General features: G+C 44.6%; 3 protein-coding genes across 3 annotated transcripts; all 3 read left to right on the plus strand.

The window, feature by feature from the left end:
• Nucleotides 1-7,726: 7,726 nt before the first annotated feature.
• Nucleotides 7,727-67,007, plus strand: DMRT1 (doublesex and mab-3 related transcription factor 1; the record flags this gene model as incomplete). The annotated part of the gene is made up of 5 exons (XM_080362125.1): nucleotides 7,727-8,014; nucleotides 10,839-11,022; nucleotides 31,475-31,758; nucleotides 39,634-39,796; nucleotides 66,868-67,007. The coding sequence occupies 5 exons, from the start codon at nucleotides 7,727-7,729 to the stop codon at nucleotides 67,005-67,007; spliced, it is 1,059 nt and encodes a 352-aa protein (XP_080218251.1).
• A 5,561-nt stretch (nucleotides 67,008-72,568) lies between these two features.
• Nucleotides 72,569-80,624, plus strand: DMRT3 (doublesex and mab-3 related transcription factor 3; the record flags this gene model as incomplete). The annotated part of the gene is made up of 2 exons (XM_080362439.1): nucleotides 72,569-73,007; nucleotides 79,660-80,624. 2 exons carry the CDS (start codon nucleotides 72,569-72,571, stop codon nucleotides 80,622-80,624), a joined length of 1,404 nt encoding a protein of 467 aa, XP_080218565.1.
• Nucleotides 80,625-108,317: 27,693 nt separating this feature from the next.
• On the plus strand, nucleotides 108,318-111,499 carry DMRT2 (doublesex and mab-3 related transcription factor 2; the record flags this gene model as incomplete). The annotated part of the gene is made up of 3 exons (XM_080362837.1): nucleotides 108,318-108,665; nucleotides 108,771-108,873; nucleotides 110,445-111,499. 3 exons carry the CDS (start codon nucleotides 108,318-108,320, stop codon nucleotides 111,497-111,499), a joined length of 1,506 nt encoding a protein of 501 aa, XP_080218963.1.
• Nucleotides 111,500-144,179: the final 32,680 nt, after the last annotated feature.

Consider the following 144,179-nt stretch of genomic DNA (forward strand, 5'->3'; position numbering starts at 1 on the left):
CTACTGAAAGTTGCTTAAGGGATGTGTTCTTCACCCAGTGGACCAGAGCATCACCAGGCTGATGGGCCATCGGGTAAGTGAGCATCCAGGTGGGTATCATTCAGCTAGTAGAACACAGTGCATCCTGCAGAGAGGAGTTATGGTCTATTGTGCTAACAGATCCTTGGGCAATTCTAGAGATGCACCCTGCTTACCTTCAGGTGCCTAATGAACAGTCTTCTACGACATAATTATTGTGAATTCACAGAAGTTGCCTTCCAGTAGTGAAAAGGCAATCTCTGTGCCTTAGTTTCTTAAAAATAGGTAAGAGAAAATAATAGCTTAAACAACCATGCAGCAAAGCTACTCTTTGTCCTCAACCTTACTGTGTGTTATCTGTTACCATTTCAAACTCTGAGGGTACTTATAAATGTTTTACTCAAGCAACGTGAATATTTGCATGCACCAAGCTGGGGTGGCCGACTGGGGCTCAGAACACCTTTGTTCTGGCATCTGCAAGAGATACTGTTTGCATAGGGATGAAAGAAAATTAAGATGTCTGACTAATTAGTTTCCACACAATGTTCCCACCACCTGACAAGGTATCTCCATGTCTAGACAAAGCCAGCCTAATTACAATTAATAGCTTGACAGCTGAACTCATTTGTAACAATGTGTCATCTTCTTTAGCACATTCTAGCCAATAGAATTGGAGAATCTCAGTTACTCCTAATTAGCCAATGCCTTTCCAAGATGCACAGAGATCATTAACCCCAACACAACTGACTGGCATGCAAGTGACAGAAGAAAACTACCTAAGGAAGCCAGCTAAGTGCTCTGAATATCTCCGTGGTGCTAAGCAAAGCCTATCCTGAGAGCTGTATGTCTCCTGGGGCCCAAATCTCCCAGGTTGTTCCTCTGAAGTGGATTCCCATGGTGGAGGAGGGATGAGCCCATGAGCCCTTGAAGATGGGAAGACCCAGCACGCTGTCTGCAGCATTTGGGGACCACCTCTGAACTGCCTGATTGCTCTGGGGGCGCCGGGGGTAGATGGGGGAGGCTGCAGGCAAAGAGACCCAGGCTGACAGGGAAGAAGAAACCCTCCCTCTCCCTGCCTAGATGTGAAAGGTCAGCGGCACACATCAAGTCATTTCACAGCATGGCTGATTAAGTAACAGTCATTTGACTTTGATTAAAACACTTGGAAGAGCTCAGCTGTGGCTGGAGGCAATTCTGACTCCCCCGCCCCTATTGCCCTGCACCTCCTCAGTGGATTTGAAAGCCTTCATGTGGGAAGGGGGGAAAAAATGAGGGAAAAGTGGTACAAAACTTTGCTCTTAAATACGTGTGCTATACTGACTGATTTTAATAGGAAGTCCCATAGAATGAAATGTGATCCCCTGGGAGCAGAATATTGTGTGTAAAAGATACTTCGTATTTATTTAGGCTTAAAGGAAAAAGAAGACAATACATACAGAAGGAGCTGTTGGGAGAGTATTTTTTCTTCTGTCAAGCACTGGAATTAGGAGCAACAAAAAATAATGCACAAATAATTAGGTAAACTGGCCAGACAACAAATCAACACAGCAAGCACTGGCCCTTCAGATACCTCAGTTGAAAATTCCCCTCACTATCATGGAATTCCAGCAGTTTTGGGTTACTGAAGATCAAGAACATAAAATAATAAACACTTGCACAATTCAAAAGAAATTGTAGGTAATAAAGCAAGTGCTTTATAATTTGAAATGATCTATTTGTTCTTTTAAATGCCAATGGGCTTGCTCAATGAAGTGGGAATTTAACTGTATCCATTAAAAGATAAAAGACCATAAATAAAAAAGTAGCAATTAATTGTGTTGCCTATTTTTAAGAGGCTGGAGCTTAGTTTGTCACACTCTGGCAGTCTATCAAACTCAGCTCCATTACAGACGTCTTAAGCTGAATTGATGATGATATTCAAAACTAAGGGCATTCTCTGCAGTAGTTCTACCCTGATGAAAGAGCTTGAATGTATAGATGGCTTATGTGATTCTATCATTCTTACAGTGTGAATTACAAATGTTCAAAATGTCAGCTTAATGAGTCATGCAGGAGTCTTCAATGTTCTAAGTCACTGGATCCAATTAATTTTTAAGTGTGCCTAAAATGAACAATGAAGACTGAGAAGAAGCAATCCAGTGGTTTCCCCCGACTCACTTTTTTACTTCTATAAGTCGGACTTAATAATGCTTCCAAATAGCTATCCAAGTCAATTATTAGCATTGATTGAAATTTCCAAGGAGCTGACAGTGTGTTCTCTTCAGCCTTTAAATCTGCAGTGAAATTATTCTGACTTGCACAAAAAGTGAGGAAATGGAAAATGTAGATGTTTGTAAAAAACATTTTTTTTCTTTTTTTTACCCCTGTCACTAGTAAAAACTAGTCACATCAGGGACAAGACAAACATATGCATTTTTTAAATATCTACATTCTATTAGCTTCATTATGCTTGAATACTGCTTTAGTTTTGTACTGTACTTGGGACAATAGAGTGAATTTTGTTTCCAGTGACTCACATTTTTATTGAGCACTGTGGGCCAATGTCATCAACTGGACTCACAACTATGAAGAAGAAGAGCCATCCGTTGCTACAGGCAGGTTTTTCTTTATTTTTACATAAATAATTTTTACCATAACCCTGACATTTGGACCATTAAACTCTAGATCCTGAGTAGTGCGTATCTTGCTAACGTTTGCTCAGGTAAGAATCTCTGCTGACTTTTCTCAGCTGTAGCTCATCTGAAGTTTCCGATGTGGTGGCTGCCTTTCCACATGTCAGGAGAACACCAGCAAGCAGAGTGTAAATGAAACTCAAACTTCAAGAGTCATTAAGGTGGGTGACCTGCTGTGGCAGGCCTGTTCTCTAATTTGGGGTACAGCTGATGCTGTTCCCTGTTCCTTGCCAACACACATTCTTGCACCCTTCGGAGAAGGGTCTCCTGGATGGGTTTCACACCTTATCTTCCCTATGGGTCTGGATTTGCACCAAGAGAAGGTGAAACCCCTCCTCAGGGACTCCCCTAGGTCTCACAGAGGAAATGCAGCAAATAGCCAAGTGGTGGCCATGCTATAAACTGCTTCAGTTGTTCACTCAGGGAACATGAACTCCTGAGACCAAGACAGCAAATGAAAAAAGGAGTTTAAGGACAAAAGGACCGAGTACCACATTGGAGCACCCTACACCTAAAGGCCACATGTCCTAGAAATATTTTTTTGAGCAAGGAAGAATTAAATACTTTAAGTCTTATGACTGAAAGATTCAGCTTGATTGACTTATAGCAAAAGTCACCAGTGACCTATCCAATTTCATTTATCTTGAGTGATGCTGCTGGTGCCAACACTCTTTTATAGTACCACAGAGAAGTGTCTGAGAGGCACCTCTAGGGATGATTTTAAACTCTTGTAAATACTGGGCAATTCAAGGGAAGGTTTGTGTTTGGATCTGCCTGTCTTAAGAAGAAACCTTGACCTTTTGTTGTGTTGCAGGTGGTTCTACAGGCATAACCTGAAAACAGAAAATGTCAAAACGTGAATACAGAAGACAACCTCCCCCCAAAAAGCTATATGCTGCCAGAAGGTGTCAATAAAAGTATCTGCCTGGAACAAAAAACTTTGCCTGTGGGGTTGCATTTTAAGAGACAAAGGACAAAACTTCAGCTTTTCCGTAAGTTAAAGGAGGTTTAAATAAGGAATGAATGAAAGAAAGAGAACAGCACCAGTACACAAGTGAAACTGAAAAAAAATGCATGGCTTATTTATGCCACCTACTGGATTTTTCCCGAAATATCATTTCAATTGGTTTAGTTGTCATGACCATCTGTCACTCTGGCAAATACTTAAGTTTGCATGGGAGGCTATTCACACAAGTAGACCAGCTGATATCAAGCCAATGACTCATGAGGAAATGAAATGTGTGGGCTAACACAGCTCCAGGACTGGAGATGGGGGTAGCTGTACACCTGTTCATTCTACTAACACAATGGCTGTAGGGCAGCCAAGATGCTCAACACTGCAGGCAAGCACTCAAGTCCAGCACTGAGGAGTTTCCCAGATCCCATCAGTAACTCAAGGGAACGTGCTTGCACCGTTTCTCTCCTTTGGTTGACCCCTTCTGGCTGTCTTTGATATTTCATTCCAAATGTCCAGAGTGTTTATGGACACAATGCTTTCAAACAATGAGGACTGTCAGGGGAAAAACCCTTCTGGCTGGATGCAATGACAGCAAAAAGACCCATATTAAACAGAATCAGACCTACCCACTGACAGAAAAACAACAAAAAAACCCCACTAACCACCCCCTCCAACCAACCAAAAAAAAAACCCACAAAAAAACCCCCAAACAAACACCAAAAACACCCACAAAACCAAAACCAAACACACAAACAAACAAAACCGTCAAACCAAACAAACACAAAGAAACCTACCATATTAAATAGAATCAGATTTAGCAGATATCTAAGATGGACTTACTAAACGCTCTCAACTCTGCTGACCTCTGTGAAACTAAAGGTCTTCACTTTCTATGCCACGGTGCCAGAATCATGTCCTCTTTTAATGTGTGACCTCTCTACAGAGATGCTCAATCATGCCAAGTGTGGTGGGGACATGGCTTGTTCACATCTGTACTTCAAAATTATGATCTTATGAGCAAATAAAACATTTTTGCAATGTTCAAAGGATCAGCCAAAGGTGTGCATTGGCAAAGGACAGATTGTCACTAGCAGATGACATTTTGTACTTTAAAGACTTATGCAAAAAAACCTAAAATGAAAGGATATCTATCAGCTACTTAGGAAAAAAAAAAAAAAAGACAAAAGGTAATTTGATTATTTTTTCTTTTTGACCAGAAACATTCATTAGCATTATTTCCAAAGGTGCCAGCAAACTGCAGTAATGTTTAGTCACTGACATCACTGGATTTAAATCAGAGATGCCCAGACTTACACTAAATGAATGACCATGATTTCCAGAAGACTTGCAGTGAGATTGCTCTGATTTGTGTTAGAATCACTGGCAGTTTATAACCATCTCCTATTCCTTCATGACTCCAACAGATGTCAAATCCAGTATTGTGTTGTCATTCTCACCAAATACCTGTTAAAAAATTTGAGACAAACATTACACACTGAAACCATACTCAAGGTGCGGCTTGAGCTAGCAAATCCAAAGCAATTAATCATTAAAGGATCAACCATCAGGCAGCTAGGTATTTTGGTGATATTCATTCGGAATATAAAATACTAGACAGGTACTAACAACATTAATATTTCGTTCCTCAAAAATAGGTTCAGTAACATTATGGATAATACAGACCTGTGCAGTTAGCCTGAAAAGCAGCAGAAAACACTAATTATGTGAAAGACAGCTGAATTAATGTTCTTCTTGGAACTGTTGCATTTTCTGCATCTTGTGATTCATCTCTGAGCTTGGCTGTCCCACTTCGTTCCCAGTGAAATGTCATATATAAGCAGCTGGTGACTGCTATTATTTCTCCTTTGTCTGTCTTTGTCTGCTTTATGCATTGTGCTTCTCTTTTTTCACTCCTTCCAGTTTTTCTCTTGCTCCTTCTGTCATTGTTGATGTACTTTTTTTTCTCCTACCTTTTCATACCTCAGTTTGTTGTTGTTTTGCCTTTCTTGTTCTTTTGATTTAGCCTCCTCTCATCTCCTTTTTTAATTTGCATTGTCAATTGACTTCAAGACAATTCGCATTCGAGCACCTGAAAACATACCTGCAGTCTGTTCAACCGTGCACAGAACTTCACAAAGTGGATTTTCACTTTCAAGGTCACGTCTAGACAGCAGCTTTGGAGCTTGATCAATGCCCCTACGAGCTGAGAAGTTCTCAACTGATTCTGTTCAGGGTGGAATTTCACATTTCAATATATGAGGCTAGGCACGCCTGTATGTGTTGTTCATCTCCTTAAACATTAGTGATATACACTATTAGGTGTATAGGCAAATCATATTTTTGTTCCACTGAACATTTTATTAATTTGCTCCTCTTTTGCAGGAAAATGGGCAGTTACTGACATCGGAAACGTCAATCCCAGCAAAGTGATGCAAGGGAAAAGTTTTAAGTTTCCATAAGTTGAATGCTTGTCACACCTTCACTTCAAGCCCACCCAGCTTCTGCTGATGCCTCGCTTGAGGACCACCTGACTGCAGGAGACTGGGCCTTAACAGGAGTGTTTTAATGTGGTCTTTCCAGAGGATGGAAAGTGCCATAAATACCTCCTACATTGTACCATGAAGGAAAATGTTAGTTAAGTGTAATTTAGTGAAAGCTAATCGAAAGCATCAAGCAGCAAGGATCTGCAGCTTTCTTCAGGCTGGGATCAGCACTGATTGTTTCAAGCAGAGAGGCTCAGTCTGAGCAGAATTAGCTGGGAGATAGCTGATCTCGAAGAGAGAAGCTTTCCTTGGCTTCTTCTACTTCTAGCAGAAATAAATTTCTACCTACTGTAACTTATTACCATCTGATATGCTGAGTCATGAAGCTGGGGTTATAGAAATCTTTATGCAATCTTTATAAATCAGCCTCACATAATCTCAGGCGCTTTCTGCTTCATCTCTGTTGAGTCCCTCATTTGACAGTTGTCATTCATCTTAGATTGAGATGTAATTTAATAGTTTCATTTCAGCATGAAGATAGCGTCATCTAAAGTCGAGCCTGGAAAGATTTAAAGGTGTAACAGAGGAAATATTAATACTGTAAATAATATCTGTAGGGCTGCATGGGCCTATAAATCACCTAGTGCCAAGTTGGAAGGGGAGCCTATGTAAAAAAGAAAATCAAAAGCATCTTCTCCTGTGATCATCTGCAGAGTATGCCGGCTCCAGCCACCCACACCCGCTCCAGAGGTGCCGGTTACCGAGCTGTGGCCGCAGCTGCACTGCCGGTATGTGTTGGGTTCACTTCCCACACATACGTTGATCTATGTCCGTATCTATTTAGGGTTATGAGTGTAAGGTAACCTGCAAACAGGGCACATAATGCAGCAAGCAGCCAGAAGCCTCACAAAGGAGAGCACCTGAGCTGCTGCAAACTCGAGTGTTTTATTTGGGGGTCACACCTCTACGTGGGCCAGGCCATGTTGGTCGCCTAACCAAACCTGGCTTACCCAACCCAGAGCAACCCAGGGCTTAATGGTGGCCTCCGCACCTCCCGCCTTGCTCCCGCAGAGCGCGGCCGGCGGCCCCGCCATCAGCGCGGCCTGCGCACGGCCCTGCCCCGGCGGGAAGGGCAGAGCAGCCGCAGGGCTGCGGGGCGGCCGCCGAGCCGCCTCCGACCGCGGCGCGTTGCCGTGCGGGGCCTGCGGGCAGCGCGGCCGAGCCGAGCCGAGCCACGCCGGCCCCTCCAGCACGAAGCCGGCGTTTGGCGCTGCCCCAGCCCAGCACCCACCGCCCCGCCGGGCACCCGACGGCCGTCCGCCTGGCCGGGCGGGAGCCGCCGCTCCCCAGCGTGCTACTGCCGCGGGCCGGGCTGGGCGGGAGGGAGGAGGGGGGCGGCAGGGGTGGCCGCTCCCCACCCCTGGTGCCTGCCCCGCGGGGGAGAGCGGGCTGCATGGCCGCTCGGGCCGGCCGGGGGGGCCGCGGCGGGAGGGGCGACGCCCGCGTGCCGCCGCCCGCCAAAACGCGCAGGGTGGCGGGACGGGGCAGGGCAGAGCCGCGCCGACCCCTCGCCCGGCTGCCCCCAGCCCGCCGCGATGCCCAGTGACTCCCCGGCCTTCAGCAAGCCCTCGGACGCCGCGGGGCCGGGGGACAAGGCGGGAGGCTTCGGGAAGGCGGCGGCCCACATGGCGGCCGCCCCGGCGGACGGGGTCGCCGCCGGCGCGGCGGGGAAGAAGCCGCCGCGTCTGCCCAAGTGTGCCCGCTGCCGCAACCACGGCTACTCCTCGCCGCTGAAGGGGCACAAGCGGTTCTGCATGTGGCGGGACTGCCAGTGCAAGAAGTGCAGCCTGATCGCCGAGCGGCAGCGGGTGATGGCAGCGCAGGTGAGCCCCGCGGGGCGGCCCCCGCCAGCCGCCGCCGCCTCGGCGGGCTCTGCCCGGGGAGGGTGGGCTGTCGTGCCGGCGTGCTGCCGGCGGTGGGGTCGTGCCTCCGCGTCCCGAGGGCTCCGGTGCGCGCAGGAGCCAGGCGGCCGGTGCCGCGGGGTGCGGTGCGCTGGGACAGTGCGGTGCGCTGGGACAGTGCGGTGCGCTGGGACAGCGCGGCCGCGGGGGAGCCGCGTCCCGGGATGCACTTAGGCCACCGCCTGCCTGAATTGGCGAAGCTTTTCTCTAGGTCTACCGTATGTTTGTTTGTTTGTTTTTTTCTAATAAAAGTAGGAGATGACCTGACAGCGTGTAGGGTTTAAGACCCGGTGAGGTAGCAGCGGTAGCCGTGAGCGCTTGGTTGCTCCCGTCCGAACACGCGTCCCCGTCAGAAAACCGACAAAGTCCAAGGGCGCGGATCTGTTTTAAAACCTTCAGAGAGGAAGGCTTGTAGTTAACGTCAAACTGCCGATTTTCAGCTTGCTTTAAAATAGATAAAGAATAATTTAGCCAATCAATTGGTTAGCGAGAATATTTCCCACTGGCGGTGTCATATTCGGTACATCTGCTTTTCCTGATGCTAGGTGGCTTTAGCTGAGCGCCTTTCTAAAAAGACTTTTCTTCTAACGGCGTTCCTGATTTTACATAGAGCAGCTCTATAGACAGCTCTGTAGTTGGGTCATCGTAAATCTGAACGAAGATTCGATAGAATTCTTTAAGAAACCGAACTACGTCCAGTTCTGTGTAACTTTTTCCGGTAGGTAGTACCGCTGAAGTCACAGCTCTTTGGCAATGCAAATGGCAGCTTTTGATCTTTATCTTGAACACTTCATTAAGAGGAATCCTTTTAACAGGAGGACATTAACAGGAGGACTGTTAGGGCTGCAAGCGTGACTGACCTCTGTGAATCGAGTTCCACGTTCTCGTTCGTGCAAACAGTCCATTGCAGAAAAATTAATTGTAAGGCGTTAGGGCTACCGGTGCAGGAAAAGGCAGGGGTATCAGAGTCACCGACCGGGTTTGCAGCTATAGTGCTTTCAGGGCTTTGTGATCGTGCATGAAGTGAATGTCCGCTTGACAGATTTTTAGAAACCTTAGCAGCCCTGGATTAAATCCTTCCCTACTTTTTAATTTAATTATTCAGTGCAGGTATATGAAACGTCCTTTGAACCTACTGGGAGCTTTTGTTCATTTAAATAATTCCTCCTTGCCGGTGGTGTGGTAGTCCAGAAATTGGTATTATACCCAAGTAACATGCACTTTCTCTGCATGGTGTGAATCACTGAATAATAAATGTAGATCCCTTTGCTGCCTGCCTCGGAGGAGGGAGCACGAAATAGGGTGTTGCCCGAGCAAGTGTCCCCTTCTGCACAGACTGTTGTCGTGCTGCCCAGCAGCTTCTGTTAGGATGTGAATGCCTCCTGCTAGCAGGTACTGGCAGTGACCCTCCTGGGGATTTTCTCTTCCCTGCCTGGTGTTTGAAAGTGGCTTTGAAAGCCTCCCTAACTGAACCTTATCTGTGTAGGAGTAACACATTGAAAATCTGACTTTCCCCCTCTTGATATATTTCTGCAATAAGCCCCTTGGCACTGGTGGAATTTTGCAGGTCAAGGTTGTTGGCTTGTGAAGTCAAAGTTACCCATGGTGTTTGCAAATTTACACCCCCTGTTTGGGCTGCCTCTGTTGCAAGCGCTATTGGTATTTAACAGTATTATGCGTCTGTATTAGAAAAATGTTGCTGTTAAACATGAATATAGAGGGAAATTCAGTCCAGGTTACCCAGGAGAACTTCCAGCAAGAAAAGCCCATGATCCCAGTCTGTAATCTCGGACAGATTTCTAAGGTTCAAATGCAGATACCAGTCACCTGGTAAGTTGCAGGGTAGGTTTCTGTAAAGCCCCCAGTGTTGTGTTTACTGCCTGGACCACATGTCCTACTTGGCACAGGAGGATCACTGTGCAAAACTGATCTGCCAGTTCGGAGGCAGCAGAAGGGATCCTCTGTATCTTCAGTAAGCAGGCAATGTGGTTTGTTTGTATCCGTGTCCAGACTCCACGGTACCTGTGGGCTTTGCTAGTGCCAGCTAGGCTATGGAGCAAGCTACTGATGTGTGTTGGGAAAGACACAGGGAGTTCCTGCTCCTCCAGGCCTGGCCAGCTATCTGCAATGTGTGTGATACTGGCTGAGATACTTGCAGGATGATTCCCTGCATTTGCTGTGCTTCTGCCATGATAGCTCTCTGTGCACTGAAATTGCCTTGAACGGATAGATTGCCAGCAAAGAGCCAGCAAGCAGGCTTGCCCAGCAGGCTTGGACAGAGCAGCAGGTTGCAGGTATAAGCCCTCATAAACAGCTGCTTTATGTTGATGAAGATACACAGCAGAGCCTTGCAAGCAGATAAATTTCTTATTTCCAGCCGCTGTGTATCAGCAGAGAGGAGGGTAGTGATTCTATGCTTTTTACAGTATACTTTGCTGAGGGGCACCTCTGTTGGGTAAGTACAGTCAGCTTTAATGTCTTCATCTGGCTTTATTGGAGAGAAATGTATATAGCACCGGCGTTTTGTAGGTTTGTTTGTATGTGTTTGGACAGAAAAGGGGGCTGATTCTAAATATCTTTATAACCTCCTTTATGTCTTCCTCTATCCACTGGCTGGGTCATGACATCAACACCATAGAGAGTACCAAGAGGAAAAAGCAGCCTTGAGTTCGAGTCTTTCCGTGGTGCCACTATACTTTGTGCAGAAGCCAGAGAGCATGCCCTACGTGTGTCTTCTTGTTCCCAGGTTGCGCTGAGAAGGCAGCAAGCTCAGGAAGAGGAGCTGGGAATCAGCCACCCAGTGCCCCTGCCCAGCGCCCCGGAGACGTTTGTTAAGAAGAACAGTGGTGGCAGCTCTTGTCTCTTGTTGGAAAACAGCAGCCCTGCCCACTCGACGAGCACAGCCATGACGGCAGCGAGCACAGCGTCAGGTAAAGCGCTGGGATGGCGGCTGCTGGGGCAGGGGCTGGCGTTGCTACACCTGCCTGCTGTTTGCTGCAGCGGCGGGGTCGTGGAGAATCCCCTCTCCAGGAATGGTGTGGCACTGTTGGTATGAGCTTGGTCTTTTCATATATTAATTGATTATTTTTACTTGAAAATCAAAATCAATTTGGCGTTAGCTCGCACTGTAATTGAATTTAGTAGGGTGCATACCTGCAGGTAGAGATTTATAAGGAGGTTTTTTCCTTTCTCCCAAGATTTGTGCTTGTGTCACAGTCCTGGCCACAGCTTGTTGGCTGACTATGTAACTTCTTCAGAGCTGGAGAGTTTTCAGCGTTGTATAGGAGCCGAGTATGTAGGTAATGTCATTGGCCCCAGCAGCAGAGAGCTGCCACCTTATGTGACCTGATCTGTTCTGTGTGGCCAGGTGTGATGAACTACGAAGGACTGACACAGCCCTTCCACTCTGCTACATGTTACTGTATTGCATTTAACCCGTGTAGAACAAACAAACAAACCCAGAACCAAAAACTATTGTCTGTAGATTCAGTAGAACTATGGCTCAGCACAATGAGAACTTAAAAGAGCTGAAGTGAAGACTCTAGGCAAAACGCTTTTTCCAGTGAAGAGCTTATGCATGGCAGATACATTAATTGAATATGTATAAAAACAAAACTGATGTAATTGACTTCTGCTGTTTAGATAGAAAAGAGAAAAGGCAAACAGAGGAAAGGAAAATGAAATTGTATGTGTTTTTATTGATCTATTCTGATGTCGGTAATACAGGTGAATATAATTCCTAGTTAAAAAGATGCTTCTGAAGTGGACAGTGCCTTGCATTAACTAATAAAAGGACAACACATATGTGAGTCTGTCAAACAACATCACTCTGTTTTGCAGGCCATTTAAAGCATTGTCAGGTGGATTTGTTGCATCCATTGCAGATAGGCAGTTTCAGACCATTGTGGAAGAATTTCTTTGGAAAGCTTGTAGAAGAACTGGTTGATAAAACAATAAATAGCTTTTTATTAGCTTTTTTGTTTTCATTATTGCAGTCATGTTAGTGCCACATTTGAATTGAGGCAATTACTCCTTTCATATTTTGATTACTGCATGCTTTGTCTATAAATGTGGAAAAAGCTGGCTGGAGATTAAAGTAGTATATTCACTAATGTATAGAGATTGCATGTAACTTAGGAGAACAAGAAAACCCTTGCATATACAGAAAGGCCAAAAAATGAAATTGTCTTACTGTCAGCAAAATTTGCTTAAGCTTTGGTAATGTTTATAAAATGTCAGTGGAAGTATTTAATTTATTAATCCCATTTTAATAATTTCTTATTAATTGAATGAAATTATGGTATTTTAGTGAAAAACATTAATTAAACAAGCTTAAGGCAATTCACATGCTTGAATAAAATCTTGAAAAGATGAAAATGCCTAATTCTGAAGCAATTTGAATGGTTTGAAAATTTTTGGTCAAAGCAATTGTAGAAGGTTTGCAGTCATCTTTCTTAGAGTGATTTCTCTTTGCGAGCAATTCAAATACATTGTTTCTGAAGCATCTTACTAAATAACTGTGTGTGGGTGACAACATTTAAAATACACAGCTTCATATCAAGATAGAAGATGTGATTACACCCAAGAATCAAGGCAGGGTCAGTTTTGTTCACCAGAAATGGAAGAACCTGGGAATGAACAGGAAATTGTGTTCATAATTTTGTTTTTGGGCACCTAAGTAGCAGCAGAAATTCACGCTTAGCTCGAAGGCAACTGCACTGCGTTAAGTTCTGTCCCGAATAGCTCCGGTAGGTTCATCTGTTGAAAGCAGTGTAGGTACTCGTGGGTGTGGATTTAATGCCACTGGTGACTCTGTGCTGTCTCTGAAGCTGCATCAGGCGCTCTGTGTTTGTCCAGACATGTGGGGTGGCTTCATCAGACGTTAGACTACAGGCTTCACCCTGGAAAGACTGATTTATTTTCAGCGAGCTATTCTTGCTTCTTTTTTTTTTATTTAGCACATAAAGATATTTTGTTAGGTAAGTGACATGAAGTTTTTGTTTTAGGTGTCAGGTTGTTTTAGGACCAGTTACTTGAAGGATTCTTGCACTACTGCTATATCATTTTACTGGTACCCTCAACTGGAAGCAAAATGAGAGACCCCATGAGAGTGTCTCCGTTTGGTAGGCTGAGATGCTGATTTTGCAGGATTTTACAGTAATTGCTAAGGCAGGCAGAGCAAAACCCTTCGTGGCGGGGGAAATCAGCAGCTCCATGCAAGTCCTGGGGGGCTTGGGAATGCAACGTGCCCTGTACCACACATGCTAGACTGGGCAAGAGATGGTTGTGTCAGTGGTAATTCTGTTCCTCCTGTAAGTTTTTAGCTTCACGAGCGCAGTTTTTCTTCTGGAGTTCCGTCACGCAGAGTGTTGTTTGCCAGCGGAGAAGTGATGTATGAAGGAGTCACACAAATCAGACATAGTGCCAGAGAGAGAGTCTTTCCTTGCTGTATCCGTTTTATTGGCAGATCAGAAATATTATGACACCTGGAGAGACCAGAGACAATTTTTCAGATCCTTTTGTGACATGCTGTTTTTGAAAAGGGGAAAAATGAGTTATCATGGTCATACTGTAGAGGTTTGTGCATTCACCGTCACAAGCTTGGAAACTGTGTTTACTTTAGATGGAGCATATCTTCCCCACTCAAACACAAACTAGAAATTTGCGGGGTAGTTGGAAGGGAGCAGACCGTGGTCACAGGACATGAGCAGAACCTTTTGCAAATAGATTTTGTAGTTTCTGTGCATTTTCCTTTTAAAAGTTGCAGATTGCTGAGAGCAAAGGCTGTTTAATTGTACAGAGTAACAAGAAGTCGTGATACCAGGGCATCTAAAGTAATTGCCTGTCTTTCTGTAGGGTAAGTATATCTTGTTAGGTTAACTAGTGTGGAAAACTCAGGAAAATATTATGGTGGGGCGTTTAAAATGTGCCTTTCAGACATACTAATTTTTTAAAACCTGAGTTCTTCCCTGTTCCCTGTCAGTTTGGTATCTCTGCCATTTTAGTATTTAGAAATCACCAGGGTGGCAGTGGGGGAAGCGTGATCCTGAAACAGCTTCAAGTGAGAGCTGCTCGCACCAACGGAAGGAGACAGTGTGTTTCACCTTTCCTCCGTGCTGTTTGGTCCTGGTCACAGACTGAGGGTCACATTTGGTGGGTGGGGTGGCTGCAACACACATCACCTGGTGACTGGAAGGTGCTGGAAAGCACCCCTGCTTTCTGCTGGTCGTGTTGGCCCAGTTTAGAAGCATCCACTGCGGACGGGGTTGCTGCCTGGTGCTGAGTGCCGGCCCCTGTGCTCCATGGCAGCTGGTGTCCTGTTGGCTTTGCAATGACCATTAATAACGTCATTGTTCAGGTGCCTTCACAGTATCGCTGACTGATAAGTTAGACATATCACTGTCAGCAACTGTGAGGAATAAGCTTGCGCTTGTTATTTCCACTTACTATGTTTATTATGCATGACAGAAACAAATTAGTGTTCTTTACACATTTTGCCAAGTAGGTGCTGCCTTCACTTTGAAACTCTTTGAGGAGCATATGTATTTGTTTATCTGCTCATAAATATGGACTGTAGTGGGGTCTGCAATAATAACTATGACTAATGAATGGTGGTACTGTGATCCCTTTGAAATTGCAGTGCTCTAGATGCCTCTGAAATCCATACCTTGCCCTCTTTACTCTTCCTTTGCTTTTTAGGTGTTTTCTTTTGCATTGACCTTTTCCACAACACTGTATTGTGATTTCAAAAAATGATGCCATGACCTTGCAGATGTTGTGCTGCATAGTTAATGAGGTTAAAATGTTATAATTGGAAGGTATCATGTCCTGGTTTAAAAAAAAAGAAAATAAATTTTCTTTTTGAGAGGAAGTAATTTTAAGTCTTTACAGTATAGTATCACATGCTGTCTGAATTTCAGTGTTGTTAAAAAGTCTCATTATAGTCAATTGCTGGGTAACATGAGGAAGCTGCCATGGATATTTGACCGTGAGAGTGCTTAAGCACTGGAACACAGGAGGTTTCATTTAAGTTTGAGAAGAAACTTCTTCACAGTGAGGGTGCCAGAGCCTGGAACAGGCTGCCCAGGGGGGTTGCGAAGTCTCCTTCTCTGGAGACATTCAAAACCCACCTGGACACCTTCCTGTGTAACCTCATCTGGGTGTTCCTGCTCTGGCAAGGGGATTGGACTGGATGAGCTTTCGAGGTTAAGAGGTTACCTAGAGAGGTTATGGAGCCTCCATCCTTTTGGAGACTCAAAACTCTGCTGGATGATGCCCAAGCAGCACGACCCAGCTGTGATGCTGGCGCTGCTTTTTGAACAGAGTTTTGGCCAGCTGGCTTCCAGAGGCCCTTGAAATGCCCACTGTGAAAAAGAGGTCTGTGAAATGCCCACTTTTTTGTATTGACATAACGTGTTGAGATTTGAAATTCAGCCAGCCTCGGTACTGATCGGAATTTGCAATCCTGGGAAAGAAATGCTGACTCTTTTGACCTAAAAACACTTAATGACTAAATCTATGGTAGATTTCAACAGAAAATCAGCATCATGGGGCTTGACAAGTGGTGGAGAGGATTACTGGTTCGGGTGGCAGCAGCCTCAGCAGGAAGGAGAAGGAGGCATTATGTGTTCTGCCTGGCACAAGCCAGGGCTAACATTATGGCAGCATGTCCTCAGAGGTCCTGGTGGGCGCGCAGTGGTTACAGATCCATCATCCTGCTCTTTCCTTTTGTCTTTGTCTCCTCATTACTTTCTAATGATGATTTTCCTCTGCTGCACCCACTACTGCTGCTGCATCAGTTTTGATTGCTGACTGTCTTCTGGTCCTGCTGGCCTTCCTTCAATACTGAGAGCTGAGCAGCCCCAGCCATTGATTCTTGGTGCTTTTCCTTAGCTTCTCCCACAGGCAACAACCCTGTTCAAAAGAAAATACCACAGTTGGACATAATGTGTCTTTTCTGGATTGTAACAGCTGGCAAAGAAATAGGTTTTGCATCCTTCACCTGTGAATAACTGATACCTTTCCATCCATAAGGAAGATGTGCCAGGGTAGGTTCGGGTTGGGCATTAGGAAAAGGTTCTTCCCCCAGAGGGTGCTGGAGCACTGGAACAGGCTCCCCAGGGAGGTGTCACAGCCCCAAGCCTGACAGTGTTCAAGAAGAGACTGGACAACACCCTCAGACACATGGTGTGAACTGTGGGGTTGTCCTGTGCAGGGACAGGAGTTGGACTCGATGATCCTTGTGAGTCCCTTCCAACTCAGGACATTCTATGATTCTATTCTATGGTTCTATGAACTGTCTTAACCTCTCTTGCACTGGCATTATTTCTACAACACAGGCTATTGTTTCGTGGATCAGTTGCTGGAGATGGTCTTCTGCCTGTATGGGGCTTTCGTCAGTTGCTAAATCTCTTTCATGTTGGACTAAGTAAATATGTGGGGAGTGTTTCACTTTGAACAATCTTTCCTTGGTTTAGGATAAAGCTTCCGCTAACAGACTTCTAAAATTCCTGACTGATACAACTATGTGATGAACAAAGCTCCTCACAGTGTGGTTGCCATGCCTTTGCAATTTTATGTTCCTACTGAAAACACGTGCTTTTTGCTCGGAGTTGTTTAGAAGGGCATTGCTTGTGAAGCCAGGGGGGCGTTTCTGCATCTCTCCACTGCTTTGGTTTCCCTGTACTTGGGAATGCTGCAAAGGAGTTTTAAGCATCTCATTATAAAAGGACATAGATAAATCTGAAAGTATAGAGAGAAGGGTGACAAAAATGATGTATGGCTTGTAGAAAAGGAGACTAAGGGTGGATATAACAGTCTATAAATATTTGAGAGGTAATAATATGGAGGAGGGGGAGGGATTATTTACAGTGCTTGAGACAGCATAACAAGGAGCAACGGCTTGAAACTAAAAAAGACAAAATTAAATTAGACAGTAGACACTTTTTCTCCTAACTAGAAGTGCAATTAGCAATGGAGTGACCTGCATAAGGACAAGGGGGTAAGTGAAGCATAATCAGGAGAGGTGTTTAAGAGTGTGTTAGATTACGATCTCAAGTGATTAATATGGGGGTAAACTCTGATCAATGTGCAGGTTAAACTAGATGACAGAAATCTCCTGCAGCTTTTTCATCTCCTATATGATTCATTGCCTCTGGCCATTGTTTGACTCTGTTAAATAAATCATAATGTTACAGGGTTCTGCATCCCTGATTAGATGTTTCCAGTTAATTCTCCAGTTCTGGAGCCTGCAGCTTGCAAAGCTTGCACTTTCCCTGCGCCTCCTTTCAAGCAACATTCATTCCTCGTCTTTGCAGCCTTGTGTGTGTGTGTGTGTGTGTAGGTGCCTGTGTTTTATCTGAGCTAATGTCTTAAGTGCCATGCATGTTTATTCAGTGATGCACAGACCCTGACAAAACTGCAGTATTTCTGTCGTGTCGGTGAAACAGGCAGAACTAGTGGCAATTTTCGGAATTAAGTTTCTAAATTAAGAAGTTTTACTTTTCCTTTCAGGCGTTTGATCCTGTCTGAAGCTTCGGTGGATGTGTAAAAACAGATAGTAGCATAAAAAGGTTTGGAAAAGCTGGCAGAAGGTTTTCAGTGCAGGGCCGGTGCGGGGCTGGGGCTGGGGAAAGCAGCATGTCAGAGGATCAGGGGAGCTGCTGGGCTGGCCGCGACCTACCCAGACCTGCTTCTGTGAACACCTTTTGGCCGGAGGGGTGGAGGTGGAAACCCACAGGCAGCTCAGCAGGTATTTCCATCCTTCTTTCACGTTTCAGAAGAGCTTTTTTTTCCCCCTAAAGAATTTTGAGTAGATTTTTTTTTTCCCCAGAAATCTTTCACCCTAGTGCTGTCTGTGTTTACAGCATCTTTCTCTCTGACTTCTCTCACATCAGGTGACGTTTCCAGACCTAGAGCAAGGTCCCCACCGAGCAGCTCTGAACAGGCTTTGCTGTGTACACTATCCTCATTACCTGTAGCTGGGGGTTTCTCTTTCTACCAAAGGCCAGTGGGGCTGGTGGGCAGCCCCTGTTGTTCTTTGTGCCCTGGAAGCAGTTCCTCCATCACGCTGGCATTTGCATATGTGCATTCACATTTAGAGAGTTATCTGTGCCAGCTTGTGCTTTCCATTTGTCATGAACACCGAGATAAGGAATGTAGCAGGAGCAGAAGATGTACTAAGAATTTTCTGTCCGAGGGCACATTATTACTCTATCTGCATCTAACCTCGTTCCTTTCTGTGTCCTTGAAACAGTTATTATGACTTATCTGAATGTGTGGGGCTTTCTTTTTGTTTTTAGAAAAGATATAAGTGGGGAGTGAAAGGAGTACTGCACGCTTCCTTAACTGAGCAGTGGTGTGATTTCTAGCCTTTTTTTTCACATGCTTTCTTATACCTTGAAGACTGCTTTCATTTGCTTTGTTTATCAAATAATTTCTTAATTCAGCCTGTTGGCCCATTTTCAATAGATTTGTCACTTATATGGGGACTAAAATGCAATTTCAAAGGTATCTTTTGTAGGAGCACTTTTGTATGTTTATTCTAATTTTTTTTTTTCCTGAGCTTTGGTGAACTTTCTCCGGAGTTTAACTACCTGCTAGTCTTAATCAGAGTTGTGAATAGCTCAGTTACTGAAGTACAAACATAATTTGTGCACTTCTGTGTTATGTTTTCTTGAAGAGCTTGTGGATAGTCAGTTACCACTGAGCTTCTCTTTCTTTGCAATGAGCTTGGATGCCTAATTATTTTATGATTTTTTTTTTTTCCGCAGTTCCTGTCTCTGCTCTTTATTAACATTATTTCCATTGCTCACAGCACAGTCCACCATTTTCTGACTTGGAGACCTATAATCGTGGGCACAACAGAAGCTCAGCTGATGTAACCCATTGTAGTTCCAGTTGCTGTGCATTTCTGTCTATCAGTTGTGCTATCAGTAAAATTCCTTAGTGATCCATTTGCATTTGCATGGAAACAGATTTTATGAAGGCAAATGTTATTGCTTCCATGCAACACTGGCAATCCTGTACAAAAGTGATGCACGTGCATGTGATTTTTGCTCACTTGCCCAGGCCCAGTGGGTGTCCATAATGGTTCTTTACCACTCCTGATATTAGTTTTTCCATCATCTATTAGGCAGAGTGAAAAAACCCTCCTGTTATTTCTAGTTGGTCTTTTTTAGAAACCTTTTGGGTTTCTGTCATCATATAGCTTATAACCAAGCATGGACTCCAGCTAATTCCAACCATTGCCCTACTCCCTTTATTATTTTTAGTGTGAGCCATAATGATTTTATCCCAGTCATATTTCCTCCAAGGTCTCCTATCTCAAACACTTGTAAAGCCTTCCCTCCCTTCTAATGTTCTCTTTGATCTCTTGTTAATGACTTAAATCCCTTTACATTTTATCCACACCGAGTTCTTTCTCCTCCTCGCAATTTGCTTCTTTGTGCCTGCAGGTGTCTGGGCTGTTTTCCATCACTGTCTAGAAATCTGGTTTTCTTTCCTAATTTCCTTCTCTTTTTATTTCTTCCTCTTTTTTTTAATTTTCTTCCTTTTTTTTTAAAGTCATGTTGATTTTAAGTTTTGCTCCTGTTGCACTCGTTAGTAGCTTGTTGGATGTCTGAATGCAAGGAGTTAAAATGGCTGTAAATGTATTTAACAAGTATCTTAAGATGATTAATAACATTTAAACATACATATGCACACATAGTAGTCATACTCCCAGCTGTTCTACTGAAGATTGAAAATGGCACTTGTTACTCATGCTCCTAGTTTTCTGAAGCACTGATTTTATTGGTCCTGATCCTGTTAGCTGTCATGTTTGCTAATAATTTTAGATATGTAAATAATCCTGCTGTCTCAGTTCAGCAGGAACAAACATATCCTGGAGGATTAAAATAGTGCATAGCATCCTCACAGACTCAAAGCCGTGTTCAACGTTTTCGAATGCTTTTTCTTGACTAAGGCTGTTCTTTTTTGCCAATAAAGTTTTGAATATGATCACTATAGCCGTATTATAAAGATCAACAATGCAAGTAAGGAAAGAGCAAGTAGTGCCCCCCACCTCACAGAAACAGATCAACTACTGTGCTCTAGTCAGTGACAGAAGACATTGAAAGTGGGATTTGCTACTGTAGACAGTGTTATTGAGGGCCTGAAACTTGCATTAAGTGTGGAAATAAAAATTATTTTTCTGTAGGTTTTATTTCTTCAGCCATATTAGGAGGATTTTTAAGTTGCATGCTAAATGTTTGCAGCAGATCATTTTTATTAAGTCTATACTAAATGTGAACAAATGTGCCTTTTCCAGTTTTACTGAAATCAGTGGTGGTATTTCAGCTCCTCTTAGCTGGAGCTGGATTGAGGCTGTGTGTATGGCTGGAAAACTTATTATGCCAAGCAGCAGTCTTCTGAATGGCATTTCTGCCTCCTGGTTGTTTTTTCTCCCAAATCATATTTTCCTTTAAAAAATACTGTTTTGTGTGAAGTTTAAGATTAACAAAAAAAATCTTAAAATTGGAAGGTTTTTGAATTGTGTTAAGAACACATACACACACAGAGAATTAACAAGAATTTGACCCATTATGGGATAATAATTCTACATCTGGAAGAGAGGAAGGAAGAAATGCTCAATATTCTTTTATGATCTTTGCTTTGAAAAAAGGCAGGTGCTATTGCTGATATGGAGAAGATGATATTTTGCTTTCATGTAATAACTTGAATACGGCATTTATAAAACAACAAACAAACATAACAGAAAACTTGGCTGAGGACCTCTTTAGTCCATTAATGCTGATTTGTCTTTTAACACTGGGGAAATCCCTAGGGCCTGGAAGAAAGCTGATGTGCCAGTGTTTTTAAAAAGTGAGCATGGTATGGTGGGTGGCTACAAATCCATCGGCCTGACATCGTTTTTGTGAAAACAGTGGAACAGCCTGCAGCAAACTGAAATGTGCAGGTGAAGGAGAAATGCAGCTGTTACGGGATGCTCACATAACATGAATTAACAGAAGTTTATGGGTAAAAGATTCTGCCAAGTTAGTAATCTTCTGGCATTACAAAATTGCTTGACAAAGTGACCTATTGATGCCATCAAATTCTGCGAAGCATTTGATATTTATACCCGCTGACACATTGATTAGTAAACTGAATTGACAGAAAATCGATATTGTATGTGTTACATAGTTTTAAGAAGGATGATCCTGGTCATCTGACAACATAGGTCTGAGTGGGGAATCTAACAGGACGGTGTTTCTGGAGACATCTGTTGGCTCTAAGCTGTGTGGTCTTCCATTGGTATCTTGAAAGCAAGCCTGGAATCACCACAGGTCATCATGGTAGGTGACAAGAAGGGCCTGGCAAGCAGTGCAGAAGACATACATGCACTGTGGGAAGGCTTGGTTAGATGATGGGTCACGTGCAACCTATAGCCACTTTAACCCATACCAGAAGTGAAAAACAGAAGAGTGTGTCCCCAAGAAACATTGTCACTGCACATGAGCTGGTGGCCAGAGGGTACTGTGCTGAATGCTGGTGGTTCCCGGTGGAAAAGGATGACCAAGGACTGGCACAGCCCTTCCAGGCAGACCTGTGGTGATGGGAGGGAGGTTTGGTGTCTTCTGTGCCTGAAACTGGTGGGGTACCTGTGGAACTAGTGGGACTCCTTCCCTGGGGACCCTGGACGTAGTGGAAAGTGGGCTCAAAGTGGATATTGTAAAGGAGATTGTTGGTGATTTTTGAGTAGGCACCCCTCACCAGGCCCAGGAGCTTCACTGGGCCAAAGCGATGGGAGGCTGGGAGAGCAGGTGAGGGACATACAACATCTGTTTGCCCCATTTGTACTGTTCCCTGGGCTTCTCTTCATAGCTAGTGCTGAGGATACAGCTGTGGTCTGGACCCTCACATATGGGCTTGAATTTGGAAGGGCTCAGGTGGGAGACATAAATTATTAGAAGACCAGAAAACATGTCCTGGTGCAAGAGACAGCAATTTATGTTGCCCTTTAGTGACTCCCTTATCTAAGATTTAGTTAATCGCCGGTGTGATTGTTATGGTTTGCTTATGCCTTTGCTGGACCAGACCAACTTGAGTTGAAGTTTTCTGTGTCATTTCGTGGGATGGGTTTTGACGTTATGAACAGAAGCAGCATGCAGATGCAGAATCCTGTGAAAAGTTTTGGGTGCATCCACCGTGAGGCTCAGGCACGGTGATAACAACCTTAATTCTGGGATTTCCCAGATTTTCTTGAAATGTGCTGTCCCTGCTGTGTAGATTTTATCCTAGAGTGCCTCTTTCTGGCAAATGCTGTTCTTGGTGAGATATGCTGTCTTGCTTAGGACTGGTTTAGCCCTTCGTAGGCAGAACTGGAAAAGCTCAAGAGTTATTCCTAGAGGAGAGGAAAAGTAATACTCATTCCTTCAAGGTGAAAATGAGTATTTTTCTAGCTGTCGAGTGAATCTTGAGAAGTGGGAGAGTGCAGCCATTAATGTCTGAGCAAATAAAGCCATCTCCTGCCCCAGGACACATGCCTGCTCCAGCAGACACTCCTGCCTTTATGCCCACTCCTCATGAGTAGCACCAGCTGAACTGGTGGTCCAGTTGCTTCATCCAGCAAGTGGTGCTGTGGGACAGCCCAGCTCTGCCCTAGCTGCTGCAGGAAAGGTGCAGTGACTGGTTGTTCTGTCTTGGGGTTGTGGGAGGAGGTGAAAAGCATGGTAGGAGTTGGCAGGTGGTAAATGCCTGGGCAAGGCGTAGGTGTGATAAGGAGGTGGGGTGGATCAGTCCCTGGCCACTTCAGCTCCAGGAGCTGCAAGAGGCTCACAGTTGTTGGACCACACATTTTTAATTTTTTTTTTCCTTCATTTTTAAAAAATGTTTATTTCTGCTCTGAGAAGAAAGTCACGTATCCAATGAGCAGCTGTGTTTCCTGGGTACAGTCGGAGAGGTAGCTATAGAGTGCAGTAGCAATAAGCTGGTTTGATATTATTTATTCTCTCTAGTCTGGAGACACAGCTGCTTTTAGCCCACGCATCTGATATCGCTGATAAGAGATTTTTGCACCTCTCCCACAGCTGAGCATCCAAGGCTGTTTAGGCAGGTGATCCCAAACAAGGAGGAAAAAGAGCCATTGGATTTCACATTTGAGCTTGAAATGCGGTCGTAGCGTTGGCAGTTGGGAGAGGGAAGAAAAAACATGATTTTCTCAAAAACCTCTCTGGTCAAAACAATTGGGAGGATTGCGAAGGTGGTTTTGCATAGGAGAATGAGAGTATGACAGCCCCATACATCTCAGAAACTGGGCTCTGGGACAGTGTACAAGCATAAGCTCCTCTCTGCTCTTCGCCTGTGTTTGCTGGCTCATCTGGAACGCAGAGTGACCCTCCCTTCCCTGTACGGCTGCTGAGGTCACCCCCTCCCCGCTGACTGAGAGCCAGCACAGAGTGGTGGGACTGAGGTCTGCAAACTGATGAGGAGCACAGAGAAGGGTTTTGTCTTCCCAGCAGTGGTCAGGTAGTCATCTCCTAAGGTATGAAATCAGGGATGCTTTCAGGAGTCACTCTGCTTTTAGGGAGAAGGCTTTCACTGGCAGATCTGAAAGGCTACAGTCAATCATACTATGAACTTTTAGGCCAGATCCTTGATGTTTATTTGTCATGATGGCGGAAAGGTATCTTGGATTTTCTTGTGTTTGGGAAGTTTATTTAATCACACAGCTCAGAAGCATCAAAATTATTTTTTACTAGAATTTGCTAAGCAATGATTTCTTAAATATCTCTTTTCAGATGGGAATGAGTTTGTACATATAAGCATCCAAAAGAGAGGTTTTTAAAATAAAGCACCTTTTGGAGTATATTGGTAAAAAGAGGACTAAGGACAAAACCAAAATCAGGATGCAGAAAGCTGTCTTATTTGCTTGAGAGCCCTACTTCTCTGTAAGGTCCAGTTCCAGTGTCCTTATGAAGAAGAAGGGCATTGTGTGGGCTCATAATGCAATTAGCTGTTAGCCAGAGCGAATGGTACCAGGATACAGGTCCGTGTCTGGTCCTTCACTGGGAGCTTTGACAGCAATGGAGACAAAAGCCTGTTCCTTTGCAGACTCACATCAGTATACATAAAGGACCATCACTGTGAATCTTGTATTGGCCCAGCTTTGTCTCTTAGGAACCTGTATTGCATTTACAGAAGCTGTAAATTTGGGATGGGAGTGGTTTGTGCTGATGTTGTTTAAAGCCCCCTTTCTGCTTAGTGAAGGAGCAATAAATGGGCTTCTGTGTGGAAGAGCAGGGCTCAGCAGAGTTACACGGGTGTGAAAAGAACCTGGAATGGTGAAATCAGACTCTGGGGAGGGAGGAGAGAAAGAGAAAAGGTAGCATTGGAGAGGAGAACAGCTAGGACCTTCAGCAGAGCCTGACGTTCAGCCTTAGCCTTGTGTTGCTGTCATGTTCTTCACGTTCACACTGAGAGACTCCAGCCTATTCTCATTCCTTCCTTCTTTTACTGAAGCGGTTTCCTCTCCTCATGTTAGCTATAGCAGGAAGTGGGAATAGGGAAGGTGTTAGTGTGTAGGATTTTGTATGGTATCGCCATGCAGGGTACGAATAATAAATGACCCACTGCATGCTTAGGCAATTTACTGCCAGCTTTTGTATGTGTTGTCACAAGTGCTCAAAAGGTCAAAAAAGCTTCCTTAACAAATTTGATAAGATAATGCAGTGAGCTGTAACAGCATAAAGTCCTGGGGGCCATAGACCAGAGTAGAAGAAATAATTATGCATGGTAATGGGTAATTACAGATAATGGCCTTTTTTAGGGGTGGCAGAAAATACACAGCCCCACAGCCTTGCCTGGAATGAACATTGTCTAGCACATTAACTTTATAGCAAGCTAAAAGTTCAGCGCTGGAACTGAAGATAATCCGCAACTTCTAACGGGAAGAGAACTGAAATACTCCTCCCAAAGGCAGAGTGAGCATGCAGATTTTATTCCTTGGGAGATGGCATGTCTCAGCAGAAAGTAAGTAATGGTGCCAGCTTTCTTTGACATCTGAAATACCTCTGTCATGATTGTCTGGTGGGAGAAACATATTGTTCCAGCATTTCTGATTATGATGGTAGGGAGTGATTTCACACTGGCTTCATTCAAGGCTACTGTTTGACCTCAAAGCTAGATATGAATTGAAGTAACGCATTACGAGACTTAATATTGCCAAACCAATTAATAGGACTGTACTCATGCTTTATATTCTGAGAAAGGGGAAGTTGTCAGGTGTGGATCCAAGACTCTTTTGAGGTCTTGAAGGCAAGTGTTTCCTGACTGAATAATTAATTTCTGGCATCTTAATGGCATAGCTGTCTCCTGCCACAGAATCTGGCTTGTAGGAAGTTGTTAACACTTCAGTGATGAAAACAGTCACTCTGAGTTGAAAACTAAAGGAAATATAAACTGCCAGAAGCTGAACTCTGTTCACTGGGCAATGGCTATGCCTTCCTGCTCCTTTACTAAATGTGTTACTTGAGTAGACAGAATTCTTCATTTTCTTACCTGTGTATGTGTAGTCTATAGGCACAGAAGAAATAAAAACTGCTAACCATAAGAACTCACGTCAATAAATGCAGACAATGAAATTATCTTAATTGCCACACTGCATACACAGAATCCCTTTTCTGAAATACACAATCATATGGAGACTTATCAGGTGTTATAGCCATGTGAGTAAATTGAACCATGTCACTGCATGCTCTGGGACTTTGAAACATGACTGTATGTGCTATCCTGATTTTTAAAACAGTTCCTGCTGTGTGTCCGTCCCAAGCTGACTAATATTCAGCCCAGATTACCACATGTGGTCCAGTAGGCAATTTGGTGCTTCTGCCCTGTTGTAGATGCTGAGGAAATCTAGTAGTATGGACTCGGTGTCATTTGACCTGAGCATCAGTGAATTGCCCAGGCATGTTTAAATGACTGTTATCAGTGTATAATGAGATGTATAACTGGCCCTTAATAGTACTGGTAGGAATAGAAAATACTCCGTGTTTATATAGAGAATGAGTGGATGTTACAGGCAGAACTTGAGTGTTTGCATTTCTCGGTGTGTATGCCTAAAAACACGTTTGGATCTGTGGAATAGAGGTGCCAATAGAAATACTTGTAAGTTCCGTGACATTTCTCCTTTCTTCTCCCAAAAAGTAAGAAGGGAAAGAATGATCTATATACTCGCTTCTTGTTGATTTTTCCATGCATATCTGCAATTCGTTTAAATCACCATAGCTTTATTGAAGTAAATGGTCTGAGACTGGTTTACATTAACCGAGGACTGGACCACTGTTTTTCACCATGCTCTGCTAAGTGAAGACAGGAACCCCTCATAGGTTACTGAATGTATAAGGCCTATATGTGTAACTGACCCCAAGAACTCACCTTCCTTAAAAGAAAATCCCAGCTGTCCTGAAATGAATTACTGGTTAACTACTATTAATATGCCATAGAGCTAGAGAGTCGTCTACAACACTGCAAGATCAATAACAGTATTTATTGTGCATCATATTGATCTTCTATGAAAGAGTGGGCCATATTTCACACTGTGTACATAGTGCAAAAAAAGTAGCATCGGTTCTCTACAAGAATTAGTAAAGACAGAGAAAAGGGCTTAGAGATCCAAGGGCACAGCTGCATGAAGAGACACTGCTTGTCTCACTGCAGGAGTGTTGCTCACATGTGGAGAGCCTCTGATGGCCCTGCATTATAGATTTGGTGTTCCTGAAACTAAGCAAGAATTTTAACCGCTCTTTTTTTTTGGTTTGCTTTTCTAGTTTCTGTTCCTTCATGCACAGGTTCACTCACATATTTTTAATCATGTCCTGTTTGCAACTTGCAAAATGTTGAAGTTTGTGGCAAGTGGCAGGAGAAAGACTGAGGAGCCTGGTTTCCATGTGGAGGGTGAAGACAGCCGAGGGCTGAGCCCAGCTGATGCAACAGCCCTCTTGTTTTAAAGCGCAGGTGGAGGGGCAGAGTGGGAATCTGACAGCACAGCAGCAGTTGCCTCATTGAGAGCTTAATTTCTCTCTAAAATTGCTCCCCTTAGAGCAGTGAACCCCAGGGCTGCCTCTCATGTGCAGGTGTTGTAATGGGGCAAGCTCTGGGGAATGAGAAGGCCCTCTCCTTGCCAGTAAAGCCATTCAGCTGTGCTGAATTACATTTAGGGGAAAAGAAATCCCGAAACCAAACAACAACCACCTCCCCAAAAAACAAAACAAAACAAACAAAAAAACACAAACCACAAACAAACAACTGAAAGCTACTTTCTTAACCTTGGTATTCTCTCCTTGCTGGTGGAAAACAAAGCCATGGGCTGACAGCCTCCCTTGAGGAGAACACCTTGCTCATTGAGCATCCAGAGGTGAGTCTGCAGGAGGGTTCACGCAGAGGTAGAAGTCAAAATTATGGATACAGGCCAAAGACCAAGCAGAGGAACCCCAGTGAGTTAAAGTTTAATGGCAGCCATTGCTTCCAGTAGATCTACCCTATTCTGCAGACGGTGGCCATGCCTGAGGGTGCTGCAGCCCAGAAGCAGTGTGGTTGCCTGCCAGCTGGCTGTTAGACTTCAGCTGGAGAGAACCAGCATGGATAGTGCAAAAACTCCCCTGGGCATGCCATCAACATGAAATCTCTGTGCAGATCTCCAAGTGGCTTGTTGTATCCCTAGGACAGTTTAACAGGGTTCTTTGGCCTTTAATTCTGCTCCCTTTGTCACTTTGCACTGCTGTGCAGGTACCCCATGTAGGTGCTGACTGGTCTGAACTGCTTTTCTTCCTAAGCTTTCATTGCTGACTTTGTCAGCTTCCTCCATTAATAGCAAAACTCCCTCGATGTATTTACCATTTGCATGTTCTGCATGTGTTGTACGTGTACGATGTATGCATTAGTAGGAGGAGATTACGTGATTCAGCCAGGCTGGATGGGTTAAGGGAGTAGAGCTGCACTGCAGACCTGCCCGTGACCCATTGACTGCTGAAGACCTGCAAGAGCTCAGCTCTCCAGAAACTTATTTCCCTCAGGCTGGCAGTTTCAGGACTGAGAGGAGCTTAGAGTGACCCATGGGGTTCTTTGACCTGGTCTGACCTGACATCTGCCCATAGTCCGGATGTCGCAAAGCTATGTCTTGTGTGAGATGTCTTCCTTCTCCCAGGTGAAGCATCCAGTCCGCTCCAGACGCTTCAGAAAAAAGGCAGAGACACGTCCTAAAGTGTGACATCAAAGAAAATCTCATGTCCTAAATTTGGAGAATAGTGTGAGTAGAAGCATGTGGCAGCTTTCTCCTGCTCTTTGTCAGATGTTGCCAGTCCTTCCATCTTCAGAAGCATGATGTGGCTTGGGATTTAGAGAAAATGAACTCTTCTGTCTGTCTTTGCAATGCTGTTGCCAGAGTCCTGGTTCTGTATGGAGGTGGGTATGTCTCTCCCTTCACCTGCACTTTTGCCCTCTCTCCTGGCTCCTGTTTTTATTGCTGGTCTGCCAGAGCACACCCTTGTGGTGTGGCTGCAGCTCGCAAGGGTTCGGCGCCAGGGATGATGCAAGGACCATGGATTCCATAATTCTGCATTCATAACAGAAAAATGCCCCAGGTTGCTGACACCTGGAGATTTATGTGTATGGGTGCATGCGTGGCTGAATGAGCAGATGACCAACTATACAAGTGCAGCATTGAGTCTTGAGAGGGCAGCTGGTAGCCCTATAGAGGCTACTGGAGAGCCGGGGGACAGCTGAAGTGAAGCAGAGGATTGTTCTGGTGAGCACTGAGCCGCAATGGGTGGCAGCAAGTCAATTATTTTGCACCTTTGGTGGTAAATGGTGGTAGCCCCAACCACCGATACGTAGAGACAGAAAAGAAGGAGTGAAAGGCGTATTTTTTTCTCCTACTTAATATAGCAGAAGACTGCAACCACTACTCTTTCATTACGAGGGAGCTGTAGTGCTACCAGCCACTGGAACATCAGAGAGTCATAAAGGGTGCTTGTTTGATTTTTGTGGATAGTTATGGGCAGGTCTCTGTTCTAGTCTAGCCCATCTCATCCCATGTTAGGAAGTATAATGCGTGAGACCTTTCCAGAATTTGCAGGAAAACATCCTACTTTCTCCCTCCTCTTCCTCCTAGCTGTGGACACCTCAGCGTAGCTCACCTTTAATTTGTTGGTGTAAAGAAGCTCCATCTTGCTGGTGCTAGTATTCTTAGTGGAAAGTATTATCCCTTCTTACAATGCACTGCAAGTGGAAAGACACTGCAGATTTCAGGAGCATAGCCCTGCCAGAAGTCCTGCGGCCGGCTGGCTGCCCCACGTAGCTCTGTCTCATGTGAAATCTGTGTCTTGGCAGGGAACATGTTCAAGGATTCTACTTTTGGCTTCTATTTTACAGCATGAAAAACAGAACAGTTGGACCACAGCTTTATTCGGGAACTAAGTTTGGGGAGGGAAGTCAGGTTTATGCTGTGATTTATCCGAACTGTTGGCTTTTCAGTGCTATTGGTCTAAGTTATGATTGTATCAAAGAAATGGACAAAAGGACCTGAAGACAAGCCTGCCCAGATGCTGAATAATAGCAATAATAAAATTTAATTAATATATCAAAGTGCCAAAACTGTGTAGGATCTTTTGTGGCATTTTAGACTCCTCTGTTCTGTGTGCAATTTTGAGAGTTACTCGCAATAATGAAACGAAAAAGGCCAGCTGGCTTGGTCTTCATTTGCATAGGGGTGAGGGACAGAAAAATCAGATGCAGGAAGCATAAAATACTCAGGTAATAAATTAGTATAGTTCATTTCAGTCAACAAAATGCCAGCAAGAGCTGAATGAGGGCACTATATAATTTAGTGACCTGGAAGGAGACTATCCATGATTGCAGAGAACTTTCATTACAGTTGAAGAAGTGAAACAGAATTGCATTTTAAATGTCAATAATTGGTAAAATTGGTCATTGCATCTGGTGTGCAGCCAATACGTAGTACAGTGGAAGTTGTTGCCATGACTCTGAGAGGCTGTTAAATGCCACCATATTCATTTTGCAAGGTGACCAAGGTACAGATGTACCAAAAGAAAGACACAAAGCAAATCAGGCAACGCCTGCCTGATGTCTCTTAGGGCTGTTATTTTCCATGTGCCTATTGTCCATGCTGCTTCATCTCCATACCGGTAGACCTCGAGAGCTCTTCAGTATTCTTTAAGCTACATGCTGTTCTCCTCCACCGTGTAGTTAGACAACATCATGGGAAGAGCACGAGCTCCTTGCAGAAGGGGTTATTATGCTGTGAACACTGTAAGGGTTGGTACAGGGCAGGTTACAAGGGTGTGAGCTAGAACCAGAGCTGCAGGGATGGTGGGATTTACAGTTGCTCCTGTGTTCAGGATCTAAATGTATATTTACTGTATGCTTAGACTTTCTAAGGTTGTGGCAGTTTTTTGTTGTGTCTGGCTTGGCCAGGTAGCTGATGCACCGTGTCAGGTAGCGCTCGACTGTGAAACAGTACTGACAAGCACCTTTCTTTTTCAGCCTTGCAAATATCACAAGGCACTGGTTGACACTGGAGTGTGGAAAATGGGCCTTAAAGCATCCCCTGAGAAACACTCCCATTGTAGGGAGCTATGGGGGGACAGACCTGTGTGGGGACAGCCTGCAGGGAGAGCAGCCAGCTGGCCTTGGGTCTGGAGGCACTGCAGAGAGCAGGCAGCAGGTCACTAGCAATCCGCCTCCTCTTTTGCCAGTGGTACGGAAGGTTGTTTGCTCTGTGGTGTTGTAGGTAAACAGAAGCTAAATTTGATTATAGAAGCTGGGTAAGGATTGAGGGCCTCACTACTCAGAGGTAGCATGTGGGTTTCTGAGAGACCTTGGCTGATGATGTGGTGCTTTTCCTTCTGTAGCATCTCTTGGACTTGTGGTTGTTTGTCCTTTTTAGAGGCATGTTTAGAAAGTGTCCTCTCACCTACAGGACACTGGCTGGAGAGGGGTCATCCTGTAGCTAGAGCTTTTCTGCTTCCAGGGAGTTAAAAGAGACTTAGCACACTGTTAAAATTTAAAAATAATAGAGGGCTGATGTGAAATCGTCATCAAATCACTTGATGCTGCTTGAGGACTCAGAGCATTGTCTTAACCTGCAGTTGTTTTCGTCCTGTTTTGCCATGTGTGTAGGTTGTAGTCTTGGCCTTTGAGTAGACATCAGTCCACTTGAGTTTCCACCGAACATCCAGCCATGTTTCCCTTTCAACTCCCGCCTCTTCTTATTTACTACTTTCTTTCCAGCCTTCAGGACAAATGGTAGCTCATTAGAAGGTGAAAAGTAATGGTCTTCATGGAGCATCCTGTCTCATAATGGCTTGTTTTTTTCTTTTCCAGAGGGACGGATGCTCATTCAGGACATCCCTTCCATCCCCAGCAGAGGGCACTTGGAGAGCACGTCTGATTTGGTTGTGGACTCCACCTACTACAGCAGCTTTTACCAGCCATCCCTGTATCCTTACTATAACAACCTGTACAACTACTCCCAGTACCAAATGGCAGTGGCCAGTGAGCCTTCCTCAAGTGAGACGGGGGGTACGATTGTAGGGTCGGCCATGAAAAACAGCCTTCGAAGCCTCCCAGCAACATACATGCAAACCCAGTCGGGAAAACAGTGGCAGGTATGATGTTACAGAGGTGTTACACAGACAAGTGAGGTGCACACTGAGCTGTTTCTTGGGCCTGATTCTGACCTCCTGTTTGCTGGTTTCATGGCAGTGCAAAACCAGAACCAGATTCCAGTGTGGGATTAGAACCCACGTTAGGAAAATTAGCCAAAAAAGGTGATGCAATGAAAGCGATGATACAGGTGTAGGCAGGTTGCTGCAAGCACAGATAAACAGCACCCACTTGATTTTATATTTTGAGTTACGTCCTAGTAGGTTATGGGCTGTTTTCCAGAGAAGTCTAACTGAATTACCCAGTATAGCATCCTGGAAGCTTCAGATGTCATTTCTGAGAGGCTTTGCTCTTCAGGAACCTGTTCTCTTCCATTTGGCACATCCAAGGCACTGCAGTGACCCAGGAGACCATGCTGTTGTGCAATGGGTTGGTGGCAGTCAGTTGAATGTGACATGGTGTGTTGGTCATGGTGTGTTTTGGCAGTGTCAGCTCCAAGGCTTGCAATTTCAACGTGAGTAGCTGAAGTTACAGGCTGTGCTGCAGAGATTCACGCCAGAGTTCCGTGTATGTCATTAGTTAGGGCACAAAGTCAACCGAGCCCTCTCACTCCAGGACTTGATAATTGTAGCCTCCAACTCAGTACCCATCGGAGGTTGTAAAACACTGTGTGGCACTGAGGATGGTTTGTTGTAAGAGCTCCCAGCTGCTGCATGTGGTTAAACATTGATTCTGCACATGGAGGTTATCAGCAAGGGAAGATCACAGAAATACAGTGTTAAATGGAGAAGCATGAATGAGTTTCTCTATCAAGCATGTTAAGGAGATACATAATGAGTTTCAAAGCGTGATCCACAGAGAGGAATCAGACCTTGCTTACACCTTCCTGACAGACGTATGGGGCTGCTTCTCTGCAGAGGAAAGACAGAGCTGTACCTACACAGGGAAACACAGAGCTGTACCTACACAGGGATTTTTGCTGGACTGCCTGTACTGACTGGGTTTATTTTTTACATGCACAGGCTTTCTTAACGAGTCTTCCGGTAGGGATGAGTCTGCTTATGTGACCAGCAGTGCTATAACTCTTTTGATCAAGGTTTTTGATTCTTCTTTACCAAAATGAAAGCTGTGCAATGCCTGCTGTAAGCAAACCAGGTCAGTTTGCTGAGCTGTGAGCTCACAGGAGGGTTTCTTTGTTGGTGTAAGCCACACATGTGCTCACTGGAAGGTATCCTAGTTTAAGGCCTGTAGACAAGCCTTTTCCAGGCTCTATGCGTGCAGGCTCGCTTGTCCTGGAATAACTGTAATCACACAAGGAGAATTACATACTTAAATTAAGATAACTTCTGGGTGCAGACAAGGCCTTGAACAGCCCAGCTGTGTGCTGTTTCAGAATTTAGGGAGCAGGGGAGAAAAGCCAGGGAGGAAACGTGTGCTTGTGTGTGGGATGGGATGAGGATTAATGCATCATTGAGCCTTGGCAAATAAGCTGAATCACTGAATCTTTAATGTAGATTAATGTCAGTTATCATTAGTCTTTGTTCTTTGCAGAGGCTCGCATACTTGAGTGGGTTCATAGAGTTGCAAATTTTTTAGATATTTCTGTGTAGGTTTTGTTCATTTGTATATAGTTATCCCAGAAGACTAATGAAGATGATAGTTTTGGTCAAGAGGCCTTCAGTCATTCATGTTCTGCTGCCTTTGCCAGCTCTGAGGCAGGTAATGAGATGATCAGATGTCTGTTGTTGCACCTGAAGGAAGGACAAGCTTAGATCAGAGAGGAAATGTAGCAGATGTGATGGTTACTGTGCATCTCCTTTTCACTCCAGTTCTGTGTGAGCATATGGACCCTCCCTTGAAGCTTTCATAATTGTTCATTACAACAGGAATTTATGTGCATTCAATCCAATTAACAGTTAAATGAGTTCACCAGCATTAGTACTACAGGTCAGAGCACGCTGGTGTACAGTGGAAGCCGGTGCTTCTGAAACCCATCTCGCTGCCGCCCACTTAGGGACAGTAACTGGAAAATTATGGGGGGACTGCAGTATTTTCTGCCACAACAGAAGTAAAACCTGGATGGACACATCCAAATCTAATCAGGTTTAATTCTGCAAGCTGGCAGTAAAACTGCTGGCGCTTGACCCACAGCATAGGGATAACTGTGACTCCTTATGAGTCGACGTCCTCCCCAAAAACTGTTAAAACTCTTCTGGCTCCTACAGACAGACTATAAGAAATCTGCAAGATGTAGAATGTGCCCCCATGTGTGGGGACTAGTGGCTGCGTTTTCTTTGTTACTTGAGTAACTCCAGGGCTCTGGCTTTGGAGAAAGGTTAAGGCTGACCAGGAGGTATTGGACAAATTTCAGAATTTCATGTAATTTCTATTTTGTGCTCTGAGGTTTGTTTGTTTTGGTTTTGTGTGTGTTTGTGAGGTTTTTGTCTGTTTTGTTTTTAATGCAGCTTGGCAAAACAGTATTCTCGCTTCCAAAACCTCAACTTCTTTGTTCTTTTCTTAAATCAGTTTAAAGTAAAAAACTTGAAATTAAATATTGATGGGAGTCAGACTAAGAAATTTTAACTAATTTTCTAACATGGGAATTACATTTACCATTTGGAAGTGTAATATTTTGCACTTTTAAAGGATTTATTAAAAGGTAGCAAACCTATTAAACTGTATTTTACCCAATACAGAAAAGTGTGGCCATGACAGGGCAGCTAACAGTTTGATCTCTTAAGAATAGCTGCTTGCTAGTAAAAAAGATTGCTCTTTTCGACTTCTGCAACCTGTTTCTAGTTTCCGTCACAGCTTTTCCTCTAGTGAGCCTGGTCTTCTTATGTAATTGTGCAGCCTAACTTTGCAGAAATAGGTGCAAAATGTATAAAATATGTGTGTGTGTAAATATATACACATGGTGCAAGTCACCCGACACAATCCCAATTTTATGTGTAAGCAGTGTATTATATACTGTATTCATAACATACCCTTCACACTACAGATTTATGCTAAAAGTATCCTAATGTTTCTGACAGCTCATGTGTGACATGAATGCAATCCATATTTCTTGGAGGAGCTAATCTAAGCGGTTTATTTTCCGATACTGCTGATAGGGCTATATCTCTAGGTGTCACCGCAGTTGAGATTCTGATGGTAACATATTGTTTATGGGTCACTGCCTTTGTCTAAAAGAATAGGTTGGAACAGAATAGCAAAGGTTAATTAAGTTTGTCTATCAAGGAGGGACAGATATAGATGTCTCTTGTATTTTCTGTGCTAGAATCAAAGTAAGTCAAGGCAGGGTATCATAGGCTCGTTTTTCCCTTGTGCTGGAAAATATGCTTAGCTGGTTTTAGGAATGAAACAAAGCCACCTTGGGCAGCATGAGTGCAGCAGTAGTTGCCAGGGGTCAGCTCATGGGCAGTAGCACGGTGAGGTGGAAGCCCTGGTTTACGGCTGGGGAAACTGAGGCAAGGAAGTGTTAGATAACTTGCCCACAGTCACGTAACCCGCAGGTGACAGAGCTGGGATCTCTGATGTCTAGATTTCCACCCAGGTTCCCAGCTGATGCCTTCTAGCCTCATGCCGAAAAACAACCCATGAGTTCTGTTGTTTACAAGCAATGACACATAAATGTAACATGCAGTTTTATGCCTCCTAAGGCTGGCTTTATTTTTGAGATCAAGGCCAAAGGAGGAGGCTATGTTAAAACTTTTATGAGAGTTTCTCTGGTGTTTCCATAATTACTGTTTTTATTTTAAGGTAGCTGGTGATGAGTCATGGGTGAGATAGAGGGATGGAAAGCCTGGGTAAAGTGATTGGCCAAGATCCCGTGGCACACTAGTGGCAGAGCCAAAGGATACTACTTTGATCTCTTCTGTTGCTCTGAATTTTTTGTAGCCCTTGTCACCCAAGATTAGTATCCACAACGTCCTCCTTGTCCTGCTTGGGAATAAGCCCAATAGTCATGATCAACTGCAAAATGTGAAGGTGCTGCTAAAAGTAGCACTGATTTGCTTGCAAGGAGATTTCAGCTGGCCGCTTCTGCAAATGAAAGAATTACCCGGGTGATGTTCTGCCTGAATAAATCATCTGGGAAGGGCAGGGTCATTTTCTAGTTTCTGAAGCTGGAAGAAAAAGTGAGCCACCATTGGTGCCTGCATTGCTTCTTTGCTTTCTCTGGTCTAGCTACCTGCTCTCCTCGGGTCTTCCTCCATGAAGATGTGTAGAGGTCATGCAGATGCTGCCAGGAACTTGGAAAGAGGAGCTGGGCTTTACGTTACTCTTCTGCCAGCTGATAAGAAAGCTTTTTTGCAGGAGTGGTCTAAACGGATGCAAGACCATTCCCTGGCTTTTGCTGAGTATTTTGTCACTATAGGGCTGCACTGACTCTTGTGCTCAGTGACAGACAAATCGTGCTTCCAGCTTGCCTGTTTGTGGATGAGCTGCATCCACCTCTTGATTGCCCATTCTGGCTTTTCAGGGGAACAGGGAAAGAATTTCCACTGCGTGCATGGTGTTTTTATCAGGGCGTATTTATTTGTTCATGAATCACAAGCATCCCACTGTTGCTTGCAGTGTGTCCTTTAAAAAGCTACTGAGTGTGCCCTGTTTTGTACAATTTAGGGGAACCTGTAAATGCTCAACAGGCCAAATGTGCTTCCCCCATGATCTGTGTCTCCCACTGCAGTCAGTGAGGTACTTGGTGGATCAGTCCTGCAGCAGCGCACCAGCACCGTGTGGCTGGGAGGGGATGCGCTGTAAATGAGCAGCTCGGGAGTTCACCTTGCTCTCTGCAGGGAGCAGTTCCTCATCTTAAATGTGCCTTGCTCTTATGCCACGTAGCCTGTGGTGGTACAAACCAGAGTGACTTGTGGGACCATCCCAGCCCTTGACTGTCTGAGCCTTGCTGTAGGGCTAGAAGGGGCCAGACATCTCCTCCTGTGAGCCCTGTGTGTCCCCAGCATTCCCCCAGGACAGGACCCCAGAGATGATCCCAAACCTCGCGCCTGGTTGCAGTGTTTGGAAGGCAGAGCTGTCCTGGGTTAGAAATAATCTGAATATTGCAAGGCCTCCCCAGGGCTGTTGTTATCTCCCTTTCTGGCACCCAAAATGTGCAAGGACTTTGTAGAGCTGCAGGAGTTAATACGGAGTGAATGCCCTTCCTCATGGGGTAGCAATCTCCTAAGCCCCTTTTTAATGCAGCGCTAAGGTCAAGAATTTTTATGACTGTGGGTTTTGGCTTTTTTTTTTTTACTGTTACTGTAAAATAGGATTGCTAAGCACTATAAAAAGGAAACCTTATGGTTCAGATTTACTGCGGTGTGTATTCTAAACAGTTTAATAAAACAAAACCAAAAGCTTTTAGATTTTCTCCAGCGGTTAATACACAGCATATTCTTTGCAGAGCCGAGCCTCTGGCTGTTGGTTGAACTGTGGTTCGTAGACTTGGTGTGGGTAATAAGATTATAAAACATGTCTCTTGCTAGCCAGCTACCACACACTAATAATATTAGTAGTAATAATTCATTGCATCCAGAGATTTTAGGTGAGCTGTTTTTTTTAAGAAGTGGAGAAAACCCACTGCATCTACTCTACAGGGAAAGGAAACATGCAGGTGATCGTGATCGTTCCAGTGCCAGGGAGTGATCCCTCCATTTTGTGACATCTGGAATAATGCTGTTTCCTGCGGGTGACCTTTTCTGACACGTGCACTTGCACAAGGGAGAGGTGGAGATGTGAGGAGCGCGGGTGCTGTCCACAGCCCTGCCCCAGCGAGGGATGGAAGATGCTCTGTGCAGGAGGACAGGCTGAGGGGAGTTTGCTAACCCTTTTTTTTCCCAGTACCTCTAGAGCTGTTGAGATGTGCAGATATGCAGATGCAAAATGGCCTTCGGGCTGAGCTTTTGGGCAGTTTGTATTGCTAATCCACAATTTCAGGGCAGAAGCAGCCTGGGGTTTGTTGAGGGAGTCTGTGCAAAGCACAGATGCCTGTTTCCAAGAGGAAACTGCCCTTTTTCAGTATAAAGGAGAGGACGTCAGTGACTCTTTTGAGTTCAAGCTTCCTTGGGATGACACCTTAAATTTTTTTAACAGCAATTGACTATTTATCATGGATGAGACTTCGGTGCATGTTGAACTTTTCTGTATGTGTGGTGTGCAGATGGTAGAAAAATCACCGTTTAAGTATTGCTTTAATTTATAACAGAAAAACCCTTTCAGAGGCTAAAAGTGTGTCCTGCCAGTCCCTCGGTGCACGTGCAAATACCGTGTGGCTGTGCTGCTGTCAGAAGGCAGGCAGAGTTGCGTTTGCCTCCTGTAAACAGCCGCCGGTCTCTTGTCGCTCAGTCTCTCTGCAAACCTGGCTCCACGTGGAAAACAGGATGATCTTTGCCTCAGAGAGACCAGCCTGATTTCATGTGACGTGGGACACCTAATTTCCATCTAAGTATACTAAAATGAATATTCAATTATTAAAGGAATCCCTTGAAAACAAGGGGTGACTGCATTCTAGCCACTTCACTGGGAGGTGGGGGTGAATTCTTGTGCCTGGACCAGGTGCTGGGGGTCTGCTGGGGTGATGTGGCTGCCTGGGACAGCAGGTTGGCCCCCCACCTCCGCTGCTCCCCAGCTCTGAGCTGTGCAGCTTGGGAAGGGCTGAGGGGCAGAGCTGGGTGTGTGGCTGGCTGGGACCCGAGGGAGCCGCAGTGGAGGGGGCAGAACTGCACTAACCAAGGTGAGATACGGCTGAAAAGGCTGTCAAGCACTTCAGCTTGGAAAGGCACATCTAATGGCACGGCTGGGTGTGTGTTGCTGCTGGCACAGCAACCTTCAGAGCTGGTGCAAAACTGTGGTATTTTTTCTCTGCCCGGAAACTTTCCATCCTAAGTTCATTCACTGCCTGGTAGACTTAAGGAAACAAGGTAGTGTTACCTTTCCTGTTGAAAATCTTGATCTTGTAAAGCGTTTGGCTGTGTTTTTTGCAGCACTGTAAGCACATTACATGGTAGGACTTTGGAACAAATAATAGTAGATGGTAGTTCTTTCATAAAGCAAACATTTAAAAAAACATTACCACGTCTCTGAGGAGATCAGTTTGGATTATTTCTGGGCACTGGAGTGGGATAAATTCTGGTTTCTGAGTGCTGCCAACTTTGCTGCAGGAGAGGTTGTCCGGTGGACACCGTGCTGACACAGTGGACTTGCTGGCTAGTGTCCAACTGTGGCTCTGCTGCAGCCTTCCCATGGAGTCTGTCCATAACTAGTTTTCTTTTGGCAAATCGGGAAAATATTTTTCCATCTCACTGGGTTGTAAGAAAAGTGGTGTATTCGTGTGCATGTGTCACTGCTCAGATGTTGTGGAGTGTGTCCTGAGTGAGTCAGTCGGTAGGACTGTCGTCCTTAGCCACTCACCTGGCAGGCCAGTTGTCACCAGTCTGAGATGGGTTAGTCTCTGAGGAGCTGTAGGGGCTGGACAACACTTCACCTCTGCTGCTGGCCGGGTGCATGCAGCTGAAGAGGTCTGGAAAGCTTTCCGTGATGGAGTCTGTGCCGTAAGGAGGGGACTTGCCAGAAGGCTCCTTGCAGTGGAGGACACGTGCTTGTGTGCCAGCTTCACCTGCTGTAAGATAAACCAGCCACAGGTGTGCTGGTGCTGCTAGATAACATCACATACCATGCCAGCTCACCTGTAGCTGAGCAGTGTGGGCACACCATGAGCCAACCAAAGCAAAAACCAAAGGCCAGCATGTCAGGACTTGACTTCCCATCCTCCTGCTGTGACCTCCTTCAAAGCCACGTGCATGTGGGGCAGCGGATGCCCATGTGGTGCTGGAGCTCAGCTTTCTCAGGCTGCTGTTGTGCTTCTGTCTCCACAGGTGAAGGGCATGGAGAGCCGCCACACCGTCAGCTCCCAGTACCGCATGTGCTCCTACTACCCACCCGCTTCCTACCTGGGACAGGGGGTTGGCGCTCCCACATGCCTCCCCCAAATCCTGACCTCTGAGGATGTCCCTTCCTACTCGGAGTCGAAAGCAAGAGGTAAGTGGACCCACCAGGACACCTGGGACCACTTTGGCTTGGGGCAAGCACCCAGAAGATGTGGCTTGCTGATGGAAGGAAGTTAGATGTCAGAAAGTAGGTGTTTACAAAGACAGTGGCTAATTTCTGGAAGGCTTGTAGTGTGGTGGCAATGTAGGGCTGTTACTGTACAGTAGTACGAGCATATATTTCAGAATTGTAGAATGTCCTAAGCTGGAAGGGACCCACAAGGATCATCAAGTCCAACTCTTGTCCCTGCATATGACAACCCCAAAATCTACACTATGTGTCTGAGGACGTTGTGCAAATGCTTCTTAAACACTATCAGGTTTGGGGCCGTGACATCTCCCTGGGGAGCCTGTTCCAGTGCTCCAGCACCCTCTGGGTGAAGAACCTTTTCCTAATGTCCAACCTGAACCTCCCCTGACACATCTTCCTGCCATTCCCTTGGGTTCTGTTGTTGGTGACCAGAGAGAAGCGCTCAGCCCTGCTGCTCCTCCTCCTCCCCTTGTGAGGAAGCTGTAGCCACCATGAGGTCTCCCCCCGGTCTCCTCCAGACTGAACAAACCAAGTGACTTTAGCTGTTCCTTATACAGCTTCCTCTCCAAACCCTTCACCAGATGACTGCAGTTAAACTTCACCAACAGAAGCCTGATGGTTCAGGAGTGCAGTGAGTCTGTACGTTTCTGCTCCTATGTCTATCTCTAAGTTGTATGAAGAGTCACTTAAGGTACCATCTTTGGTGCCCACCACCCAGCCAGCTCTTTCAGAAGAACAAAGAAATATCTTTGCCCCAACCGAAGAATTATCTTTCTTTCTTCTCTTTTCTTCTCAGAAAGGCTGTCCATCATTTTGTCCACAGGCCTCCCACTGACCTTTTGCTCTCCTTTCTGAACCATGTGTGGGAACTATTCCTGTGTCTCAGCCACGGTGAGAAGCCCTTGGCAGAGTTGCTTCCTCATTTGCTTTCACACATCACGCTATATTACTTAATTTAAAACATTTGCATATAAATTTGTCTTTTCACACCCAGTGTTTCTTGGTTGTCCTAACGATTACTATAATCTGCAGTAATTTCCAGGACAGCATTGGTGAATTTACACTGGTTTTCAGTGTTTCTCTCTCTTGTTCCTTGCTGTGGCAGCAGGTGGAGTGCACACACAGGTGTTAACATGGCCATGATGGAGCAAACTCTGCCTTGTCACTTCCCTGTCCCTGGCATGGGACAGCAACAGGTGCTAGAGAAACAAGAAGAGAAACAAAGAGTAGGGTGGCCCTGCTTCATATATCCAAGATCTTCACGCTCCTACAGCATTCAAAGGCATCCTGAGCTGTGGATTGCCTCTGAAACATTGTTTTTGGTTACCAGGAGCAGACCTGCACTTCATGAATTGGGCTGACCATTTGGTGAACTTCTCAGGCTTTCCATCTTTCTGCAGCAATGGATTTGGCTCTTCAGTTTTGTGTAGCCTGTGTGAAGTGTTTCCTTTCGTTTAGTTTACACCTGCCAAATTTTTGTGCAGTTTGTTTGTTGTGGTTTTGTTGTTTTGTTTGTTTGTTTTTCACAGAGTGACACTGCTGGCATCAGCATCCATCCTCATTTGCTTCTCTGATGCGCTTATACATTGAAATTAGTCTTCTCCTCTTTATATCAGATGGAAGGATACGTAGGTTCTGTAGTTGTTTTCAGTCATGGCCTTTCTGTGACTGAAGTCCTGGTGTCTGTTGCATTTTTTTATTGTGATGAAAAATATGGTCGTTGTGTCATGACAGGACCTTAAGACACAAATGAAGTTTTGGAATGTGAGGTGCTTATAAAGTCATACTTGTGGCTGGTGTAAATCAGCATTTAGACCTTGAATTCAGTAACTCCAGAATGATTTATGCTGAGGAGGTGGCTGCTCTTTTGTAGTGGCTGTTTTCTGAACATCTTCCAACTAACAACATGTCAGATAGATGACGAAACAACACATGGTGTGATGAAACTTCAGACTTTTCCTCCCTCTCCAGTAGTTTTAAATGGCTTAGAGAAATCAGTGATCCTTGGTTCATTTTCCTTCTCTTTTCTTCAGTTTTATTTTCTTCCCTCTTTTCTGACCACCATTGAACAGTGACGTCTTCCGTTCTGCCCATTGGTTGGAGAAGCAGTTGGCTTTATGCTCAACTGCAGTTGACACTTTTTCTTGCATCCATCACTACTAACTCACTAAGAAGTCTTACCAGTCGAGTGTTCTTACAAATAGACAAAAGACCTTATACCCTTTGTTCCCAAATGCACTTCAGTAATTTTTCATCACTGTAGAACAAAGTTGTGTGTAATGTGCCACTGATTTTTAAACTGCATAAATACTGTATTTTCAATAATCCCTGACTGCTTCTCCAGACAGTATTCCACACACAGATATTTTTCCCTAAGTTACACCATCAATCAGAAACCGACAAGCAGTGAGATGTAATTTACTGAAATCAAACAGCGTTTTCCAGACTCTGAAGAAGTGTTTTTCCATAGCAGGGAGCTAGTGGGTGAAAGAGGCACCAATATTTTTATGAGAAACTTGGACATATGAGCAGGACTGTACCCATTTCATGGGCTTCTTAGAAGCGTCTCCTTTCTTGTTACTCCTGTTTTTGGAGGAGATGGCTGCTTTTACTTTTTCCATCTACAAACAAAATAATATTCACTGGCTGTTAGTCAATGATTTAGAGTCCTATGATGTTTTTCTTCTAGTGCTTTTCACAGTCCTCAGAGGGTCTGAGGGGTTTTGCCTCTTTTTTGTCATCCGTGTGAGTGCTGAGTCAGCCACCAGGCTGTGGGCAGTATTGAAGACGGTGGCCCACTTGCCCAAGGGACTGACTGCTGGTGCTGCCAAGTGTTGTCTTGTACAAAAAAACACATTCTTACGCTTTTCTGCACTGATTGCTGGGCTAAACTTTCTGTACTGGTGGCATGTTTCTGCACGGTTAGTGATTGCTACTTGTTAAAGGGAACGCTAGTCCATGTTTTAAGTAAGCAAGTAATATTTTGCTCATTCTTCATTTGTTGCTGTTGAAATGATAACTGTGCTCAGAGCCTTGTTTTCTTTCTAAGAAGGCATGATTATGGATTTTAGGTCAGAAGGGAACATGAGGATCATCTAATCTTCCTTGCTGTATAATGCAGACTGTAAAACTTCACCTAATAACTCCTGCAGCAAGCCCATAATTATTTTTTAAGATCTATGTGAAGACTTCTGTATTGTTAATCCAGAAATTTTACAGGAAGGTGACAGTGCATATAGAAGACCAACAGGTCAAAAGAAAGATTTTACAGCTGAATTTTCAAAACACTGGAAACCTGTATCTCTAACAAAAATGATTATTAAATTCCCAGCCACGAGTCAGAGGTGGTCTTAGAACACATGCATTCTATTACCCACATTTCAGTTGTAGCTTCAGCTTTATAGAGGTTTTACCACTTCATATATTATCTCAGTTAGTATTTCAGTCAGACCATTTCATTAATTTTGTTCTGCTAAGTTAACTGCCTGCTTAGACCAGTTATGTCGAAAGGGAGGAGAGATGAGCTAGCAGACCACTGATTTACACTTTCTTTGTTTTTATGAATGATGCGAAATTCTCAGGAAGCTTCTGACATTTGTACATGAGGTCAATACCCTGTTACAGTGTGTTGCATATAGTAATGGGCTGACATTTTCTGAATGGCAAAACACCATCAGTCAACCTCCTTGCAGTTTGAAGTGATTCTAAGTAAAATGGTTTTGCTTCCAACTAAGCACAGCTGCTGCTCTTCCAGCTGAAACTGGACAAAATGGGGAGAAAAAGAAGATGAACTAGTGACAAATGACAAAAGGATGTTTTCAGAGGGCTTGCTTACATCACCAGGTTGTAAGTTTTATAGAATAATTTCTAGATAGGAGAGGGATTTTGTACTCTGTGTTTCAAAAGATTTTTCCTTTCCTTTTTTCTACTTTGTTGCTAGTTTTTTAAAACAACAGCAATTACAGGAAGATGCATATCAGAGGGCGTTATCAATCCCTGTTCTTGCAAAGCATACTTTAAAACATGTCTTTCTTTTGTAAGAAGCCAAACCGAGAGATCCTTCTGCAAGAAGTAGAGGAATGAGAGTGCATCACAACAGGGTGTTTCATCTCCAAGAGCCAACTGCCTTATAAGTGCCTTATTCCCACTGATTTCATGCTTGGATCAGAACTGGGTGCCTTGCTCTGGGTTCTGTTTCCACTGAGTGAGTTGAGCATTTGCTTATCTGTACGGGGGCAGTTTCCAGGTTTGGGACAGTGGCAGAAAGAAATAGCGTTTGAATAGGATGCAAAGGAAAAATATCCCTCTGTTTGCAGACACCTTTGATTTTAAACTAGTTACATTGTCCTTAAAGTTAGGATGAATAAAAACTTCTCTTCCGCATTAGTATGTGAAACATTGTGCCTCTGGTGAAGGAGATGGCTTGCATTTAAAACGTTGCACTAGCTGATGAATGGATTTGAATTTTCATTTTCCTATCTGAGTGTCAGGATAGTTAGTAACACAAGTGAGGAAGCACTGGAGAAGTGCTGTATTTGCAGCCTGAACATAAAGCAAGAGGCTGAAACTCTTCCCAAACACAAATGAGAACTTGTATAAAGTGTTCGTTTTGATACGGAGAATGTCAACAGTTTTGTTTAAATGAGCAAACAGCATTTTCCCAAGGAGACCATTTCCAATAACAGGGAGTTTTGTCAGCAAAACAGCTTCTAACACTTTCAAAACACTTCCCAAAGAGTCAGGCCTGTCTAGAAGCTAAATAACTCGTATCTCCAGTTTTACAGCTGTGGAAATCAGTGCAGCACAAATATTTCCAGGGGCTGCATTCAGAGACTCGTACTGCCGTACCTCTGCTTGGATGCTGTATGGAAAACAGTGCTGATCCATTGAAGAAACCTGCCCAGACTATGGAGCAGCTCTGTAAAGAGTCTCTTCCAGTGGTTTTGCAATCAAGGGCATGTTAGGAACAGTTTCCCTGCTTAAGACAAAAAGTTACTTTTCAGCAAAAACATTGGTGGAATGCAAGGAATGCCGTCCGGGAGAAACACCACAAGAGGTTGGAGGTTTCTTGCTTTCAGACTGGATTACCACACGCCAGTTATGCTCCTTTTTTGAGGTTTCCTCTGTTTTGCGTGAACCTGTGTCCTTGAAATGCCATGCAAGAGTAACACTCCAGAGCCACAGGTGGCACCTGGTTGTAGGATCAGAAAGATGAGGGAGTCCTGGTATGCAAAAGGTCTTTGAGACCAGGTCCTTGAACTTGAACTGCTTTCTGCAAGCATTCAGGTTACACAGATGGCACTGCAACAAGGCAGGCTGGTTTTGTATGGCTAAAGAAATCAACCCGAAGGGCAGGAAAAAAACCCTTACATCTATCTGCTCTTTATTTGCAGTCAGTTGAGAAGTTGTACTGGCAGAGCTGTGCCAACAAAGCTCTTAGGAAGTGGGGCACAATAGTATAAAATAGCCCAAGGTGTTTGTCACCAGTGGGATAGAAACAGTCCGCATAAGCTAAAGAGTAGCTCCTTCAGTCCCAGGGGGTCCAGGTGTTATCAGGTATCAGAGGTACCACTTCTGTTCTACACACCCCTTTAGCAGAGCATCAGCAGAAATACATCTTGAATTTGGAGGGGCTTCAGCAGCAGAGTTATGTGGGCAGGAAAACATTTTACTTCTAGAACCGATACAGTTCAGCAATATTTAGCTTGTATGTTCTCTGTGTGTGGGTATCTGTGTATCTCTTGCTCTAAAAGTAACCTCTATTCAAGAGTATGCTATCCTTAGTGATGAAGGAGCAAGCAGTATTTTCTGAAAACTCAAGATTATATTTTCTACTAACTGTCCATCTTACATCAGACTTTTAGAAGGGAGTTTTGAAATAAGGCAAAAGAAGAAAGGAAGGGGTAATCTTTTAAATCTGCAGATTTTTGAACAGTCATTTCAAGTGGGTCACTCGATCTTTGTGCAACTGTTTATCTTTCTTTCTGCATTCTCATTGCTGCCACTTACAGTCCCTGGTGCACCATGTGCGCCTTCCCTTCGGTGCTCATTAAAAGGATGGCAAGCAGATTTTATAACGTGCTTCTGCAAGCCTTCGTTTACATTGCTGGTCATGCATGTGCATTGCAACACTTCACAGACCTCTTTAGGCAGGTGCCCTTCTAACATGTCATTTCCATTTTCAATAAAAAGTTGAATTTTGGGCTTAGCTGACTAGATAGTTCTTGGGCTTGGAGTTTTTTAATGTTTTAAACAAAGCAAGTCACTAACTCTGTGAAATTCATATTTCATCATTTCGTTAGCAAGTATCAAAATGCATTGGAGAATGTGAGACATATTCATATAACCTCTGGTAATTTATTTTTCCGTGTTTTGAAGCCTTTTTCTAAATGATTGGCCCGTGGTATAATAAATTAGATTGGTTTGATAAAGATTTGACCAACATTAAAATAACTTCTTTAGGTCTGAAGGGAATTCCTGAAAAGAAACTAATGTAAGCATTTGCTTACATCCCATTCTGCTTCAGTTTATTCCTGATTAAAAGGCTCATTTAGGTAGTTTCTTCTCTAAATGCAGCCTTTATGTTACAGTCACTCAAAAGCACACAAGAATAATACGTGCACCAAAGCAGCTTGTCATCGGGCGATTGCAGAATTACGGGTTTGATTCGTGCGTTTTGCTGATTCATGCTGGGGTGGTTGCTGAGCCCTTGCTGTTTGCGCTGGGGGAAGCTGCTGGTCCTGCCGCAGGAGCAGCTAACAAACGATATTTTTGGTGACTTCCCCCCCAGATCTGGTTTTGTAGAAGTGCAGTTGTTACTGGACCAAGGACTGAGCATCCTCTAGGAGGAATGCTAAGCTCTCAGGAGAACTATGTGTGAATGCTTTCATTTGTCAGCGAGCTAGCGAGGGAGTGGGGTTGTTTGAACCCTCAGGAGGTGGCAGTGGGACCCCATCCACCCACACCAGAAGAACCAAGTCCACCCAGAAGGGAGTCAGGCCAGGCAGCTGCTAAGCAGTTGAAGAAAGGGTTGTATTTATCTATGCTGTTACAGTTGTATGGCTCAAAGGATGCAAGGGTTTTAACATTCAAGCCTGTGTTTTGGTTAAGTGTTGTAGGCATTGGGTTGGCAAAACAGAGGTTTACAGAAAGTCCTTCCATTCTGAGGAAAATCAAACTGGCGATGCAGTGGGCTACGACAGGTTCAGGTCCACAGCAATCAGTTTAAACCTACTGCCAAAATCTCTGCTTTTCAGAGTTTTATTCCGTGAAAAGAAGTTCCTGGTGTCCCATCAATCCCAGCTGGTTTTGATGCCTGCCCTTCAGTCCTACTGGCCCTGGCTGAGGGTGCAGCCACGAGTGGGGCACGGGGGCGAGCGATGCCGCGGGGAGGGCACGCTGCGGAGACACCGGGCAGCGCTGGATCCGTGCCCAGCGTCAGCATCTCTCTATGAGGCTGTGCCAGAGTGCTGTCCTGGGATAAGTAATGGCTCTATTCCCTTTCCCTGTACGCTTTCTGTCTTTTCCTCTACGTACTCTAATGGAGGGAAGTTTCTTCTCATTCACTTTTGCAGTTAGGGGCATCTTAGAGACAAGTGGTTTATACCCCAGCACTCTTGGACTTTCTGCATATTTGATCTGCTCTTTGCATGGGACAGAGGATGTAACTGCAGCTGGAGAAGCTGTGTGGGTTTTTCATAACACTTTGAAGGATGTTGGATACTTCAGTGAAAAAAAACCACAACATAGGTTAAGCAACTGGTGTGGTGTTGACATTCTGATTTTATTACCTCTGGATACAGAGGTACATTCTAGGTACATTCTGATTTTATTACCTCTGGGTACAGCACTTTTCCTACTGCAAGCAGAAATTGATAGAAATCATTAATAGCAAAACAAACTTTACCATAAAGTGAGAAAACAAATGGAGACATCTTGTCAGGACAGTGGTGATAACGGTGTGCTTACCCAGGCATGGTTTGTACTTGTAACAAACAGAGGTGCTGCTCGCCTCTTCGCTTTGCTTTAATGGGCAGGGGCATCCTTGTAGTTTGGTTAAGAGAGGACTCACTCCATATTCAGCTATAATCTTGTCTGTGTATGAGGGCCTGCACTGAGCATCTCACAGTTCACACCAGCTTTGCAGCTCGGGGAGTCTCTGAGCTGATTCTTTTGCAGCCTCTTCTGCTTATGAAGCAACTCCCTGCAGATCGTGAGAAGCTCTAGCAAAAGAAGCATTTCCTGCTGATCTCTAAAGAATAGAAAAGGGAAGATAAAAAGTCCGAATTACTAAGGCTCTGCAGTGTGGAGCAGCATGTACTGGCTTTGCCTCTAGCAGGGAAGCGATGAGCTGAATTGGGACTCTTTGCAAGAAGTTGTTGCAAACCATGGTGCTGCCCCCACACCAGAATGACCTCAGGGAAAACAAAGAAGGGTAGCGTCTCTCCCCATTGCCATGCTTGCATTCCACGGGTAGTCTCTCTGTGCATTATACCGTGTTGCAAGGGTAAACTTCTGACAGAAGAGAACAGGAGTTGCTTTCTTACAAGCAGTGGGCAAAGGAGCTGGGGGACAGTCAGGCGCTGTGTGTAGCTGCACAAGATACAGGGGGATCGTGATGTGTGAGTAGACAGCCCATCGTTCATTCTGCTGTTTTATAAATATGCATATTGATATTGCATGTGTAAATAATACCAGGGTACGTTGCCTGCACATGATGTATGTAACCGTGCGGGGCAGGGTGGGGGACAGACACCAAGGCTACTTAATGGGCTTTCTTAATTTAGCAGCCATTAGCGTGCTTCCCCGTCAAATGTTTTTAATTCTATGCTTCAGTGTAACCAATGGGTTTATTTCCAGTGCTCCTCACAGGCATAGCTTAGGCCAAGTACAAGTTGAATAACCTTCAGGAAAGCTGTGCTGTCCTTCTGTCAGCTGCTGTCTTTGAAAATTGCCTGCAGAGTTAGTGAGCAGGAACAGTTAAGATTTACAAACAATGATGAAGCTTGTCATGCATCTTTCACCATTCATCATCTGGGTGCCGTGGCTGGGCGGTGAAGTGTTCTTCATAAAAACCAGCTCAGTGTGAAATACACCTCGCAGCAATGTTTACTGCTCTGAAACTCGTCAGCAGCCCTTTATAGTAAATCCAGATTGCGATGTGACATTACAGTATATCATTGCAGAGCGCGCTGGGGTTTACACTAGGAATGAGTGCAGTTCACACCAGATGAGATGTCGAAATTGAGTTATGTAGGAATTTGGCTGTTATATGGGGATAGCTTTTGTTTTCTGAGGACTGAAAGTTAGCTTTATATATATAATATATATAATCTACACATACCTGTACTTGTGTGTGGGTGCCTATATCGATATAGAGGTATATATACATGGATATATGAATACACACATGCTATGCGTACGTTCTATATACAAACACTACCTGTGTTCAAATACAGATTTCTCTCACGGGACTCTGTCTTATTTTTATGCTATTTCTTAAAAATATTTCAGTATTTCACTGAAGTGTTGCATTTTAGTGATAGTTGTTCAGCAGCCTTTTGTTTTCAAAAAATACTGTTGAAAACACAGTTCCTTGAACCTGGTAGTTTTATGATTCCTGGCTCGACATACAGAGTGGAAGTCTTGCTGATGGATTTTTAGTTTAGGTTAATTGTGGGTTTTGTAGGGTGGCTATAGCAGGTGCTAAGATTGAATTCCTCGGTAGCAGAGCCAAGGGACCTGCGAGGTGAGTGTGTTACGTACAGCTGCTCGGCTGCCTTTGGGAGGACCGGGCTCCAGCAAAGCAGAGGTTGCTTCTGAGGTCTACACAGGATGCAGACGGCTGGTAACTACTGAAACAGTGATAAGGCCCATTGCTGGGCTTTGTTTTGGGTGGGTTTTGGGTTTTTTTGTGTGTGTGAATGTCTCTCAGAGCTTGGGAGATGCAACTTTGAGCAGAAGATTTTAGGGAAATTTACCCAGAAACCTTAAAATACATAAACTACAAAAGTTACTGGTACATCTGGGTGTTTGCTGGGTTGGCAGATGTTCTCCCTGCTTCTTGTCCCTTCAGCAGCAGTGTAGACATAAGGTCATTGAGAATACTGGGTGCCTTTGTCCGTTACATAAGTAGGAAGCCAGTGCAAAATATAACCAAGACATTTTGTGTATGTGTAAATTGAGGCTGAGCCTTTGGAAATAAATCTGCTGTCTTGCGGATCTGGTAGCCTGGGAAATATCCCTGGAGTTAAGCAGAGCTGGCTGTACAAAAACATGCTGTGTGTTTTGGCCCGTGGACAAGGACAGTAACCTGCGTTAGGTGCTCTGGTGGCAGCTAACTGGGTAAAAAGAAATGAAAGAAAAGACTGGAGATAAACCAGCAAAGTTTTTAAGTGGTTCCTATTTTGTTGTTATTTCAGTGCTATGCTGCAAAACCTGGAAATTAAGTTGTATTTCACTGCCTTTAGTGCTGTGACTGCTTTGACCTCTGTGTTTGAAACAGAACTGGCATGTTCTGGACTCCTCATTGAAGCCTTTTGCTTTTATTATTGCCTGGCTTTTCAACCAGAGGGAGAGATGGGATGTGTGAAATACTATTATATTTAATTTTAGATTTCTGAGACACATGCTTGGGTATTAAATACAGTTCAGATGTGGAAAAAGGAGTGGGACTGCAGTTGGTACTACCAGAGAGGAGGGCTAACTATACTTCATTTGTCCTCCTCAGCTGTTTTCAAGTCCTGTAGTTGCTTTCTGCTTTGAGTGCTAATCCTGCAGTGAAGTCATGCTTTTCTAGCTCAGAACAGTTTCCATAAATGTGCTTATTGTTACTGATTTTATTTAGTTGATTTATTATATTTTATAAAAAAAAAAACCCAACACTGTTAAGGTTACCTTTGACTCTGCTGCAGGCAGTTTGAAGGTAAAGTTTCAGATCCAGTAACTGTGTAAATACAGAGGCTTCCAGGCATACCAGCAGCATTCTAGACTTGTTTATATTCATATTTAGCTTAATAATACAGTATTAATCTTACGTGCTTCTGTACCAGAGGCTTTAGAGGATCCAGTGAGGTTTCTTAGAGGTGAGTGGGGTGAGAGGGTGGAAGTGTTAAGCACTATTTACAATTTTTATTTTTTTACTTTCTCCTTCTATTTTGAGAGGGGAAAGTTTAGACATCTTTTATGTTACTCTCGTGGCTTGAATTAGAGGGGTGGATAATAAAGCTGTCACTTAGAAAGTAGTGGTTTCACATGCCAGAATGTTGCATATAAAATCAAAGGGACATATTTCTTCACAGCCTTGACTGCTTTATGTACCCATTCAGTTTCTAGTAAGTTTACTAAGCTGCAGTCTTCAGATATGTATAGTGAGTGGTGCCTTGACACAGGGATGCTGTAATAGCCTTAGGAAGCCTGAAGTCTTTATGAATATTAGGTTAGTGCAAAAGTAATTGTGTTTTTTTCATTGTTGAAGTTTGCCATTTGATATTGGGATACATTCTTAAATAAATGTTGTTATGTTATACCTAATTTTAATGCACTTTTCTCACTTTATGGGGTTTTTTTTGCTGCTGACTTATTCCTTGGTGTTTATATTTAGTTTAGACTATGGAAATTATGTTAGACAAAAAGCAAATTAGAGTTATTTTCTTACTTGAGTTCAAAATTGGTCCTGAAGCAGCGGAGGCAACTTGTAACATCAGCAATGCCTTTGGCCCAGGATCTGTTGATGAACATACAGCACAGTGGTGGGTGAAGAAGTTCCACAAAGGAGACAAGAGCCCTGAAGATGAGGAGTGTAGTGACGGGTATCACAGAATCACAGAATGAAGCTGACAACAACCAATAGAGACTAATCATCGAACCTGATCCTCTTACACTACATGAGAAGTTGCCGAAGAACTCAACATCAGCTGTTCCACAGTCGTTCGGCATTTGAAGTGAATTGGAAAGGTGAAAAAGCTCAATAAGTGAGTGCCTTGTGAGCTGACTGAAAATAAAAATAATCGTCATTTTGGAGTGTTGTCTTTTATTCTACACAGTAACAAACTCAATAACGTTGTGATGTGCAACAAAAAGTAGAATTTACACGACAAGCATCGGCAACCAGCTCAGTGGCTGGACCGAGAAGAACCTCCAAAGCACTTCCCAAAGCCAAACAGGCAGCAAGAAAAGGTCATGGTCACTGTTTGGTGGTCATCCACTGCAGCTTTCTGAATCCCGGCAAAACCATTCCTTCTGAGCATCTGCTCAGCAAACCGATGAGATGGACCGAAAGCTGCAATGCCAGCAGCCAGCACTGGTCAACAGAAAGGGACAGATTCTTCTCCATGATGATGCCCAAGCACATGTCACACAACCAATGCTTCAAAAGTTGAATGAATTGGACTACAAAGTTTTCCCTCATCCACCATATTCACCTGATCTCTCGCCAACCAACTGCCACTTCTTCAAGCATCTCGACAACTTTTTGCAGGGAAAACGCTTCCACAACCAGCAGAATGTAGAAAGTGCTTCCCAAGAGTTTTCAAATCCCAAATCATAGATTTTTACGCTACCGGAGTAAACAAACTTATTTCTTGTTGGCAAAAATATTTTGCCTGTAATGGTTCCTATTTTGATTAATAGAGATGTGTTTGAACCTAGTTAGAATGATTTAAAATTCACGATCCAAAATTGCAACTACTTTTGCACCCACCTAATACATACTCAAAGCACTATTGCAAAGCTTCTCATTTAATTTCCCATTCTTACAGTGTCTCGCAGTGTCTGCTGTTTGTAGGTTGAAGGAGACTTCAGGAGCTAGGGCAATAATTGGTAAAAATACTCCAGAAGGGTGCCACATTAACAGTATTTAGTGCAGTGCTGGCATCCAGTTCTTGCTGTCCAGACATCTCTGAATTTGGATTAAATGGGTAAGTGCTGGCTGAGACTAAGGAAAAAAATAAGTGTCTGGTGTGTGAAGTGACTTAATTTTATGTTGTTTTCTCACACTCATACAAAGGTCTCGTGGTAGGGTGGCATTTTGTTACAGTGACCCTGCAAGGAATCAAGGCAAACCTATCTATAGAGCACTGTAAAAATAGTCCAGGAGGAAATTGCTCATAATGGGGGAAAAAAAAAGAAACAGCACGCCACAAATAAGCTAACAGCATGTTGGCTGATTATAATGACTGTCTTGCAGCATCCAGGAATTGTCAATCATACCTTAATGTTTCTAGAAGTGAAAAGTCAATGTGTAGTTGTTTAATTTGACATGACTCTCAGGTTGAGAAAGTGTAATCGCTGGAGGGGACAGTTAAGTAGCTGTGCTCTGTGTCAGCCTGTCTCGCTCCGACTACTGCACTAAACGCTTTCCTGATGAGCGATAGATTTGGTTAAATACCAGGATAATTGCTAGCTACAGCATCCAGCACTCTTTTAATGCCTTGTACTACATCTGTATTAGCTCTTGCCTGAGGCTGTTTGAGGTTTCTGCAGGGAAGAAGGCATGTAGGTTCAATTATGTTGTTCTCCTTCGGGTTTTGAAGGGCAATTGTTGCAGAGCTAAACAAGCTATAATAAATTACATTCCGGGTCTTCCAAACCTGTTGAAGAAGATCAGACGTGCAAGTGCTGTAGCTGCCTTCTGATTTAAGTGACATTTTGTTAGTCTGCCGCACCGAAAGCACACGAATAATTATTTAGACAAAGCGGTTTTTAACTCGAAAAATGGAAAAATATCGAAGTCATCTTGCTACACTGGTACGAAGCCAGCGAGCTTGTTTTGCATCCTATGAAAGTATTTACTTCCCCTCATTGCTTCCACGCATGTAAATAAGATCCTATGCAAATCCATATTCATGTTCATTGTGCGTAAGCCAAATAAGAGGGGGACTTAGCTCTCCCCTCTGTAATTAGGAGGGTGTCAGCATTTTCATTGCCCTGTTGGTGTTTTGAGGGGAGGACGTGGATCAGCTAGGTGCTCCCTTCAGCTGGGACAAGACGTGACAGAAGCTGGAAACATCTGAGCACAGAAAGGAAATTGCAGCTCACTTTAAAAATATTTGAAAGAGGTCATGGAGGGGCGGGGGGGGGGCATTTATCTTTGAAATAAGCTTAAAAGTCTGAGAAGATCTGGAGACTGGTTTTGAAGTATCTTCAAAACTGAACATTTAATTTGGTGAAATTAATTTTAGTATGTGATCCAGAAAGAGTGGGAGCCAAGTTAACCACGTAGGACTCTGTGTGGCTCATTTCAAAATAAACCAGGCAGTTGTGATTTTGTTTCTTCTTTAACACTGGCATTTACATGTTTGAATTTATTTCCTGATTTTTCATAATTTTACAATGCCGCTTTTACAGCTCTATGCCTGATGTTTATTTCACAGTATCTGTTAAATCAGTGAAGTTGAACAAGCAGAAGGTTTGTGTAAGGTCTGCATCACACCCTGTATGCTGTGGGTAGCATGTTTATTTGCCCCAAGCATGGCACTAATCATGTCTTAGACTGTTGAAAGTAACATAATGTTTTAGTCTAGTTTGTCACTGGTTTTGTTTCTTTTCTGGACATGAAAGAAAAAGAAAAATCAATGAGCTCTCTTTCCTGTTCACTTATAAATCATTTTCCCTTTCTAGTTCTGTCTCGGGGCAGTTGCAGACATTGCAAGGAGTGTTTTATTTTCCCACTCTGAAACGACTGTTTGCACTAGATTTTTTTTTAGTGATTTTTTTGTATTGGCTTTTGGCTATATAAAACACATTTTGATAAATTTCAGTCAGACCTAGATTTGAGCTAGCTGTGTACCCTTAAATACAGTTTAAAATCTCCTAAATACTCTAAGTCAATACTTTGCTTTCTCCATGTCTTGGATAAATATGAGCTTCCAGTTCCTAAAGCTGTCTCTACCACCTGTGTCAAACTCATCTTGCCCCAACTCTTCCCTGACTCACAAGGGTTTTCAGGGACTTAAATTTTGCATATTGAGTTTCTGATTTTTCTAAGGGATAAAACTGCATGTGAGTTGTGTTCAGAGTCTCCAGTGGAGTGAAACAACATTGCCTTGTTGAGAGGCATCTGGTGTGTTGCTGTTACACAGATACTTTTGCAGGGACTAACCCAGATGGAGCTGTAACTGCCTGAACTGTAGTTGAAAATGAGCAAGGAGACTGATCGATCGATTTTAGAGCTTTTCTGCCACTTAAGGTCCACCTTTCTGACTTCAGACTGTGGCAAGCACGGGCAAGGAAAGCCCAGGTTGAAAATTGGTCAGATACACTCAGACTCACTCAAGTAACCTAAGTGAGGAAAGATGGCATGAGAGCACTGATATGACCTAGTACCCTTGTAGGAAACTAAAACAACCAAGGTTTTTAGACCTTCTTGACCTTCAGCTTGTAGACCATAAACTGTGATGTCAGGGGAGTCTGACCCTTCCTAGCAAGGCAGCTGCTATCAGGATCCTGAAGAAAGTGCTGGACACTGGTGGGTTGTCAGTGACAGAATCACAGAATGTCAGGGATTGGAAGGGACCTCAAAAGCTCATCCAGTCCAATCCCCCTGCTGGAGCAGGAACACCCAGATGAGGTTACACAGGAACATGTCCAGGTGGGTTTTGAATGCCTCCAGAGTAGAAGACTCCACAACCCCCCTGGGCAGCCTGTTCCAGTGTCTGTCACCCTCACTGAGAAAAGTTTCTTCTCAAATGTAAGTGGAACCTCTTGTGTTCCAGTTTGTACCCATTACCCCTTGTCCTATCACTGGTTGTCACTGAGAAGAGCCTGACTCCATCCTCCTGACCCTTTACATATTTATAAACATTAATGAGGTCACCCCTCAGTCTCCTCCAAGCTATAGAGCCCCAGCTCCCTCAGCCCCTCCTCATAAGGGAGATGCTCCACTCCCTTGATCATCTTTGTTGCCCTCCAGCAGTTCCCCGTCCTTCTTGAACTGAGGGCCCAGTCCCACCACGTCTGCATGGCCATGGCTGTATGAAATCTGCAGGACCTCCTGGGCCTGGGGAGGCATCATCAGGCACAACCTGTGTCCTGTGGCTGGTGGCACACGGTCACCTCGGAGCAGGACCAGCCTCCATGCCGCACCACTGTTTCACGGTCTGCATTTAATGCTGCGATTGTGTTCATGGAAGTAAACATAAATATAATGCAGCAGGTCTGTCTTAAGCCTAATGTTGTGTGAAACTTCATTTAACTTATTTGACTACCTCAAAAATGTTTTGCGTTCGGTTTTTGTCCCTATTTTCTCAAGTATTGTGACTTATTGCAGCAAGATGCCTAAAATTCAGGGGGCATAAATCTCACTTTAAAATAAGTAGCAACATATTTACTCTGTTCATGCATATACCCATCTTGAGCTGTGTATTTCATCAATACTTGCTGAACCGTTTTACTGCAAATCTGCTTGACTTGCTTCCAAATTAAAGTTAATATTATAAATGGTAATACCATGGTAATCTTGAGTCACTTTAAAGCCTTCTGGCTTTTTAAACTGCGAATTCGCTTAAATTGCAAGCTGTAAATGATAAGACTTCTTCTTTCTTCCCTCTTGTTCAATTTTGAGCAGAGTTGTTGATGAGTACGGTCTTACTCATGCTGCAGTGACAAACCTCCTGCTGTTTTCACTGGTATGGTACAAGTTGCAGGTCCTTGTTTTCTCCCTTCCCAACAGGCAAGCTTGCATTATAAGAGCATTGAAGAAAACAAATCTGTTCTTTGCAAGTGAAAAATCTGTTGTGTCTGCCATAACAGATCACTTTCATTAGACTTAGCATTTTCTCTGATTGTTTAGTTACCTCCGAATTTCCAAAGGCTTGCAAATCATGTCCAAAAAAATCTTTCAAGCTGTATAGTATGGTGTTTTCACAGTGAGCCAGTATTTTCTAAAATTAAGACTTGTCATTAAACCTGAAAGAGTTGCTGCTGTCATTATTAGCTGTTTGGTTACTCTTTGAGCATTGTGACTGATGACAGAGGGCATGGATTTCATCCTTGTTTTATAGATTGAAAGTGACATTAACAACAATAAAAATGTAAAGAGGGGTGACCAGATTTAACATTTAAATTTATATGGCTAGTCCTGGTGTTGTGCAAACTATGATATTCTCCCTTTTTTCCTGATGTGCTGGTGAAGATTAACAGCCCTTCTGACCTTGGAGCAGAGAGACATTCACCCAAAATAGTGTTATGTTCGGATTTCTGTGCAGAACACCAGAAGTTTATACATGATTGTTAAAGCTCTTAGGATCCTATTTCTGGTCTTTAGTACAGCTACACAAGGGAGGAATCTTGTGCTGTTGTTTTGTCTCTCGGCCTATTCTGCTGCTTGATAACATGATCCTGAACCTTGAGTGCACTCTTTCTTTTAAAATTACCATTGCTTTTTGAAAAGCAGTTCATTGCCACACCTATGGCAAATGGCAGTACGTGCTCTAGGAAGGACAACTGATGCTTCTAGAGGCAGTTGTTCCCAAGGAACTTCTTGTTTTGACAGATTTTAAATACATATACCAAGCAAAATAAAGGCAACTATGTTTTTGTCATAGCAATGCCCAGAAGCAGATGATGAGTTGGAGTCAGTTGCTGTCTCCTGTGTCACACTACAGATAGATGTAGCATGTGAGGCCTTTCCTCAAAACGGGGAGCAGACCCCACTTCTGTCCCTCTGCACCCTGCAGTGTCTGCGGTCATCCCACAGAGAAGCAGCGGGGAGTCTTCTGCCCCTTCGTTCTCACGTGCTGCCAGGTGACAACTGTAGTAAGCGTGTGACTACATTGCCATGGGCTAATGGCCACCGGGGATGTCCGTTTCGGAAACCTCTGTGTGGCATTATCAGTTGGTTAGGTGGCGCTGGGGACATGTGGCAGAGCCTGTATCATCAGCACAGGACAAGATGCAGACGCCAAGGGAGATGGATGGTAAGAAGTCTCCAGAAAATTAGCGTGAGGTCACCAAACAATACCTGAGGGGGCTGTAGGGTAGAGAGAGACCACACTGTGTTCTCCTCCTTAGACCTAGCTGGAAATGGTTCTGATAAAATCTTGAGCTCTGAAAAAAAATCCAGCCTACTGGTCGTTTTTGTTAAAATCATACATTCCTGCAGAGTCACGGTGGGACAAGCAGAGGGTTCAACTGGATACCCACTTTCTTTCCTCAGCAGGCTCACATGGATGGTGGGTCCTGTCCTGGCTCTGCTGGGTTTGCCTTGCCACGAGAGGTTGCCACCTGTTCACATGGTTGTGTGGCCTCTTCTGACCTGGATCTCTGGAATGGTTTGTTTTCTTTTTCATGGGAAAACAAAACAAAACAAAAAGGCCAACAAAACAAAACAAAAAATCCTTCCTTTTCAAAAAAACTCAGCTCATGGGAAAGCCCAGCGAGTCCCAAGCCTCCTTGGCCCCATACCACAGCAATTTTCTGCAAAACCAGTCGTGGTTTTGGATAAAATACCCAGAATAGGTGTTTGGGCATGCACACTAGTAGCTGGCAAGATAATGAGACGTTTCTCATGAGAAGTGATTTATATGTGTTTTTTTAAATCTTGTTTTTAATCACTATAGGAATAAGAAAAACAGTCCAAAAAGTGGATTTGAAGTCCATTTTTTTCTCAGAGCTGCTTCTGTCTTTTGCCAGTGTTTTGAGTACAGCACACCAGGGACATCTCTTTTTTTGATGGAGAATCAGTCTCCAGTGTTGTGTGTGGAATAGAAAAGCAGTATGTGACCTCCAGGAATAAAGAGATGAAAGGTCCCAGCTTTGTCACAGCCTTGTTATGTGATGAAGCAAATCGCTTCATTCCTCTGAGATTCCTTTGCTGCTTCTCAGCTGGTAGCAGATCTGCAAATACCCACATCCCTCACACACTGTCTTATACCCCTTTTCTGGAAGTCAGTGCATTGCATATGGTCGCATGACTGCTCTCTGATCATCCAGTCCAATCCCCCTGCTGGAGCAGGAACACCCAGATGAGGTTACACAGGAATGTGTCCAGGCGGGTTTTGAATGTCTCCAGAGAAGGAGACTCCACAACTCCCCTGGGCAGCCTGTTCCAGTGTCTGTCACCCTCACTGAGAAGAAGTTTCTTCTCATATTTAAGTGGAACCTCTTGTGTTCCAGTTTTCACCCATTACCTCTTGTCCTATCATTGGTTGTCACCGAGAAGAGCCTGGCTCCATCCTCGTGACACTCACCCTTTACATATTTATAAACATTAATGAGGTCACCCCTCAGTCTTCTCTTCTCCAAACTAAAGAGCCCCAGCTCCCTCAGCCTTTCCTCATAAGGGAGATGCTCCACTCCCTTCATCATCTTTGTTGCCCTGCACTGGACTCTCTCCAGCAGTTCCCTGTCCTTCTGGAACTGAGAGGCCCAGAACTGGACACAATATTCCAGATGTGGTCTCACCAGGGCAGAGTAGCAGGATTTAAATAAGTGACTAGAAAATGGTAGGAAAGGAAAAGGGAGATGCCTTTGGTATTTTAGTGCGATGCCTTTTCTTTCAGGTTGAAAATACCTCAAGTCCATGACCACATCTGAGCTCTTTTGTGATGCTGAGGTCGTTGTGCTTCTTGTGTAATCATACAGAATGGTTACCCAAAAAATCCTTCACAGAAGTGCGCATTTTACCCTGTTACCTGGCAGTGGGAAATGTCTCCTTTACACTGAGGTGCCCCGTTCCTGCAGAGTGTTTCATTTCATGTCTTCCAAAATGGTAAATATGTGTGTGAAACCATTACAATCATGTCTCTTTATATGGAGGGAACTAAGCATCGGGGTTCCTGGCAGTGAAATTTAAACTGGGGAGCTTTCTGCAGAGTTGAACTTCTTTGTACCTTGCTGAGACCCGGCTCAGGCAGAGTGAGCATTTCTAAAGAATACCTTGCGCAAGAAGTGAGTAACCATCCACTTCTGCCACCCCAAAACCAAGCTTGAATATCACTCATTGCCTTTCAGTCATACAAAGCAAAGGTGCACGTCTCAACACATCTGATCCTCCTGAGGTTTTTCGGAGGTGCTTCACCCTCTGCCTGTCCTGGTCCTGCAGCAGTGGCTTAGCGACATCAAGTTAGCCCCAGAATGTAACACTGGTGACAGCAGGAATTGTTGGTTTGTCAGTACTGCTCTGGTCTGGATTGTGTCTGCAAGCATGTAGGGTGGTTGCTCCGTAATGGATTGGTATAGTTTCAAGGTAGGTTTTGGAGTCTCAGAAAAAAAGCCCGTGCTTCCCTAATGTCGTCCGTGCATCCTCCCTGTCTTAACTGGTGCTGAATCAGAAGTGGAAAGCCTTTTTTGATTGTTTCACATTGTTGTAAGAAAATTTAAAGCCAGAGGTGAGTGGGTTCAACAAGAGGATATTTTCTTCAGCTTCTGGTTTCTAATTACATCAGTTATAGCCCTGCCTTCTTAGTTGCTAAAAGTACAAGCATGAACTGGAAAAGAATGAGATAATCCATGGTAAAGCACGCTGAATAAAGATCTCCATTCAGATCTTTACCTTTTATCCCGAGTTCCTAATGCCAAGAATTAATACTATTTGAAAATACACAATGAATGTACCCTATTGTGGGCATCCAAGATAATCTTAATTGCTTTAAATGTTAGTGAGAAGGGTAAGTGTTTGAGAAAGCATTTGAGGGGGAAAGGGCTCTACTGTGAAATAGTATATCTGCGTTAAGAGGCACAGAGGGTACATGTTTTCGGTTCCAGATCCTTAGGCTTGTTTTCATTTTTGCATTGAAAAGCAGCTCTACGTGTCACTCTTGAGATTTCTTATCGGGGGGAAGTAACCATGGACATAAGTTTCTAGAACAAGCCTGGTTGCCTTTGTGTTATGTGCAAATCAGAAAAGGAGCACCACTCCCATTTTCTCATAAGTCGGTCTGCATTACAGTCAGAACAGTCTGCAACATATTAATCAAAGCGAAAATCGCAGAGACATTTCAGGTCATGTACGTAATAATGTGGAGTTCAGTTTTAAGGCAGATCAGAGCCAAGTTTCCATTAGCCCCTTGTTACTATTTGGTTTCTGTCTCCCTGTCAGACTGATGTCTCCTGTTCCTGTCTGCTGTGTATAACCCTGCTTCTAAGGAGCCTGCACCCATGTCGTGGTGTGGTGACCAGCTGCAGTGAGCAGAAACCCTTGGCTTCAAGTGGACTTCCAGAATTTGTGGGAACCCTCACCAGGTCCAGGTCTGTGATGAGACCCAAGGGATAGGAGGAGAAGAACAGTCAATAAGGAATATGTTTACACACTTGCAGCCACTGGCATGAATTCTCAGTAGGAACCTTTTCATTCCAGCTTTCATCCCGAGCAAGAGTAATATAAAGAAGGAGACAGCAATGGGTTTTTTAGATAGTTCGCACAGAGTAGAAGCAAAAGAACTAAAAGATATTGAGGATTCATTGAGCGTGAAAGTCCTTCAGGAACAAGTAATTCCAGCTTAACAAAGTATGAATATTTGTGTTCAAAGGAAATCTTGAAAAATGAGCTGATGAAAGTTTGTCTTGTAATTTTCTTAAGGTTTTACAGCTTCTGGAACCTCTGGTGCTATAGGCTCCTGACTGCTCCTGTCTTAGATCTACACAGAGCAGAACACCAGAGTATGAGACTGATCCCCTTGCCAGGCTGTTTCATGGAGAACAGTCTGTCACTAACACTGGTTTCTTCACCCTAGTGTGAGTCAGTTGTCCTCCATCTTTTCCAATAGTGCATTCACACAGGAAAGAATTCCACAGGAGATTCAGTGGAGATAGATTTTTTTTTCGACGTTTCGTTAATTAATGCTCTGCTTAAAGTGTTGAACATTTGGTAACATAGAGTTAAGCACTCCGAAGATGAGGCAGCTGAATGGAGGTTGCTTAGGAGAAATGGCCTCAAGCTGTGCCAGGGAGGTTTAAATTGGATATTATGAAAAACTTATTAACATAAATGGTTGTCAGGCATTGGAACAGGCCATCCAGGGAAGCGGTGGAGTCACCATCCCTGGAGGTGTTTAGATGAGGTTCTTAGGGACATGGTTTAGTGCTAGAGTTAGGTTAGGTTATGGTTGGACTTGATGATCCTGAGGGTCTTTTCCAACTGAAACTAATCTGTGATTCTGTTCTAACTTAACTTGGCCTTTCTGCATGCGTTTGTGTTGAGATTTAATCTTATAATGATACACAGCAAAGTCAGGGCAGACCCTAGCACTGTTGTTTGCCACTCTAATGCTTTCTCCACAGTAGGAAAATTCTGGGTTTCTGTACTGCACTTTTTTTGGTGTGTCTTCTTCTCAGTTGCTGGATCAGATGATTCTGATGGCTTTCTGAGTGCCTGATTTTGCAGCATTAACTGTGTTTTTTGTTTGGTTAGTTTGGTTTGGGTTTTTGACCTAATGCTTTGTCAGGCAGTTGCCATGCGTGTTAGGGTGGCTGTGGTAGCGTGGCAGGCTGTTTGCTGGCTGTGGGTGGTGGAGTCAGCCTTCCAGGGTCCAACTGAGCAGTGGAGTGGCAGGGTACCATCGACTTGGGCAGAAACTGGCCATTGTTTTCAAACTGAATGTGACCCCCGGTGTTTCCAGGCCACCTTTGGCTACAGAGATAATATGAAGAGCATATGAAGATCTGTTCTTGTCTACTCTCATGCCTAAAAACCAGGCATGCTTTAGTGGAGCTCTGGTGCCCTGGAGCTGCCAGCAGCAGTCTGGTTCTCCGCCCCTTCATCCTGCATGCCTGCTTGTGCTTGCACACGTGTGTGTATGGACTGCGAAGAAATGCATGGACCTTAGCGGTGTGTGGGACTGGCATTCTTACTTAATTTCCTTTTCACTGAAGCAGAAGGTGAAAGAGTTTTGAAAAATGAATTGTACCTCTCAACTTTAAGTCTTTAAAAATGGCTCCTTATTGAGAGTTTAATAGCTTTTTAAATGTAAACTCAGGAAAATATTTACTTTCCAAGCATGGATATCCTTCTGCTTTCTCACATCACTGAAAAGTGTATTACTCTTTTCAGTCCATTGAATTCCAGGGATCACTCATGTTAAAAGTCAGTGCAGTTGCCATTGTCAGAAGATGTAAGGTTTTGTGTTTATGGTTGGAATACCTTCTTGCTTCTTTTCCTGCGTGATACTAGCCAAAATTTTTTCAGATTCATATAACTCATAAGTATTCAGGTGCTTTCCGAAGGGTAAAAGGTAATTAGATCAAGGAATGGTCTTTAAAAACTGTCACAGACCCAATTCTGGTAGTGTTATTTACACAGATAAGGGCTGTGTAACAACGGTGGGAGGATCAGCCGCAAGCCTCAAACAGATGAAACTCATAGACTTAAATCAAAAAGAACATGGGTTTTGTTTCTTTGAACTTGGAACTTCTCGATTTTATTGCTATGTGATTAAAACACTGGAAGAGAATTGCTCATTTCCTTTTTCCTGCCTTTTTACAGCTACAAGTCCCAGTCCAAGTATCTTGCTCTTATTACAAGCATTACACCTATCTGCTTCTCCTTGCTTGAAGTGGAAGTCTTTCCAAGTAAGCAGTGCAGGGTTTGCATAGAGGAGCAGCACTGTCATCTGCTAGAGATAATATCTTGGTAGTGCCAGGTTGTTTTTTAAAATCTGTGTAGCTGTAGTTACATACCCCTGTGCACATTCACAGACCAGCATATATAGTCCAAATTGCCTAAGCGTCAAAACTGTGATAAATTTGGAAGTCAGTGGAAGAACAAACCGTGTTATTGAGATCAGTGCTTCAATCCCTGAGATGATTTGTGAGACCAACCAGTTGGTGACTGGAACTGTTCCCATGTAATGACACTTCAAATTTGAAGTTTGATCGGGGTGTCTAATGCCCTATGAGAAATGTTGGGAAATGGCAGAACTGCACTGGTCCAGAAGGCTTAGGAGACACTGCTTGTGGTGCTAAGAAACAGGTGTGGGTGTCTGTCTACCAAAAGAGTTGCCCTCTGTGTCATTCCACAGGTTTAAAATAAATTAACATAGAGTTGCTGAAAAATGGATCATGAAAATAAAGTGGCGGTTTTACAGTGGTAGGGTTTTAACATCCATGCTGTAGCATGTTGGGTGGGTTTTCTGTGGATTCTTTCCATTTAGAAAAAAACTTTCTCTAAGTTTGTCACAGAGATTTATAGATCTCAGTATTTAAAAATGGGCCTTTCCATCACTCCAGGCACATGTACGCTAAAAATATTAACAAATCATTTAAAACAAATAACCCTTTTGCCCATTTGGGCTACTCAGGAGTAAAGAAAAATTTGTCCCCTTTCAACCCCAATCGCTTCCTTTGTACTCCTGCCCTAGAGCCTGGGAATACAGACATTCCTTACAGCATATCCTAAATCTTAACACGTTGGGCCTTGCTAGATCAGGGCAGAAGGAGGTTTCTGAATCAAGAGAGCTGAGTCCTTGACCCAGTCAGCCATGTTGAAGCCACTCTACTGTTTGTTTACTACATAATGCAAGGTACTTTGTGGAGAAAGAGATGATTCCTGGTGCCAGACATGACCAGATCCAATAAAAGCTTGTGGTGTTGGCAGGCAAAAGCTAAGCCCTTGAACAACCTTTGAGGAGCTAGTCTCTAGCACATCTCAGGAGAGCTGCATCTTCTGTAGGTGATTTCCCCTTTGTCGCTGAACTGAAGACCTACAGATCATCTCTGTTCTGTCCTTTTGTAGTAGTCAAAGCATGAACCACTCCAACAAGTTACTTACCTGAAATATTGCATGGTGTGTGCTTCAGATCATAGGACTGTGGTGCAGACTGGGCCGACCAATGAGTATGTTTGTGCTGTGAGCCTGTTTCACTAGATGAGCCAGCTTCCTTTCCAGAGGAGCAGAAATGTTCCTCTGTTCCTCCACTCATTTTCCATAACCTGCATGTTTGCATCTGGTTCAAGTCCTAGGAACTCTTAGGCAGAGATGAAATCTCAAGCACTGGCTTAGCAGAGGAAGTGAAGTGGAAAGGCATGTCACATCCTTGTCTAGACACTGAGGCTGTGCCTTCTCCTTGGACTCCACCATCACCATGTCTTAGACGCTGAAAAGGGAGGCAGGAAACAGGCTCAGGCATTGCCTGGTGTGTTCTTGTGGCAGAAGAAAGCTTGACTTTGCACCCTCCAAAGTGTATTTCTGATTCTCCACTGCTTCTGGGTTTCAGGATTCATAGACTAGAAAAGTAAAACTCTACAAAGTTGTTCCCAACTACAGGTTACCCAAGTGCTGTTCTGGCCTCCTCTAGGTGCAAATCAGTGCCATCTCCAGCAGTCCAAGGGTTATTCAGGCCTGGAGATGCTGGAGAGACCTGTTTAGCTGTTTGTGCATTTGACCACATCTCAGAGGAAAACGTGATGCTCCAGACCCAGATTCCTCTTTCTGTGTCATTAAACCATTGACAGCCTTCACAGGATATCTAAATACTGTTGGAAGTTGCCTTGACTAATTTGTCGCTACCTCTTCTCTAACCACTGCACTCTTTTTTTTGTCTTTTAGCTAGGAGAAAATGTAATATGGGGTTAATATCCCATTCATGAAGCTAAAAAAAAAGTTCTGTCAGATATAAAAGACAGTAGTAGAGTCTGCTTTGGCAGGGTGATGTGGGAGCTGTACTTGTCCCTTACACACATCAAAGGAGACACTTGCGTGAAATCAAGGAGCCAGGTACTGCAAGGTCAAAAATGGGCAAAACTGCCTGAAAGTAACAAAAACTACCATTTTATCTAGTCACAGGAAAAGCAGATGAAAATTACATGTGAGACCTCAACTCTGTAATGTCTTTTCCATCTCTCAGTAACCAGCATTGTGTTTAAAATAAGGACAAACTAGGAAGCTGAGCCACAGGTGGAAGTTACTGCAGAAACATACATTACTACAAAAATGGGATACTGATGTTTTGTAAGAACGTGTTTCTCCTTTCCACAGCGATGAGGTAGACCCAGATGGCTACTGTTTACTTTCCTCGAATCCCCTTAAATTTTCCTGGCTGTGAAAGCGAAACCCGACCTTTTCTTTTTCATTAAACTTCATTGCTAGAAGTGCCCAGGACCTGCGAGTACACAGGGCTCAAGTGCGGAGGAGCTGCTCGCTGAAGCACAGCGGTGCAGTTTGGGGACAGTTTCAACCTCGACTCTGTATTCCCTGTTCTTGTGCAGTTGTCCTAGATTCATCATGGCTTCTAAAAAACAAGCCATGGTTGTAAACAATATTCTCTTCTAAAAGATCACAGCCTGGTAATGTTCTGCACTAAACAGCAAAATCCAGAACATAGTAAGTATTGATGATTAAGGTTGTCAGGGGCCCGTAGAGCTCCTGCTGTGATTTAGTTCCCTCCAACTGCTTCAGCTACGATGCATTTTGCTAATTACATCATAGATTTTCCTATTGATGAACAGAATCTGAATTAACACGGGAAGCACTAATGTTACCCTTTCACTATTATTGTTGTACAAGAAGCCGCGGCAGATGCTGGCAGTTAGTTACACAAACATTAGTATTAACGATTGGCCATTTGGAATTGGTGACAAACTGCCGCCCGCCGGAATCCTGAGCCTGAAACCAATCAGGAAGTTAATGAGGAGAGAAATTGCCACTGCAGCTTCCCCTTAATTATATTCACGGTAGGCAGGAAGGGAGTGTTGGGGGTGGATCTCAACTCATCTAAGGTTAGGAAGGTCAGAGACCCTTTTACTTGGTTTTTGTATCTGATGCAAATTGCAATGTTGCAGCCGTTCCTAGCACTTTATTTGTTTTAAATTCTTTAATGTTTGGCCGTAGCCTCGAGCAGCCCGAGGTCTGTAGACAGGTTGGTTTCCAGGGGGTGGAGGGCTTGCAGCCCCTAGACCTGAGGTTGTTTTCCCCCCCACTGTTACTCCTGCTGCGTTCATCTCGGCTGGAGGAGGGAGGCCAGCACCCCGCCATGCAGGGGGTCACCCCCTCGCCCCTCTTCCCGGGGAGGGGGGTCTGCTTGGCCCCCCTGGGCTGGGTAGGGGTGTCTGAGGCGCTGTGTTTTTTATCTCTTCCCGCCTCCCCCCTCCCCCCCCGGCAGTGTTTTCGCCGCCCAGCAGCCAGGACTCCGGCCTGGGGTGCCTGTCCAGCAGCGAGAGCACCAAGGAGGACCTGGAGTGCGAGCCCCCGCCAGAGCCCGGCGCCTTCGCGGTGAGCCCCGTCCTGGAGGGCGGCGAGTAGGCCCGGCGCGGCCGGGCGGTCCCGCCCGGGGCAGGGCGGTGCAGCAGCGTTCGAAGTTTGCTTGTTCTGCTTGGGGGTTGCGGGGGGGGGAGCGTTTGGTTTCTTCTTTCCAGGTGCGGGGCGGGATGCCGGTTTCCCTGCGGCGTGAGGGGCTCTCCGGGCCGGGAGCCGCGTCCCCGCCGCGGGGAAGCAGGTGCCGTGTCGCTGCCGCCGGCCTGCGGCATGGAAAGCCGCCGTCGGGGGGAAGGCAGAGGCGGCGAGAGCGTCGCCGAAATGCGGGAAGGGGCTCGGGGGAGCGGGAGCCGAGATGACCGAGGGTCCTGTGCCCGCCCCTCTCTGCGCAGGAGCGGTCCCTGGGAAACATCATCCCATTATGTATTTCTAATGGTTCCTTATAGGCTAATGCTGCTGCTCGGCTCCGAGCATCATCTTCTCGTGTCGCCAGATTAACGTATTTTGCATATTACAGTTGAGTGCCTTGCCTTAGATTGCAATCTAAACTGCAAGTAAATACGTCTCTAAAAAGTTACCGCGAATTTCCATGTTTGTTATTTTGTTAAAAATGGCTTACGGTGTTCTTTTCTTGCGTTACAGAAGCCGACCTGAAATGAAACTAGTCTAGAAAAATTCATTGTTCTCTGTAGTTGTGGCTGTACCTGAAATAAAAATGTTATTGATGACTGAATTTTCTTCTGTGTATATTTGGTGAGCTGTATTAAAACAGAAAAAAAAAAAGAAATTACTTGTATTTTCTTCGCTCTGTGCTTTGAAAACATCTATTTGATTTCACCCCCATCTGTTGTAATCAATAACCTGACCATCTTGTTTTTTATTAAATGCACTTACTCTTAATTTCATCCACCAGTGGTTTTAGAGAGAATAATGTGGAGTTACCTATATAGGTTTGACATTATAAATCACTTCTTGAGGCTGAATCGTATAGCGGTATCGATTGATCCTGATATATCACAGAAATTTACTGTCACTTCTGTTTTCAATTAAAGATACAATCAGTCAGATAATGACTTAATTGGATTTTACAGAAGATTGAGTTTTATTGCCCAGTGCTTTACGAGTTTAGTTAAGGAAGATCATTTTATCACACTTGTCAGCCCACTCCCGCGGCTCTGTGCCCTTCTGCCGCCGCTGCCGTCGTGCCCGCGGCTGGGCGCTTGGGGGGCACGGAAAAACGGCCCTGGGGGGCAGGCAGGGTGCGCTCTTTTACCCCTTCCTTGTCAATCGTCGAGGGCTATTAAAATCTAATACCTGAATTTACGGGGGGAACATTTCAGGGCTCCCTGCCTGTCCCCCGGGCCCCACTGCGGGTACCGAGGGCTGTGCCGCCGCGGCGGGGACCCGCTCGCCCGGTCTGGGGGCATCGGCCCCCGCGACGGGCTGTCTCCCCGGGGGTGCTGCCGGCTCGAGTTCGCTACAAGGCAACGAGACACGGGTCTGCTCCCGTGCTCGGTGCGCACTGCGGGGGCTGGGGCTGCCGTGTGCCCCAGGGGAGCCCGCCGCGGCAGGCGACATGGGGCTACCGGAGGGGTGGGCGACACGGGGCGGGGGTCCTCGAGCCTCGGGAAGAGCTCACGCCGGCTGAGGCATACAAGCCGTCACCGCTGGCAGCCTAAACCCGGTTCTGCCTGTCGGGCCACGGGAGGAGCAGCCCCTGAGACCAGCGAGGCAGTTTTTGGCCCGCTGTGGCTCCCTGGGGGGTAAGGGGAGCGGGACAAAAAAGGTGACGCACGTCCTTCTGGGGCTTTACCTCGACCACTGTGGGGCCCGATTAGTAGCCGAGGCGGTGGGAATAAGTTGTGAGGCGGAGAGGCAGTATCCTTCAGAAAGCAGGGTGGTAAATCCCCACCTATCTGGAGCGCCCTGCTGCCTAGAGGGAACTTGGTGGGGGAGGGAGTGGTGTTAGCCGCAGGGTACCTGGCATCTAGCAAAAGCGTTTGGCCTGAAATAAGAGAAGAAATTAGGGAGGGCACTTTGGGTACTCCCTTTATCTTCCGACAGCCCGCATGTCCCTCCCCGCCGGGAGCGGGGATTTGTGGGGTGCTCCCCCGAAAACCTGGGGCTCTCTCCTTCGGGACGGCAGCAGCTCTGGCCGGAAGCGCCGGCCCGGGATGGGTTGGGGACCCGGGTCTGTTGCCTCGTGGGGGAACGCGGCCCCGCGGGCCGTGGGTGCGCGGCCGTCGCACGTTGCCGTGGTGAGGCTGTGGGGCTTTCTACCTGTCCACCACGGGAGATTCAGCCTTTTTTTTTTTCTCCGAGTAGGACTGGCAATGTATGCAGGGAGCCCGGAACAGTTTTCACGGGCTTCTTGTTTATTTCTTTTATTTCTTCTTTTTAAATTATTTTTCTTTTTCTTTTTTTCGGGGAGGGGGGTGGGGTATTTTTCACCGCACTGCAAATCGTCCTTATCTCCAGTATCTCCAGCCGGCTGATAAACAGTGACCTTTATTAATGCTATTTCTCTCGAAGAGCGCGTTCCTCGCCGCTCGCCGGGCAGCTCTGATTGATGCTTTGCGTGACCCTGTGCGGAATTCACATCTCTCCCCGAAGCCTGCCGTGAAGTTTCGCACCCTTGTAGAGCGACGCCCTGCCACGCAGCCCATCACGGCTGGCAGGTGCTCCTCTCCCACTCGGTATGTGACAACATGGACCTACAGAGCCACTCGGAGTGATTCCCCGAGTGGCAAATCGTGGATATTCGGCTTCTCTGTCTTTTCCCTGTAACGCGGGCGTTTCAGCGTTGGTGAGGTGTAACTGAAAATAATCCCCCCGCACTCACACCCGCAACCGTAACTCAGCCTGCCTTGAACACCCCCTCCCCAAATGCTTATTTGAGAGCAGTGCAAACACTTGGAAACACTCTCCTCAGTCCCCTCCCAACGCCCCCCGGCTGTACTTGGGGAACCCCGCGGGATGTCCCGTCGCGGCGGCCGCTGCTCTCCGCCCTGTAGGGACGCGGCTCCGCATCGAAAAGTAGCAAAGTACCAGCAGATTCCGGCCGATTTTCACTTTCCATTACTCCCCTCCACCCCCCTTTCTTCCCTGCCTGGTCCGTCGGCGTTTCTTTATCAGAAAGATTCGGTCTCTAGCGGAGCCAGGCCCTTTCCGCTAAATGTTATTTGGAGCATATGTTTCGCACATTTATTCTCTTTCAGCCTCTTCTTCTGGGTGCTAACTGCTAAAGCGGTATGGTCACCTTGAAATTTCCTCTGCTGTTTTCCAATTAAAAGCTTAATAGCCCTGGAAACGGAGTTCATGTGGTGCAGTTTACCATAGCCCCTTCTTCTGAAAGGCTTTCTGCTGGGATCCCATTATTTGCTTGAATAAACCTTTTCTGAGGGCAGAAATGGGAACCGGGCTTGTCAGGTATTGGGTTACAATAGACTTTCAGGCAGGGGACGTTTTGCTAACATGAATACGAGCCTGGCCCTATGGGGAGATGTTGTCAAATACTAGGACATGGAAAACATTCCCATCAAATATGAGAAAAGGATTACGGCACTATATCAAACGAGTATTTCAGCCTAAACGCCCGGTGTGCAGCCAAGCGAGAAAGGGCCCCCCGGCCCTAAGCCGGCCCGCCGGGGCAGCCCGGCCCGGGAACAGGCACCCGCCGGTCCGGCGAGCGGCGGAGATGCCCTGCGGGTCCCTCTCCTGCTGGCAGAACCAGGTAGTTTTCCACTCCCACCTTCCCACATCGCATCGGCGCTTGCACCCCTCTTCTTCGTTTTGGAAGAACGGATACCCGAGGGCAGCTGCGCAGCGCCTTTTACGCGCCCCTCGCAATGTTGAGATCGCTGAATGTTTATTTGGTCCGCGGAGGAAGCACCACTGGTTTGTTTTACTTCCCCCGACGGGGACCCAGGAGTGTGTAATATGCCCCGCAAGAGCGGCCAGTTCGCGGTCCGGCGGGCTGAAGGGCTGTCCGGGTGCGGTGCATGCATCCCGGCAGCAAAGAAACCGAGATCACATCAGTCTCACCGACACTGCTAGAAAACGGATTGTTCCCCTCACCTATGATCTGATTTACCTCCCCGCCTCGGTGCGGTTAACCAGCAGCAGAGAGTATTTCCGATGGGGCACTCATCGTTCCTCAGACGCCACATCGCCGTGGGAGGAAAAATCTCCCCGTGTCCCTCTTCCCCTAGAAAAGTAATTAGGAAAGAGCCAACTAATGAAATATCACGCAAATACCTCCATAGCACACGCCGCGCTTTTTATTCTTTCCAGGGAAATACTTCCCGAGTTTTAAATCTGATTTTCTAATTACGTACCGTCGTTAAATGTTTTATTTACCATGGCGGTTACAGTGGAAGAGCAAGGGAAATCTTAGGGCAGCGTAACGAGTTTCAGTTTAACCGGCAGTGGCTGCCTACCCGCGGACTCTGTGCCGCCAAGTACCGGTGCGCAGGCAGATAAACGCTTACAGCGAATTTGTTTTCCCCTAGCCGATATTCCCATACTTTCTTTCACTAATACACTACATTTGGATTCAAACCTGTAGCTACTGTATCGGAAATATCTGTGTTTCAGTGAGAAGCTTCCCCGCGGCCAGAGATACAGATAATTACCACCGGGCCGCATCAAACACATAAACTATGTGGCAAGAAGTCTGGCTTGCCCTGAATTGCACGTGCCTTTCTATAACCACCGTTTGCGTTTCAGCAGTTGCCTTGGCGAGGGACGCGGAGTGGGCAGCGGATCGCGCAGAGGCGGGAGAACGGGCAGATATCGTCCACATCGTCCCGACGCCGCGCAGCTGCCTCCGGCCAGCTCCTGCTGTAGGGCAGCTGCTGCTGCAGGGCAGCTTCTGGCGGCTTCAAAACTTTGATAAAACTTTGGGCTCAAGACCTGCCGCAGCGCTGTGATATGAACGGTTGTACGGCAGCAGCCACAACCGTGTTGCTGCTCGCAGGGTCCCGCGGACTTCCGAGGGGGTCCCGCACGAGGTCCAAACGCCCCTCCTGAACTTTGAGATCCCGGTCCTGCGGAGCCGGTCTGGAGCCCGGGGAAACCTCACAGACCCACTTGCCCCCAGCCCCGGGCACTTTCGCGGGGAAGGCCGTGGGGAGGGGTGGTGGGTGGGTGGCATCACCTTCGGTCCCGGCCTGCTTAGGAAAGGACGGCTTCAGCACGGTGCGGGCAGCCCCACCACCGCTGACGGCGTGGCAGAGCCCTCCCCCCGCCAAACCTCGCTTCTTCTTCTCCCTCCCTCCTCTTCCTCCATCCCCCCGGCGGCAGCCGGGAAGGCGGGTGGCGGAGAGGGGCGGGCGGGAGGCGGGGGGGGGGCGGGGGCGGGCGGAGGGGAGCTGGGCTCTGCGGGGCGGCGCGGGCAGTGGCAGTGTCGCTCCGGCCGGCGGCAGCGCTCTGCCCGCCGGTGCCACTGCGGCGGGCGGTGGGTACCCCCGCCGGCCTGGGGCCGCGCCCCTCGCGGAGCCCGCGGGCAGAGCCGCCCACCTCCTCTCCTCTCCTCCGTTGCCCCGGCTTCCGCCCGCCCCTGCTGCTCCCTCCTCCGCCCCGGAGCCGGCCCGGCTCCTCCCGCGGGCATGAACGGCTACGGGTCCCCATACCTCTACATGGGCGGCCCGGTGTCGCAGCCGCCGCGGGCTCCGCTGCAGCGGACGCCCAAGTGCGCCCGGTGCCGGAACCACGGCGTGCTGTCCTGGCTGAAGGGCCACAAGCGCTACTGCCGCTTCAAGGACTGCACCTGCGAGAAGTGCATCCTCATCATCGAGCGGCAGCGGGTGATGGCCGCGCAGGTGGCGCTGCGCCGGCAGCAGGCCAACGAGAGCCTGGAGAGCCTCCTCCCGGACTCCCTGCGCGCCCTCCCGGGGCCGCCGGGCAGCACCGAGCCCACAGCCCCGCCGCCGGGGCCGCCGCCCTGCGCCGCGCCGCCGCGGGCCCCCGCCGAGCTGGCCGCCGCCGCCGCCCTGCGCTGGGCCGCCGAGCCGCCCCCCGCGCTCCCAGGGCCGCTCCCCAAGGCAGGTGAGGCCGGGCCGGGCACCGCGCGGCTGGGAGGGATGCGCGGGGCCCGGGGAGGAGGGGACGGGAAGGCAGTGGCCGGGCCGGGCCGCCGGTGGGCGGGTCTCGGGGGATGGGTGCCCGGCAAGGGGAGGCGAGGGCTTTCTCTTCCTCCCGACGGGCGCCGTGGGAAGGAAAGGGAAAGCCTGCGGGTGCGCTTTGTCGGCCTTAAAAAGCAAGGAGCCGCATAGTGCCGGGCCTGCTTCTCACCTGGGCTCGCAGCCGCCGAGATCAGCAGAAGGGTCCGGCAAAAGCCGCTACTGCCAATGGACTCCCCAATGTGCCGCTTTGGGGCCTGTTACCCCAGGACGGCCGGGGAGTGGCCGCGTCTCGCGTGGATGGCACCCGCGCGTCCCTCTGCCGCTCCCGCTGAGCCGTCCGGAGCCGCTCGCCCGGTTCGCGCACCCAGGGCACCGGATTGCGGGACAAAATCTCCACGGGGAACTTCGGGGCACCAGCGGCGCCGGAACCGGGTGGGTTTCTGCGGAGCAAGACGGTCCCTGACAGACGGCAGGGGATCATAGGGGCGACCCGGTTGTTTCCGCTTCCCTTCTGCTCTGGCGTGTCCCGTTAGGCCGCGTCCGGGACGGCTCTCGGCAGCCCGCTCCACTGACAAGCGGCGACTGCGACGAAATCTTACCCGGTGCCCCACATAGTGAACGGCAAACCCTGGGCTTCTGCCCGGCTCGACGAGCTGCCGGAGCCCGGCGGGGTAGTGTAGGGGAGCAGGGTCAGCCAGACTTTTTCCGAGGGCATGGGTATGGAGCCGGCCCGGCCACGGAGGCAGCCGCCGGTGCCCCGGAACACTACTCTTCTCCTCCTGCTCTGGGGAAGACACAACCCTGGGGCCCGAGGTGGTTAGACAGCCGGGTCTGTCCGTGTGGCAAGTCTGGTGGTGTCCTGGGAGCCGCTTTCCCTGGGCCGGCCCTCGGCGCTGCCTGCTCGCCCTTCGTCCCTCCATCCCACGCATTTCCGTCAGGTTCTGATGACTTTTCCCCAGGGCCGGGGCTTTGAGGTCCCTCTGCTCCTCCAAATTTTCGCCTGGTCGCAGCCTCCGGCGGCACTTGGCTGAGGCAGAGATTGCGCGGAGGGAGGGAGGAAAGTCCGTGAAAAAAAAGAAAAAGGAAAAGAAAAGGAAAAGAAAAAAAAAAAAAGAAAAGGAAAAGAAAAGAGAAGGAAAAAAAGAAAGAAAAAGAAAGAAAAAAAAAAGAGAGAGAAATTAAAAAAAAAAAAAAAAGGAAAGAAAGAAAAGACTTCTTGGCTCCTTTCAGAAAGCGAAACAAATAAACTTCGCTAGCAGGATATAAATCTGGCGGATAGGAATAGTATTGACTCGCACGCCCAACTTTTCTTCCCCCTGATATATGAACTTCTCAGTTTAAAAGATTACAGTAATCACAGGAGGACAATGTAAATCGAATCTGATAGCAATAACTTTTGGGGAAGGTCAAGCTCAAGTGAAATGTTACCAAGCAACAGGCATTTTGTTTGCAAAATACAATCAAAGTGTATTGATGAGAAATTCTTCCTTGCCAGCCAGTCAGCACTTTCTGCTAGCAGCTTTACGGGGAGGGGAATAACAGAAGAGATTTTCATAAATCAAGGCCACCCGCACCAACCCATGCCCGCTGTGAGGCCAGGCTGGGGTGGGGGGCACCCCCGCCCGGGACCAGCGGTGCTGGGGAGCAGCCCAGATCTCACCCGCACCGTCCCGCGTTTCCCGTTACAGATTTTTCTTTCTTTTCACCACTCCCCTCTCTCTTTCATGAACATGGGAATGCGTGAGAGCAAAGCTGAAAATGATCTCCACGGGGACTCCTGCTGTCACCTGCCACCAGACACGGTTTAACCAGATAACCTCTTTACTTCCAGCCATCTTGCCTGCTCTGAACGGCACGGCTTTCTCTTTCTTTTTCCTTTCGACCTGTATTAAAACTGTCATCAGAACAGAGGGTGTAATAATTTCCTACCCCAGCCTTCCTTGTTTCTAACTTGCCCAGAACATTAATGCCCGGAAATATATATTTTTTTTTTTCAATACGGAGGAGGTATTTCCCGATGTAATGCAGAATCAGATCCATTTATTTTTGTTCCTTCCAGAATTGGTCATTTCGGTGGGATATTTGCACAGTTCTGCTCTGCACAAATAAATCTCCTAGAAACTACCTCTATTGCATCTGCCTGTGCTAACCGGGAATAATTCCTCCCCCTGATACCGTGCTCATGAACCTTTATCTCCCACATAAGCGCGTCTTATATTTCTCTTTTAGTAATAGGTAAGAAGACTTGTAAAAAATTAATACATCGCTGTATTGAGCTTTCTGTTAGGTTCAGAGCTAGTCACACAGTCTCTGTGTCGGTTTGGGAACAGTGATTACAAAGATAGGGAATAAATAGGGAATAAAGTCTGGAGTAAAACTCATTAAAAAACCAACACAACCAATCCCCTCTCACAAACAAACAAACAAACAAACAAACAAAACCTAAAACAACAACAAACACCCACCACCATCACCAAAACCCCAAAAAACCCCCCAAAACTAATCAACCAAGGATCAAACCAACGAACAAACCACACACATACAGACCACTTGATGTGGCTTTCTGCTAGTTCTGGTTATCAGTCCGTTCCAATAATAGAAATATGGAACATAGCAGATGTTTTGGGGAATCCAAGAAAACCTGTGTTGCAGAAAAAGCTGTCCTAGCAATCAAGAGTGCAAGCTGTTGTAACGGAAAGTCAGCAGTGGGAATATCAGGGAAGTAAATATGATTCCAAAGTATTAGACCAAGTTTTCCGGACAAGTTATTAATTTGGGGAGAACAGCTTCTCTCACTCACCCATTTTACTTTCATTTGGCCCCTTTACAATGTTTGACTCATGATCCTTGACGTATAAATAGGCAAAGAAAAATGGGGGTATAGGGGCCTCCAAATTCGTAGCAACTTTATTTATTAATGTAGATTTTAGCGTGTATGCGTGCACAGTTCTCCCACTGTAGTGTGTTTTATATGTATCTGTATTTGCACTGCAGCTCTGTAGATCTAGGTATGTATCTGTCTCTGCATGCGTGTTATTTGATGAATTCTCCCAATGGTTTATATGAATAAGAAAACAATTTCCCTAGTTTGCTCACGACTGGCAAAATGACTACTTTAATGCAAGTAATTTGAAACAGAAGGCGTGGAAAAACAAAACCAAACAAAACACTCAAAACCTGCAAACGTAAAAAATGTCTGAAGACGGGATTTTTTTCTTAAAGACTAGAACATCCTCATGTGACACTTGCTAGCGGTGCAAAAAATACCTTTGGCTAAGAGCAGCGAGCTGTATATTCTGAATAAAAATATATTAGTTTTGTACCTGAAAATAAAAATATTTGGCATTAGTGCGTTCATGCAATAATCCTACTTTTCAGCGCCCGTGTAAGGCCATTTTAATATATATTTCCAAATATTTGTTTATTTAACGATTGCCGCTTTGCGCCTGTTTCAAACAAACGAAAAACCCGATCTCGGCGATTGCCGTGGAGCGGTGGGGACAGTCCCCGGAGCACGTTTTCCACCCGGCCCTCCCGGCACCGTGAGCGCCGCGGGGAAGTGGTGTCTGAGAGGAAGAAAAATCGCCAAAACACGACCCGCCAGGGAGGAGAGAACGGGGAACCCGCCGGGCAGGGCGGCAGCGGCCGCCCCGTCCCACCCGGCACCGCGCACCCCCGGCAAAAACCGCCAGCGAGACATGGTCTCAAAAAGTCGGGAAAAAAAAAACCAACAAAAACACCCCCCATTATCAATAAAATTATCATAGGATCCAAACTCAGTGTTAGCCAAGAGGGGATAACCCTCCTTGTGTTAATAGCAGCATTTGATGTGAATTACCGGAATCTCGTTTCGCGGGTCTGGCTCTGTGAGTGTAAGAGTCTGGTGAGATGCTTCTCTATGATCTGTGCTGTACACGGAAAACGTACCTGTGCAAGGCAGAGTCGGGATCTGTGCAGCCTCCTGATGATAAAGATGCAAACTACACTGCGATGAGATTTCAGAATCTGAGGAAAATTTTTAGCCAAGCCTCATAAGGGTACCTCGAAGGACACGGAAAACTAAACAAACGTGAAATATATTGAAAATAACGATTATTCAGGATCAGTGTATGAGGAAATTATAACCTTAGTGGTTTTGTTTGTTTGGTTTGGTTGTTTTTTAAAGCATATATTTGCTCCCCAGTGATGCTTGTTGTCAACCTATAAAGGTACTCCGGAAAAGTGCAGTAGTTCTGAAATACGATAACCCCCATATGTGGTCCATTTGGAAATATTTGGTATCACAGTGCAATATATTTACGTGGGAATTAGGACCACCGTTTCCCTTGAATGCCTCTCTATCTCTGGCAAGACAGGGACACAGGTAATTAGCTGTCCTTAGGCTGCCCGGTAAGCCTTCGATGTATAAATTGCCCATTCACTTAGGTATGAATTATTCTTAACACCCTGTCCTTTGTAATAAATGCATCATTATGAACATGTGAAGGGATTAGGAGGGAAAGGTAGTAAGAGCATCACGTTTTTTTTCAAATAATGGATGAGTTATGTCGAGTTCTTACCACCTCCTCAAAAGGATATATGTTGCTAGCTTGCTACCAGCAAAGATCTGTGCACCCCCCTTTGGCTCCTAAGGCCAGACTGAGCGAAAAGGACAGTGTCTTCTCTGTAATACACCTACACGGACAGTTACTGCTTCTCTGTTTGCACCAGACAGAGAGCACAACCAATAAAAAAATGGGTACCCAAGACAGGTTATCCAGCTAAAAGACAAGGGTGATATCTTCAGAAGGACATCCATATTCCTCAGCTCCACTCCCATGCTCAGCTTCTGCAGCCCAAACTAGCAGCATGCCGTAGCTCTGTAGGAGGGACCATCACTTCTGCTTGGCACAGCCATCCTTATGAGGAGAGTCTCCCTTTGCCACGCTGTCTGGCTGTGCTCTGCAAGGATCTCATATTTATTTATAGCTCCCATTCTGACAAGCATAGTGGCTTCTTGTTCAGCACAGGCTTGCTTAGACCCTGACTCCTTTCTCAAGGTGGGTAAATTGCACCCATAGAGTTGGTCTTGAGCTGATCTGTCCGATACTAAACTTGGCCCACTGTATGGGAAAATGTCCCGCCCATTCCTGAGGTGAGAAGGAGCATGACTGTGGTGAGCAGCAAGGCTCAGTGCTTGCATGCCTTTAACTTGTTACATCTTAGTCGGGCAGGGATGATTACCAGCACATTTTGGGAGCTTGCTTCTTATAACTTTTTTACCTATGTGTGATGATCACCAGGGGCTTGGGAAACCAAGCTGTATCTTTTTCTGCAGATAGTCTTTCACATAGATGTGTTCAAAAGCACCGCCCCGTGCAGTTAAAGCAGGCTCTGTCAGCTGCAGCTTGGGCAACAGCCCTTCCCCAGACATTGTTGCTTCCCAGGGAGGTCATCATTGTGCTGTATGAAGGAAGCCAACAGAATTGCATCCTTGGGAAATGGTTCTTAACCAAGCAAATAACATTGCCATCCTCATATATGAACAGTGAAAGCTGTCAAGATCTCTTCTCTTATTATTTTTTTTTTTTTCTGATAAGCTGTCTTCAAAGGTTTCCATACTGTGGTCAGGCATTACCAAAGTGACCAGAAACTTGGAGTATCCTCATTTTTGACAGCTCACCTGGAGACAGCATGGTCAAGGGGCTTGTTTTTAGCCCTGTACTCAGTTCTTGCCCTTCTTAGTTTAGCACACAAAAAGCAAGGTACCTGGAACAAGTGCTGAGAGAAGTTGTGGAATCTCCATTCTTAGAATTACTTAAAACTCAGCTGAGCAGGGACATGAGCAACCCACTCTGTGTTTTAGACTACTGTTGCTTTGAACAGGAGTTTGGACCAGATGTCTTCCAGAGGTCCTCTGCAAAACAGATTTTTCTGTGTTCTGATGGACCAAGGCATCAGCTGTGTTCCAGGGTTTGGAGGAAAAGCCTCTGATCGTGCTGGGGAAGGAGCTAGCTTCTGCAGAGCCAGAACTGGAATGCACTGATTTATCTGAAGATGTCTTTAACCTTCAGCCAGCAGTCATGATGGAGTGGTTCCACCAATGCTGTTGGGCTTGCAGAGGGAATTTTTGTCTTCCCAGGAGCACCCTGAATATTTTCAGCACACAGTCAGTGAGATGGTGCTAGTGAGGAATTATGATGTGAAAGTGCTGAAGTTCCTCTGAGAAAGCTTGCACTTGGGTGGTGTGTTGCTGCCTTGTAACCAGTGAGAGAGGACTGATACAGCATATTTGGAACAGCAGAAAAATGGGCACTGCTTCTTTTCTTATACATGGGAGAATGAGACAGATATCTTTAAGGCAGCATAAAATGCCTAGACCAGGTCAAATTACTCTTTTGCAGGGCTTTGTTCTTGTGAGATGTTGCAAAGACACCTTAATTTTAGCAAGATCTCTGAAAAATCCCTTCATCAGTCCCCCTACTTCTCCTTCTACCTGATCCCACTCCATTCACATTAAGAAGATTGTATCCTTGAATGTCTGTAAAAGCTTTTGGCCTTGTTTTTTCATTAACTTCTTTGCCTTTTCTTTGCAGACATGAGTGAGGAGCGGTTGGGTGATGCCAGTGGAGCAGACAATGCCGAGACCTACAGTGACAAAGACACAGACCAAAGGAGCTCCCCAGACATGACTAAAACAAAAAATTGCTTCACCCCTGAAAGCCCTGAAATTGTTTCGGTGGATGAGGTTGGTTATGCAGTTCAGAAAAATGGTGGGAGCACAGAGAGCCACCCAAACAGCCCCAAGTACCACCCAGAGCAAAACCACCTCCTGATAGAAGGTCCTTCTGGGACAGTTTCTCTACCTTTCAGTTTGAAAGCCAACAGACCTCCACTTGAAGTCTTGAAAAAGATCTTCCCTAACCAAAAGCCAACTGTGCTGGAGTTGATCTTGAAGGGATGTGGTGGTGATCTGGTGAGTGCTGTAGAAGTTCTCCTGTCCAGTCGGTCTTCGGTGGCCAGTGGAGAGAGAACTTCTGCAGAATCTGATGGTCTTGTTTTGCCTTCCAATGGGCACATTTTTGAACACACACTGAGTTCATACCCTCTTTCCTCTTCCAAGTGGTCTGTGGGCTCAGCATTTAGGGTTCCTGACACACTGAGGTTCTCCGCCGATTCCAGTAATGTCGTGCCAAATCCTCTGGCTGTACCTTTGCAACACCCTTTCCCGCAGCCACCGCGCTATCCGCTGATGCTGAGGAACACTTTGGCAAGAAACCAGTCCAGCCCGTTCCTGCCCAATGATGTCACCCTGTGGAACACCATGACACTGCAGCAGCAGTACCAACTGCGGTCCCAGTATGTCAGTCCTTTCTCCAGCAACTCAGCCAGCGTTTTCCGAAGCTCACCTGTCCTTCCTTCCCGCTCGTCAGAAGATCCTAGGATCTCAATCCCTGATGATGGGTGTCCTATTGTGTCTAAGCAACCAATTTACACAGAAGATGAGTATGATGAAAGGTCTGATTCTTCAGACTCAAGAATACTCAACACATCTTCTTAGACTGACATCCAACAGTGATAGTCAAGTGATACTTGCAGTGCAGCTGAACTACGGGGCCATAAGAGGAGGGACATGTACCCTATGAAACCTCTGCAATTGTATTAAAAATTGACTTTGCTTGGTACTGTACTATAGCAATAAAGACATAACTTATTTAATTTCTTGCACTTCACTGGATAATGCCAAATAGCAATACTCTGGCTTTAGTGCTGAGTGTGTGTCACAAAGGAAGACTTTACGGCTACCAATTATGGGACTCTGGAAGACTCATAATGGAAACAGAAGCCCAAGGTCTACTTTGTTCCTTAACTCAGAAAAATGGGGATGTTAAACTAGAATACTTGAATGCTGTTTTATAAGAGAGAACTCCTCAGGACATAAGAAATCAAACAAACATAGTTCAATTGCAAATGAACTAAAGGATCTTACAATCTTATGCCAGTGATCAACGTTCTAGTGAAAGAAAAGGCAGAAGAAAGAAATATGCACACGAAACTAGCATGAGCTGCTTCTGTGCTGTTTGAGCTTGGACACTTCTCAGAGAAATAATATTAAGAGTTATTCTTTTCCCATGGCTAGGTCAAAATGTGTAATGGCAGCGTAAAGCCGATTACAGCTGTGAATTGCATGAAGTGTATTGTGAAATGAACACAAGATTAAACATTGTCGGGTTAATGTAGCATGCTAAGGACTCTAGAAAAATAAACTAAGATGATGATCTTGGTTTATGTCATTTATACTGGGCAAATAACATTTCCGAAGACAGAGAGCTGATTAATCCTCAGTTGGGGTTAAGATGTCCAGCTCCAGCAACTGCAGTCGAGGGAAGTCTCTTTTTCCAACTCCAGCTTCTGCTTCCCTGTCTTGTAGCCTGCAACTAAGGTTAGGCAAATGCTGTCATCAGGGAAGCTGAGCTCTTGTGAGTAGGTACTGCAGACACTTCCAAGCTCAGTGGAGTAAAGCACAGCTTGCTACAGTCACAGCAAGCAGAAAAAAAAAGGCTTTCCTGATGATTTGTGTCTTTTTTCCTATACTGTAGAAGTAGAAAAAAAGGAAATAGAATGCATTAGCAGATGTTTCTTTAAAACAATGTTTAGCCAAATGGCAGCTTCCCTAAATCTAGAAAAGTAATGGTTTGAAAAATTTATTGCATGTTTGCATGCATTGATTACGTTGCATATCTTATGTGTGTCAGAGTAACATTAGAAATTGCTTCTGATGGGGAATGCCACTAAATCAGTTGTCCATCTAGAAGTTTGTTAAGGTTTTAAGGCAATTTTTTCAACCGTTCACAAGCGACCTCATCTGCTTGGCAGCTGGCTTTTCTGAAGCACACCTCTGGATGCAGACGAAAAGGCTGTCGGGGCTGTCAGGTGTGTGGCTTTGTCCCACACCTCAAAAACAAGTGAGGCCACTCTGAAGTCAGATGCTAAAGCAGATGGGCTTAAAAACTGTAGCACACATCAGGCGTATTATCTGCTGTCATTGCTAATAAGAATGCGTGTGTTTTCATTTGACATTTCATGTTTTGTAAGGTTTGTGCACTTAGTGAATCTTGCATTTTATGAGTACTGACCATTCACAAAAAGAAGGAGAATAAAATAAATATTTTCCTTAGGGGATAAAAAACCAGAAAGATACTTTTCCTTACATAATTTTCCACCTTATTCAGAAAAGAAATTTGTTGGTAATGCTAGAGACATAAAGGCAGGGGAAGGGAGGAAAGAAAATAAATATCTTCCGTTATGTAAGTATAAATGTGAAAATGCCTAGAATTTTCATAAATGCAGAATTACAGTTTTGTACTGACAGATTCGCCTGCATTCACATGGCACTTGTAAACAAATTTATCTTCCAGCCACTCTAGAGAGAAATGTAATAGGTAAAATAGGCTGATCTTGCAAACAGAAATGGATGAGGTAGTGAAATGCTGTGCTCCAACATAATGGAAAAACTAAATGTTGAAGAATAGATAAGAGCGGATGGGTCCCAAAGCTCTGATTTTGAGCTCATGCACCAAACAGGTATTTCTCCAGAAGAAACCTTTGTATAGGAATCTGTATACATTGAATTATTATATATATTTTTTTTCCTGCTACAGAGGGTGAATCGTCTCCAGCAGAAAGGCCAAACAGTGGTGCCAGCTCATAGTGACATTACACACTATGGCCTGTGGGTTTTCAGAGAAAAGAATTTTGACATCTTTGAATTGGGATACATCTTTCAAAGAAATGTGACCCTTGACTAAACTGGAGTGAACTATTATCACTCGAAACACTCGTGGTGAAAAATACAGATTTGATGGTATGTTTTTTTAATTAGATTTCTTTTGAGAAACTGTTTTCTGAAAATACAAACCAGTTAAAATAATCCTTGCCTGGTATCATAAAACACCCTTTGACTCAACTAACTTTCTTTCTTTCTTTCTTTCTTTCTTTCTTTCTTTCTTTCTTTCTTTCTTTCTTTCTTTCTTTCTTTTCTTCTTTCTTCTTTCTTTCTTTTTTAAAAAAAGTAAATCTGAATGTGTTCAAAATAAAAACAACACAAGTTTTGATGTTGAACAACAGTTTTCATTTGACCACACAATATTTTGACTATCCATAAGATTTTAAAATTTTTTTAAAATATGGATTGGTCTGTGGTGATAACTTTCAGAAATTACTCTATTCACCCAGCTGTATTTTCCAGGCTGGCACTACAGGCAAATATAATTTTTAACTTCTAGCTGCCACACAGCAAGGATCCCTTGGCATGTTGGCCGGACCTCTTCCTGCCTGTACGGTGCTGGGACCGGTTCATCAGACCCTCGCTGTGCTGGTGGGGGCTGTCCATCTACCCCCACCCTCCCAGCGTGGGCAATCGAGGGGTGAGGAAGCCCCTTTTCAGCAGGAGCCCTGGGTGCCCCATCCAGCCGGTGGTCACCCCAGCCCTGGTGGATCCCATTCTGGCTCAGGATGTGTTTTTCCGGGGTGGATGACAGCTGTGTGACAGCGGGAACAGGTCTGCGTCCTGAGCATCCTTGTCAGCGGCACTGGGTCCGCGGGAAGGGCTGCGGGTATGGCACCCAAACCCTGTGTTTTGCGGCTCCATCTCGTGGTCAAAAAGGCGTATTTCCATGTCGGAGCAAGTATTTCGCGCTGTGGAAGGGAGAAGACGTGAGTGAGGAGGGGTGAAGTTGGAGGCATTGGTGCTCAGAAGCCCTCAGCGGAAAGAATGAATTTAAGCATCAAAAGAGATGACTTGAGCCTCGCGAGGTCTTTGCTGAAGTCCAGAAACCAAGGCTTTTATTTTTCTTGCCCCCCCCCCCCCCTTATATATATATATATTTATTATTAATATTTTTTTTTTTTAATTTTTTTTTTTCTCCTGTATGAGCAGCTCTGACTTTCTTGGAGCAAGAAAGCTTCATCCCCTGCCCTCTGCACAGTTCCTGCTCCTGGTTGAGCAGCTGCCCGTCTGGGTCTCTGAGGTGCCCAGGTGCTGCTTTTTCCACTGTCAGGCAGGTGATTTCGCTATCAGCTCTCTGTGGGTGCACACAAACCAGTGGGCAATGCCACGGGAAGCTGTGTCTGCCCATGGCTCTGCTTGTCATCATCAGCAGCGCAGGACCAGCAGAGACCAGAGCAGTGCACTCTGCAGCGGCTGGCTGCTGCCCCAGAGGCACACTGCTTAATCTCTGCTCATTAACCTCGAGCTGTGACAAGGTGGATAAGGGCAATGATGGCATAAACAATAAGAATAAGAATTTCTCCCTCAGAGGAGTGCTGGGGAGAGCCATAATGTGATGCTTACATTCTTCTGTGGCTCACATACCTGTAGATAAGGGTCTTCCTTTATCAGGGTCAGGGTGCAGGGTAAGCAATGTGGCTGTCCTGCCCCAAACTCCTCCCTGCCTTGCCTTTGGCAATGGTGCTGCTCCTCCTGGGGGTACCTGGCTTGCCCTCCTTAGGGGCCTGAAGGGCCACCCCTACAACATTTGTTGGATGCTCAGCGAACAGGCTCACCTCACATTTGTGCTGACACCTTTGAAAAATGACTTTGATTCTCTCAGTATACTGTTTCAGTGATTCATACTTTATGTGCATTTACCCAGTGGACATGAGTGAGGAAATAAGATTGATGCTAAATTTATATGTTAATTTTGATATTGAAGCTACCCTGTATTTGAAGAATAAGATCAATTCTTCAATTTCATTTCTTACGTTATATTGCATATTGTCATTACTGGAAAATAAAATTATTTCTGAATGCATACTCTCCAAACTTCAATTTTAGTGGACGTATAACTCTGAAGCATCATTCTTCTCCCTTCCCTATAACAACTAACTTAATACAGTATTTTAACGTTCTCGCACTAGTCTGCCACTGGAAGATAACATAGACAAGTCTTTTCACCCTACATGGCATTTCACAAATGTGCTCCCTGCAGCATTCTGCACTGTCACAAACAGATTTGGTGCATGACTCAGCAACTCCCTACAGGCCGTTGCATGTATGATACAACAGGAATCTTGGTTAGGAGTTGCATCCCTCACTGGAGAATAATTCCATTCATTTCCACAACAGCAGCTGTGCTTGAGAGCTGTAGCCACAGTTATATGCCAAGCATGCCTGTATAGAGCATGAATCCTGACCTTAAGTGGAGGATCAAACCCTTGGAGCACTACCAGGAAGCAGAGCCTGTAAGGGATAGATACAGAGCATCACATGCACAGAAAGATTTGGCACCCACAGAGGAAGATGTTCTCCAAGGAGGTCTGCTGCCAGAGACCAGGCTCTCCTAAAACTGCAACTGAAAGAAAGCTTTTACAGCATCTTTGGGACTGCAGTTTGCTATTTTCTGTCTTTACAAGCTGTACAGGAAATAAGGCTGAGGGATGGCTAGCAGGAACCTTTGCAAGGTTACAAACTTGGTCTGCACACTAACCTGAGGAAGATCACATAGGCCAGTTTTAATTTTGTGTGTCTCTTTTTCTGTCTCCATGAGGAAAAGATAACTGCTGCAAGGATTTAATGATTATTATCTGAAAGTTCTTAAAAAGCCTAAGTGCTATGTAAATATGAGAACAGGGCATAGTATTTACTGGAGCATGTAGTATAACATTTTGTTTCTTTTTTCCTCTCCCAGAGAGAGAGGCTATAGCTTTTCAATAGCTGAACAGTGCTTGCCTTCAGCAAGAGAGTTCCCCAGAAAACCTAAGGTCAGGATAGTCCTGAGATAATACTGAGTTGGCCATCGTCATACAATGGCTAAAAGTTGTAAGACCTAAGGTGAACATCTGTCATATTTCTGAGCCTGTAGACTTTGTACATTCCAACTTTCTTCCATGTGACACTCAGATAAAACCAGAGATTAGTACAATTTTGTACTAATTGCCCTTGTTTTCCATAAAGGCAGTGAATACACGAGTCAGTAGAAGGTTGAGGAAAAGTGAGAGAGCAGGACTTGAGGCGCAAGAAAGTCTCTTATTTCTTCTAGCATCAACAGCCCCGCTTGCATGGCTCAGGGAGGAAGGTCTGGAGGCTCATGAGGAACTGATCTCCTCCTGGTCCCCCCCTGGGAGGCAGGCATGCACTGGCACTGCTCACAGCAGCAGGCATCTCAGCCTGGGGGCTGCAGCCCCCTTGGCAGTGGGTGCGTCTTGCAGGAAAAGGGCAGCATGAGAGTGACACGGCAGCAGTGTGGTTGTAAAGGTGCTTGTGGTCACTAATGGAAGAAGTTACTTTCCTGCTCTGTTGCATGCGCCAAAGCTCAAACCCTGTTTCATAAACATCTTTCTTTGCAGCCTAGTCCCTCTGCCTTGCCTGCACATTGCTGAGATTCCTTCTTGCCACAGTGAACATAAACTGGAAAGAGTGAGACAAAACTCTACAAAGAGAAATATAAAAGAGACACTGAAATACACAGAAACACTGAGAGACATGCTTTCTTGTTACTTGTCTTGTTACTTGACACTTCTTTATTCATAAGGGACACATGACTGATGTGACAAGGGATGGCAGAAGCAATCCTGATGTGGCATAATACTTGAGGTAGTGTTTCAGTAAAAATCTGGGCTCCTGTCCCTTGATCTCTTGGCTCACTCACTAGGAATAGGGTCCTGCAGTGTTCTCCAAGCTGTTCACATGGTTAAACTAGCATCTTCCCAGGGAAGAGGAATTGTTGGGTTTTTACCCCAAACCTGCTTTGTTCCTCAGTAAAACAATGGCAAAGCTTGATGTCTGGTACAGCTACTTAGTATACATACTGAAAACCAGCACTTTCTCGAGAAGAACAGTTCCTAAACTACAGAAGATTATTCTCCATGGCTCCATACTTTCTGCAAAACCCTTTCCAGGAAACCTTGAAACCTTTTATAGATTTAACCCAATTTACAGCTAGCTATTACATTTTGAACTATGAACTATGAACTACAGTTATGGTCAGCTACACATTGTTACAATTTTCTTCCTTGCTCATTCCTCTGTAGTTTATTTATTTTTTTTTTTTTTTTCCCAAAGAGTCTGCAGAGGTATAAACAAGAGGAACATTTGGCCACATGTATTTTGATTCTGCTAGGTCTGGTGCCCAATAATTCATTATCAGGGACAGGGCGAGTGGTGGGAAGGAAAAGTGAATTTATATTGAATTTTTGTGAAAAACATAAATACCTGAAGATATAGGTGACAATATTTCTGAGGGTCCAAAGGGAAGAGGGCATTTGTTCCTCTTACCCACACACTCCTCCTGCTGTTCCCACCTGTGCTGGGTGAACACAGAACAGGCATCAAGTCCCTGTGATGCCTGTGAGCGACCAGGGGCTGGCCTGGATTTAGGGTTGTTTTGCAGAACCTTGAAACAAGCAAGGACTGAGGAAGGGGATAATTTCTGACCTTCAGCGGCTTCTGGGGAGCGGTGCTTTCCTAGGCCCAAGCGCAGACTATCAGAGTCAATGCGTGTTGCTGCTGCCTTGAAGAAGGAACACAGTGATCTAAAGCAGAAGTAAGGAGGTGAGAGGGGCTGGTCTCTCTGCCTGCCCGTGCTCGTTCCTCCCCCTCTCGTGCTCCTGGAAAGTTCACTGCGTGAGGTTTTAGCACACTTGTGTGATGTATGGATATGGAAAGCTATGACTAATTCCCTAGGTGATCAGTATATATTTAACATCCGAAATCTCAAGCACACATCCTACTTGCTGAATTATTGTCTGGCATTCACTTATTTCCTGATTTGGCCATCACTGCTGGCTGCTGTTTTAACAGATTTTCACTGTTTCTTCTGTCTCATTGGTCTGGCAACCCAAGAAATAACTGTGGTTGTGGGTGTGCTGAGAGGCAATACAATTACCACCATCCTGCTCATCGTGGCTGTACTCTGACTTCTGACCTCCTTTACAGCACTGTTCCTCCAGTTTTTTACATACTTTCCAAGGCCTGAATGCACAGGCCAACACTGAGTTACTGTGACGTGGTTTTAATTCATCTTCAACTGGCTAAAATTACTCCCTGAAGGAACTTCAATTGCTTTTTTGTTTCACCAACACCCCAAAAAAACACTGATGCTGAGGAACTCCAGTTCTTCAGCCCAAGGCTCCCTCCTGCTGCTTAAATTGGCAAAGTACAAGTTCAGACCAAAATGTTAACTGTGTGTACAATATATTTGAAAGCTCCTTGGGAAACGGGTTATATTTTTCCCTTCCAAATGTCTGTAGTTGCAACTGTCTTTGAATGTATCCTTGAGATGAGTTTAGAGGAGAAAAAGTCGGACACAAACTACTGTAACATCTATCATTCAAACACACACCTAAAGTAAATGCTGCCTTGCACAAGCTGACCTGGACGTCCAAGGCATGGCCTTGTCTTCACATAAAATAAGGCAGTTTGGTGATACTCCAGCCAAACACTGCAAGGATTTGTAAGAGCTAAGGAGTGATTGCTCATTTGAGACAGGAGCCAGAGAGAAAGCGACTCTACAACCCTGGACTTCCCCTCCTTGGGCTTCTTCCTTCCCACTGATGGCCCCACTTTGTGACAGCGTTGTCACAGCTGTGGCATGCGCCACCTTGCTTGTGCTGAGTGACGTTATAGCTGGACAACAAAGTGAAATAGGTCTGTCCATCCCTAATTCTGCGTGGCCCTGACAGATCAGCCTTGGGTGGGTTTGGGGTCTGCTTTGCAGGTCAGCTCAGGGTGGCGAGGAGCAGAGCAGCAAGGCCGAGGTCACCAGGACTCCCTCTCTCTTCACAGTATCACGGTGTGTTCCGAATTGGAAGGGACCTCAAGAGATCATCTAGTCCAATCCCCCTGCTGGAGCAGGAACGCCTGGGTGAGGTCGCACAGGAACATGTCCAGGCAGGTTTTGAATGTCTCCAGGGAAGGAGACTCCACAACCTCCCTGGGCAGCCTGTTCCAGTGTCTGTCACCCTCACTGAGAAGAAGTTTTTTCTCAAATTTAAGTGGAACCTCTTGTGTTTCAGCTTGATCCCATTACCCCTATCATTGTTTGCCACCAAGAAGAGCCTGGCTCCATCCTCATGGCACTCACCCTTTATATATTTATAAACATTAATAAGATCACCCCTCAGTCTCCTCTTCTCCAAACTAAAGAGACCCAGCTCCCTCAGCCTTTCTTCATAAGGGAGATGCTCCACTCCCTTAATCATCTTTGTTGCCCTACACTGGACTGTCTCCAGCAGTTTCTTGTTCTTCTTGAACTGAGGGGCCCAGAACTGGACACAATATTCTAGATGGGGTCTCAACAGGGCGGAGTAGAGGGGAAGGAGAACCTCTCTCGATGTACTAACCACCCCCCTTGTAATACACCCCAGGATGCCATTGGCCTTCCTGGCCACAAGGGCACAGTGCTGGCTCATGGTCATCCTGCTGTCTATCAGGACCCCTAGGTCCCTTTCCCCTACACTGCTTTCTAATAGGTCATTCCCTAGCCTATACTGAAACCTGAGGTTGTTCCTGCCCAAATGCAGGACTCTTCACTTGCCCTTGTTAAATTTCATCAGGTTTTTCCCCACCCAACTCTCCAGCCTGTCCAGGTCTCTGGATGGCAGCACAGCCTTCTGGCGTGTCAGCCACTCCTCCCAGCTTGGTGTCATCAGCAAACTTGCTGATAGTACACTCAATTCCCTCGTTTAAATCGTTAATGAATATATTGAATAATATTGGCCCCAGTACTGACCCTTGGGACACTCCACTAGATACTGGGCTCCAACTAGACTCCACACCATTGACTACCACTCTCTGTCTTCTCTCCTTAAGCCAGTTTGCAACCCACCTCACTACTCTATTGTCTAGACCACACCTCTTGCTGTGAGCGCCTGTTTTTGCAGTCCTGAAGGCAGCCATGTGGCAGCACCGCGGTTGCCAGCTTATCCACAGTCACTGCCCTTCCAAGGGCAGCACTGAGCTTCTATCCTCTAGTGGGAAAGTCAAGCCTAGTGCATTTCTGAAGCTCTGGTCACTAGTCCAGCAGTTTCACACAGAGGCAGCTTTTTCCAGGAGGTCAGCATCAGTGGCTCCTGATGGCTGAGCTTCACTCCTCCCAGGGCTGGCTTGGCAGTGCAGCAAGAACTGCCATGTAATCACAGAATCACAGGAGGTTTAGGGTTGGAAGGGACCTCTGGAGATCATCTAGTCCAACCCACCTGCTAAAGCAGCTTCACCAGAGCAGATTGCACAGGAATGTGTCCAGGTGGGTTTGAATGTCTCCAGAGAGAAGGAGACTCCACAGCCTCCCTGGGCAGCCTGTTCCACTGTTCTGTCACAGTCAAAGTAAAGAAGTTTCTCCTCATATTCAGATGGAACCTACTGTGCTCCAGTTTGTGCCTGTTGCCCCTCCTCCTGTCACTGGCCACCACTGAAAGGAGTCTGGTCTCATCCTCTTGACACCCATGCTTAATATATTTGTAAACATTGATAAAATCCCCTCTCAGCCTTCTCTTCTCCAGGCTGAACAGACCCAGTTCTCTCAGTCTCTCCTCATAAGAAAGATGCTCTAGACCTCTAATCATCTTCGCAGCTCACCTCTGGACTCCATCCAGTAATCATTGCACCTACATGAGGGTACATGGTGAATGCACACAGAAACTCCCTGTGTGCAAGGCAGTGGCTGCTTTGCAGCATCTCAAGGAAGCACCAGTGCAGGCTGTGCACAGAAAACCCACTTCTCCTCCTGGGTACTTACAGCACGACTGTCCTCTATTCAACAGCACACAGGTGAGGGAAATAAATGGCCCTTGCAACACATTCTTAAAATAAAAAAATGAGGATGGCAGTGTCAGTTTTTGCTGACTGAAAATGGTTGGTGTTATGAACTCCTTGAAGAAGTGCTTAGTAACATCCGAGCTGACAAATGTTGCATCCAGTTTTGTTGCTGGCTATATTTACTGCCTGGACTGATATAAAATGCATTACAATAGTTGAAGGCATGGGTGATGATGGTTAGATCCTCTGCCAGAAGAGAGCCAATTTTTCTGGCAGTACATAAAATAAAGCAAGCAATTCTCAAATAGCAACACAGAAAGACCCTTAGATTATGTATGTTGTTCATAATTTGTAAGCAAATTATGAAGCACAAATACAGGATGAAATTTCCCTGACATTTTTGTTGGGAGTTATTTATCCTGTATTATTCTCTGAGCATGGTAGTCTGATGGAGAAGATGTGGCCTTTAGCCTTGACTTCCCTGTCATGGTTGAATGTAGTGTATCTGTGGCTGAGGTGGTATCCAGAAGTCACCTCAGAGAAAAAAAAACCCAAACCAATACTTATCTGGGCAAGTAAATGGAGGTACCTGCAATCAGTCCATGCCACCTGTCTGCCCAAAAGAAGTTGGCTGGCTGAATTCTTGAAGAGGAGCACGGACAGTTTGATATGCTCCTTGTACAACAATGACACAGACCTTGTATTTTCAGTGTACTAATTAAATGCATCTTGTGCTAAAACTTTTTCTTATAGCACTCCAGTTGACTTCCTTCTTGCTTAACCCTACTGAAATTCCTATATAAGCCAACTTGAGCTGTGAGGCTGGAACTGTTCAAAAGGTTGTCAAGGAGGCCATTTCACCCAATTAAGGTCAAGAAGGATGCCATCACGTGCTACTTCACTTCCAGCACTACAAGGAATTTTTTGTTGGTGAAGAATTAAAAGGTTTTTATTGCAATACTATCTTAATCCTGCCCAGGATGAATAACAACAGGAGTGACGATGATGAGGATGATGATGAAAGAAAAAAAGATAAGAAGAAGAAGAAGAAGAGAACCAAAGGTGAAAGCAGGGTAGGGTTCTCTTTCCACAGTAAGAGGCCTCTGTGTCCACTGTTTCCATTGGTAAAAGGTATGGAGATGAGAGTAAATGACATCATTGGGTTTGATCGTTGGGTTCAGTATTCATTGATGAAATCAAGAAAATCAAAGGATAGATCCAAACTATGCAGCCTTGGGGATTCTGCATACAAATAAGTATTATCTGCTGGCTGGAGCTACTGGCAGACTTTGTGCTGAGACAGAGGTAAGTTTGGTGTCACATATAATGTGAGACCCAGACTATCTCACTGTATTTTGCCTCTACTCCAAATAGTGTTCTAAGTTCCTCAAGAAACAAGCTGCATATTTCTTATGTTCTAATGTAATATGTTTATTTTTTTCATTAACACGTTAAGTGCTGTTTACTAGCCTTTCCAGATACATCACTTCAAAATCCCAAGATAGCTTTCGAACAGATCCCCACGTACCTGTACATTGCCTTCTGAGAGTATTGGACCATTCTTGGCACGTGTGTTTCACTGTAAACAGGAAAATTAACTCATAACTGAACACTATCAGATTATGAACATAATTATCACACATACAGATACACAAACATTAATAATGGCATCGGAACACAGCTGCAGCAGGAACTACCGAAGTCACCAAACTCCATCTAGTGGAAGAAAATCAGAAACAAACAAACAAAAGATGCAGTAGTGTCCACTTGCTTATGCGTACACCTGTGTGTATGTACCATGCACATATATGCACGCACAACCTCATTTTGAACTCGTCTTTCACATGAAGTCAAAAGATGTCTAAGGTATTTTGCTTATTCCATTTCACTGTGGAAATAAGGTCAACAAAATAAAGGAGGAATACTTGAGGAAGCCAGATGCCAAACCTGTGGCTCATCAAGTATCTCAGGGTCTGAAGACACCTGGTATTGCCTCTCTCCCTTACCATTTGAGAGCCTTATTCTTTTCCTTAGCTTGTACAATGTATGCTGTCAAAGCTTCTTTTGCTGTTATGCAGTAGAACGGTGATGGTGGGGGAAAGTTAACTAGTGTCTGATAAATCCAGAGATGTCTAGCAATGTTAGTAGGCTGTGATAAGTACAGGCAATGTGTATGTCTTTTAACTGAGGTCCTCTCACATTGGATCAATAGCTGCTAGCTGCTCTTTCATATGAACAGGTAAGCCTTTTTCCCCAATTACCTCTATCTTAGACATTTCAAGCCCTTCTTTTGATGCCTTTTATCTTGGACTCTCTTGGTTAGCCACTACTAGTTTATTTCAGTGCGCTGTATTGGAGGATGAACTGTAAGTCTGCCTGGAAATTGAACCTAATGCACAATACAGCACTTTCTTTCACAGTCTCAAATGGCAAGCATTTTGTAGTCCAAATAAATTGTCTATGTTGGTGCCTAGTGTGTACAATGGCCTTAAGATTTTCTAGGGCATCTTTCTCTTCATGCCAAACCTGTATTCCATCCTGCCTGTGGAGCAACCCTTTTGATGGGCTTAAAATTCACGTTCTCTGCCTTAAAAATCCTAACTGCACTGCTACTTGGGACGTGCTAAGGTCTTGATTTTGAAGTTTTTTGAGTTAGTGTGGGTTTGGCTTGCTAGTGGGATGTTTTCTGGTTTGTGAAAAGCTGCCTTTTCTGCTTTCTTTACTAAACACAGGCAAAGTGTCTGGTTAAAAAAGCCTACCTCCCTGCTTGCTGTTTCTAATAGTAAAACTGAATAGGGTAATATAAAACAATAAGTCAATCCCCATGTCTAAATTAGCATTTATGTTTAGAAATATGTATATTAATAGAAGTTGTAGAAATCCAGTTTAAGCACTATTGCTCTTGGTTGTGGACTTTTGATGCTAGGTGTGCTTGGGTTTAAATATCATGACAAATGTCTTAGGTGCACAGGAGCAAATGCTAGACTACAATTAGGAATGTAAGCTTTGACATATCCAGTGGATGCTTCAAGTGCTGGTACCAGTGATCCAGGAGGGGACTGAGAAATTCCCAGTGGGAGACAAGTAGTTATAAGGATGGGCTAAAGTTTTCAGGACAGAAACAGCTATGAGTTAGCCTGGACTTGCTGTGACCCTCTTTCCTCCCCCAAAATGATAATATCTGGTGAAACAGGATGTAAGGAAAATCTGTGGAATTTGGTAATATGCTGTAATTTTAGTTGTCTCTGTGTCTGGAGCAAGTGTAAAGATCACCCTGCCCAGAGTCAGGGAGCTGCGAGTGCACTGCTCATACATCTCTCTTCACCTAAACCCTCCATTCAAAAAGCACAGGTAATTCTCATTGCCACCACTCTTCTGCTGATTCCTATTGTAACTCCAGATACTGGAAGAACAAGATTCAGCCAGTTCAGTAACCTTCCTGTAATGATGGCAAGAATATGCTTTGGGACATTTTTCCCTCATTGAAGTAATTAATGCAAGGCATTTTGACATCAGTGTTGGGAGAATTGGTGCTAATGTCTAATATTTCTGGTTCAATTTTCTCTGGCTCATGTGCTGAATCTTTGGACATAAGTAGCAGAGGACACTCACGCAGTCTACTCTGGCCTTGCTGCCTTGTTCTAGAGCCTTGATGAACCTCTTTTTCTGTGGATGCTCACATCACCAGTGTTTTGGGAGAGGGTTTCTGTGGAGAAGCTTGTTGCCTGACTTCAGCGTGCAAGAATTTTGGGAGCAGTAAGTCATGCCAGTAGGCTGGTTTTCTAATCTCATATTTGGTTCCTTCTCAGTAGGTTCAACCAGTGCACTTTCTGTGTAGAGCTACCTCGGTCTGGTTTGTTTTGAGTTTGAGTAGGATCTTCATTTTACTGACTGACTGCTTAGCTTTATGTTTGCCTCATTCTGAGGTCTTTGGCTGACCCAGAGACCTGTCAAAGGTATATTTAATAAAACTGCATTGCATTACATTGAAGTGAGTTCACCATGTAACACTTTTCAGTGTTTCACATAAAACAAAGACTAAACCACGGACAGTAATACCTTGGATGTGGCCTCAAGTGAATTTCCTTATGGACTTCACTGCTGAGTGTGATGTTTTCTGATTTTCCCATTAACAATAACATTTATTGGAATGCATCTTGTCTCTCATTCAGTAATGATACTGCACTAACACACAACACAGAGGGAAGTTTATGTTACCAAAACTCATTCTTCAGCATGAGTGTCAGTAGGTTAATACTGTCGTAGGGATTTTGTGGAGACTCTAGTGCAGATTGTTTTACCACAAGAAGCTTTTCTCAAAATTTTCCTTCATGCTGCTTAAAATATTTATGTTCACACAAAATAAATCCACTCACCTCTAAGCAAAATACTTTCTTTATAAAAGATGGCCTGTTCTTGAACTGTCTTTCCTGTGCCCTGATTTCCCACTCTCTGTCACTTCCCTGTAATAAAGCTGCTGCTTTACAATGCTCAGGGTACTTTAAAAGGATAGTGTTGTGTTTATGACTGAGCATGGTTTGCACTGGTAAAAGTTCTGATTCTTTGTCATGGGCAACTGAAAATAAAACACTGGAAAATGTAATAAACAGATGTTCTGCCTGCCACAGGAGTTCCCAGTCTCTACAGTATTTATATCCCAGAGCTGTCCCTTTCTTCATATGATCAAGGTGTTTTTTATTTTATTTTATTTTATTTTATTTTATTTTATTTTATTTTATTTTATTTTATTTTATTTTATTTTATTTTATCAGAGATGTGCCAAACCATAAAGACCCTTTCAGCCTCTTTTAACTGTGTCTGTTACCTTTACATGTGAGAAGCAGGAAATGACTGCAGAGCACAGCATCCTGCAAAGGATTATGATTGGACTTGCCTGCTTGTGTTTTGGCATTGCTCAGGGGCTGCTGTCAGGTTTTAGGGTTGCATTGTGCAAGGTTCAATACAAAATGCAAGTTAGTAAGCTTGAACTCCTAATGTTACAGAGCTGAAGGATCACTTGCCTGACTGTGCAAAAACGGCTTTGCCTGAGAACAGACTGTAAGAAATGATCATCATACTCCTGATCGTGATCACTCTTGTCTGATGCACCAAGAGGTGACAAAGTGATCTGTGGGTGCTAAAGTGCCTTGCCACATGCTGATCTGGCTTCCCTGTAACAATAACAAATTGGTCACTCATACCAGCACACCTGTCTTGTCCTGGTTGTGTTGTTGTGTTATTTACGGCTGTTCAGATGCTGACATGGTTTGACAGCTGAAAGGTAGACATGCTATGATAATATGCTGTATATTGTAAGATCTGATGTAGGTCTGAAAAATATCCCTTTTTTTTTTTTTTTTTTTGAATTATCTCAAATTGCCTATTAGCTTTGTAGTTTTGGAGAGCATCACTGTTAACACTGCTTTCCTTCACTAAAAACCAGAATCACAGCAGTCCTCAAAGTATGGTTGCAGTCAAATACCATCAAATTAATACATTTTTGTTCTCAGCAAGATACAGAGAAGCCATCTTTAGCTTTCAAGTTAGTATAGCACTTAGTTTTGACTGCCAGTATGACAAGACAAACAAGACCATGCCTGTTTCCTGTGGCAATTGAAAGAGTGCTGGGCTCACTTGAGACACTAAATTGGATACAGGAAGAAATATTTTTGTCCATAGATTAGGTGATGTGACAAGGAAGACATGAAAACAAACCCACTTCATGGACAAGTGATGGTGATGGTTCTTTTCTGATTGTAACTATCCATTTGAGTGCATACTTCTGGGATTTACATGAGATCAACTCAAGACATTGTAATTATGTCAACTACTGCTCTTAGCATGCTTGATTGCACAAATAATTTGTGTTTCTAGCTACTATAAGACATGCCAGAAATGAAAGGAGTATAGAGCCACCATCAGGCCCATGGCTCTGCCAAGGTCTGTTCTGCTAGTTATTAATTGCTAATGACTGTAACTGGAATGCTGAAGGGTAATCCCATGCATACATTCAGGACACAAAATCGTTCATTATATTTGGCAAAATCAGAACTACAGAATGGCTGCAGAATTGGTGGCTACTAAAGATGATCATCACAATAAAGTGATTTGCTGGAAGGCGAAGATGGCATTTGGTTTTGCATTATTCACATTGTTGTGCTTGCAGATTTATGTGATTGAATTTTTAAGGCTAACAGTAAGAAGATAAACAGTAGCCTAACAGTTCAGATTTGAGGTGAGTGGGCTGGGATGGGGAAGAAATGTGTGCGCAAGGAAGACAACTGTACCTGAGAGTCATGAGGTTGCTGGGTAATGAGAGAAGAAGCTTGCATCTGGCTATGGAAAAATCATATTCTGCCTTTCTTGACAGCATTTTTCCTCAGCTCTTTGAGAAGGGCTGCGGCTCTTTCATCACTTTGCCCCCCATGCTGATTTCCGTGTCCAGTTTGCTGGCTTGCATGATAGTATTGCTTGGGGAGACAGTACTGCCGGGGCCAGGGGAAGCAAATAGCCTCATCAGTACCTCTGCCTTCCCTTCTGTGGAGGAATTTCACCAGGAGATGTCTTACCCATCCCTCACCAAACTCCCTGCTCCTATAATCTCTACCAGAGAAGCTACAGAGAGAAAGTGCCTGCTTATCCAGGCTGGTGCTGCTCCATCTCTCCCTCCCTTGAGAGCTGCTTTGGAGAGACCTTTGATGTGGGGCTCTCGGTGTGACCCCAGGCTGGGCTGGAGTATGGGCTGGCAGGCTCTGAGAGTGGGGTGGGTCTCCCCCTCGGCCCCTATCAGGAATGAATTAGAATGTTTTATTCTTGTAAGTGATACTTTTTTGAGTAAACATCCCTGGGTTCTTGTGATGTGTAACTAATGGAGTGCTAAACTTTCAGGGCTGGTTTAAGACTCAGAAAGTACACGTGTTGCCAATCCATCATGTTCCTAATACTAATTAACATAGCAGGGACACAATAAAGCCCCAGAACCTGCACACATTACCCAGCTCACATTACCACTCTGTAACAGTCTCTCTATTGACCTAACAAAAGCACACATTGGAAAAATGAGACGCGGTCTCTTCTGACTCAGCTAGAAATATTCAGCCAAAGAAGAGAAGCTGGGGACTCTCATTTATTATTGTCCATTATTATTCTGGCATATCATGGAACAGAATTCTTGAATCATGCAAAATGACATATCTACCTTGACAGCATTTGTGCGTGTCACGTGCTGCTGGGCAGGCAGTCCCAGTGCACGCAGAGCTTGTGGCCAGATTGGCTTGAGGTGAAGGGCAAGTTCTGCTGCTGCACAAGTAAAATAAAGACCTTATTTGTCAATTTACATCCCTGTTATTTGCGATTCAATAACCTTGAAAATCTTACTGTTGTTAAACCTTTACTAATATAATCGTGTTTTGTTCCCAGACTTAAACTAGTTCATGTGTAGACAAAGAATAAAGGTAACAATTTGATTAAAATTAATTCTTGGCTAGATGAACATTTCTTTTTAGGTCTCAGAAAATTTTTCCTTGTATTGAAATATGTTGACATCTCTGTAATATCCTCCTTTTAACACACGGTAATTCCATTGATTTTAAGAGATACATGATGTACAGCCAAAGAAAAGCTGGGAGGAATTTGGACAGCAAGAGATTAGCACATTTGTGTTTCAGTGATCCCTAACTGGACACAGTTGGGCTTTGTGGAAGTTTGGGGCAAGCCACAGTTTACTCCACAGTTTTATAATTAGGATTTTATGGTGTGCCAGCTGAAATCAGTAGAATTCACTCACCAGTACTTGAGGCAGGGCTGTATGTCCTGCTATTGCACATCCTTCAGTGGGCTGATTATGGAGACCACTAGTTTAATCATTATGGCATGAAATTCTGGTACCTCTTTGAAGTGATGATCAGTTTTGTAAGTCAGTACACCACTACAAATAGGCTAGGTCCTTGGGCACATTCTCATGTTTCCTTACTTCTCGGTTAAAAAAACGGAAGATTTTTTCCCCTGAAACAAATGTTAGGGCGTGTCTTGCTATCATAAATGTATTTTAAAGAAGTTTTCTCATCACTATTTAAAAAACGGACCTGTCGTCTATAGCTAGATATCCCACAAATTATATGTCACCCAGGTCTCTAGTATATGACTAAACCAGATGATACCAACTGATTGGACATTCTGGCTGAAGTGTTGGTGTTTCTGTGCTGCAGTCAGGTACAGAATGGAAGATGTCCTCCATAAACCAGGAAAGTGGATCGTAAATATAAAATCCTTCAGGTTGGAGTCACAGAAAAGACAGAGGTGTGCAGTGCCAGACCGATGTCAGCAGGGCAGTGCTGCCCCAGCCCTGTGCCACAGAAGCTTCTCTCACCTCCTCTCAGGGGCATAGTCAAAGAAGAACCACCAAGAAACTCTTCAAGCTCAGTGCTTTGTGGATCATACTGCCAGCAAACTGGTCAGGCAGGGCATGCCGAATCTCTGAACGCTGCGTTGTCTTCTCTTTTAGGTCAAAATCAATTAAATATGGGCCTTAACCCACTTCCCCTGCAGCTGACACAGGAGGTTTTCTGTTGACTTCAGCAGAGCTGGTTACAGCCCTTTACTCCTAGAACTGGTAATTTTATGCACTGAGTGGTTTGACGCTTTGCATAGTTGATATCATGTTGGATGGCCAAAGACCACGAATTACCAAAGTGTCGCAGATGTTAAATCATGAAGTAGATGACAGTGTGCTCGCTATGTCATATGATCTTAGCACAGTTTGTGGAATAGTCTTTTTTATTATTGCAAGTAATCATAAGTGCTGAAAAAATACCATAAGTAAAATCGCATTTTTGAGTACAATGCATCCAATGTTCTTAATACGTATACACATCTGCAATATGTTAAACCCAGACTTACGCCCATTTAATCTCAAGGATTTCAATGGGGTGTCTGTATGGAATGAAGGGAAGAGTTTGATCCCAGAATACTGAATAGCTGCACCTTTCAGGAAGGCTTTATGTCTTAGATTTTCATCTAGATTTGTGTTTATAATGATAAACACAGCATTTGTTAAATATATATTTATAATACATTCCATACTAACAATGGCTTAGCTAATGTAGGAATCATTTCAGATGCTCTTTGCTTTTTCTTTGCTGATTCAGAAAACAGCGTGTCCAGATAAATCTGATGTGTGGCCTTATGTTGAACCACAGTGCTAAATGCTTGGTCAAGATGGGCTCTGCCTACAGATATGACTAGGATATCTATTCCAAAGTCAAATTCAAGCCAGTCGATGAGCAGGTGCACTTGTAAGAGGAAAAGAATTTGAAGCAGTTACAGTTCCCATGTTCCCCTTCACAGATATGTCAGGAAAAAACCCCCATATATTTATATATATATATGTATTTCAGTCCTGCTCCTTTCTGCCATGGAACAAATTCACAAGATGGGGCAGAAGCACCTCTGTCCAACCAGTGCTCGTACAACCACTGTTTAGCACTGCAACCAGAACGGCTCCAAGGGCAGGGCAAGAGAACCACCAGATGAGATGCTCCTAAGTGTCCCTTAGCTCATAGGTGCTGTGTCCAGCCAGGGCACCAGCTTCTCTCTTGCAGTGGCAGTGCCATCCCTTCAGACGATGACCATAGTGTCACCCTGCCATTTATATTGACACTGAGGGGAGTCAGAGGTCCCAGTGATGGCAGCTGAGACAGGAACAAAAATTGTCAGCAGCCATACTCATCTTCCATTCAAATTACATGGTAGGGATGAGGTATGGACCAAGTGCTGTGTACTGGAAAATTCTTTGCACATCAAAAAAACTTTGCTTGGAGTAAAAAAATCTGCTTCCAATGTTCTAAAAATATTTGGTTTTACCTTTGTGCTATGTGTACTTTTTGATTCTCTTAGTGCTGTCTCAGGCGGAAGAAAGCCTCAACAAAGCAAAATAGAGTTTGTGCAGAAGAACTAGCTGAAAATGCAAAACCATACAAAAATAGGGTCAAATTTTATTTGTATAGCTGCAGAAACCTCTTCCATCTCAAATCCCACATTAAATCTTCTGGAAGGGAACCCTGCACCCATAAATACTTTATTTTAAGTATGGGAGTAGTTTGAGATGCACCAGTGTCGCATCTGCCATGTTGGGAGTTTATCCCTTGCTTTCCTGTTTCCTCAGCTAACGTCCAAGAACCGAGTGACTTAGAGTTCACAGTACCTGCACATGTTGATAAGGCACATCTGTTTTTTGAGGTAAGTTCTCAGAAGAGTAGATGGCAAAATCCTTCAGAGAGCTTCAGTGGAAATGTCACAGGCATGGATGTACTACACTGTGTTTTCCAAAGAGCTTTCAGAAGGCCAAACTGTCTCGCATTGACTCGGATGTGCCATGAGTGTCTCAGACATCGCATACTTCACAGTGGGCCTCTGGTGAGCTGGAGTCTGATACTAGTGTATAGTGCAATATCACACTCTCTAAGTGGTTCTTCAAAACTTCTTGCTAGTAGGGGTACAACAAGCAGCCTTTAGTGTGGTCTAGTGTTGTGGTTTAACACCAGCCAGCAACTAGTCCCCACGCAGCCACTCGCTCCCCTCAAGTGGGATGGGGGACAGAATCAGAAGAGTAAAAGTGAAAAAAGTTGTGAGTTGAGATAAAGACAGTTTAACAGGTAAAGTAAAAGCTGCACATGCAAGTAAAGCAAAACAAGGAATTCATTCACTGCTCCCCATGGGCAGGAAGGTGTTCAGCCATCTCCGGGACAGCAGGGCTTCATCACACATAACAGCGACTTGGGAAGATAAACCCCATCACTCCGAATGTCACCCCCTTCCTTCCTCTTCCCCCAGCTTTACATACTGAGCATGATACCATATGCTATGGAATATCCCTTTGGTCAGTTGGGGTCCGCTGTCCCAGACGTGTATCCTCCCAGCCTTTTGTGCACTGCCCACCTTCTCACTGGCAGGCCAGTGTGACAAGCTGAAAAGTCCTTGACTGCTTAGCCACAACTAAGACATGTTATCAACATTTTTCTCACACTGAATCCAAACCACAGAATTACACCATCTACTAGAAGAATATTAACTCTATCCCAGCTGAAACCAGGACATCTAGGCAGCTGCGTGTATAAATTTGGCCTGAGTCTGTCTGGCTTACTTTAACTGATATATTGCCAGATTCTGATGCTGTGTTTTGTGCTGACTAATACCTCAGGTCATCCTATTAATTTCTGCAAGGCTACTGAGAGACTGAAATGCTACCTAGTAAATGAGAACACAGTCTGGCTAATTACGGTTATGATTTAATTCTTACTGCTAAGTACAGTGTAGCCTACCTAACTTACTTGATTTAGCAGGTGCCTTATTGACATTTAAAACATTTTGCATATGATTATAGTGCACCCTGAGGGGAAAGAAAAAAAGCAAACCAAACAACAAAACACCACAAAACAGCTTAGTAGCAAGACTTCTTGCTCTTCTGCTAAAATATGACAATCAAAAAGACAATTTACATTGCAGAGACTTGACCTTTACTTTCCAGGACTGTAAAATAAACCCCAAAGCACTACATTTTCTGCATCTGGTTGACATTTGAATAAAACTGCCAGAGTGCAAACAAGTTTTGAGACAACATCGCCAGCAAACTCTGTAGTGACTCTAAAAATATTCTTGGCTAAGTTACTTTTTAAGGCCATATGTTGAAAAAAATAAAACCCCAAACTTCACCAGAATTTATTGCAACAAGAGATTTGCCAAACTACTTAAGACATTTGGGAAGATTATAGTGAAGTACATTAGTTGCTGACTTGACAATTTGCTATGCTCACTGCTTGTATATTGGATTCTTGATATTCACGCTGAGAGTCGATCCAGCTTTCTAGTACATTTTAGCAAGAGACCTGCCAAATGTCTACTGGCTTACTAAATGCTGGCAAACCAAAGGTCAGCCTTGTTTATGAGCCACAGCAAAACTGCTGTGAATGACACACAAGCCATCCTCATAGTATTTTTCTTGTTTGAATTCAAAGTCCCAGCACAGGATTGGATAAGAACTGGTGTGGACTGGTTTTGGTTTGGAGTCTTTCTATGTCTGCATGAGAGTCCTCTGGCCATGAACCTGGGGGCTGCAGAAGAGGCAGTTCTAGTTCCACCGAGTCATGTTTCTTCCTTGCTTCCTCTAGTGATGCCCATTCCTGCCTGGTCCTGTTTGCAGAGACACGGGCCAGAATGTGCGCCCTCGACACGGATCCAAGGAGCGGGCAGAGCCCCCAACTTCAGAGGGCAAACCTGCCCTTCCTTCAAGGCTCAACCCTTCCTCGTTTCTGAGAGCCCATCCCTTCCTCCAGGCAGCTGCCAGGGTGAGGAGAGTTGTAGACAGGAAACTCGGCTGCACTCTGTGCCTGATCCAAAGCTGTCTGTGTCCATGGGAAACTTGCCATCGACAGCTCTGGACTTCCCATCAGACTCACACTGACTGTGTCCAAAGTGGCAATTCTGCTCTGTGAGCTGTTATCGCTTTTGATATCAATCCAGATTTACGCGACTGAAGATTATCCTGGTACTATAAGCAGGTTTCCCTATAAAGGCTAACCTTTGCCCTCCTCGCTAAAGCAAACGTTCCTACAAAGGCAGTGGAATCACTCTCACAGTCAATAAAATTTTCTTCCATATCATGCTATACCAAACACATTACCTCAACATCTCTTACATCTTTATCACATTTATTTATGACATTTATTTGACTGACAAGCAGGAACAACAGAAAATTCCTCCTGGGACCCTGTACATAAACCTGCTTACAAAACCTTAATATATTAGATAGCAATGTATTAAAAAATTAATACAAACATAAACGAACAAATAAACTTGCTTTTAAAAAACATTTTAAGGTACAAAGGTCTGTGTCACTGGGTGAATACATCATCCAGGTTTACCTTAGTGTAAGTGCTGTTTACAAGAGACAGAGGAAGTCTGATGCAGAAAGAAATTTCACATTTTTATGGAGGAAAACTGCAAAAGAAATTACAGGATTTACCGTCAAGGTAATACCAGAAAAGGTGATTCTTTCTTTTTCTTTTCTTCCTTCTTATTTTCTTTCTTCTTTTCTTTTCTTTCTTTCTTTCTTTTCTTTTCTTTTCTTTCTTCTTTCTTTTCTTCTTTTCTTTTCTTTCTTTTTTCTTTCTTTTCCCTTTTTTTCCCTTTTTTCCTTTCTTTTATTTTCCTTTTTCTTCTTTTTTCCTTTCTTTTATTTTCTTTTTTCTTTTATTTTCTTCTTCCTTTCCTTCCTTTCCTTTCCTTTCCTTTCCTTTCCTTTCCTTTCCTTTCCTTTCCTTTCCTTTCCTTTCCTTTCCTTTCCTTTCCTTTCCTTTCCTTTCCTTTCCTTTCCTTTCCTTTCCTTTCCTTTCCTTTCCTTCCCTTCCCTTCCCTTCCCTTCCCTTCCCTTCCCTTCCCTTCCCTTCCCTTCCCTTCCCTTCCCTTCCCTTCCCTTCCCTTCCCTTCCCTTCCCTTCCCTTCCCTTTCCTTCCCTTTCCCTTTCCCTTTCCCTTTCCCTTTCCCTTTCCCTTTCCCTTTCCCTTTCCCTTTCCCTTTCCCTTTCCCTTTCCCTTTCCCTTTCCCTTTCCCTTTCCCTTTCCCTTTCCCTTTCCCTTTCCCTTCTCCCCCCGCTTCCTCATTGAGATCACCTGGGCAATCTCAACGCCTTTGCTGAAGCAGCTAGGTGGTAGCTGTATGTCCCGCGGAGGAGAACAAGCCTGTCTTGCCGGGTCTGGATCCTGGGCCCAAGCGCCGTGACGGGGCCCTGACACGGTCGCTCCGGGACGCGCATCGCGCAGGCACCGCGAGGCGGCCAAGGCCGGGCACCGAGACCCCAGGGCGGGAAACGAGGGGTGCCGGCGGGAGGGTCGGAGGCAGGGGCAATTTGTTTCAGATTAACTGGTAACATCTCTGACCAAACAAGCGGCGAGGATCTCCCGCGTTTGGCAATGTAATCTGCTCCCGACGGCGCGGGGAGAGGACAAGATCAAAGCATTCCTCCGGGGGAAATTGCACCCGGGATTGCCGTTTGTTTAGCCTGCCCTAACCTCGCTAATAAATTTCCCGGGAGGAGGGAGGGCTGGGGAGGCGAGGAGCGAGGGGACGGCGGCATCTGCACCTGCACGCCCGCCAGCCCCGCCGCACGGGAGAGCAATGCAAAGCAGGGCCCAGCTCTAGGGGCCCCGCTGCCACCAGCGCTCACGGGAGCCCTGTTTACAGCCTTTACAGAGCCCCAGATCTGCTCTTTCTCTCTGCTTTTCGCGGTCGGGGACCCTGCTACGAGCGGTGCAGCACCCGCCGCAGCCTGCATGGCCGAAGGATCCGTCCCCGGCCCCATCGGGGTCGGGCACATCTCCACCCCGCCTCAGGCAGCGCAGATTCCAGGGCGACCCCCGTGGCAAAGCGCGGGGTGAGGGGAGGCACGGGAAAGGGTGTACAGAGGAGGCTCTGAAGGATCCCGGCAGCATCCCAGCAGTCCCGACTTCGGGCCGCAGCTCTGGGCACACGGACCCGCAGGGACTTGGGGGAGGGCCTGGCGCTCCAGCGGGGATCGTTGTAGCGGAGCAGCTGAATACACAGCTGCACATTACGGGCTTCGCTGCTTTCCGTCGAGTGGAAATCAGTGCCGTTGCCCGCACGGCATGGCGCGGCATCTGCCCGTGTCGGCTCACGGCGGGCACCGCTGGCACCGCGGGCCGAAGCTGAGCGGGAGCAGAGGTCCCGCGGCACAGGAATGGGAGCAGCGGTGCCGGACACGGCTCTCCGCCTTCCCCTCCCGCGGATGCGTCCCGCCGGAGGACGGCAGAGGCACTTCTCCTTCCCGGCGAGAAAGGGAGTGGGAGGCTGGAGGGGAGAGGGCAAACGCGCCACGGAGTCCAGTGCAAACAAGAGGAGAAGAAGAAAGTTATACAAACACGCTTTAAAATAATGGCTGGGTTTCACAGTTCCCTGTGGATAAAGTAAACAGGAGGCGAATTGTTTTGTAATTTACTCCAGCGGCCCGCAGAATCGTACTTTGTAATTTGGTGTCGGTTTACAAGCAAAAGGGACTTCTGTTTCCTAACCTAGCAGGTCCTTTGTCATGCTTGTGCCTTTTAAGAGGGACCCCAAGGGGGAAAGTGGAATTCCTTGGGTATTTGCCTTTTAGTCATGCTCGTAAGTCAAACAGTAGCCAGGGTCTCTTTTAGGATGAAGAATACCTGCCGTCGAGAAGTGCGCTTCATTCTCCCTGCTTCCACGGCTCACCGGAGGTGGTGCGGTCCGAGGAGGACAAACGCTATTTCGGACAAAAGCCCTCTCCCTCTCCCTCTCCCTCTCCCTCTCCCTCTCCCTCTCCCTCTCCCTCTCCCTCTCCCTCTCCCTCTCCCTCTCCCTCTCCCTCTATCCCGCAGGTGTCCGCATCCCCCGGGGCGAGGGGAAGGGCCGGTGCCCTGCCCGGACGGCGGCAGAGCCCAGGCCCGTCCCGCCACCTCCTGGCGCCGCCTGCGACACTCGCCCATTGGCTTCTGTCCCGAAGGGCTGCAAGAGCCGGTCCGTACGCTCACCGTGAGTGGATGCCCGTGTTTATTATACACATGAACATACTCAGTATTTATTATACAGACGCGCCGCTCAGGGAAGGAGCAAAATATTTTCCCTTTTCCGAGAATAGCTTCGGCCCTATCTTCTGCGTATCATTAGTTTTCGATCAGCACACTGGTGGGGAATTGGTGCTCTACGGCATGCCTTTTTTTTTTTTTTTTTTTTAGATCTTTTTCTTTTCCTCTGGATACCCTGTTGAAATCGTCTAGCTCTTTCCCTGGCCGGTGCCGAGTGTGGCCGACATGTGTTCTGTCCCTTTCTGTCCCCGCGGGAATTCCATTTTCACCAACGGAGGCACCGAACTCGTAACATCCCTCTGGCACGGCCCCTGCAATGTCGATCGCTCCCTATTTTGGGAGAGCAGCGGCATTCCCCAGTTTTCGAAGGGTAGCCTCCGTCTGGAAGTGTAGGGGAGAAATTTACTCAACAGCTCAGGGCTCGGTGGAAAACATCACTGAGTGGGGGGGAATGCTAAAAAAGAAACGAATATATTCCCTCGCCTTAATTCCCCCCAGGGCAGGAAAACAACACCGATTCCGTTGTACTGACTTGAAAAAAAGCCATTGTCACGAGTCCCCTCCACTCGCGGGGCGAGCAACGCGAAAGACCGCAAACGAAAAAACGCAGTAGCTGTTTCAACCTTTTAAATTCGCGGCCCCGGCGCGCTCCCCGGTTAGGGGGACGCCGCTCGCCCACGGAGCAGGTTTCTTAGTAGTCACTATCACGCGCGTTATCGTCTTTTTTCCCTTTCTTCCCTTCCCTCTCTCTTATTTGCCCCCAAATTAAAGCTCATTAGTCCACTGGCCGTGCTCGCTTCCCGCTCGGCGCGGCTTTGCCAGGGGGTGGCAGGACGCGCCCCCCCGCCCCTCACTCCCGCCTGCACCCACGAGCGAGCGACTGGCACTCGCACTGCGTGGGGGGGCGCGGCGGTGGAGGTTCTGGCCAATCAGAGCGGCGCCCGCGCGGCGCGGGCCCAATGGGCGGCGCGGGCGGCGGCGGCGGGCGGTGATAACGCGGCGGGGCCGGCGCGGCGGGCACTGTGCCGCCGGGCGGGCGCGGCGTGGCGTGGGCGAATCGAGCCGAGTGCCGGGGCAGAGTGCGCACAGCCACGCACGGGTCGTTTCTGCCCGGCCTGGCCCTCTGACGGCGCGGCGTCCCGGCTGTCGGGGACTCGCGCGCGCCCAGGTGCGGGGATCAGGTGCTCCCTGCCTCCGGCTGGGCTCGGGCAGCGCCGGCCCTGCGACCTGCGGGGAGGTGGGGGCTGAGTGCTGCCTGCACCGCCTGTCTGCCTCGGGCGCTAAACTTCGGTAAGCGCAAAGAGTGGGAGGAAAGATGGGGAGGTCGGGCGGGAGGAGGTGGGGGCCCGAAGACACCGCTTCCGCGGTGCAGAGAGCTACAGGAAAAAGCCCATACAGTCTCCGGTCGCTGCAGCGGACAGCGGCGGTGTGCGAAGCCCGGGCGTTCCCTACCTGTTCGCTAAGTCTCAACGCAGCAGTCAGGCAGGCTGTCAAGATCCTGAAATAAACGGTCTCTGTGGAGAGCTAACAGCTCCGCAGCCCTGACGCGTCCGGCATCGCCTTGGGTTTGCTGTTTCTCCATTCACATCCTCCGTCACTGGGGACGCGCTTCTGCCTGCGCCGGGCGATCGCAGTTACGCGGGAAGCCGGGGCGGGTGGGGGTTATGCAGCCGTCGAGGCTAAGCTGAGCCCCGCGTGAGTCGTAGGGCAGAGACCCGAGCAGGCAGAACGGAGGGAGGTGATATCCCGAGTGATATTTGCCCTGACTTTCCGACGTGGGCGTATCGGTGGCGGGCACCTAAGGAGCCGGGTATACCCAGGCTGCCGTCCCGCCGCGGGGGCGGGCGGCCTGACCCCTCTCTTGCAGCTGTGCCGCCGAGGAGCCATGGCTGAAGAACGCGCCGCCGCCGACTGGGAGATCGACGTGGAGAGCGTGGAGGGGGAGGCGGCCGAGGTCCCCGGCGCGCCGCGCAGCAGCGCCGGCCCGGAGGAGGAAGAGGAGGAGGAGGAAGGCGAAGAGACGGCGGCAGCCCCGCGGCAGGGCGAGCCGCGGAAGCTGAGCCGCACTCCTAAGTGCGCCCGGTGCCGCAACCACGGCGTGGTGTCGTGCCTGAAGGGGCACAAGCGCTTCTGTCGCTGGCGCGACTGCCAGTGCGCTAACTGCCTGCTGGTAGTGGAGCGGCAGCGCGTCATGGCCGCCCAGGTGGCGCTCCGACGGCAGCAGGCCACCGAGGTGAGAGGGGACGGGACGGGTCGGGTCGGGACGGGTCGGGTCGGGACGGGACGAGACAGGGCGGGCGGCTCCCGGGCTGACGGCGTCCCCCGATTGCTCTCATAGGACAAGAAGGGGCTGGCGGGGAAGCAGGCGAGCCTGGAACGCAAAGCCGTCTACCAGAGGCACGTCCGGACCCCGAGTCTCCTGGCTAAGAGCATCCTCGAAGGTAAGTGCATCCCCGCCTCTCTACCGGCTACCCCAGCCCCTCAGCACCGGCTGCCAGCGGACAAACCCCCTCTGTCCCGGGAAAACCCATAGCTCCTGGCCGACCCGCCGTTGCTCACAGACACGCGTGTAATTCAGCGTTAAAGCTCCCTCGGAGCATCGGCCCACCGTGCCTGCCCTTCGTGGCTGGAATAGATGTGGCAGAATTTCAGTTCCTCCCCCGCTCAAAATAGTGCCTGAAATGCTAGCGACGGTAATTTGAAATTTGAGAGTTACTGTTACAAGCTGACATTCTTTTTACATGACTAGCCAGCAGTGTTTTGCAGTGCAGGGTAATTTATTTGCGGGTGTTTTTATCAGCAAATGAGTAAATCAAGTATTGTTTTTTTTCTTTTGACCTGAACGCCTAACGCAGCGGCACTATTTGCTGTGTTATCAGTAGTAAGATATGCAGAAAAGGCTGCTGGTTTTTTCTTTTTCCTGTCGAAAATATTGCCTGTGGAAGAATGACGTTTTAAACACGAATATTTTAGTGAGAGAGTGTATTTTTTGTTCCCTGCTCCCTCTTTGGAGAGTGCCCAAATTTATTTCTATGTCTGCTTTAATTACTTTCCAACCTGTAGCTCTGTAAAGCATTCTAGTTCCCAAATCTAGATTCCTCTTCTTCTTCTTTTTTTTTTTTTTTTAAATTCTTTTATTTTCCTATACAAATGCAATTAAAATTTTGTTTTGTTAGAAACCTCTAATTTTCATCTACTGTTCACTCTTAAAAAAACTCCAAATCTTTTCTGTATTCTTTCTTCTAATTTATCTTAACTTTCTTTTTCTTTTCTCCTAGTTCTCCTTGGAGTTTTCTACCATCTGTAGCAATGTGTACATAGTGATTCATCTTTAGAGAATAGAAAAGGCGTCAGCTGTAGGCATAGATATCTTCCTTGGCAATGGGGAAACCCGTGTGAGAGGAATGGGAGTGAAAACAGGTAAAACCCTGTTCTCCTTACTCATCTAAGTAGTTCCATTAATTCAATGGAATTATTTGTCTGAGAGGAGTAAACAGGATTGGACCCTAATGGTTATATTAAATGAATCTATTTAGCCTGGTAGTTGAATACACTGGAGAATGGATTTCTATGTTTTATTGAAGTTCTCTTTTAGTTCAGAAGAAATAAAATGTTCGAATAATTTCCGTATTTGTTAAAAAAGGGTAGTTAACTCCTTAAGCTCCATGATGCAATACCAGTCACAACACACAGCAGGGTTTTGCCCTTTTATTTTTTTATCTTTTCTCCTATTTGATCTGTTGTTTTGGAATTGCTCTTTTAAAGTTACGAGTCAGCTAGCTCTGAAGAACACTACACACATCAGAGGAGCAGAGTTTGCTTATCTGTGTTGAAGAAATTGTAGTGACTGTGCCTGGCAGTGCAGGGAGTTGTGTCTCTGTGACACAGGAGTGGATGGTGTCCAGGGCTTGTAGCAAGTGCCCAGCCCCTGGCGGGACTGAGCCCTTTTAAAAACACAGCTTTAACGTTTTTCTTATGCAGCTTCATGCCTAATGCTGCTTTGTTGTTTTAGGTTACCGTCCTATTCCAACAGACCCTTACTTGGGAGGGAATTCGCCCTTGCCACCCCCTGTAAGTGACAGGATGAGAAAGAGACGGGCTTTTGCTGATAAAGAGTTGGAGAACATTATGCTAGAGAGAGAGTATAAAGAGAGAGAGATGATGGAAGCTACACAAGCAGCTGCCCTTTTTCTCCCTAACCGCATGGTGCATGGCAGTGAATACAACTCATATAAAACAGCCTTCAACACTGCTCAAGTTGATACTCCAAACAAGGAGTTTTGTAATTTTTTACCAACTTGCCTTGATCTAACCATGCAGTATTCGGGATCCAGCAACATGGAATTGATTTCTTCAAATGTCAGTGTAGCTACTACCTACAGGCAGTATCCCCTGTCTTCTAGGTTCTTAGTGTGGCCGAAATGTGGCCCCATTAGCGATGCTCTCTTTTACCAGCAATGCCTGTTAAATGCTGCTACTGTCCAAGCTCTCAAACCTGGAGCAGGCTGGGATGCCAAGATCTCACAAAGTCAGGACTGTCCAAACACTGAGCACAGCATCGTGTCTCCTAAACTGGAAAATTCACTCATTCTGACCCACACACAAGACATTCAGCAGCCATGTAATGAGATACCGTGTCTTCCTCAGGAAGCTCGTGAGAGGTCAGCTTTCTCTCCTCCTAAAAGGACTTTCCCTCAGATTTCTGACAAGGATCCTCTGGCTCCCCAGGAACAGGTATTAAGCAAGATCAGCAAAGACAGTACCAAGCCTTCACCACTCAAATACAATCCATTTCAGCCGCTGTTCCAGCAAACATTTCCTGACAGATTAGGAGCAGAGCTGAGAACATCATTTGTGAAAGAGACTTTTGAAGATGCTTCTAAGAAATACAGAGAGTGTGCCATTAAAGAGAACCAAAAATACAAGTTTACAATAGACAAATGCACAAAAGACTTTTTTGGGGCCAAACAGGCCACAACTAAACTTTCAACAACTGAGCCACTGTCATTTTCAGTGGAATCCATCCTGAAGCGACCTTCTTCCGTAGTTGCTAATGTCTCCCAGTGAGTGAACTCTACCTTCAGTGTAGAGAATTTGTATGCTTTGCCTTCTGCAGAATTGCTACTGCCTGCCTTGTTTCTTAAAAAATTTGTAAAGATGAGTTTCTGCTGTAAATGGTAATTCTTTCTTTTATCTCATTATCTGAAAATGATGTACATAAATATGCATGTTTTCTTTTCTGAAAAAATAAATATATTTAATTTTTAAAAATTGAAACTGCATATACAGATTATGAAGTGTTGTTATTTTAAGCAGCCCTTCAAGCCACTCAATAAAATGAGGTTACCTGCACGCATAGATGTATTTCCTGATTTCTATTTTGTCTCTAGTGTCTCCCAGGCCAGTATGCCCTACTTTTAATCTGCTATTATAAATGTATTTACTAGTTATCTTGGTGGGGTAAGTAGTAATTTCTGTTTTGAACCTCCTGCAACTAAGAGAAGAGGTAATAATGGTACTTGTAGGTTAATGTGAATTCAGAAGACTTTTTTTATTAAGTGAAGTTTGGATCATATTCCAAATGCCATTTTTATTCTGAAGAGGGAGTGCATGCTAGTGTAAAATACTAGTTTATTCCACAGCTCTCTGTAAAAGCTTCTGTTACTAAAGCAGAAGAGTTACTAGATTGGATTGAAGGATAACAGCTCTAGTAAGCTTTTGGCTAAAAGATCAGCCTCTTTTAAAATCCAGTTTTTGATATTTTTTCTTTTAAATGTTCAGCTGACTTTACTCTGAATTTCTACTCCCTAAAATATTTCATTTCTGAAAACATTTTACCTTTGACCAGCAAGAGCCTGAGATTCTTCTATCGTGGTGATACAAACGAGCTTTAGGCTGTAAAAATGATGCTCAGAATCATCACTGCTAATGATAAACCAAGTTATGATCTCTCAGTTTTGTAATTCTATGCCATTTTTCAGGGATAGTACAAATAAAGGGGATTAAGCAGTAGAACTTACTCAGGAATATGAAATGCCCTCAAAGTTGTTGAAAAAGGCATTACTAGCTCTCATTACAACTTGGTTTGAAGCTTTCTATATTTGTAACTTTGTAAGTTTTTCCTCTATAAGTTACTGTTAGTATATATAGTGCTAACCGGTAATCCCCCGGTTACCTTCTATTTGGTATTTGTGAACAAAAATGTAATATTTCCTGATTTTATAATACTTGCTGCACAGGCGAAATACTTGTTTTGCTATGAATAAATCTGAGACTGTGAATTTCTGATCCTGTAAGTATCTCTGTGTTCAGTGCTTCTGCTGGGAGTGATGTTGCTGAATAGCACGACCCTTCTCATGGATGGGAGAAGTTGTCTGTTGTGAGTGCTTTGTTAAAGCAACAAACACATTAGAGAAAACACAATTTATGTAATGTGTTCATTTTTACATGACACATCTTACAAAGCACATAAATATTTTATGTCAGGAATGCAAAGAAATTTGTTTTAATTTAAAAGAATCTCTGGCACTAGCAGAGGTTTCAGTTTTCAAAAGCATTCATATGCACTAGATTTTTGTCTAGCCGAAAATACATTTCAAATGCAGTAAGATGCTTTTCGTTTTTTCAGACTCTGTCCTTTATCTACTTTTCATTAGAGGGGAGTTTTAGCTTAGTTAAGATCTGAATCTGCTTGTTAATCTAGCAGTCAGACCATGCAAAGCAGCTTTCACCTGGAGTAAATGGAGTGAAATCCTTCACTTTTCTTATTTATTTGCTTTTACAACAGCTTCCTTTTTTGGCTTAGTTTAACATTAAATACTAACAAGGGGTTTTAATTTAAGCAGGGTTTCCTTTGTTATTAAAAATATGATTTTTGTTTTGTTTTTTGAGCTGCTAGCATGAACTAGGATGACAGATGAAAGAGAGTTCAGCAATCTATGTAGTGAGCCAATACTGGATACTGGAATTAGTCCTGGATAAATATTTTATTGCCTGACAATGTGTGCATCTAAAATTGTTCAGTTTCATATCCGAAATATTTTTCCAGGCAGTGAGTAGTCTTTATTTATCTCTTAAAAAAAGACCAGAAAACCAAACCCCTCCAACAGGCTGGTACCTCCTGACCTTTTAGAGAACCAGTTGATCTGAACAAATTCAAACTCTGAAAATATACTGAGCACTCATATATACATTTATGTATACACACACACTTACATTCATACATATGTGTGTTCCAGATAGCTTTGTTCAAATTACAATCATCAGAAGAGAAGTGGCATTTCTATTACTATTTGAAAAAATGTGATTCTTGAGGTGAAACTCAGACAATTTTTTTGCTTCGCTTAACCAATTAGTCTCACAGGAGTCAGCAGTTGGCCACCCTGTCTTGCTGTCACTTGCTCACGTCTTGCTTCAGTTCCATTAGCTATTTCTCCCTGTACTTCGTTCCCTTTTATTCCATAGACCCTGGACCTTACCATTTAACCATCTTGAAAGCTTGTTGTAACCAGATAATTTTTTCCTTTCCTTTCCTTTCCTTTCCTTTCCTTTCCTTTCCTTTCCTTTCCTTTCCTTTCCTTTCCTTTCCTTTCCTTTCCTTTCCTTTCCTTTCCTTTCCTTTCCTTTCCTTTCCTTTCCTTTCCTTTCCTTTCCTTTCCTTTCCTTTCCTTTCCTTTCCTTTCCTTCCCTTCCCTTCCCTTCCCTTCCCTTCCCTTCCCTTCCCTTCCCTTCCCTTCCCTTCCCTTTCCCTTCCCTTCCCTTCCCTTCCCTTCCCTTCCCTTCCCTTCCCTTCCCTTCCCTTCCCTTCCCTTCCCTTCCCTTCCCTTCCCTTCCCTTCCCTTCCCTTCCCTTTCCTTGTGTATAAGGTCTGTTTTTCATGGAAAGTATGATTAGTAGCTTGAGCAAGATAGTGTATACACAGACAGCGTGTGATTTTCCTCACACCTATTTGCAGTGGATGTATAGCACTCTCGCCTCTTTCAGCCCTGTGCTTCTCCAGAGCAGAGGAAGCCACTTGTCGGTGTGTGCTGATGTGGCTATGCAAACTCCTGGAGAAGAGGAGATGTCATTGCTCTGAAGCTGCCTAGCACTTACTGTTAGGCAGTGCCTCCCTGACAATAAATCAGCTGTTAAAATGTCTTATTCTTGTTTATGCTCTCTGCTTCTTTTTATGGCATTTGTTGGGTGTGTGGAAGCCTGTATCTCCCGTACAGCGTGGCTAGTTTCCTCTGAGGATGAGATGCTCCTTTGTGCTGTGCTCATGGGCATCAGGTTGCATTTCCCTTCTGACCTCAGTTTTTCTTATGCAAGGATGGAATATGCTTGTTGGGAAGCTCAGCTTTAGGGCTGGGATAGGATGTCAAGAACCTGTGCTGACTGTGGGGCACAAAATGGTCATGGAAAAGAGTACAAAGAATTATTATTCACTTGGTCTGCAAAATACTACCCTCATGGCATTTTCAGAGACAACCAGCTACTTGTTGGAAGCGTAGGCTCTCCATATGCATGCAGAGACAATTTTTTTTATAGGTCTACAGAGATGTATAAGTGTATAGAACTAGAAGAACTGGAAATTAATAGTAATCCAGACAGTACCTGGCTAGCTACCCAGCCTGGTGGGAAGGAGTGGGCAGTGGTGGCATTACTTAGAGAAGGGATAGGTTATTGACAGCTGCTGCAGTGACACTGCTTCTGCCTCATGTGGCAGAGGAGAACTGAGATGGGCTGTGGTGAGTGGGGGGAGAGTCCCTGCTCAGCTGGTGGGGGCTGCTGGCTTTCTCTTGGGCGCTGGCCTTCTGGAGGTGACTAACACCAGCACTGCTGGCTTGCCACGACGCCTGCCTTAAAGCTGTCATTTGTCTTTGATGTCTTTGAATCAGCATATCGAGCTTCTGGCCTTAAGGTAGGTCAAGACACAGAGTTTGGTGAGAAGGCTGGATAATCATACAGAAGTCATTCAGCTGATGTCACAGCTGAAAGGCCTGTGAAATCAGAAGCTGCATGCATTTGCATTCTGGCCTGAGAAAAAGACTTAGCTCTGTACTGTCTGCTTGGCCTCCTGCTATGACAGAGATTGTTCTGAATTTTGCAGCCTGAGCTCCTTATCAACTTGGGATCATAAAAGCACTTCACTTTTTGGCCAGCTATGAAGACACAAGTCCCTGTAGGGTTGATGGCTCTGAAGCTGAACATTAAACAGCTCCTAGTTGCTATTGTTCTGGAACTAGAGAATATGACACTTGATCCATTTATTTAAGTATTGAACAGGGAAGTATGTTCTCATTTTGATTTGGCAGCTTGTTTGCAAAATCAAGTCTTTCAGCTCCTGTACCCAACACTTTCCATTCAGCTGACCTTCATGTAAAAGCTGGCAGCAGGAGTCTGTCTGTGATGGATGAGATTCTCACTGTATCACTAAGTTCGTTCTCTGAATTTCTGCCAGCTGAACAGCATAAAGTACATATAATGCCTTCTTTAACTCAGTGATCAAGCATTTTCTGTTTGCTTGCATTGAAACCAAGACAAATTGTGACTTATGCAAGAAGGGCTGCTGGGGAAACATGTGTGGGCAGGTGGAAACCAGGGGCAGGAATGTCAGCGTGACTGGGGAGACCAGTTGGTGTTTTATGGAAGGGAGCATCCCTCTTCATAAGTGATGAATGCATGCAACCTGGAAAAAAACTCAAATTGTTCAACATCATCGGTTCCTTCTCTTCCTGTCCTAAACACCAGCCCTCCTTGAACAGACTGCAATGGTTTTCCCATACAGATACAGGTCAGAAATCAGGTTCATGGGCTGCAGCCATCCCTTTTGTTGTCATTTTGAGTTCACAGCCCAAAGCCAGTGGGCTGCAATTGTGAACAATCTCCTGAAGTATGGGGGCTGATGCTGGTACTACTCTATGGTCAGAAACCGACGGTAGGAATCTAACCCTCGCCCTCCAAACTTTGCATGGATATGAAGCCATTTGGGTCTCTGGAATGAAAACTCACCATCTAACCTGTGTGTTACTATAGGACACACTGCCGTGTCTAGTTTTTGCTGACAAACAAGAGCTTCCACAGTGACCAACACAAAAGAAAGAAGTGATTCTTCATATTCAGTTATGTTGAGATATTACGGTGGAAGAATTGGAAGAATGAACAGTTACATTGGAAGAGGACAGTGACCCTTTTCTCAATCTTTGTAAAAAATAATTACAGCTGAAATTGACCCAAGGAAAAGCAAAAAACCTACATAGGCAAGACTAGTGATGTGTACACCAACTGGAGCCTATTAAGACATGTACTTGTCCTTGCATGATAAAGTCTAGATGTAAATTTAGAAGTGATACAAATATTTCAGGAATGTCAGATTTCACAGTCACACTGTCTGCCTGACAGACTCTGCATCTATACCTCACTGTAGCTGGCCCAATCTGGGCTTAAAACAGTGAGTAGATTTTTCACTTATTCCTTGGAAATCCAGTTGGGCAGGGAACAGGTTAGTTAAACTAGTACCATGTGTGATATACAGTTTCTGTATTTGTGGATCAACACCTAATAGTGGCATGTATTACACCCAGCCTGGTTTTCATCTACCCATTCTATCTCCACACAAAGAATCTCTTACATGCGTTGGCCATGGCCAGACTCCTCTTTTCTAAGTCAGACAGAAAACATGGGTGAACTGTCCACTTTCAGAGGTGGCTTGCCTCTGAGTGATGAAAAGCGCTCTGGGAGCTGGTTCTCTGTGGAAAAATGCTGTAAGTAGTCATAGAGTTATTGGATCATAGATCTAGAAAGACCAGAGTTATGTATACAGATAGGAAAACAAAATCTTAGTGTAAAATACCTATAGACAAGATCAACTCCTTTCAAGCAATTTTAGACTTGCAGTAGTGTAAGCTGAAAAAAATAATCAGAAGATCTTAGTAAGTCACTTGGAGCTCTCAAAGATACGGGAGCTTTTCGCTTTAACCTGCATGGAAAAACACCTGTTATTTAATCTTTCAATTATTTTATATACTTTGTTTACACTTGCTACTATTTCAGCTGTCCTTACCTTGTAGAGGCAGTACTGCTTCCTCTACTATATGCTCAAACACATTTATTAACTGGAACTTAATGCTGTGTGACAGAGCTGTAGGGTAGAACTGTGGTGGCACTGAGGCTTGGACGGCACCCCTGGAGAGCACCCAGTCCCACCTCTGCCCATAGCAGGTTGACCACTGCAGGTTGCTCAGGTTTGTGTTCAGCTGGGTTTGAATATCTCTGAGGTCAGAGACTTCACAAACTCTCTGGACAGCCTGTTCCACTGTCAGACCATCTGCGCAGGAAAAAAACAATAAGTCCAGTTTAGATGTAATTTCCTGCCTCTTGTACTGTCCTGGACACCACTGCAAGATCTGTCTTCTTTGCGCCCATGATCTTCGCTCCCACTGTCTATACACAGTGATAAGGTCCCCCGCCTCAAGCCTTCTCTACTCCAGGCTGGACAGACCCCTCTCTCAGCCTTTCCTCATATGAGAGGTGCTCTAGTCCATTATCTTCAAGGCATCTTTGCTGGACTCACTCCAGTATGCGCTTTTGTACTGCGGAGTCCAGCACTGGACACAGTACTCCAGATATGTCTCACTGACACTGAGTAGAGAGGAGTGATCACCTCCCTCTGTGTGTTGGTAACACTGCCAAATGACGACCAGGATGCTGCTGGATACGCTTGCTGAGGAGCACACTAGTGCCTTCAGATCAGCTCAGTGCTGCCCACCAGGACCGTCCTGACTCAGTACCTGTGACTCAGGGCTTATATTTTGCAATACTACTGTCATCTGCACTAGGATTAAATAAACTTCCCCGTGTTAAATCACTGCATACCAAATCACAATGGAGTAAGTGCAAAAATAAATTATTCTCTATGACTTTAGTACTGCAAGGTCTAAAAAGAAAAGAAAAGAAAAAAAGAATAGTCGTGAAATTCTGAAAGCATAATAACAACCATACTGCAAAACCATGCAAACCTGAGATTAAGGTGATGTTAAAAGTTCAGCTCAGGCTCAAGTTCATGTAGTGGCATAGAGCATGACTAAAAAGCTTTATGTTAGAAAGGGCTGAATTTCCTGAGCTTCAAACATAATGTTCATCTCTTCACTGACCATGAGTCCCCCCCATTTAACTCTTTCAAAAATGTACTGAAAAATACTGGACTCTATCATAGCTTACAATGATTTACATTATGACTCTGGCAAAATAGTCTAGGATTTAAGTTCAGGAGCAAAGGGTTTCATAACAGAATTGCTTTGTCACTAATCTGACTCTAGGATGTGCCCGGAGGGAGCTGACAATCTGATCACTTTGGGAAACCATCTCGGTGTGACAGGAAGGTACAGAGGAAAATAAGACCAAAATTGACAGGGAGGACTCTACCTAGCCGTTGGTGGGTCAGCCCCACCAGAATTCCACCACCCGCCTGGCCACAGAAGGGCAACTAGCCATCTTCATGCCAGTGGATGGGTGGTAGCCAGTTTTGGAGAACCCTGACAGCATTTTTCAGTCAAAAAATTGATAGCTTTTTCAGACAGTGGACTACACTCCAATGCAAAACGTCTTGCTTACAAAGCTGCTGTGTCTTGTGTGAGTAGCAATTCTGGGCTAACAGTTTGCAGATGTAGCAGTAAAGGATCATGCTCTGCTGGGTACAGGGGATTTAGGCAGTGGCTCTGCAATGCAAATGAGTGAGAGGAAAAAATCTTTGGGATAAAACTCTTCTTTTCAGCCCATTAAGTTCCTTGCTTAGAATTAGAGAAGAGCTACTCAGGGATTTTGAATTAAAAAAAATCCTGAGAATAAATCTATGAGGTTGTAAGCATTGTTTGTAATAACGTAACCTGAAAGCAATGATGAAGTAGCCACCACAAATGGGTTTGCATCTAACAGAAAAGAATATGACCAGAAGGTTATGCTGAGTGCATAATCTTCTGTAATTTATGGTAACCAGTAGTAAATCCAGGCTTACGGAAAGGAAAGCATACACATGTTAGCAACAGGGTCCCTGTAGCGATGTCTCAATTCAGCTTCTGGTCTTACACCCATGCAGTGTGCTCCGAGTTGTCTTATTTGTGGGAACAGGATGGGAAGGGGCAAGGGAAATCTCTGCAAAGCAGTAAAAAAAGTGAGCTTGTCCTTGTACTCCGCTGTTTCTTACTGCTCACTGCACAACAGCTCACATTTCCTTCTCACAGCACCAAAGCACACACTTGGTTGATGTGGGTTGATACCATTCCAGCAGGTACACAGGAAGTAGAAGAATGGCATGTGTTTTCTTAGCTGGCTTTGCTTTCACTTTTACTTATCACTCACCTTGACACCTCCAAATGCAAATCAAGCCCTTTTGCAAGTGGCACATCACTTGAAGCTGAGGTTCCAGTAGGACGATTACTTTGAGTAGGATTCTCTGTAGCTCAGCTAATAGAAGTAAAGCTTGTCCTATCACTTTTTCTCCTGACATCTGTACAGCGTATTTTCTCTATCTAACTGACTGTATCTGTGACCTTGTTGAATTTGCTATATTTGAGATGGCTGCAGTCTGGAAATGTATCTGAAAAAGTTTCAAAAGTGGAGAGGAGTAAACACAAAATGTTTTGGGAAACCAGGCTGAAGAAGTGTGCTTTCCCTGTCATCCTCTCCCACACAGTTAATCTCATGTACCTTTCTAAGATCCTTCCTTTCTTGTTATCTGTGATATAGCTTTCTGTCTAGCACATACCAGTGACTCCTGCAACATAAATGCTGAGGTCTGTGCTTCCCTTTACACATTGCAACAGCTGAGTATCGGCACTACTTGTTGTGCTCAGGATTGGGTTCTTGTGTGGCAAAGCAGCCTACTCCAGAGTGGCTTGGAAAGGCTTTCTACAAAGGAGCCAGCTCAGCATGCTCGTGTGCAAGCTGCAAAATAAACACGGGATAATAACAACATATCTCCTACAGCTGGGAAATGCCTCATGTGGATGAGGATAATCCATTCATTAGGTTCTGAACACAAAGTCCCACCAGAGAGTGTCATAAATCCATGTGATGTCCCTGCATGCTGGATTTTTCATTTGGGCATATAAAGGAACTGAAAAATGTGTAAAATGAAAATCACATGTACTCCAAAGCAGCTCCACAGCACTGGAAGCTGGTAACATCTGAAAGTGAGTAGGCAAAACTGACACAAAGATGTGCTCTTAGCCAATTTACTGCAAAGGGTAAAGATCATACTGCACCTGAGTCAAAACAGGGTAGGCACTGCTCCCTAGTGACTGTACATCCTAAGAGTCTCCTGTGTACTGATTATACCAGAAAATGTATGGAATACATTACAATTATGAATGTTCCTCTGACATGTTATTTCAGAAAAGACCATGAGAGTAGGATAAAATACAGGGCTCAGGCTTTCAACCTGCAGTCATAACTGACCCAATTTCCATTGCTGTCAAAGACAAAGCAGGGATGTTCACCTCCACACAGCCACTGGTTAAAGAGAGAAGTACGCTAACAGAATGAAGGTTTTCAGCAAAAGCAATTCCAGACTTTTCTAAAACATTGTGCTTTCTGGTACTTGTTTGGAGTTAACAGCTGAGTCCAGAAGCCAGGTCTCCAAAATGCTTGCATGGTGCATTCTGCAGTTGCACACATGAGCATGCTGAAATTGAAGAGTTTTATCTTCAAACTGTCAGCCCATTGATTGCCTCAAGACCTTTCGAAATGTGGCTTAAACCTTCAAAGACAAAAATAAAAGAAAAAAAAAAAGAAAAAGAAGGACTGACTCAGTCCTATGGCTGATGTTTGAATATGCAGCTGATCTGTTTAAGTCCTTCCTACAGTTATCTTGGAACATTCTGTCCTTGCTGTTTTTTTATATTCAGGAAATGCATTATTGTGTTAAGCAAATATACGATAGTGTTTGGGAGATTAAAACCATGAGGCAAAAAGCCGAGGTACATGCAGAGACTTGGAATTGTAGTGGAGGGAAAATGAAAGCCATCTGCTGTGCATCTTGCTACTAATGAAGTCTGTTAAAAGAAGATACAGTGAATATTGGGACTCATGTTTGGACCAAAAGAAAGGCCAGAAATTGTGTGTTCAGCATATCTCAGGGGAGAGTGCCTGCATGTAAGAAGAAGCTAACTGCTGTCAAGCCATCTTTAGAGCACATCAACACTGCAAATCTCTTCTGCTTGATGAAGTCTTCTGGATTTTAAATGACCAAATGAAATGTGTTGATGGTGTAGAAGCCATCACCATTTCCAGCCCTGCTTGGCAGCTCCTTGCTTTGGCAGAGAGTTTGGTGACTGGTTAGACTGAGCAAGAAATAAACACAGGCCATCTGCTCCTAAGAGAGGGGCAGAGCTATTCTGAAGGAGCTGGTGATGGTCTATATTTGTCTCTGCTATCTGAAGAGAATTCAGATTCACAGACCGAGGTAGACAGGGAGCATCTAGCATGGTAAAACAGGTAAAACATGGGACATCTGGGTGGTTTTGAATTGGTTTTTTTTTTTTTTTTTTTTTTTTTTAAGAAAACCTTTTACCCAAGAAAAGGGTTGCATCTCAGAAAGCCATTCAGGGACAACAATATCTGGTGAGCTATCCCTAGTCATTCCATATCTTAGAAGATTGTATAAACCTTGGTTTAGACAAACAAAGAGATGGTTCCCATGTTTCAGCCTGTTTTTTTACAGACTACACGAGGACAACATCCTGTGCAACCAGGATTTCTGTCTCTGTTTTGGATAACTCAATGCCAAGTTTGTGGGTTAGTCCTTTGGCTGTTTGCCTTGGGAAGTTTGGGAAAAGCAGCAATAGCTCCCAAAGATCTAGATCACTGTATGGGGGTCTGCAGTGGATTGGCCCTGGATACACTGCAGGTGTGCTATGTGAACTGAAGGTTCAATTCTGCTCCCATCAAAGCTGCTGGTGAAACTCTTCTCTCTGTTCCTCACCTGCAGAGTGGGAGAAGAGCACTTCACAAACAAGGATGGATGTGATGGGGTAATGTTCTTGTGTCGGGAGCCTTAGTGCCATGAAAATTTTGTCAAAGGCCTAATTAATGTACTTGCTTCTGGGTGGGGAGAGGGAAGACTGAATTTGCTGAGGCAACTGCTGTTTCAGTGGCTTCTTGCCAAACTAGCAGCCTAATGTGCTACTTCTTCCTGCTAAGAAGAAACATGTGCTGACTAATAAATTATTGAAAATGAGCACCCAGCGGTACAGATCACTGGATTAATAAAGTTATGAAGACCCTCCCAGTGCACTCACAGCATATACAGTATTCTAGAGCACTGATAATCTTCCCAGGCAGGGGGAGCATGGGACACGGTGTCCTGTGTGATAGGAGAGACCTCACTGTGGGACCTAATTTGGGAAAATTTGTTCAACTTTTTAGTCTCTCCTCCACACCTCTTACTGAGGGTTGAGACACCTTGCTAGGCTTGTCAAACTTCAGTGATAAACACTGTATATCCTTTTTTACTCTGATATCTCAAAGTACTTCGTAAGGACACTAACAGGCCCCAACCCATGAGGAGGCAGTGCAGTGGTTCAGGGGGAGAGTGGGGACCTTTGGTTGCCCTGAATTTGGATGGCTTCTGGAGATGGCAGGATGAAGCAGGCTGCAGGAGGGTCCAGGGCAGATGCCTTGCCCTGAGGTGTCCTCAGGTGACCGCTGAAAGCGGTGTGGCAGCTGGTCTCGCGATCTGCCCAGCAACGTACCCTGAGGCAGATCTGCATCCCGACACCCAATGCAAACATTTCTGCTCTCTTCTCTCATCAGTAACCCACACTGACTTTGGTAACATAACCTTAACCAAATATAATAAAAACAAGCTTCCACATGCTGTAATCACTAGATGTATTCCCCCTCAGATGGGACATATACATGAAAAGAGTGAAAGACAGACCAAGGTTGGGTAAGGAGCCATGTAAAATCACTTTAGCATGTGGCTGCTAACACCAAAATCCTCAACATTTATTGCATGATGCTTGGTAGTGTATTTTAGCCTTCAAATGCTTTGCAGAGTCAGCAGAGGGACAAGCATGCCTCTTTTTAGAAGCCTATCTTGGAGCTGACTGAATCGTGCTGTGAAATGTGCAATGCTCAGTGAAATTTCTTCAGGACTCACCTTAAAAGCAGCAGGCTGAATGGTGAACCCTGACTGAACTTTGACTGCAGTGTTTACTATAGAGTAATCAAGTGACTAAGATAATAATACTGATAATGTTCATCATCATCTTTGCCATTGCAATAGCATTACAACAATAGCTAGGTAGATACTTTCAAAGCTTCTTGGAAGGACTTCCTTATAATTTACACCCCATAGCTGAAATACAGATTCTGATGCACTGGTACGATACATCTGTGCTCCTGACTTTTTAACCATAGAGTGCTAGTTTATTGCTGAGCTTAAGGATAAAAGAAGCAAGAAATGAAAGTAAAAAAAAAAAAAAAAAGAAAAAAAGAAAGGAAAAAAGAGGTTTCCTCTCTACTAAGTACATTCAGATGTCAGCCTCCAAAAGCCTTATACAATGTTTAATTCCCAGGTTATTTTACCTTTCTGCTTATGAGACAATGCTGTTATGAAACAGGTTTAATCACAAAAGGGCTGGGTTTTAGAATGGAGAAATGTTGTTTGCAGATATTGTCAATAAAGTAATAGCTGCTGTGTATCAGCACTAGTATGTCAAAACTTTGAAAAGGACAGGTTTGAGTGTGCCATCAGTCCTTGTTTGGGTAAAAGTTTTCAAGGATATCAAGGTTGGAGATGGGAAGTCCAACAGTGATTTGTGCTACACATGAACATGCAACTGCTCCAAAAAAGTACTTTTACTGTCAGCTGTTGTCTAGGGGGAAACACAGCTGACTACAGGACAGCATTTTGAGTTTGTGACATCTTCCAGACTGAATGCAAATAAAACTGCCAAAAGCTCTCAAGAAAGCAATTTATGTGTCGATGTCTAGTGTCCTTACTGGCAGGGTGCAGGGGGTTCCCACTGTGTGTGTTTCCACACAGGTGTTCAAATATGGCATCTACCTGTACACATGACAGATAGTCACTACACAATAGCACACAAGCAAATATCGTGCTCTTGTTGTGCAACTCTTCATTGAAAGTGATAGTGTTAATCTCCCTTAAATGGTTTAGTTTAGCTTAAAAAAGCATATTTGAGCCAGATTTCAGCTAAATCCAGCCTGCTCCTACCAGTCTCAGAGACAAACATGATTTGAATGGCTTTTGTATTTTTACAACCCCTTGCTGCTGCTCCAGATTCTGGAGGTCATCTGGGACCATGGCATTTGGCTTCTTTAGTGGACAACCTGAACATCTCAGCAGAAAATTTATGATCCCACAAAAGCCTTAGTGTGATAACAGGAAGGGTGTATAGATACTTAAGTCTAAATTTAAATTTGAAAAGCCTAAATATTTTTTTTTTGAGCTGCTTTTAAGTATACAGGATGTCTTCTTTCTGCTTTAACCTCCTGACTCACTTTTCTGAGCGTCATTTCTCCTCAAATATGGGAACCGCTGTAGCTGCTGTAAGTCATCTGATCCAACCACAGGGCAAGCGTACTCTCAGGTTTTAATTGCAATTTACAGCAGAGATTGTGGGGAAACAATATGTGCAACTAAACAACATCAGTGTCAGTATGCAAATCAACAAATTCTACCTTGTGCTTTGCTTCTCTGTCTGTGTCTCTGGAAGCTACTTTCTTTCCTACAGCCTCCTACACTTCTTGGGAGAGTCTAGCAAGGCAATTTGTTCTTCTTTGTTCCATTTTGCACAGGTGTGGTAGCCTTAACAGAGGTATGTGCTTTGTGGCCTGTCTTTATTAAAGAGCTATATTCAGAAATAAGTTGGTTTCTCAAAGCCTGATAACAAGCGAAGTATAGAGGTGGGGCTAGAGACTGTTGAAGCTGTCTTTTGCCCACAAGTAACTCCTAAAGGCTGTTGCAGGGAGGTAGTTCTGTCTTCTCCTGGGGGAGAGACTGTAAGGTGTTTGAAAGCACTGTTATGAAAGCTGCATGCACGCATACTTCAGCTAGGCACGAAGGGGTCCCTCGTGCTTCCCTGTGTGAGCTGGCCAGCAGCAAGAGAGTAGCAAGTACTGTTCCTGAAAAGACTAAATAGGCACAAATTGAGTGGCTCTGGCAGGAATTTCACTTTTTTCATGCCTGTTTGCACAAGTATCAGGTTGTGATTACATTTCTCCCCTGGTAAATGCAAACTCTCCCCGAAGGGTGCCACAGTATGTGATCAGATAGCCACAGGAAGGGAACAGTAAATGGATCTGAAGTGTAGCTGCAAACCTTTAAGCTAAACTGAAGGGATTACAGAGTTAGGAGAGCAGACCTGCTGCTTGCACCCCAGTACTGCCAAGATAAGGAGTTAGTGTAAGCCCCTCATGGTCAAGCCCCTTGACTTCTTCCTGGTCTTCAGAGACTCTCCTGCATGCTGCCAGAGACCTCCTGAGCCTGCTGCCCCCCTCTCCTCTTTGAAGCACTCACCATTTTCTTGCTAGGGACATGCAGCTTCTCAGGTCCCTCTGCCTGGAGCAAACCATTTGGTCATTCTCTTTAGAGTGATCACCAGTGAACTAAGCAATAGGGCTGACATGTAAGCTATAGACATTTGGCCTTGTAGTTGGCACCTGTGGATATGGCTCTGGCAGCTAATAAATCACAATAGGGCTGATGAGCCTCTGACTCTTGCTAGATTCTGCAGGTGCTCAGCACCAGAGCAGGGTTTGTCCCTCAGTTTCACTCCCTGCTGACACTGTCTTGGCTGACAGATGAGGGAAATGCCAAGCAGCCAGAGATGGGACATGTAGAGCTGATTGGAAACTGTTCTGTACCTTCCCTCAAAGGAGTAAAAGCTTTTCTCTGGACACAAAGCTAATGCTGATGGTCACTGCAAGGGAGAAAGGAGCACTACCAACTTCTTAGCAGCCTTCCTTCCTGACAGCTTTGATGTGCTTCATGTGGTGCTTGAGGAGTTGCTGTAACAGCAGGTGATGAGGAGGATTTTGTTGCTGCTGAGCACTCTTTCTTCAGGTCAGTATGTGGTCGAGGCACCATGTATTCCTTTGTCACTGCTGCTGTGGAGTTCTGTCCCCTATTTGATCCTGCAGCCACTCCTTCCTCAGCTGTGTCCATCCCAAGACTAATATCTGGTCTTTCGCTGTAACTACTCCAACACAGGTTCATGCCCTCACTCTGCTGTCTTCCAGCTCTCCTCAGCACGGTTGGTTCCATCCACCTATTTCACACACCAAGCTTCTTCATCACAGACACCTTACGACCATCTTTGATGAGGGTACTAGTGCCAGGGCTTCTGTGCTCCAGCAAAAGGTGCTCCTCTGCATTTACCTATATATTTTCTGTAGGCTGCTTGACTAATCTTTTCCCTTGCCAGGTCTTATTATTTTCCCCCGAAGATATTTCCTCACTGTTTCTACCTCTTCTCAGCTCAGCAAGTTGTGCTCAGATGAGCAGCAACTGAGCCTTAAACCCACTAAAAGGCCCATCTTATTCCCCGTCATATGTTTTTTTTCTGTTTTGTAGTATTGCTGTGATTCAAGTTTGATAACACTTGCCTTTTATAACTGAGGCTATAGGACTTGCCTTCGTTATAGCAGCATCCTACTGTAAGCTTTCATGCTAGGTGTGAGAGATCCTCCTATACATCACAAATAATCTGACTCTAGAAAGTGGAGTGCTTCCATGTGGACGGATATGGAGTCATGAGGACACATGAAGGCATGATTTGCAGGCTGGCAGTGCTAGCTCTCTGTCTGTTTCATGGTTTCCTGCCTGGTGAATTTGCCCTTACACTTTACAGCTGCTGTTGTGTACCAGCAGGTCAGGCTCTGGATGGACTGGTCTGTGTGAACACTGCAGACACGTTCCCAGCTTCATGGCACCCACATGGCTGCTTAAAAGTAATGTTTTATGCAATGGCATAGTTATTATACACTTAAAGCCAGTTTTCAGCCTACAGCCATGTCTCTAGAGTGCCATTTTCTATGATCAACTTTGCTTGCTGCCGTAATAAGCTCAAATTTGTGAATAGATAGGCTTCCCTCTGCAGATATGTGATAACAGAAGGTGCAATCATCTGAATCTTATGATGACCTTTGGCCAGTTCTTAAATGTTTTCTGCTATTGCCATCCAATCTAACTATATCTGTATTTTGAATAATGCTTCTATGATGCTTGAGATGCTCTTAATTAGATAGCAGTGGACATGCATTTGAAACATAATAATTAATCAGTGGCAAAGTAATAATTTACTCTGCACAAATGTGAACACTGAAAACATCTACAAATAATATTTCAAATATGAATAGTTGGTTTAGGTGACAATCCACCCTCAGATGCTTTCCTTTCTCTGCATCCACTCACCATTTGTGAATGAATAAAAGAACAACAAACCATGAATTCACAGTAACCATGGAGAGAAGGTGGTTTTCTCTCTCCTATTCCTTTTTAAGACACAATCTGAAGTTTTGCTTTGCGAGTTCATATGTTCTCAGTCTTTATGACAAGCACGAATTACGGCTGCCTCCTTATCACCCCCTCGATTTAAATCAGACAAACGGGACTGTTTGGCGGCAGCTCCGGGGTGTTTGCGGCCGATGCGGCGGGACGGCAGCGAAGCTGTCGGTCTGTCAGTCAGTCTGTCTGTCCGGCGTGTCCCCGCGGTGTCCTTGCCCCGGCTCACACCGCCTGGCCGCTGCTCCCGCTTCCCCCGCTGCCCACTAGATGACGCCTGTGATTTTACCAGCAGCTTGTCACCATGGGAGAAGGAGATTTCACAGCTTCATTCTTAATTTTGCAGGGTTTCTGTGTGTGTGTGTATGTGTAGAGGTGGTGCAAAGCGGCCTCGAGAGTAGACTGAAAAGTTTTCTCACTGCTGTATATATGTAAGGACTGTGAGTCTGCAGAGATGTATTTTGTACTTTCACACCCTACTCCACCTGGCTCGTGGAATATCAGATTGTGAAGAGATGTGGTTAAATAACTTCACTGCTTATTCAGGAGGGGAAAACACTTTGACACAACAAACACAATTATGTTGACAAGTATAACCTGAGACTGAACTGAAGAAACAAAAGAATAATGAAAAATGGCAACAACATCAGCAAACAGGTAAATTGCTGGCATTCCTTGTTGTCATGCAAACCTTGTAGATATGTGCAGGAATAAATTTAATGGAGGCCGTCAGTCAGGAATAAATTTAATGGAGTCATCAGTCAGCGAAGTCCTCTAGCCTTTATATATACCTCAGGAGGGCATGCATCAGGACTATGTCAATGCCCTACTTACAAATACCAAAGGGCAATCCACGTCACCTACCTGCCTTTGCTGGGTTGGCATATCTGAGTCTATAAAAACAAGATGTGAATTTATTTTAAAAATACAGTGTAGTTAAGACTAATGGTAAATAAAGATCGTAAAACTACAATTGACTAGCTAGTTACAGCTAGTTCATTTATTTAAATATCTTGATTGGTTTATAGCAGACAAATACAATTTCTTGCTCTGGGAGCAGGCGTTTCTGTTCTATTTTGTTATTTGTATTCTGAAAGTGACATTGCAAGTGTAGATGAGGAAAATTAAAGTTGTCATACAGCAGCATGTTTCTCTGCCTGGGCAATAGAGCCTTCAGTTTGTCAAGGCTAAAGGTTAAACCCTGTCACTTGAACATTGAAGTGTGTGCTGGCTGTGGTAGGAGTCTGGGTGAGAAACAGCACAAATGACACGTGGCTGTTCACTCTGATGGACCTATGCCAGCTCCTGGAGTACTTCAAAAATAAGAGGTAGAGAGGAAAGGTGGGTTTGAGTCAGGAGGAAGTAAGTAATCATGATGCTAAATACAATAAACACTTATGTATATAATCATTTCTGAAAGATATTTCTTTCTGATATATTAGGAGGAACTGAAGCTTCTTTCAGATTGACCTTCCCTGGCTTTTGTTTTTAAACCCTGGGACTGTTGAGACTGTCAAGTCTTTCTTGGAACCTTTGCTGGCAATCATCCTGGGACTTTCAGACATGTCAGTTAGGACCACTGTTGGCCATTAATTGAAGGAGTAATTGTGCTGTATCATTATCTAGGATGTCTTTTCCTCTTGATATGTAGGAATCATACTGAAAATGCCTTGAGAGTTTTAGATAGACCCAATTAACCCAGGTTCACCCTCTTTGCTATGAATTATTGATACTAATCAGTGCTTCTACTGGTGTTTATAGTCTCTACCATACTGTGCAAAACTCTTCCTTAATGTGAAAGCAGTAACAAGCAAGCAAATCACCCTCCTTGTGCACTAGGAAGAAGCAAGAATGGGCACACGTCCAGCATTTTTTCCCTTCCACAAAGGCATCTGAGCAGCTTAGGTCAACGCATGGTTTTATACCTTCTGAGAACCATAACACTAGCATAATAACATTGCATTCACAGCATAGACAGGCCCCAACATGTGACTCCTCAGATTTGTCTGAAAAAATTCCCTTCCATGCAGCAGTACACGTCTTTCTCTGAAGAAAAGCCTCAGTGAATCCAAGGATTCATGAAGGGGAGGAGATGTCTAGAGCATGGCCTGAATTTCTTCTCTTTCTCCTTAGCTGGGGAGAAAATGAACAGAAATACATGTGAGGTATTAACATCTGTCCCTGTGCATATTATCCTGGGACATGGTATGAGAAAAGTAACATTCCAGTCTGTAGTTTTTAAAAACATACTGGATAGTATGTTGCCTGACACAGCACACTTTGTTTGGTTAAATAAGACCTATAAGCAAGCTTGTTAGACATGATTTTCCCCACAATAATAATTATTTTTAATCTTCTTCTGCAATAGCATTTGAATAACCTTTGCCTCTGGCTAAACAGGCAGGTTGAATTTGTCTCAAGGTAACATCTAAGATACAGCTGGACAATAACAAACCTGTTTTAAAAGCTTGAATTCAGTCACACAAAGCAGGAAGCAAGTTGCATAGTCTTCCTTTTTCTTCTAGTTCAGCACCAGAGCACCTCATGGCTGTGTGCAGCCTGTGGCTGATGTGCAAAAGTACTCCTCTTGCTGTGCTAGGCATGAGAGATTCGTGTGCTAGGTTGGGTCTGTGGAAGAACAAGAGCTGAATACAACCCTGCTTTGGGTTGGTTGTTTGTCTTCTCATCGCCAAGCATGAGCAAGCCCGGGCATGAAAAGTCTGGTAAAGTTGCTGCATATAGACCACACATGGTGCATAAACCCAGACAGTTCTTTGTAGGGCTGTGCTGGGACCCCGGAGTTTTTTACCGCAGAAAATGGTGTTTTGTTGAATAGAACTTCTCTGAGAAAGTAATCATGTTCAAGCTGAAAGGACAACGAGTTCTCATTGTCAAATTTGTGACAAGTTGTTACGGAAAAGATTTCTGCTGTGGAGTGGCATGAAAATGACTTACTTATTCCTTGTCCTCCTCCTTTCTGGGGCAGTCACACCTTTCCTGATGTGCTTGGTGGTTTAATTTTCCTTAAGAAACATTCTATTCTTCTTCAGTAGGCCTGTTCATAGCACATAAAGCTGGTAAAACCCAAATGTGTAATACTGACTCATGAGTTCCAGAGGCCATCCTGGAAACACTGATTTGGAAGCCTTGTGCCTCAATGGTCATCAGCCAGTCTTTCAGATTATGCCCACAAAACCTCTCCCACGATAAATTTGTTCCTCGCTTTCCAGTTTCATCAACTTTATGTCCATTGTCTCATTGAACCTAGAAAGAAGAGGAGCCAGAATATATTCACCAAATCTAATTCATACTGACTAAGTTCTTCTAAGGTTTGAAATCAGTAGGAACATATGTATAAAATGTGTTATTCAGCACAGTTAAGAAACAAAGAAGAAGGCAAATAAGAGGGGATGCAGTGTTAGTTGCATAATTGCTGCCTTCAATGCCATTCAATCCTGAAGCATTTAAAGAGGCTTTAAAAAATTAGTTTGGTCAGAAATGTCAGATGTGTCCCATACAATACTTTGGAACAAGTGTTATTTGTAAAAGAAGTTTAAAAGCTACCCTCAAATGCACAGTAACTTGGATGAGGCAGATCCTTCCCACCTCTGGTGTTGCAAATAAAGTCTCTGTCCCTTTTTTTGCAAATTATCAAGCCACAAGACCCTACCTGTGCTTCACAAAGAGAAACTTTCCTAGTGTTTACACAGGTGGGCTAGGCAAGGGGGTGTGAAAGTGGTTGGCAGCTGTGCAAAAAGCTGATGTGAAACTTTGAGAACAAGTACATTTTCAGGGTTGAACTATTTAAGTTATAGATTTTTTTAAAAAGTGCAGTGAATTGAATTCTGTGCTTTCAAAAGATAAATATAACACTAATACAAACAGTCAGAGACTGCAATCTGGTATTCATTCCCTGAACACAGCTCAGGGTGGCTCTTTAAACCTTCCCACCGTACCTGCGGCCACCGTACCTCCACTCTGGCCTGCAAGGATTACCTGGGGAGGGTGAAAGCTTAGCTCAGTTCCTCTGCTCTTGCAGGCCTTGGTCTTTCTGCTGGGGCTGCTGCTTATGTGACAGTCTGAACAGCTGGTGTGTAATGGGCATGTTCTGGAGGAGTCAAATCGGGGACTTAGACATGGAGGGGCTGCATTCCATGCAGGCATTATTGGAGTTGTGGTGTTAGGAACTGAGTTTTGGGGAGGTCTCTCTGCAAAGAGAAGGGAAAACAGCAACCTGAAGGCAGAGAGAAAAGTATGGCACCTTGTGGGCACCTCGAATCTCCAAGGCTGTAGGGTTGGTGTGGGCATGGTGAACAGCAGCAGAGGCACTGTCACTATGTCCCAGGTGCAGCAGAGGTGGACGCAAGCTGTGTGCAAATCTTGGCACAAGGGGTGTGCTCGGTGAGCCCTCCTATCCTCTAAGGTCAGAGGTGGACACAAGAAGGGTTAATAATCACTGTCACCTCTGCCTAGGGCATTCTTGAGCTTTCATGTGCTCCCCCATTCACTTATAAAATACAAGACAGAGAAGGAGGCAGGTGGAGGAAAGATTGGCCAAAGAGAAAGGGATTTTAATGGAAATTTGCTGCCCAGAGCAGAGAGCTAAATGTGTGGACCTTCCTGAAGTAGTGTGTGGTCAAGGGTAGCATTCTATCTATGTGGTTGTTGAAGTGTACTTTGTTCTTTGACACAGGCTCGCATACTGTGAGCATTATCTGTGCTGGTGAGACCCAAGACTGACACTTTGTGATTTGCACAGTAAGAGCTTCTCAGAGGTAGCACATGAGCTTTTTTAACACATTTGGCCTCTAACGAAACACTGATTACTGCTACATGTCAACTGTGTCCAGACTGAGCTCAAATCCACCAAAAATTGCGTGGACTCTGGAGGGAGACGCTTTTCCTTTTTGCCATGGTTGTGGGTGCCTGCAATTTTTGATTCCAGTGCCCAGGATCATCCTGGGAATTGAGAAGGGATCCCCACTCCCTGCTCAGCAGTGATTAATGATGCCATTTGTCACCCTCTGCTGCCCTGCCATGGGTTGAATGTATTATTTCTCCACAAACTGTACACATCTCCAAGTTCCCTGGTTGAAACAAACATGGTGAGCAAGGAAGTATAAGTGAGCTGGCCAAAGCCTCAGGAGCAATCCATCTCAGGGTCCTGGTTTAGGACCGAGGATTTCCTGGCTCCTGTTCCTGTTCTCAAGCTACAAAGATGCATTTCTCACATCATTAGTCATATATTATCACCCTTCCTTCAAGGTGGGTGTGTGGAATGGCATCAACTGAAGTTTTTGTCCCCTCCATTGCCTTTGCTGTTCATTTTCTGTACCCATATAAGCTCAGTGTCACAAGAAGCTGCAAACATTCACCTTCTGCATTTTCCAAGCTGTTGTGGTGCAAGATGCATCCACTTGTGAGGGAGGGTGGTGAAGTATTTTTGCTTGTGACCAGCACAAAAAAAATGATTTTCTGGCTAGAGCTCTGTGAGAGAACAACCTAATTTCTGGTCAGTCCCTCCAGTATTACCCTGCCTCTAGGAAGGGCTGGGGGGAGCAGGAGGTGCCCGCTGCAACCTGGTGCCCGCACATGGGCCAGCAGCAAAGCTTGCAGATGGGAACCCAGGCTGGGGTTGCCTTGGCCGTCCCCTCTGCGGCATCTGCAACATGCGCTCGTTAACCATGTTTGGACTGCTTAGTGTCAGGGCCTTTATTGTGCCAATTCTCCTACCTTTATAGGTCCTGCCACTTAAGCTAACAAAAAGTTTGTAAGGGAATAGGATATGAAACACATAAATAAAAGTATCAGGTATCCCTAAAGCATGTGTGGATTAAGCTGGTGAAAAGGTGAAATTTCTCTTCCCTGTGAGTTAATGCCTATTTTTCTTGGAAACTATACTTTGAGGGCTGCACCCCCCTTTTGCTGAAGTGATAAAAGATACATTTTCTTATCTGAATGCAATGACATTTTAAAAGGGTCCCTTTGTTGTATCTAAACCTGCATGTCAACAATTATACCTCTTATACAATTTTCTTCATATTTACTTAATATAACTCTACATTGTGTTGATATAAAACTAGACAGCATACTTTTAACTTCTCAGTACTTTTGTTGGATGAAAACCTTTACAATGCCAGACTAATCTTTCATGACTGACAGCATATTGGCTTGGCATGACAATTTAAATCCAGGTTGGAATACGTTAATCTATCACCTGGCATTATGATACTTTTTTTTTTACTTCTGGCTTCTAGACGCTGTAACTTTTGTTTCAAGCTGAGTGTTTTCAGAGGTCAGGTGTCTCACTTCTAACTCTTCTTTACAAAAGAGTTTTGAAACCATTTATTCCTAGATATCAGGAAGGTATTCTCAAAAGAAAGAATAAGAAATACCCTTTGGACATAACTTTTATTTTTCTAGCCTTTGTTAGGTAACTTACTCGGTTAATAATTTACTCTGTGAGTTTGAGCTGAAAAGGTTTATTCTACAGCTGCAAGAATGAAAAATTGGGTGGTTACTTTCTGCTAACAACAACAACAACAAGGTCTGCTTTTTCCACGAAAAAGCTCTCTGATATTAGCTGTATTTAGTACAAAAGTGAAGGAGACTTTATGATGTGGAAAGAGGAACCAAGTTAAATTTAAAATCCCTACAAACCTTTCCTCCCCATCCCCCAGCAGTAATCATCAACAGAAATTATGTTGGGCAGCATTCTGCAAAACTGTACCTGGGAATCTTGACCCTGATAGTGATACACTTTCCTCATTTGTTAGAGGACAACAAACATGTAATCAGATTTGTTTTATTTATCACTCGTATAGAAAATACCACACTTACTGCTCTTCTGTGACCGTTTGAATACAGGATTTGCTGATTGGATCTACCCATCAGATTAAATCTCCTTACAAAACTCATTATGACCTTGTCATAAGCTGTGGTCAGAAAAGGGCAATAGGTTTAGATTGTGACTAAAACTGAACAGAAAGAGCTACAAAGAATGTTATATGGCAGAGGCTGAAGGAAAATCCTGTGGTGTGTGTGTTGATGGCAGACTTCCTTAAAGGGCCGACTCACCTGTGTTTCTCTAAGACTACTTCTTCTGGGTCCTCATTGAGATCCTGGAGAAGGAACAGACATAGAGAGACCCTGTTATACGAGCCTGGGACAGAGTAAAGCTAGGAATTTACTTCTCCTTTTCCTTCGCTGTGTAGACTCACAGTGCTGCGGCACAACGCTGGTACTAGCTTTGAACAAGCAAGTCAGCTAAAAATCATCACTAAGCAGCCTTTTCCCCAGAAACTGGTGACTCATGGTCACACAGCTAGAAAAGAGGATGGACTGAAAACACTTAAAAAGGAAAATATCATGTAGTTATCAGCAAGGGTCAATACTGAAAGAAAAAATTGGAAGGAGAATACAGTCATTTCCTCTACAACAGTAAAAAGGAAGAAAGGGGAAAAAACAGAGTTATTCAGAGGAGGTTATTAGGTAAGTTTCCATGCTAGGAGCTGTCTAAAGATAGAGTCAGAGTGTTATCAGGATTTGTTTTGACTATAGACAGTATGAACTTTACTCATCAATATAATCACAGAAAACAATTTGTGTGTGTCACTTTTGCTTGCCCATTTTCAGGGATAATGAGTTCCTGCTGGATTAGTCTGCCCTATACATTCTGCTACCACTGTTGACTGAAAACAAACCAAAGAGAAGTTTAAATCATGCTATCTGCAGCCAACCTGGAAAAGCATTACTAAAAGTGACTAATCCTGGCTTTGAGTGTCCAGTTAATGTCCACATGTGAACTGAACCACAGCTAGGAAAACCTGCCTGTGTCTATACCACACTTCAGGGTGGTAGTCTTTGACCCTTAAATGGCTGGCTCATACAACAAGGTAATGAACTTGGTACAGTTCAATGGCTTTAATGACTCAACAATAGACATTCTTAGTTTTGGTTTAAGATGTGTTATGTACTGAGCTTACAAATAGCACAGAGAACTCAATCAGCTAAGTGAACATGAGCTGTGGTTGTTTGATAGCTGTTAGGAAAACAAATTCTAGTCAGTTGAACAGAAAATGAGGAAAAAGTTTCTGTTTTCTCATTGTTAATGTACCTGAAGAGAAGGAAGTGTTACGTATAGTCAGACAGGAGGAAAAGGCTAAGAGAGGAAGAGAAAAGAGGGCAGAAATGACTTATTGTGATTTTAAATGTCATAAAAGAAATCCCATGGCAATAAAATATTCCAAAGCAGTGACATGCAAGCATCACAGCTGGAGATTGGAAGGACATCTCAGATCATGGAGATCATCTACCTGAAAAGTTACAGCCATGATTTAGGACATATCAGATGTGCAGCCAGAGGTTAATTAGCTGGTGAATACCTCTCTGCATCCATACTAAGAAACCACTGTAGTCGATGTCTGTTGAACTTAACGGGGCTCACTGTTGCAAGAGTGACCTGAACCTCAGTTTTCCTGGCTTGTCAGTTTTGGAGGGTGTTTAACAGGCCTTTCATTATAACAGTGGATTAGTGGGGGATGAAAAATGTATCATTTCAATTCTTCTCTCCCAGCAGCAAGCAACTGATGTCATGGCATGTTAGACATGTTTATTCAAGCAAACTCTATTCCTTTTACTTTTGCTGAATAAGTGCAAGTTCACCTTTGCAATATATAAATGTTGCCAACGTACTGACAGCTCAAAAAGAAATGGATGTTGTTGACTGCGATTGAATGACTGTTCAACACGGTGGTGAAAACACACAGAGCTGTGGCAAAGGTCTTACAGGTAATAGGTTTTCAGTAGCCATTTTTGAGTTCTCCTTTCCAGTTGCTGCTGTTACACAGGCAGCGACACTTACATTAGCAACCAGCAAAGTGACCACCCACTTAAAACCTTGTTCCCCTGGGACTGTCCGAGCAGTGCACCGATAATTCAGTGGGAGTCTTTTTCATTACTCATTTCAAAAGCGTTTTGAGGATAGCAGATTATGTGACTTCTGTGCATGCTTCACAAAAGCAGGCCGGTGGCTAATCCATTGTTCAGGATGCAAACTCGAAACAACTCACTCTGTCACTCGAACTCAGTAAACTACAGGCTGTTTCACGTGTGGTGAAGACAGCTTTTTTGCTGTTTTCCTCTTACCTTTACCTAGTTTGGGCTATGGCTGCAGTTCCAGAGGGGTATAATGCTGGTTTTGAGACAATACAACATAGCTCAGAATTTACCCCAAGAAACACCTCAGAAAGAAAATACTTTTTTGTAAACAGTGTTAATGTAGTACTACAGACTCTAAAAAACCAGCAATACCAAAAGCTCCTGTAATATATAGATGATTGTTTACAACCATATCTATTTGGTCTTGCATTTCCAGTTTGCTCCATCTTTCTCTTCTTCGTCAGTGACTTTGCAAAAGACTCCAGATAACTCTATTCACAGTGCCCACCATCCATATGTGGGCCACCAGAAATGTATGATTTATAATTCCTTGCCAGTGCCTGTTGACTGTGTCAAGTCCATGTGGCTCTCCTGGCAATTAGCCCTCACATACACTTGTTCTGTATAAAGTATAGAATCACAGAATCATAAAACAGTTTGGGTTGGAAGGGACCCTCAAAGATCATCTAGTCCAACACTCCTCCCCCAGTTATTTCTGTTTTGCTAATGGAAAAATACAATAATTATCTCTATATTTTGAAAAAACTCCTCTGAGATACATATGTTAACAGCTATTTCAGTTACATTTTGTAGCAAGGAAGGAGTAAAATGATATGAAATATGGAGATAGAGAATGTATTCAAGATGGCTCTGTGATGGCACTGACACCTTAATCACTTCTGCCATGATGGTGTTGATAAAGGTGTTGCTGGTGGTGAGGCTGAAAGCTATCATCTTTTTGGGCTGCTGTCTAGATTTCATTGCTTTTCCTTTCATTTTAAAATGGGGAAAAAACCCACTGAAAAAAATAATATATTCTGCCTGGGGTTGCTAATGAGAAGGAAAGCCACAGCATTGAGGGAACTTTTTTTGCATGCGAAAAAAATGGACTCTCAGGTTCCTGTGGGAATGAAAAAACACTCAGAAACTGCAGCCCTGTACCTGGTATCAAAAGAAGCATACTTGGGGTAAAATTTACAACCTTTGGTGGCATGAAAGGGAGGACTTGGACAACTGCACCAGAACTTTCAGGACTCACTAGACCAACGATCTCAATATATCCATTGGAGCTTCCATCAGGCTTTGCCTGAGCTGTGTTTATAGGGCTGGAAGCCTCCTGGCAGAGGGTGTGCAGGGTGACCAGTGCCACACAGACGTGTGAGGAGGTCTGCTGCTGGAAGCCTGCTGTCAGGAGTTGAGGTGGGCAGTCTCAACAGTCACTGCCCCTCTCTAGTTGCTAGGCCTGAACCTCTGTTTATCACTCAAGGGGCAAAAATAGGAGGGAAGGCAGGAGTGGAAGAAGAGTGCAAGAGACAAGTGACTGTGAGAAGATGGAGCAAAGAGGAGGGAAGGAAAGGAAACCTGAGGAGCCGTGCAGCTCTGACAGCAGGACATGTGATAACCTCTATTGGTTTGGGACTGAGTCCTGCCAGGCATGCCCCTGGCAGGCCATCCTCTCACCCTCAATGTGTGGAACAGAAACTGGGCAACATCCAGCAGTGGCAGTTAGGACCTCCACTTCTTTTTAGCTGGTTTCCTGATTGGAAAGAGAAGTAAAATGGTCCTTTGAAGGAAATGCGTGGCTTTCCCAGCTTGGCATCCCTTCAGCCTCCCAGAGCTCCCATATATCGTCTCTGGAAGCAGATCAAGTGGCAACATAGACTATGTGAATGGAAGCCAAACTGCATCCCTAAGCAAAGTTCTTGCTCCCTGAAGGCAGAAGTGCCAGAAACTTCATGGAGTCCATAGTTACAAACTCATTGCTACCAGCTGGGTCTGGATAGTGCACAGACATAATAATCAAGGGCATCAACATTAAATCCTGAGGTAAATAGCTATTTAAATAGGTTACCTCTTTGAAGAAATATTATTTTAATTTTGCTTCATTTCTAGTTTCTCTGTACCCTGAAATGACCCACATTTCTTTTCCTCTTTCCTTCTGTCCAAGTGCTCCACTTCTCAAGAAAAGAAGGACTTGGTCAAACTTGTCTCTGCAGGCATCTGTCTTCTACTGGGCTCTTTCCAGTTCAGTAAGAGCCTTCACAACCTTTCTGCAAACTGGAGACATGAAGTCAGTGGGTGAGGTGTTTGATACGGGGGACAGCTGCCTTGCAGGACAACTGGGATATGAGGATTCAGTGTGTTTAAGGAAGACCAGAGCGATGGAGCTGACACGCTTATATTTGTGACATTGGTGTACTGAATTTCTTTCTAAACTAATGAGCTGGGTAACTGTTTCTTTTGTTACTGTTTAAATATTTTAATTATTTAAGGCTTTTTAATGTTTAGACATGGAACAGGAACAACAGACGACAAGAAATAGTGCTGTCAGAAGTATTTCTCAGACTTTGATGTTGTCACAGAAAATCTCATAAATGACCTATGGTCTGTTGAACATTTTCCAATACTACTTGTGACTTTCAATGACTGTGAAGTGTATTTCATGGGCTTCAAAATGAAAATTGCTGAAAAGGAAATTCTTTGACTTGGAAGAGAAAGAAAGTCTTAGTTCTACAGGAGGTCTCAATAAACTGAAGTGAGGCAATACGGAGAGAAGATCGTACAACTGTTTGTATGGCTGAATGTACATTATTTTCCTCAGAAGTATTGGCTTATTTCAGTCTGGAATAGCTTTACTTTTTAGATGTTAGTGTAATAAGTGTACAGTTATGCCTTCAGTATGAATCTCTTTCCCTAAGTGCCTGAAAAAAAAAAAGTATTGAATATTTTACTATTCAATATTAATGTTTAATATTTTTCTTTCAGAAGTCACATTCAGATAAATAAGCAACTTGTTACATGGAAAACAAAAAGATGGTTAAAGTCCATATTGAGAGAGAGTTTTATGCTGACAATTGATTAAGTCATTCCATCAGAACAGTCTTGGTTTTGGCTCTAGACATTACACCATAAAAGCCAGTCACCTTATCCTGAGTTTTTTTTTTTTTTCCCCCTTTAGACTTGCGCTAGAAGCTGAACCTTGTCAATATATGATTTTACAACATTAGCGTATGTGTTTGGTTTCCTAAAACATAACAGAAGAGAGTGCTCTTGATGGGAGAACAGGGAATGAGGGGTGAAGGCAACGCATGGCTTCTATCTGATTCACTGAAGCAGAAATGCAGAGAAGGAAAGACCCATCTTACTACACATGGCAAAACCACGTGTTTTTGCTCCTGCCCAATCAACTGGTGATTATGTTTTTTTTCCTTACCCGTTTAGGTCAAAATGTACTTGGCGTGCCACTGAGAGAGTGTATGCATGTAGATTCTACTTGATAGTACGTGTTTTGCACTTGTTTAGTTTGCTTTTCAGAATATTAGTATAACAAAGAAGAATGTCCACTGTTCTCAAAAAAGACTTTCCACTGCCCAGCATAGTATGTACTAACGAAAAACTATCCTAATGTTCATAATAAGCTGCTTTCTGGAGTGTCCCTCTCAATGCCGACATTTCTTGCTTGCGTAAATACCCTTCACTCATCTAAAGGGTCAGTAGTTTATTCCATTAAATCTCACTTCAAAACCTGGACTTTGAAACTGCTCCTCTGCAATTACTGTTAGTGGGCAGCCAGATTACTAAGTGGTGCTCTTTTTTTTTTTTTCTGCAAGGTCTGTGTTGCAGTATCACTATTTTGGTTGTGAAAAACTGGCAGTATGTGATCTGAACAAAAGGTTAAAAAGTTGCCACCCATCAGCTGAGGCACTGCAGTATCTGTGGGCATGTTCCTAGTTTGCCTCAATTGCAATGTAATTTGACATAACCTACACTCCCTTCATTATTTCTTAATTGTGATGTGATGTTCCACCACAGGCAACATCCTCCTGAGATCCTTTAACTTCTTCGACATCATCTAACAGTATGCCAGGGTGAGCCAGAAAACAGGCACTTCCATTTCTCGTTGAGTTCTCCCCCTTCCCATTTGGGCATACACAGTTACAGTTTCAAGCTTTAATTAGCAAGGTGTGCTCGTAAAACAGGCAGGCACAGCCATGTATTACATGTACCAGATAGGTAAGTACATGACACAAATTACGTAATGCTACATATTGTTTCTTTTTATTGTAGCTGGGCAAACACTGTGAAAAAATCCCTTCTACAATAGTGTACTTAACTGCTAAATCATTTGGCTTCAGCCATGCCCAACTTGTTTTTTCCTATGTGAATTTTTCTTTCCCAGGGATATTCTGCTCATCAAATTTTTTTTAGCGCTTGTGTAGCTGTAGTGAAAGCTGTATGTGTAAATATTTGCTGAAACTGAGTTTTCAATGTGCAGAAGCACTTACATGAGTTGTAGGTGCTGGATCATTCAATTCATAAGTGTCAGACCCTCAGGAGTGTCTGTCTGGCACCCTGTGTGGCTCAAGAGATGGCAATATTTGCAAAAGCAACTCAGAGTTAATATTTCAGCTCCTTAGTACTACTGAATGCTGATATAATTCTGAAGACAAAAGGATCATCAGGCCTACTAGACCCTCAAGTCACCTTGTATCTGAAATTCTTTCTGCTCTTTCATGTTGCAGTCAAACCAAAAGGATAGAAAAAGGCATGAGAGAACTCCCTGAATTTATGGCAACTCCTGTCAGTATCCAGCTACACAACTTGTGTTTATTTTGCTATATGAGCTTTTGTCTCTGGAAGTTTGTCAAGTGACAAAGCAGGATCCTTGTTTTCCAGGATAAATAATTTTGAGGTGATAAAATTAAATACCATCACTCACTTCCCTTCCAGAAAATTAATATTATGAATAGTTTTTCCAAGACAAGGTTTTGATGGGAAGGTACTATGCCCTTCAGTTTAAACAAATTACAGATCTAGAAGTCTGGAGTTATCATTAAAAAATGTGTAAAAATGACAGTCCTTCAAAATTATTCAAGTAAAACATAATGCAAGCATATTTAGATTGGTTTGAAAAATGCTTTGCTCTTTTTTCACTCTGAAACCACAGTCTATTCCTCTTTCATGACCCTTTTTTGTTATGATAAAGATGCCATATTGCTTCTTGTGCAAAAGTTACTAATACTGTAAATAACATTTAGGGTATTGGCTTGGACTTGCTCTGCCATAACTGATTTACTGCCTTGAGTGAGAAACCACATAGAACAGTGTCTGAGCATAATTATGACCAATTGCACCTGTACCCCTCAAAGCAAATGCTACTAAAACCTCAACTCAGCATAATTCTTCTCTCAGTTGTGCTTGAAAAGAATAAATCACTGAACAGCTCCATGGAAAGAATTTTATTTTTTAGAGGAAATAAACATTTTTCATACACTGGTCTACAGCTCAGACAAATATGGGAGCCAAGAAACTAAAGACCCCTTGTGAGGTTGTAGGCTTGAGCCATACTGTTTGATTTGTCTTGCTGTGGTCACGCCTCAATTGCTCAGAGGAGCCTTTGGAAGTGTAACAGGACCCATCATTATTGTGTAAAATCTATCATGTTGAAACAGCAACGATGTATTTAAATGTATTTTTTCCTCTACCTTTTATTTTTTCAAGAAAAAAAAAAAAAAGAAATGGTTTGAATCACAAGGCAACTCATTTTGTTTCCTAGTCTAAGTCTGTATCTTCACATGCCTTTTGGGGCTCTGTGATAGGATAATAGCTGTAGCTAAATTTTTTAGGATAATTTTGCTAGATTCAAAATGAAGCTTATTTTTACTTGCAAAGAATTGCAAAATTTACTTTTTTAGTTCATTTGAAAGTAAATAAGAAGAATAGATTACATTTAAGCAGTATTTGTTAAGATGTAATTTAATTTTTTTCTTTTAAGTATTTGCTGGGGAGAATATCTTTCCAATGGAATGGAAATCTTCCTGAAAATACTTATTAGCTTGGACGAACTAAACATCAGCCACTTCCAAACCCATTTTTTCTGTGTTTCATCTTTTTGAGAAAGATGAAAATAACAACAAAAAGAGGTAGATGTCTTTTTTTCGTTTGTTTGTGTTGGTTTTTTTAAAATGGGTAAAAAGATAATTTTCTGAACAGCCGTGTTTCTTAAAGATCTACTATAATAAATCAGCATTTGTCAGTAGCAAAAGCAAAGAATATATCACATATCAAGCATATTCCAGTTTCAAGCCGCCAAAGGATTATTGTAAACAACAGCAAGGAAAAATATATGCCAAAATGTATTAAAATACTTGACAGCCTTTCTTAAGTGAAAAGTAAACCCTACCCTGTTTCTGCGGATTGTGTTTCACTCTCTGCCAAGGCAAACTCATGAAAGTGCAGTTTGTCTGCTCTGTTTACACCTGCAGGTAGTGAGTGCACCCAGGCTCCTCAGACCAGGGGGAGCACTTGGGATGTTTTGATGGAAATTCACATAGAAGCAAAGAACTGGGGATGGAATTGGCTGGCTCTGACTTGCCCAAGTTTAGTCCAGCCTATGTGCAGCACTGTGCTCAGCTGAGATTAGGAAGGCTGCACTGCAGCACCCTGTGTTTTACTCGCTTAACCTCTCCAGACACCTGCACTGCTTTTTGCCTGCCCCCACATATCACCCATCTCTGCCTTGTGCAGTGCTTTACCTGCATTTTGCTCCCAAGGATTGTCTATATGTCAGTAAAGCTGCCTGGGAATGTCGTTCCAGTTTTTCAGCTAGGTATTGCCAGATGGTTCAATTTTCACCCAGAAAAGATCAAGATACTTCTGAGTTTTTCTGACGTTTTATGGGATCTTTCAGAAGTAGTTCTGCATTTCCTCTGGCACATTAAGTGCACAGGTCTATCACAGGGATTTTATGCTGGCTGCACATAATAGAAGATATATATAAACCAGAGCCTCAGCTTTTCTGGTGGAAAATATGGTGAAGAACCCTGCCTAAATGATGTAATTGTTCTTAGGTAGATGAAGAAAAGGGGACAAATTTGTTTTTTTACTCTTTTTACTCTTTTTTACTCTTTTCTAGATGAAACTTAACATCTGTTAACAGAAAAAAAATACATTTTTGTTTTGAAATATCTCTTAGTCTATCCTAATCTGCTGGTTTTTTGTTCTGGAAAGTTTGGGAAGGAAACAAATGACAAAACATTGTTCCTGCTGCTCAGTTTTGAATGTGAGTGGCCTGCATGG

This window comes from Nesoenas mayeri (assembly GCF_963082525.1).
Source record: "Nesoenas mayeri genome assembly, chromosome: Z".
Taxonomy (NCBI): domain Eukaryota; kingdom Metazoa; phylum Chordata; class Aves; order Columbiformes; family Columbidae; genus Nesoenas; species Nesoenas mayeri.